The sequence below is a fragment of the Pristiophorus japonicus genome, chromosome 2, assembly GCF_044704955.1.
Source record: "Pristiophorus japonicus isolate sPriJap1 chromosome 2, sPriJap1.hap1, whole genome shotgun sequence".
In the NCBI taxonomy this organism is placed as follows: Eukaryota; Metazoa; Chordata; class Chondrichthyes; family Pristiophoridae; genus Pristiophorus; species Pristiophorus japonicus.
In genome coordinates this window covers 323,471,045-323,615,223 of record NC_091978.1, presented here as the reverse complement: position 1 = coordinate 323,615,223, position 144,179 = coordinate 323,471,045, and positions in this window count along the sequence as shown.

Sequence of the window (144,179 nt, the reverse complement as noted above, 5' to 3'; positions counted from 1 at the left end):
CTGTACTTGAGGCTGACCTCATACATTTCCCTCCCTTCACACACAGACCATGTGGGTGCCACTGTTGTGGGATCCCTCTGTGGGGTAGCTATTGCAGCAGTGGGTAGGGTGCATACTCTGTGATGTGGTTAGTTGTGTGGTGGTGGGCAGGGCCACAGGACTGTATGGTCTCCTTGTCCTCCAATTTGGATGAGAGTCTCGTCATCCCAGGGTTTGCCAGGAAAGCTGGAGGGTATTGGCCTCTCACTCCTGGTATTGGCCCTCATGGCCAGGGGGTGTATGGCTGGTCTGGTATAAGGTGGGTGTGTGGTCTCTATGAGGGGGTCAGGTTCCCTTCTGACCAACTTGAACGGTTTCAAATCACTCCCACTCCCTTAGGTTCTGTATTCTGTATTTATTTGGGGGGTGTGACAAAAGTGCAAAGGACACTGGTTTGATGCAAAAACTTTGTTTTTATTACAGTCAAGGTAATACAGGCTGATTACTCTAGTAAGAAAATACAAGGCCAAACTTACAATCACTCTAATAAAGAACAATACAAGGAAAGGTACAAGGTCAAAATTATCACTCTAATAAAGTACCATACACTACACATTCAAAGGGGGTTGCAGTAAAATTATACCTCCCACCTCCCAGTACCTAATTCTAGCTAGGTTAGACTCCAGGGCAGGAAGGGACTTATGCTTACCAATCCTTTTGATAGTTAATGTTAGATGGTGATGTTCTTCCTTCCTTCAGGGCTTCAAGACTTCGAGGCTGGAGAAGTTAGTTTACAACTGTCACATTGGTTTCTCTCCTTGTCTTGATGAGGTAGTAGCAACCACCTCTCTCCTCAACCTCTGTTGAAAACAGTGGCCAGTTACACGATTTCAATGTTCTAATCTTGCCGCCCAATCTGTTCACAATCCTTTGTATAATTTTGGCGGGCTTGGTTCTTCTTTGTAATATTTTGTCGGGCTCATTAAAGCTGATATGCCTTGGTAGGGTTGATCTTCGAAAACTGTTTCCTGATGGAAATATTAGTTTGGTAATTGCAATGTCCTTTTGTGCTTAGTCTTTCGCATACAGGCTGGATTGGGCCTTTTTGTGATGCATATGCTGAAATGGTTTGTCCAGACCCATATTGATGGGGAGCTATCTCTGGGTGATTTTGTGATGGTAATGTCTCTTGTGGAGAAGGATTTTCAAATACTCATTCTTCCAGACAGGTTAACTCAGTCATCACACCCAGACAGTTCCAATAATCAAGTGGGCTTCTTTTGTTCCCAAGGTCCGCCCACAGGCTTGAATTTGTCTTGTAAAAGTTCATAATTCTATTAAAGTTCGTAGTTTCTTCCATAAGCACTTTAGAGTTCCAAACATTTTGGTAGATAGTCCCAAATTAAATTTCCTTTTGAATGAGCCCAAACACAGGGGGGGTTTCTTGTGAATTTTGCATTCCTTCATTCCCCCCTGTTGACACTCCACACTCTTGAGTTTCAATCAAGGTAAGCAAAATTCCTGCTCCCAAGAGTCAACCTTCCCTGCATTTATACTAGCTAAACATTACCCTGCATTCCCCGTTGAAATGCAATGCAATATACAGGCGAATACAATCAGTACAATTCGGTTATAGCATAGAGGGGGTATGATGTCCCTCTTTTACTCGGTTTTCACAGTAAAATGACGGTATACATTCATACACAACTTTAAGTAAAGTAAAATAAAAACACATAGTAACACATTCGCATAAAAGGTCCAGAGTCAAACATTAAATTTAGTATCTCCAATTAAATGTAGTATCTCCAAATTTGCAGATGACACTAAGTTGGGTGGCAGTGTGAGCTGCGAGAAGGATGCTATGAGGCTGCAGAGCGACTTGGATAGGTTAGGTGAGTGGACTAATGCATGGCAGATGAAGTATAATGTGGATAAATGTGAGGTTATCCACTTTGGTGGTAAGAACAGAGAGACAGACTATTATCTGAATGGTGACAGATTAGGAAAAGGGGAGGTGCAACGAGACCTGGGTGTCATGGTACATCAGTCATTGAAGGTTGGCATGTAGGTACAGCAGGCGGTTAAGAAAGCAAATGGCATGTTGGCCTTCGTAGCGAAGGGATTTGAGTACAGGGGCAGGGAGGTGTTGCTACAGTTGTACAGGGCCTTGGTGAGGCCACACCTGGAGTACTGTGTACAGTTTTGGTCTCCTAACCTGAGGAAGGACATTCTTGCTATTGAGGGAGTGCAGCGAAGGTTCACCAGACTGATTCCCGGGATGGCGGGACTGACCTATCAAGAAAGACTGGATCAACTGAGCTTGTATTCACTGGAGTTCAGAAGAATGAGAGGGGACCTCATAGAAACATTTAAAATTCTGATGGGTTTAGACAGGTTAGATGCAGGAAGAATGTTCCCAATGTTGGGGAAGTCCAGAACCAGGGTCATGGTCTAAGGATAAGGGGTAAGCCGTTTAGGACCGAGATGAGGAGAAACTTCTTCACCCAGAGAGTGGTGAACCTGTGGAATTCTCTACCACAGAAAGTTGTTGAGGCCAATTCACTAAATATATTCAAAAAGGAGTTAGATGAAGTCCTTACTACTAGGGGGGATCAAGGGGTATGGCGAGAAAGCAGGAATGGGGTACTGAGGTTGCATGTTCAGCCATGAACTCATTGAATGGCGGTGCAGGCTAGAAGGGCCGAATGGCCTACTCCTGCACCTATTTTCTATGTTTCTATGTTTCTAAGTTCAGTAAAATAAAGGTACATAGTCAAAACATTTAAGTAACATCTTACAGCACTCGCGATGTTGCGGTTTACAGCAGGTAAAATCAAACACAAATTAAATGTGGTAGTATGGTGTCACCCCTCCCTGTGCGATTCCCAAGTTCGGCCAAGGAGCGTATAGCACCCTTTGGTGCCTGACCTGACGGCCTCTGCGTTTCACTTGGCAAGTGGGACACCATAAGTAAAGTATAATTGCGAGTTGACAAATAACTAAAGTGTGGGAAGCGATTCGGATCCAGACTGGGACCTCTATTTCTGAAAAGGTCCCACCAAGGCAGAATGATGATCTCAAGAATCCTTTTCCCTATCTCAATTGTTTTCTGTTCTAGAGTGTAGAAGTGTTTTTGTGAGATAATCACAGCTTTTAGCAGAGCGGTAAGATGTTCGGGTAGAGGGGGAATTGCATAGCCAAAATGTACAACATAATCCTGCAGGTTTGTAATGTTTTCCTTCATAGTAAGGTGGACAGTGGAGGGTTCAGGAATGGGGACAATCCGTTCCTGGGCCACTTGAACTGATGCCTCAGGTTTGAAGCAAAAACTGCTGTCACTTACCGGACACCAGAAGTGTCCATGCTGGTAGTGGGGTACACTGGTGGTGACACAATATGTCCCACCCCCTATGTATGTTACCTGTGGAGGGACATGGTCTTGTGTCATTACCTCCATGGTACAGTTAATAGGCTGTGTGCCAGCAGCTTTAAACCCACACTTTGACTTTGAATGGGCACTCAAGTACTGGGGACACAGTATTACGTGTGCACCCCGGCTCCAGGACCCGGAGAGGTCAGTACCCGTTACAGCGTGTTCCCACTTTATGACATAGGGTGGGACCGCTGCGAAACAAATGTGTGCACCTCCCTGAATAACTCCAATGTTCTCCACCCGGTATACCGGTGCGGGTCGGGTTGTCCCACCCATGACCGGTATCCTTAATACTATCCCCATTAGTGTGGTTAGATTTTCCACAGTCTACTGAGACAGGGTAGGCTTCAGAGGCTAGGCGGAGCTGGCACATGCTTAGTGAATTGCTGTACGGATGGAGGGCTGCGAGGTGTTTGTTCCTGATCCAAGAGGGGACTACTCCTTGTTTTAAATCCTCCAGGTTGTTGTGGCCCTCGCCCAACAACCATACCCCATACAATACACACACCTCGTTTTGTGCAGCCTGGTCAGAAGCGTTTCTATCCTCCCGTATGAGTGCATTCACTGTCTGTGCATGTTTTTCCAGCTCAGCCACTATTTCTTTTAAATGGACAATCATAGCCTGGTCCTCGTGTCGTTCTGATCCTACGACGGTATTCTCCTGTTCAGGATTTTTCTCAATCGATATGCCTGCGGGACAAATATTCTCTGATCCCCACATGCAAACATAAATTCCTTGGTCAGATTCCCACCATTTATCCCAACACACTTTTACTCCTCCCCGTGTCCCCGTGATGATGCGGTACATATCATTACCGAGTCTTTCCCAGTCCGATTCCTGGTCCCATGCGTCCTTGCTGAGTTTTCTGAGCCACCACCATCTTCCCAGGGGAATGTTCCCTTTGCAAGTTAAAAATAGAAGTTTTTCCTCTGTAACACTGACTCGGGCAGTGATGATCCGCATCCGGGGGCATGGAAGTGAGGCCTCCCTGTTGGTAAAACCTTCCTGGTTGGAGTGGCGGGTAGAATTAGATCCCAGCCACCCTGACCATCTTCTCTCGTGGGCGTAAATGGCAAATTCTCCCACGTCTCGGGGGCCACCCCTGGCGGTTACAATCAGTGCTCTTCCTCCTGAACACCTGTTGATGAGGGATGCTTCCACGTCTCCTCGGTCGCTGCTGCTCATCCCTATCAGGGTGAGCAGGAACAAGATCCTTCTCATGCTGCTCTCTTTCCTGTAGGGGCACATAAAACAGATTGTCTAGCCCTGAGAAAGTTCTCTGGCTTGACAAAGGTGACCAAGTTCCAAATTTGGGCTCATAGTCTTTAATTGACTGGCTGTCTTATTCAGTTCCTTGTGGACTGATTTCTGCTGCTTATTTATATCTCACAGCCATTTTGCTTGTTATCTTACCGGTGCTTCCTTAATAGCCATACCAGTAGATTCTTCTTACTCCAGGGCGATACCCGGCCTGTGCTTCTTTTAACAGCTGCACAGGTAGATTCTTTTCCTTACCCCAGTTAACTAATACATATATACTTATCATTACACAGATAAATCTTACACTATTCTAAACTTATTCACTAAACATGCTTAAATTCATATTGCTGAACATCCTTAAATTCACATCGCTATATATGTACATCTGCCACCCGTCTCCGGGTGGCCAGGTTAATTCCTGCCTTCTCTCTTTCTTCTTCTCCTGATGAGTGTCCAGCGAGGTAGGTGATAGGGTTAGGCGGTGCAGATCGACCTAAGTACCCTGACCAGATGTGGGTTTGAGTGCCACACCGTCGGGGGAACGTCCCCTCCGGTGCTGCAGCACACCGCTCCTTTGAAGGTGGCTGCCTGGTCCCTTTCTTCCCCTGGGGGTTCTGCCTGGTCGAGGGCTATGGGCTGGGGACTCTCACTTGGTAGCTGGTCCACCGCTATCTCTTCTGGGGGTCCCTTGTTGCCCGAAGCTACCGGCTAGATGTCCCTGCTCGCGGGCTGTTCTCTGATCTTGGGTGCCCTTTTGTGGCTGGTCCCTTGCCCGGGGCTGACCCATTTAAATTGGAGCGTTGGTGACCACGGTGTCTTTGGTCGTGGTGTGCGGGGAGTCCTTCTTAAGGCTCTGGCTTCTGGGGTGTGTGAGTCCCAAATGATTGGGGGCGGGGGTGCGGGGGGGCTCCTCCAGTAACACAGTCCACCGCTCCTCTAGGTGCAGTCTGTGGATCTACCACGTTCCCTGTGGGATTTCCACAGTCGGGGGCTGTTGGCTGGGGGTTTGCGGGGTTCTAGCAGCAGTCGGTTGCTCCGATGCTGTTTTCCCATGTTGTTAACAGCCTGCCAGTGAATCTGTTTAAGGTGTTCAAATAGATTCCTGACAAAGCTGTCCCAGTTCACTTCCCTAACTGACCTTCCGTGAGTACCGGGGCTAACACATGGGTGGGGGTTCGCATGGCTCTGCCGGTCATGAGCTCGTACGGGGAGTACCCCGTGCTCTTTGACTGGCTGGCTCAGATCCCCATGAGGACTAGTGGTAGGTCCTCTACCCACCCTTTGGGTGAGTCCCCTGTCTCTTTGTGCAGCCTTTCTTTGATGGTGCTGTTTAAATGCTCCATAGGCCCGGATAACTGCGGGTTGTGGGCGACATGTCATTTTCCTTTGATGCCGAGCACCTTAAGGGTCTCCTGCATCACCTGCCTGGTGAAGTGACTCCCTTGGTCAGACTCCACGTATTGTGGTCGTCCCCATTGGGAGAACACTTCCCAGACCAGGATCCTAGCTGTTCCCAGGGCAGTGGCTGTTCGACATGGGAAGGCTTCCACCCATTTAGTGAATACATCCACCAATACTAGGCAGTACTTGTAACCTCCCTGGGCAGTGGGTAGGGGCCCGATGTAATCGATCTGGATCGACTGCCAGGGTCCCTCTACCCACCTGATATGTCCCATAGACACCTTTCTTTTCTGAGGGTCGGGGTTGTTGGCAGCGCACATCAGGTAGCTAGTACAGAACTCGCGGACATCGTCCCTGAGTCCTGGCCACCACCCTGCCTGTTCCACTCATTGCCAAGTGATCTCAGGTACGGGGTGTCCTGCTCCTGCGCCCTCGTGGGCCAGCTGAAGGAATTCTCTCCGGGGTTGTTGCAGTACTACCCATTGCTCCTTCCTGAACAGCATGCCTTCTTTAATGGCAATTGCTGCGGTGCCGTACGGGCCGCCTATCCTTTTCCCTTTTGCTAGCGTGTTCAGGACAGTTTTGAGGACGAGGTCTTGGGTCTGGACCGTTTTTAGGTCGGGGGGCAAAGCTATCCCTGCCTTCCCTGCCATCCCCATCCTGTCCCTGACTGCTGCGATGGGTCCTGGGTTGTACGGATCCCAGAGCTTGCCCATGCGGGCACCTTGCTTGGCCAACATGTCAGCCTGCTGGTTTCCCTCGCTACGGGGTTCTGTGGTGGAATGTGCCTTCACCTCATGTATGTAGATATTTCCTTCCTCCCCTATGCTTTCCTGATCTTTTCCAGTAGGGGCTTAATTACCAGGGGTCTCCCGTCTGCGGAGGTGTATCCGCGGCGGGACAAGATAGCCAGGTACTCCGTACCCGAATTGCATGTGAACATACTGTCCGAGCAAATCGTGTATGGGGTAGGGAATTCTTCGGGGTGTGTGACTACTTACATCACCGCGGAGAGTTCAGTGTGCTGAGCGCTCATAGTACTGGGGAGTTTAATCGCCAGGGCAATGCCTGCCTCGGGGTCATAAACTTCGCAGACTGTGAGTCGTTCACTCGCCGATATCGTGCTTGAACCGTCCACATAGATCTCTCGGCCTGTGGGGTGTAACCCAGCCCGAAAGCTTATGTTAATTTTCCATACCTCTTCTATGGAACACCGGTGGGCTGTCCCTGGATAAATCATGTTGGCTGCAAATCTTGGCTCGCAGAGAGCCTTTACCCCTAGGTCCATTTGAGAGAGGAGCAGGGTCCAGCGAGCAATGCGGGCACTGCTCACTGTCCCGTCCTTGATTCTTCCGTCCAGGAGCATTTGGGTGGGCGTATGGTGGGTAAGGAGTGTGATAGGGGACCCCCCTGTGAAGATCAATGATCTTTTCACAGCCCTGTGCCGCTCACAGTTGGAGTATCCCTTCTCCACGTCCGTGAGTATCCTGAAGGAGTAGACCACTGGTCTCAGCCGGCCGTGCCGCTCTTGGAGCAGTACTGCGCTCAGGCTGTCCCCACTGGCTGCTACCTCCAGGATAAACTCTTTACCCCCATCTATGGCTCCGAGAGCTGGTGCTGTCTGCAGGTCTTTCTTGAGTTGGATAAATGTTGCCTCGCAACTTTTGTCCTATTCCCACTCCACTCCCTTTCGTAGGAGTAGGAGCAGAGGGGCTGCTGTGGCTGCATAATCCTCAATGAAGTCTCTGCAGTACCCAGTTAGCCCTAGAAAAGATCTTACTCCTGTCACTTTTATGGGGGCGGGTAACTTCTGCACTGCTTCCCTTCTAGCTTTGTCAATGGCTCTTTCCCCAGTGCGCACAGCCAGTCCCAGGAATTTTACTTCCTTCAGGCCGATCTGTGCCTTCTTGAGTTTTACTTTAAATCCCTCTTCTTTCAGTAGTTCCAGCAGGTCAGCCAGCAGTGGGACATGCTCCTCCCCCTCATCGGTGAACAGGAGCAGGTCATCTACATACTGTACTAATTGCTGGGGTCTGCTGAAACTCTTTAAACAGTTGGCCATACACTGATGGAAAATACTGGGGCTGTTGTGGAAGCCCTGAGGGATACAGTTCCAAGTATATTGCTGTCCTTTAAAGATAAAAGCAAACTTGTACTGATCTTCCCTTCTTAAAGGTATGGACCAGAACCCATTGGAAATATCCAGCACCGTGAATTGGTCGCAGAGGCTGGGATACTTCCAATGAGGTCGGCGACAGCAGCAACGATGGGTGCACAGGCGGGGATGTTACGGTTGAGTACTCAATAGTCCACGGTGGCTCTCCAGGAGTTGTCCGGTTTCTTAACTGGCCACAATGGAGAGTTCACATGGGTAGCTATTGGTCTCAATAGTCCCTGTTTAACCAGCGAACCCAAGGCTGTTTCCATGTCTGCCTCCGTCTCCCTGGGGAAGTTGTACTGTTTCTGTGGTCGGGTCATGGGGTCCCCATTTATGCTAACCTCGACCTCGTTTATTCTCCCACAGTCATGCTTGTGAGGGGCAAAAGCTGTAAGGTTTTTCCTCACATACTCTTGATATTCTATAGGGGTGTTACTGACCAGTGATTCAGGGTCGTAACCCTCCTTGGTTTCATGGTGCACACTGTCCCTTTTCCCTGTTTTCCCGGGATAACCATCACCTCACTCTCTTGTCCTGTACAGACTGACCCCTAGAGACAGTGGTTTCTTTAATCCACTAGGATCCCGTGGCCTAGGATGAAGTCAGCCCCCAGGATCCCTCTCCCTTCCTGCTCCCACTTCATCAGGACACAAGTCAACTTAGAGTGGAGTATACCTAAATGAATGGAGAGAGGAATGGAGAATGAGCCAGTCTGTTCAGTGCCTGTGAAACCCACCAAGCTGTAGGGAGCCCCGTTAGACAGAGGTGAGGTGGCAGGGTTAGCTGCATAGACAAGAGTGCTTGAGGCACCGGTGTCCAGCAGGTAAGTCCCTTTCACCTTTTCCATTACCATCTGGACGGTCGGTCTCCCCCACGCATCATACTCGGGGGAACACAGGTGGACAGGCGCCTGTCCTTGTCACAGTTTTGGTTGGGAGGGGGCAGATGGGATTTCGGTACCGGTGGCGGTGGCTACCTTCCCAGGGCCATCTAACATGGCTCGGAGTGCAGTTAAAAAGGTATCAAACAAGTGGGGAGGGACTGGCTTATCTGTCTCGGTCTTTTGGGCAGAGGCTGGAGAATTCTTTCCTGCGCTATTCTTCCAAGAATTTTTACAATCCCTTCGACAGTGCCCACTCTTTCCGCAGCCAAAGCAGGTTTGTTTTGTATTGGAGGAGTTGCCCCCCTTCGTGGCGCCATTCCCTCTTGTCTTGGTTAGGTCGGATTTCGTGAACCCTTCCCTTTTGTGGGTACTCTTCTGTCCCTCTGCCGTGTCTGTAAGCTAGGGTCAGCTGCCTAAGTACTCCCTGTTCTGTGGCTTGGGGATCTCTGGGGTCGAACCAGGCCTCAGCCTTGGTTCTTATTCTGGGTAAACTGTTAGCTACTAGGCTTCGGAGCCAGTGTGCTAATTCGTCCAGGTTTAAGTGATCTCTGTCTATGTCCCCACTACAGCCGCTTTTGTATACCGGCCACTGTCGGTCTATGAAAGCCTGTGGGGTTTCTCCTGTGAGCTGCACCGTTTTCTCTACTCTAGAGAAGGGACTCCAGTCATTGCAGCCCATAGCTTCTAAAATGTGTTTCTGGATGGCAGCAAGTGTTTTCTGTCCTCTTTTGCTCTCAGTAGAGAGGGACAGTTTGTTGTCTAGAGATAGGAGAAGCATCTTTGCCATTTCTGCATCATCACACCCATTAATATCCCCTGCCTGTTCCACTTCTGCGAAGTGAACCGAGGGATCTCCCTTTGGAGTTAGCTTTCCCAGGTGGCTTATCATAGCCCTAAGCTGGTGGGGAGTGTGGAGGACCACAAGCTGACTTTCCAGGGGCCCTGGACCCTGTTAAAGGTGGGCGGGCCAAACTTCTGTTGCGGAACCAGGCACATTGGCCCTGGTTCTGGCTCTCCCTGTTGTGGCTCGCCTCCCTCTCCTCCCTGCGGCCAAGCTGAGCTGAAACTCGGTGCTACAGGTGGTGGTAGTTCACTATCCCTGTCCGCCCTGCAACTGATTTGCCCCTCCTGCTGCTGAACTGGTGTAGTCACCGGTGCCACAGGTAGTGGTCAGGTCGTTTCTTCCTTCGCTTCCAGGTTTACCTGGGGCATACCCGGGCTTATTAGGCTTAACATACCTTTTGCCTTGGACAGAGCAAGGTTTAAACTTTTAATTTGTTGCTGGCAGGGACTGTGGTCTCCCGATTCAAACCCACTAGTGCTAGCTACTTTATACGCTGCTTGCGCATCTTTTAATCTTTCCTGGAGCTCTTTTACTTGTAGGGTGAGGTGAGTGCTTTCCTCCCTCAGTGACTTTTCATTACTTTTGGCCTCGGTAACCTGACATTGAAAATAGTCCTAACTGTTTTTAAATCTTTCCATTATTTGGGTCCTGTTTTAGCTTACGGAGTTCTCCTGATAATCTTTCTTCTGACGCAACCCTTTCCTGGGAGTTCTCTGCGCATTCCCATAACTCTGCCTGTAATGTTTCATTCATTCATGTCTAGGAGTTGGACCTGTCGCTGTAGACAGACCAAGCAAATTGCTTTCTCTACTGCTTCGTTGTGATCTTTGATTGCTGTCCACTGGGCTGCTGCGTCAGCCGGACGCTCAGTGCACAATAGACTAAGCACCCATTCTTTCGTTACATTCACTTTCTTATACACATAGGAAGAAATCCTCTCTTCCATTTTGGTTCTGTGCCCCAAACCAGCACGCTCCACATCACATCCCGGTCACCATTTTGTAATGGGGTGGTGGTCTCTATGAGAGGGTCAGGTTCCCTTCTGACCAACTTGAGCGGTTTCGAATCGCTCCCACTCCCTTGGGTTCTGTACTCTGGATTTATTTGGGAGATGTGACAAAAGTGCAAAGGACACTGGTTTGATGCAAATAACTTTGTTTTTATTACAGTCAAGGTAATACAGGCTTATTACTCCAGTAAGAAAATACAAGGCCAAACTTACAATCACTCTAATAAAGAACAATACAAGGAAAGGTACAAGGTCAAACTTATAATCACTCTAATAAAGTACCATACACTACACATTCAAAGGGGGTTGCTGTAAAATTATACCTCCCACCTCCCAATACCTAATTCTAGCTAGGTTAGACTCCAGGGCAGGAAGGGACTTATGCTTACCAATCCTTTTGATAGTTAATGGTACATGGTGATGTTCTTCCTTTCTTCAGAACTTCAAGACTTCGAGGCTGGAGAAGTTAGTTTACAACTGTCGCATTGGTTTCTCTCCTTGTCTTGATGAGGTAGTATCAACCACCTCTCTCCTCAACCTCTGTTGAAAACAGTGGCCAGTTATACGATTTCAGTGGTTCATATCTTGCCGCCCAATCTGTTCACAATCATAGAAACATAGAAACATAGAAAATAGGTGCAGGAGTAGGCCATTCGGCTCTTCGAGCCTGCACCGCCATTCAATAAGATCATGGCTGATCATTCCCTCAGTACCCATTTCCTGCTATCTCTCCATACTCCTTGATCCCCTTAGCCATAAGTGCCATATCTAACTCCCTCTTGAATATATCCAATGAACTGGCATCAATAACTCTCTGCGGCAGGGAATTCCACAGGTTAACAACTCTCTGAGTGAAGAAGTTTCTCCCCATCTCAGTCCTAAATGGCCTACCCCTTATCCTAAGACTATGTCCCTTGGTTCTGGACTTCCCCAACATCAGGAACATTCTTCCTGCATCTAACCTGTCCAGTCCCATCAGAATCTTATAAGTTTCTATGAGATCCCCTCTCATCAATCTAAACGCCAGTGAATAAAGGCTCAGTTGATCCAGTCTCTCCTCATATGACAGTCCAGCCATCCTTGGAATCAGTCTGGTAAACCTTTGCTGCACTCCCTCAATAGCAAGAACTTCCTTCCTCAGATTAGGAGATCAAAACTGTACACAATATTCCAGGTGAGGCCTCACTAAGGCCCTGTACAACTGCAGGAAGACCTTGCTGCTCCTATACTCAAATCCCCTAGCTATGAAGGCCAACATACCATTTGCCTTCTTCACAGCCTGCTGTACCTGCATGCCAACTTTCAATGACTGATGTACCATGACACCCAGGTCTCATTTCATCTCCCCTTTTACTAATCTGCCGCCATTCAGATAATATTCTGCCTTCGTGTTTTTGCCCCCAAACTGGATAACCTCACATTTATCCACATTATACTGCATCTGTCATGCAGTTGCCCACTCACCTAACCTGTCCACGTCACCCTGCAGCCTCTTAGCGTCCTCCTCACAGCTCACACCACCACCCAGTTTAGTATCATCCGCAAACTTGGAGATATCACACTCAATTCCTTCATCTAAATCGTTAAAGAGCTGTGGTCCCAGCACTGAGCCCTGCAGTACTCCACTAGTCACTGCCTGCCATTCTGAAAAGGACCCGTTTATCCTGACTCTCTGCTTCCTGTCTGCCAACCAGTTCTCTATCCACATCAGTATATTACCCCCCAAGACCATGCACTTTGATTTTGCACACCAATCTCTTGTGCGGGACCGTGTCAAAAGCCTTTTGAAAGTCCAAATACACCACATCCACTGGTTCTCCCTTGTCCACTCTGCCAGTTACATCCTCAAAAAATTCCAGAAGATTCGTCAAGCATGATTTCCCTTTCATAAATCCATGCTGACTTGGTCCGATCCTGTCACTGCTTTCCAAATGCGCTGCTATTTCATCCTTACTGATTGATTCCTACATTTTTCCCACTACTGATGTCAGGCTAACTGGTCTATAATTACCTGTTTTCTCTCTCCCTCATTTTTAAAAAATTGGTGTTACATTAGCTACCCTCCAGTCCATAGGAACTGATCCAGAATCGATAGACTGTTGAAAAGTGGTCACCAATGCATCCACTATTTCTCAGGCCACTTCCTTAAGTACTCTGGGATGCAGACTATCAGGCCCTGGGGATTTATCAGCCTTCAATCCCATCAATTTCCCTAACATAATTTCCTGCCTAATAAGGATATCCTTCAGTGCCTCCTTCTCACTAGACCTACTGTCCCCTAGTACAATCGGAAGGTTATTTGTGTCTTCCTTTGTGAAGACAGAACCAAAGTATTTGTTCAATTGGTCTGCCATTTCTTTATTCCCCATTATAAATTCACCTGAATCCGACTGCAAGGGACCTACGTTTGTCTTCACTAATCTTTTTCTCTTCACATATCTATAGAAGCTTTTTCAGTCAGTTTTTATGTTCCCGGCAAGCTTCCTCTCGTACTCTATTTTCCCCCTCTTAATTAAACCCTTAGTCTTCCTCTGTTGAATTCTAAATTTCTCCCAGTCCTCAGGTTTTTTGCTTTTTCTAGCCAATTATTTGCCTCTTCCTTGGCTTTAACACTATCCTTAATTTCCCTTGTTTGCCATGGTTGAGCCACCTTCCCCATTTTATTTTTACTCCAGACAGGGATGCACAATTGCTGAAGCTCATCCATGTGATCTTTAAATGTTTGCCATTGCTTATCCACCGTCAACCCTTTAAGTATCCTTTGCCAGTCTATTCTAGCCAATTCACTCCTCATACCGTCGAAGTTATCTTTCCTTAAGTTCAGGACCCTAGTTTCCAAATTAACTGTGTCACTCTCCATCTTAATAAAGAATTCTACCATATTATGGTCACTCTTCCCCAAGGGGCCTCGAACAACAAGATTGCAGGATGGCCAGCTCTCTCGTTGGTTCCTCGACACATTGGTCTAGAAAACCATCCCTAATGCACTCCAGGACATCCTCCTCCACTGCATTGCTACCAGTTTGGTTCGCCCAATCATTATGTAGATTATCCTTTGTATAATTTTGGCGGGCTTGGTTCTTCTTTGTAATATTTTGTCGGGCTCGTTAAAGTTGATATGTCTTGGGTGGGTTAACGTTCGGAAACTGTTTCCTGATGGAAATATTAGTTTGGTAATTGCAATGTCCTTTTGTGCTTAGTCTTTCGCATACAGGCTGGATTGGGCCTCTTTGTGATGTACATGCTGAAATGGTTTGTCCAGACCCAAGTTGATGGGCAGCTACCTCTGGGTGATTTTGTCATGGTAATGTCTCTGGTGGAGAAGGATTTTCAAATACTCATTCTTCCAGACAGGTTAACTCAGTCCTCATACCAAGACAGATCCAATAATCAAGTGGGCTTCTTTTGTTCCCAAGGTCTGCCCACAGGCTTGAATTTGTCTTGTAAAAGTTCATAATTCTATTAAAGTTCGTAGTTTCTTCCATAAGCACTTCTTGAGTTCCAAACTTTTCGGTAGATAGTCCCAAATTACATTTCCTTTCGAATGAGCCCAAAGACAGGGGGGGTTTCTTGTGTATTTTGCATTCCTTCATGGGGCAGCTTGTCAGTGGTGGTGGCTGTGCTGCCCATTGACCACTGTCCCTGTTGTGGGTCTGCTCCCACTGGGTGTGTGTGTCCTTCCTTGGACATCACACTAGTTCCAAAGGTCCAGGCTACATGGTCTGGTAGCAAGCTGGACCTGGGGGTTTCCTACGGGGGTTCTTCTAGCATTTGCATGGTAGCTGTAGAACCCAATGTCCTTTAACAGTGTTCTACCTGTATACATGCCACCATGGCTCTGGTCATACATAGTCGAGTCTACATTATTGACTGCCTTACTTTTTTGTATCATGGTCTCACCAGACATGGTCACATTAGACATTTCAAACTCGCTGTCATAATCATCACACATAACAAGCTTGTTCATAACCTTACTTACACAAGCATTCATTTCATTTTTCACGTTAGTTACACCAGCATCACAATTCATGGTTACATTATCATACTTATACCCTTTTACTTCATTTTTAGCTTTAAAGTCCCTGTCATCGATAAGTTGAAACTGTCCGTTTTTAAATTTTTTTGGTTACCAGTCTCCTTTATGGGATCCTTCCAATCCGATTGGCCAGTCAGTGTCACGTGTCGCTCCTCCAATGCTGCCACTCTTGGTCTGTTCGCGGCCATTTAGATTTTAGGTTTTTCTCCTCGTGGTGCAGCTGTCCTCTTCTGGCTCTCCTCCAGGTAGGCTGTGGTGGTCTTTTCTTCCTCAGGTTCGGCCATGGACGTCGGGAGTCCACCTTTCTCGATGACTTTCACCTCTTGGAGTTCTGCCCGGCCTGGAAGGAGAAGTTTGGGGTTTCGGTCCTGGAGATTTCGTCGTGGTGTGGTCCTGGATATTTTGCCGCGCAGTCGAGCTGGATGGTGAGATCCCGAGATACAGCGATGGATCCATGTTCGATGTCGATTGCTGGAGCCTGGAGGCCGTTGCCACTGTGACTGATTTGGACCGGGTTCATCCAATTCCTTCCCAGCAGCGTGGGACCATCGCTGGCAATGATCCACGGGGGAGTCTATTCAACAAGCCGCCCTTGGAGACTTGGACGCCCACGCTGCCAATGACCGGGATTTTATTTTTGGTGTAGGTGAGCAGCTTCGCTTGGACAGGAGACAGTTTTGGTCGAGGGCGGGATTCATCCAAATTTTTTCAAAGGTCGTTTGGCTCATCACAGACTGGCTCACCCTTGTGTTGATCTCCTTGGAAAGTGGGACCCTCTCGATGTCTATTTCCATCGTCCACAGAGAATGTTTGGTGGAGCAGGTATAAATTCCATACTCTTCTGCCAGGGGTTGAGCAGCTTCATCTTTATCTGTATTGGAGCCCAGGTGATCAGCCAACTCTTCAGTGACATGGTGAGTAAAGCTTTTTCTGCACGTTCTCTGGAGGCGCCCTTGTTCTTTACAGCCTTTGTATGCATAGTCTTTGTAGCGGCACTTGGTGGGCCCTGTGGTTTCCTCCACAGCGCCAGCACGGGGCCATCCGGTTTGCCCCATATGGCAGACTCAGGGTTGCGAAATTCGGGGTAGCATTTCTGCCTTTAGAAGTAGCCATGCAGTGCACTGCACTCAATTTTTAGAGTCCTGGGTCAGTATTTGCCTGGAGTCGCTGGCCGAAACCATGTAAGCCTGGCTCACTTGAATTGCTTTCTGCAGGGTGACTGTGATGTCTGCAGAGAGCAATTTGTGTAGGAGGCCCTCGTGGCCGATTCCGATGACAAATACATCCCTTAGTGCTTCATTAAGGTGGTCTCCAAAATCACATGGTGCAGTTAGTCTTCTTAAATGTGCAGCATACTTAGAAATTTCTTGGCCTTCGGGTCGCCGGTAAGTGTAGAATCGGTGCTTGGCTGTGAGGATGCTTTCTTTTGGTTTCAGTTGCTCCTGTATAATTGTTACAAGTTCCTCATAGCTCTTGGTGGTTGTCTTCTCCAGGGCTAGCAAGTCCCTGATGAGACAATGGATGGTGGACCTACAACTGCTAAGCAGGATGACCCTGCGCTTTTTCGGTCGTGTAGCCGGTGTGTCTCCATCCAGGTCGTTGGCTATGAAGAAATGTTCCAATCTTTCTACAAAGTGTCCCAATCTTCCCCATCGGTAAATTGCTGAAAGTTGCTGAGATTCGACATGGTGAGCGTGTAGTTCGTGACCTATTTGCCAGTTATTGAGTATGTAGGCACCTTTGGTAATGACTCCACGAGGCAGGTTATGGTACTTAAACTGTGTAGACTACAGTCCTTTATTTGCAGCTCCTCGAGTGAGGACACCAAGCTGTGAGCTCCCTTTTATATTGAGTTACCTGCAGCAGGTAACCCTTAGGACTCCAGCAGCAGCACCCTCTGGTGTACAGTAAGGTGTGTACAGTGTAAGGTACATTCAGTTTACAGACATCATCTAACAATACAAGCATGCATACACAACAAAGACCAAAGTAATCTGAGGTCAGCTAACTCTGCAAAGTCGTTATTGCTAACATCTAGTGACTGGTACATAGGAACAGAAGAATTAGGAGTAGGCCGTACAGCCACTCAAGCCTGCTCCTCCATTCAATAAGATCATGGCTAATCTTCAACCTCAACTCCACTTTCCCACCTGATCCCCATAGAGTCCAAAAATCTATCTGTCTCAGCCTTGAGTTTTCTCAATGACTCAGCAGCCACAGGCCATTGGGGTAGAGAATTCCAAAGGTTCACAACAGTCGCAAGGAAGAAATTCCTCCTCATCTCAGCCTTAAATGGCTGACCCCTTATCCTGAGATTGCAGCCAGAATTTTCTGCTAAAATAATGGGTGGGTTTAGGGCTTGTGGGTAGTTAAATTGTTAAAAATGGGATTCCCGACCTGATCCCGCCTCCAACCTGCTCACTTCTGGTTTTAACGGAGGCCAGATGGGAGGGCGGGTGATTTTTAAGCAAGCAAAGGGGCAGGGAAAGGGGGGAGGGGAGGAAAAAACAAAAAGGAAGGTCTGTGATAGGGTAGAAGGCAGAAGAGATTAAGGGCTAGACTTTCCCTAAAGCCCTTCACCGCCCAGAAACACTGCTGAGGTTCTGTAAATAACGCTAATGAAAATTTCCATAATAAAGGTAAGAAATACCGCCCGGTGAGAAAATGGATCTTGCACTAGGATTCTTGCCGGTTAAAGCTGAAACTAGGGAGAACGGGCACTTCTTACTGGAATGGACGGTAAGTATTTAAAATTTAGTCTGAGGCTGCGGTTGGGCCTAGGGAGGGGGAAAACTTTAAAAATATTTTTTCACTTAAAAAAAAAGTTATAAAACATTCTCAAGACAATTTTTAAAATAATGGCCATTTTAGAATTAAAAAAATAATAATAAAAAACCTCTAACTTACCTTTCTTTGCAGGGTACTCACCTACCGCCCTGTTTCAGGTAGCTTCTTGTGGGTGGTTTCCTCAGCGGTGTGTAAGGGCCCCCATTGAGGCCAAACTTAGATCTGGTGGTTTTCTCGGCGGTACACATGGGCGATTGCTCCCCGGTGGTCCTTTCGAAATGTGGGCGGAAATCTTTAAAAAAAAAGGGGGAAACTTTCGGCGGGCAGTTTCTCATCAAAAAACAGCTGTACTGCTGAGAAAAATGCTGAAAATGAAGGTGAAAGTCTGCCCCAATGAGACAAAAGGGGAGATGGTGCAAGGCAAAAGGAGATGGTAATGGGGCAAGTTAAGAAACAAAAGATGAGTCTAGATGAGGTATAAATGGAAATGGCAAAATCATCAAAAGATGCCATGGGAGGAAAAAAAATAGAGGCAGAGGTTATGGTCTAATTGTTCAACTTGATGTTGAGTCCAGAAGACTGTAAAGTGCCTAAATGAAAGATGAGGTGCTGTTCTACGAGCTAGTGTTGTGCTTCATTGGAACAGTGTAAAAGGCCGAGGATGGAGAGATCAGAGTAGAAATTGAAAGCAAAGTGAATGAAATTTTCTAGTTGAGGGCAAGCAGGAAATGGCAACGATACAGTCATCAATCTATCAGAAAAAGGAGATGAGGGAGGGGACCTAAGTAGGACTGGAACAAAGAATGTTCCACATGTCCCATGAAAAGGCAGGCATAGCTAGGACCCATGCTGGTTCCCATAGCAACACCTTTAATTTGGAGGAAGTAAGTGGAGTCAAAGAAAAAGTTGTTCAATGCGAGAACAATTTCAACAGGCAGAGGAGGGACTGATTGGGCCTCTGTTGAAGGAGGAAGCGGAGCACTCTCAGGCCATCCTGGTGGGGGATGGAGGTGTAGAGGGATTGGACGTCCAGTGAAAAGAAGACATTTGGGGCCAGGAAACTGGAAAGTAGTTGACGGCATTGGAAGTCACAGAGGTCAGTCATGGTCACAGAATTGTACCCATCAACCATAATGCCAGAGTCCTCCAACATTGTCCTTGGGTACCTCCTCTCCCATCAGCAGGATAGATGGGGGTTAGGTGGTATACAATCAATTGTGAGTGACCCTGGAAGACTTCAACATTGAATCTGGACCCAATCAAGTCTCATGGCTTTAGGTCAAAGAAGACCAAGGAAACTTCCTGTTGATCACTACGTATCACACTCCATAAACTGACAAATGATGTTGAACACCACTTGAAGAAATCACGGAGGAAGCAAGGACACAGAATATACTATGGGTTGGGGACTTCAATGTTCACCACCATGAGAGGGTTAGTGGTACCACCACTGACTTAGTTGATCTCTCACTTTCCCATCATAGGCGGTCCCTCGACTGAGGATGACTTGCCTCCATGAGTTCATAGGTGTTTCAATGAAGGACCCGATGTTCTAGTCCTGAACTCCAATTGAGGGGATGGAAGATGCCTGTGCATGAATTTTTTTAACATGTGGTGACCGTTGCACACCTGCCACCACACAGGCTTGGCAGAGCTAGGTCTTGGTTCAGTGGCAAGGATTAACCAAGACGACTGGAGACCTGCTCTGCTGCACGGACCTAGCGCGCGCACATATCGCAGTGTGGGCTGGCCCGTGCTGCCCTTGGGCCCTTGGCTCTTCTGGTCCCCATACCCCTATCTGTCGCACCTCCGCCATGATCTCTAGCTGCTCCTCCATCACAAACATTCACCGCATCTCGCCACAAGCACTCGTCACTCATCCGCCTCGACCTACTTAGTTGTAGCAGACATGGCTGCCCCAATACTATTTATAGGAGTAACCACTGCATAGGTCTTATGATGACAAATTGTCTCTGAAGTTTAGATACACTATCATGTAGTATGGCACTACCACAATGCTTATGGACCAAAGTTAAGAAAAGATCTAGTAGTCCAAAACTGGCATCCATGAGGCACTATGGGCTATCAGCAGCAGCAAAACTGTATACCACCATGATCTGTAACCACATGGCCCAGCACATCCCTCACCTCTCCATCAACACATCTCAGGAGATTTTGGTCAATGAGGTGTTTAGAAGCATATTTCAGGAGCAGGCAGTACTTGGAATGAGGAATCAACCTTGTGAAGCTCCAACACAAGGATGAGTGCATACGAAACACCAAAAGCAGTAGGTTATAGATAGAGCTAAGCAGTCAGACAATTAATGAATCAGAGCAAAGCTCCATTGCCCTATCACATTCAGTTGAGAAGGGTGATGGACAACAAATGGGAAAAGGATATTCCATAAGAATCCCCAACCTCAACCATGGTGGAGCCAACCACATGAGAGCAAGAGACAAAGCTAAAGTGTTTGCAAGCATTTTCAACCAAAAGTGCTGAGTGTGTGATGCTGCTTGGTTTTCTCCTGAGGTCCCCACCTTTTATAGATACCAGAAGGGACTCAATGTACTGGACACAGTGAAGGCTATGGACCCTGACAACATCTTGGCTGTAGAGCTGAAGACCTGTTCATTAAAACTAGGCATCCCATTCTCCCATCTAGTCAAATTATTTTAGTGCTGTTATGATGCTACCATCTATCCCACAGTGTAGAAAATTGCACAGATATGTCTTATCCAATAACAAACAAGATAAACTTAATTTAATTACTGCCCTATCAGCCACCTCCAAATCTTCAGCAAAGAGATGGAAGGAGTCAGCAATAATACCTACACACTAAAATCCTGATCACAAAGCTCAATTTAGGTTCCACCAGAACTACTCAACTTCAAAGTCATCACAGCCTCAATCCAAATATGGACAAGAACTGAATGCCAGAGCAGAGGTGGGCGTAATTGCTTTTAATACCAAGGCAGGATTTGACTTAGTCTGGTATCAAGGGGCCCTAGAAAAATGGAGGTTTAAGGGTCAAAGCAAATACCCTGCAGTAGTTAGAGGTGTACCTGACAAACATAAAGGTGGCTGTGGTTGTGGAAGGCCAAACTCCTTAGAGAATCAACCTTGGCCACCCACCTTCAACTGCTTCATCAATGAATTTCCTTCCATCGTAAGGTCAGATATGGGGCTGTTCCCTTAGGGTTTAACAATGTTCAACTCCATTCATAACTCCTCTAATAATGAAGCAGTCCATGCCGACCTGCAGCAGGATTTGGACAACATCCTGGCTTGGGCTGAAAAGTGGCAGATATAATTCGCGCCATACAAGTGTCAGGTAATGATTATCTCCAAAAAAAGATAGCCCAATCGCCTCTTCCTGAGCTTAAATGGAACCACTATTGCTGCATGCCCCAACATCAACATCTTGAGGGTAACTGTTGATGAATAGCTTAACTGAACTAGCTATATTATCACTGGGGCTACAAGAACAGGGCAGAGGTTAGGTACTTTCGGACACGGGTACAACTCTTGACCTCATTTAACATCTCCTGCATCTACAAAGATCAAGTCAGAAGCGTGATGGAATACTCACCACTTGTCTGAATGGGTGCCGCTGTAACAACACTCAAGGAGGGGTGCACTAACCAGCAGCGGCCAGCAGATTTAATGTGGAGTTAGGAGGAGCACTCCTCCCAGCTCAGCAATAAGGTAGGTAAAAAACTGGATGCTGCCCTTTCCGGTGGCAGCATCCAGTCCAGCGGTCATGTGCAATCGAATTTTGTAAAGTGGGGCCTCAACCAGTTGTTAGGCCCACTATTTGTATATACAAAAAGGCCGAATGCCTGCTTCAGGTGTCTATGACACACTTCAGGCGTGGAATGCGCGCCCATACACCACCCGCTATATTGAACTCATAGATGCCCATTTTACACTTTTAAAACTGGCACAGCATGATCCAATTTCTAGGCCTATGTTACAGAGGAGGTGAATGATTTAAAACGATACCAACTTCATGAAAAGGTGCTTGATAAACCATTGTTTCATCTGTTTACAAATACACAATGTAACCATGAAAAACATACTAAGAAATGCTTTGGCATAATTTGAAATTATTAATATGATGTATGAGCCTAGTAGTTTTTGTTCCTCCCCACAAAAAAGATTTCGCAGATATTTTTTCTTTTTAAAAAGTTAATGGGGCTGAAATTGATGGCCTTACCGCCGACATTCCTCTTCCGGTTCCGCCTGTTTTCATTTGGGCTGGAGCGGGTGGGAGAGGAGAGCCACCGGGAACTGGCAGCTAATGTCTGCGGATAGCTAAGTGGCGTAAGTGACCGCCCGCCTGCCGAGATGCCAGATTGGTGCGGGCGGGAGTCGGGACCAGAACGGGTAAGGACTGCTGTGTGGAGACTGGCCTATCCCCGACAGTAGGTATGAAGACCTGCAAAAAAAAGTTTAGTGAACATTGTAAAAAAAAAAAAATTCTTACAACGATTTACTTGCATGGGGTCCCCTGAAGGTGTTCCGGTTTATTTTGCATTGATTTTTCTTTTCAGCTCTTCGACCCTCAGTGGGCCTGATTTCATCCTCGGCAGCACTTAGGCGGCAAGAGCCTTTGCCACTGAGATTGGGAGCTCCCACCCGCTGCCACCCAGATTGATGGCGCAGGTCCCTCTTTTGCCTCCGGGCAGCCTTTCAAGGTCCTTTTTGCCGAAACTCCCACCCTAAGTATCGTCAGGTATCTCGGTGACTATCGACGGTCCTTTGGGTGCAACTTAGCCTTCACCAATTGTGGCCCCAATGTCCCTTTAAAGATGGACCTCAAGTCCTGACCCAAACCACTAAGGCAGTATAGCTGTGATCCTACACTATCAATTTTACAATTTATATTTTACATTTGTTTTATTTGCACCTCAACCCACTTCCAACAATCTCATCATGTCACATACTATCCACAGACCTCTACCATTGCTGCTCAGAAACCACTTAATTATAAGGTTTGAATAAACCCTGGCACAGTAAATAGTGTTGATTGGAGCAGAAAGTTGCAATGGGACATTGATAGTAAAAGTGGGCAAAACTGTGGCAAATGGAGTACAATTTGGGAAAGCGTGAGATCATCCACTTTGGAACCAGAAAGATAGATCAGAGTATTTTCTAAATGGTGAGAAGTGAGGAACTGTTGAGGAGCAGAGAGATGTCGGGGTCCAAGCACAGAAATCACTAAAAGCTAGTGACAGATACAAAAAAATAATTTAAAGGCGAATGGAATGTTGGTCTTTATCTCAAGAGGACTGGAATACAGGGTGGAAGTTATGCTTCAGCTGTACAGACATCTGGTTAGACTCCATCCGGAGCACTGCATTCAGTTCTGGGCACCACACCTCAAGAAGGATATATTGGCCTTGGAGGGGGTGCAGCGCAGCTTCATCACAATGATACCGGGGTTAAAAGAGTTCAATCATGAGTACAGGTTGCATAGCCAATACTTGTATTCCCTGTAATATACAAGATTAAGGGGTGTTTAGTTGAGGTGTTTAAGATGATCAAAGGAGTTGATAGGGTATGTCGAGAGAAATTATTTCCTCTGGTAGGCCTGTCCAGAATAAGGGGGCATATCCTTAAGATCAGTGCTCGGCTGTTCAGCGGTGATGTCACACAAAGGATAGTGTAAATCTGGAATTCTCTCCCCCAAAAAGCTGTTGAGGCTAGGTCAATTGAAAACTTATAAACTGAGATCAATAGATTTTTGTTAGGCAAGGGTATTAAGGGTTATGGAACCAAAGGAGGATGGGTAGAGTTAAGATACAGATCAGCCATGATCTAATTGAATGCCAGTATAGGCTTGAGGGGCTGAATGGAGTACTCCTGTTCCTATGTTCCCAAATTCTTCCTGTAATTACCGTATATACTCGCGTATCCTACGATCTCACGTATCATGCGACCCCTAAATTTTCGTCCCCAAAACATGATTTTATCATATATCTCATGTATCATGCGAGTCACTTTTTTGAGATACCAGATGCCACTAGGCTAGGCTTTCAAACAAGTTTAACAAGTACCCAACACGTAACAAGTACCCTAACACATAACAACGATCGAATACAGACCTTAACAACCGAATCATGAAACATCGAGTGGATTCTGTTGTGAAAGCTGTTCGCGAATCGAACACCGATATAGCAATCATTCCAGCTGGCTTGACTAGCGTCATTCAGCCACTTGACGTATCCATTAATAAGCCATTTAAAGACAATATAAGAAAGAAATGGAATGACTGGATGATGGAAGGAGAGAAATCATTTACGAAGGGAGGGAATATGAAGGCTCCGGATTTGCCTCTACTGTGTTTGCGGGTAAAAGAAGCATGGGCTGAGATAGATGGAGATTTGATTGTTAAAGCCTCTAATAATGCAACAAACTTCAGAGGGAGTTGTGGGTGGCGATCTCTAGACCACAGCAAAGATACAGTACAAGTGACAATAGAGGCTGCAATCCAGTCCAGGAGATACCTGCCGAGATTCAGCGTGGATACGGTCTGCTTAACAGCCTAACAGCCTAATCTTGGCCAGCACTTCACACCCGCAAATTTTGTATCTCGCGTATCATGCTACCCCCCAAATTTAGGTTACAATTTAGGTCTTCAAAAGTCGCATGATACGCGAGTATATACGGTAAGTGCTTGGCCTCCACTTAGTATCTTCTGCACTGTTAAATTCAGTAACTCAGCAAGTGACGCAGTGCACTGATGGCTCAATATTCAAGGCATTGCTCCACATTCATTATATATTTTTGAAATTGTAAATAAATTACAGATCAGGTGCACGGGTTTCAGAATATTCTTCACTGACATTTGCCACAAGTTTCTCCCCATATTTTGAAATTTCCAAAAGATGTCCGCCGAAGATCAACATTTGTTGTTTTAAGGCTTTGAAACCTGTAACATTTGCAGTTTTTAGATCCGAAGTCAAATTCTGATTCTAACATTTCCTACAATACAACAGTGACTACACTTCAAAAGTACTTCATTCATTGGCTGAAAAACGCTTTGGAATATCCCGAGGTCGTGAAAGGCACTACAAATATGCAAGTCTTTTCTAAGTGCCATAGGCCAGCAAGTGTGCCTTTAACAAGTGTCAAGTAATGAAAAGTCAATTTTCCTATAATAGCATCACAAGGCTGTCAAGCAATCAGATTCACACCTAAGACTACTGTTCAACCGCAGATCAGATGTATATGTCCTGCCAACAACAATTATTTTTAAAGGACTTTTCTAGTGCTAGTGCCTTTATTTATGAATATGTACATCTATCTGCTATGGCTGCTATTTTGAATGATATTGTGGATGCTGGTTTCTGACCACCTAAACACGGATTCGTTTTTCGAGATACTATACAGCACAGTGACAGACACAATAGCTTAACTGGTGAAACTGTCACTCCACTGACCCAGAGATAGAACAGAGAGAGGTACTACCAGCTGGATTAAGAAACTGAATCCCTAAAAATGAAAATATAAAATACATGCTTGAGGAAAATGTACATGTTCTCTTTGACATTTTTCTCTTTCACTTACAGGAAATGTGACTTTTTGTTTAGTTTCAAATAACAATGCACCAATAATTCTGAAAATGAAATGAGACATCTTTAAAAAAACATCATACAAATGTTTCAAATCAAAATTACCACTATTTTACCATTTACAATTCTTGCATTTGGAGCTGTCCATACAGAATGAAGAGATGTATCACATACAAAACTGAATTCAATGTAGTTTACACAAAGCCAACCGAGCTAAAATAGAAGTCAATTACTCTGCAACACTTCACATTATTAAACTTTCGTCATACAATCAGCCTTATGTGGCTGAATATAATTGGTTCTAAATTGGTGTGTTGAACAACTAAAATATAACATTAATAAATCCAATCTAACTGCTGTTCCTCAGCCAGGATTAAGAGTTCAAAAGGCTTAAAAGGCCAAAGACAAATACCTTAAATATGGCACACTCCAGTACACAGACACCTGGTCGTATGAAAAGCCATTATTGAAGTGGAAAATTCACCCATTAGGTAATGCTTTGAGTAGATGTACTTTTTAACATGGCCAAGGGATGCATAAAATCCCTTTTGTCAAAAATGGCAAACAAATTCCTTTCATTTTTTTTACCCTGAACATATTGCTAAACTGCAGAAAATGTGGCCCTTCGGTCAGCAATTTGTGATCCTCAGGGATTGACACTGCAGCGTTTGATATGCCCACAGTCCCATGATTCAGCACATTAATGCAAGGCTACAAACCCGACCGTGAAATGCTGGTTAGTTTGAGGGGTGGGGGTGTAGGGGGTGAGAAATTCCCAGCTTTACAACCTCAGTGCTCATTATCCAAAACTGGCTCAATGCAGCAATAGCTTGAGGCTAGTATAATTGTAACAAAGTAAAATTAATAAGATCCAGTTGTGTAATCCAGAGTAATGAGATTTCATATAAAACAAAATTCAGTTACAACATATATAATTACTTCTTTGATTCAGATTTTTGTCATACAGATTCTCAGCACTGTTGGAAATGTGTTACCATTTTCATTAAGATGTATTGTGATAACCACCGGACTGAAGCTCCTCTATTGCTTCCAGATAATTTATGTATGAGAGAACATAGAGACGAATAGGCCATTTAAATTAAACTTTAATTACAGAAACATTTTAGCATCCGTGCAGAACTCACCAGACGGTAGCAATTTTGTGTTTCTCTCCATCTCCAATTACAGTCTCATTCTGTGTGAAATATTGGAAGTGTTCTCCCATCTCTCTTAACCAGTAATGAGCTATTGATTTTTTTTTGTTCTCTTTTGATTATGAGTAAATTCTATTTCAGAGGTATAAGGTGATCAGCGCGCTTTCCAATGACATCTGGCTGTCAGATAGCAGCACAAATATCGACCCTTCAGATAATGAGGGGTGTTCTGAACTCAGTAACAGTTTCCCTTGTAGTCGCGTAAAATATATACAACCCGGGGTAGAAATGTTGTTTTTCTTTTCCATTGGTAGGCAAATTGGCTACCTAATTGGCAAAATGCAGCTAGCCAAGCTCCAAAGATTGTCCCCATCTTATTGCGCAGCCAACGTTACCTTTCTTAGGACATTATTCACATGGATGAGCTTTAACAATTGTACATCACTGTCTGGCGTAAAAATAAAACAGGGAAGGTGGCTCAACTGTGGCGTACAAGGGAAATTAGGGATAGTATTACATCCAAGGAAGAGGCATATAAATTAGCCAAAAAAAGCAGCAAACGTGAGGACTGGGAGAAATTTAGAATTCAGCAGAGGAGGACAAAGGGTTTAATTGGAGGGGGAAAATAGAGTTTGAGAGTAAGCTTGCAGGGAACATAAAAACTGACTGCAAAAGCTTCTACAGATATGTGAAGAGAAAAAGATTAGTGAAGACAAATGTAGGTGAATCAGGTGAATTTATAATGGGGAACAAAGAAATGGCAGAAAAATTGAACAAATACTTTGGTTCTGTCTTCACTAAGAAAGACACAAATAACCTTCCAGAAATACAAGGGGACCGAGGGTCTATTGAGAAGGAGGAACTAAAGGAAATCATTATTAGTCAGCAAATTGTGTTAGGAAAATTGATGGGAATGAAGGCCGATAAATCCGTGGGGCCTGATAGTCCGCATCCCAGAGCACTCAAGGAAGTGGCCTTATAAATAGTGGATGCATTGGTGGTAATTTTCCAACATTCCATAGACTCTGGATTAGTTCCTATGGACTGGAGGGTAGTTAATGTAATCGTACTTTTTAAAAAAGGAGGGAGAGAGAAAACAGGGAATTATAGACTGGTCAGCCTGACATCGGTGGTGGGGAAAATGTTGGAATCAATTATTAAAGATATAATAGCAGTGTATTTGGAAAGCAGTGACAGGATTGGTCCAAGTCAGCATAGATTTATGAAAGAGAAATCATGCTTGACAAATGTTCCAGAATTTTTTGAGGATGTAACTAGTAGAGTGGACAAGGGGGAGCCAGTGGATGTGATGTATTTAGACTTTCAAAAGACTTTTGACAAGGTCCCACACAAGAGATAAGTGTGCAAAATTAAAGCACATGGTATTGGGGGTAATGTACTGACATGGATAGAGAACTGGTTGGCAGACAGGAAGCAAAGAGTAGGAATAAACGGGTCCTTTTCAGAATGGCAGGCAGTGACTAGTGGGGTACCGCAAGGTTCAGTGCAGGGACCCCAGCTATTTACAATATACATGAACGATTTAGATGAAGGAATTGAATGTAATATCTCCACGTTTGCAGATGACACTAAGCTGGGTGGCATTGTGAGCTTTGAGGAGGATGGCAAGAGACTGCAGGGTGACTTGGACAGGTTAGGTGAGTGGGCAAATACATGGCAGATGCGGTATAATGTAGATAAATGTGAGGTTATCCACTTTGGTGCTAAAAACAGGAAGTTAGATTATTATCTGAATGGTGACCGATTAGGAAAAGGGAAGTGCAACGAGACCTGGGTGTCATGGTACATCAGTCATTGAAAGTTGGCATGCAGGTACAGCAGGCGGTGAAGAAGGCAAATAGCATGTTGGCCTTCATAGCGAGAGGATTTGAGTATAGGAGCAGGGAGGTCTTACTACAGTTGTAAATGGCCTTGGTGAGGCCACACCTTGAATATTGTGTACAGTTTTGGTCTCCAAATCTGAGGAAGGACATTCTTGCTATTGAGGGAGTGCAGCGAAGGTTCAACAGACTGATTCCTGGGATGACAGGACTGACATATGAAGAAAGACTGGATCGACTAGGCTTATATTCACTGGAATTTAGAAGAATGAGAGGGGATCTCATAGAAACATTTAAAATTCTGACGGGATTGGACAGGTTAGATGCAGGAAAAATGTTCCCGATGTTGGGGAAGTCCAGAACCAGGAGTCAGAGTCTAAGGATAAGGAGGTAAGCCATTTAGGACCGAGATGAGGAGAAACATCTTCACTCAAGAGAGTTGTTGAGGCCAGTTCGTTAGATATATTCAAAAGGTAGTTAGATGTGGTCCTTATGGCTCGAAGGGCCAAATAGAAACATAGAAAATAGGTGCAGGAGCAGGCCACTCAGCCCTTCGAGCCTGCATCACCATTCAATAAGATCATGGCTGATCATTCACCTGAGTACCCCTTTCTTGCTTTCTCTCCATACACCTTGATCCCTTTAGCCATAAGGGCCATATCTAACTCCCTCTTGAATATAGCCAATGAACTGGCATCAACAACTCTCTGCGGTAGGGAATTCCACAGGTCAACAATTCTGAGTGAAGAAGTTTCTCCTCATCTCAGTCCTAAATGGCTTACCCCTTATCCTTAGACTGTGTCCCCTGGTTCTGGACTTCCCCAACATCGGGAACATTCTTCCTGCATCTAACCTGTCCAGTCCCATCAGAATTTTATATGTTTCTATGAGATCCCTCTCATTCTTCTAAACTCCAGTGAATAATGGCCCAGTCGTTCCAGTCTCTCTTCAGATGTCAGTCCTGCCATCCCGGGAATCAATCTGGTGAACCTTCGCTGCACTCCCTCAATAGCAAGAATGTCCTTCCTCAGATTAGGAGACCAAAACTGAACACAATATTCCAGGTTAGGCCTCACCAAGGCCCTGTACAACTGCAGTAAGGCCTCCCTGCTCCTATACTCAAATCCTCTCGCTATGAAGGCCAACATACCATTTGCCTTCTTCACCACCTGCTGTACCTGCATGCCAATTTTCAATGACTGATGTACCATGACACCCAGGTCTCGTTGCACCTCCCCTTTTCCTAATCTGTTACCATTCAGATAATATTCTGCCTTTGTGTTTTTGCCCCCAAAGTGGATAACCTCACATTTATCCACATTATACTGCATCTGCCATGCATTTGCCCATTCACCTAACCTGTCCAAGTCACTCTGCAGCCTCTTAGCATCCTCCTCACAGCTCACACCGCCACCCAGTTTAGTGTCATCTGCAAACTTGGAGATATTACACTTAATTCCTTCATCCAAATCATTAATGTATATTGTAAATTGCTGGGGTCCCAGCACTGAGCTCTATGACACTCCACTAGTAACTGCCTGCCATTCGGAAAAGGACCCGTTTATCCCGACTCTCTGCTTCCTGTCTGCCAAACAGTTCTCTATCCACGTCAGTACATTATCCCCAATACCATGCGCTTTAATTTTGCACACCAATCTCTTGTGTGGGACCTTGTCAAAAGCCTTTTGAAAGTCCAAATACACCACATCCACTGGTTCTCCCTTGTCCACTCTACTAGTTACATCCTCAAAAAATTCCAGAAGATTTGTCAAGCATGATTTCCCTTTCATAAATCCATGCTGACTTGGACCGATCCTGTCACTGCTTTCCAAATGCGCTGTTATTTCACTTTAATAATTGATTCCAACATTTTCCCCACTACTGATGTCAGGCTAACCGGTCTATAATTACTCATTTTCTCTCTCTCTCCTTTCTTAAAAAGTGGTGTTACATTAGCTACCCTCCAGTCCATAGGAACTGATCCAGAGTCGATAGACTGTTGGAAAATGATCACCAATGCATCCACTATTTCTAGGGCCACTTCCTTAAGTACTCTGGGTTGCAGACGATCAGGCCCTGGGGATTTATTGGCCTTCAGTCCCATCAATTTCCCTAACACAATTTCCCACCTAATAAGGATATCCTTCAGTTCCTCCTTCCCACTAGACCCTCGGTCCCCTAGTACTTCCGGAAGGTTATTTGTGTCTTTTCTCGTGAAGACAAAACCAAAGTATTAGTTCAACTGGTCTGCCATTTTTTTGTTCCTATTATAAATTCACCTAAATATGACTGCAAGGGACCTACGTTTGTCTTCACTAATCTTTTTCTCTTCACATATCTATAGAAGCTTTTGCAGTCAGTTTTTATGTTCCCGGCAAGCTTTCTCTCATACTCTATTTTCCCCCTCCTCATTAAACCCTTTGTCCTCCTCTGCCGAATTCAAAATTTCTCCCAGTCCTCAGGTTTGCTGCTTTTTCTAGCCAATTTACATGCCTCTTCCTTTGATTTAACACTATCCTTAATTTCCTTTGTCAGCCATGATTGAGCCACTCCTGCACCTATTTTCTATGTTTCTATGTTTCTATTATTCTCTCTTTGGAGATCATGGCCTATGCTGACTATAGATGTACTCTATGTGTAGTCACTTTGTGGTTGCATAAGATGGAGACTTGCGCACCTATCAATAAGGTTCACACTGTGTACATACATGCTGGCACCACTAGAGGGTGTAACTTGCAATGACCAGGGTTTTCCTGTCCTGGTGGCAGGGCCCTGTATAAAAGGCTGCACACCATGCCTGCACAGCACGCTGGAGTTTGGAATAAAGGACCAAGGTCACTACAGTTTTAGTACAACACATTGCCTTGTGCAGTCATTCAGAAGTACACCATAGACATAACAACTGGTGACGAGAATAAGGACTTTCATGCGATCATGGCTACCTTTGGCACACAAAGACTTTGCAGAGGATGATGATTGGGATGCCTTCACAGAAAGGCTTGAGCAATATTTTGTGGCAAACGACCTGGCCGGGTAGACGGACACATTGTCGGAGAAGCACAAGGCTATACTGCTGACCAGTTGTGGGCCTGAGTTCTACTGCCTCGTCAGGGACTTTCTGGCACCCATGAAGCAAAGGATAAGACATACGATGAGCTGACTGAACTAATTTGCGACCAACGTAAACCAAAGGAGAGCATCCTCATGGCTAGGCACAGATTCTACACGCACCGCAGACCTGAGGGCCAGGAGGTTGCAAAATATGCTGCCGACCTCAGGAGACTTGCGGCACCATGTGAGTTTGTCCAGTGCTCAACAAAGCATTGCGAGACACCTTCATTATAAGAATTGGCCACGAGGGCCTCCTTCACAAGCTACTATCTGCCGACACCACAGCCAATCTGCAGAAAGCCATCGGCATCAGTCAGGCGTTCATGACCTCGACCTGCAGCACCAAGCAAATCATTCAGCCTGTGGACTTAAACCCGGCATGTACTGTACACAGAATGGTGCCTTTCACAGGCAAGACTGTAGAACGTGGCTCTGCTCAGGGCAGAGAGCACAGACCTCAAGGTTGCAGAACTCAGAGTCCGCCAAGGGGTGCTAATCGAGTAGCACCATGCTGGCGTTGCGGAGGAAACCATAGGGCTCACCAGTGTCAGTTTGCTGAGTACGTATGCAACACCTATAGCACGAAGGGCCACCTCCAGCATATGTGTAAAAGAAATACGACTCACGGTCTAGCAGAGGAGTCGGTAGATGACTTTGAATCCAGCGTGGAGTATGATGATTTGGCCAGAGAGGCAGCTCAGCCCCAAGAAGAAGTGTATGGAGTGTATACCTGCACCACCGATTGTCCTCCAGTGAAAATGGAATTTGAGATAAACGGCGTTCCAGTCTTCATGGAAGTGGACACAGGAGCGAGCCAGTCAGTGATGAGCCAGGATGCCTTCGAGAGGCTGTGGAACAAAAAATTACCCGAGCTGGTTCCAGTACAGGAAAAGTTGCGCATGTACACCAAGGAGCCGATCCCAGTCCTTGGTAGTGCGGATGTAAGTGTAATCCATAATGGCGTGGTGCACAAGTTACCTCTGTGGATTGTTGCAGATGATGGCCCAACGTTACTCGGAAGAAGGTGGATGGGGAAGATCCAGTGGAAATGGGAAGACCTCTTCACTCCAACAAACGATGTCCTCCCGTGCTCAGAGGCAGAGCAAAACCTCACCTTCACTTGGGCCAGGCACCAGAGAACAGACCAGTGCAGCACCTGAGGCACAGACCATCCAGCACGACTGCATTGCAATGATCCGACCGGAATGATCTAAAAATACCTTTCCCAGCTCCAGTGGCAGGACTCCTGGGAAGGAAGATCAAATTCACAGGTACCGTTCCAGCGTTTGTGACAGAATCGTGGGAGAGAAGGATCAAGGCAGTCGACCTCGAGGACAGAGGCAAGATGGCGTTCCTGCTGCAGCGAGGTGCAGCGTGGCTGAAAAAAAGATGGCCGTGGCAACATCACGAGGTGCAATGCTGAGGGACCAACATATAGGGTTCAACAAAGGATCTGATTGGGGTAAAGCCAGCAGCGTTCTCTTAAAGGAGACCTGCAACCAACTGAACTTAAAGAGACATTGTATGCATGGCAATCAGTGTAACGAACTGATTAAGATTGTGAACAGAATGTTGTCGCGAGATGTCAGTACCAGTCCTAATATAAAGAACCAAATATTGTTGCGCGATGTCAGGAATAGAATGTCCCCCAGAGCAGCAAACGAGCGAATTCGGGAGGATAAGGGCGCTGAGCCTGATATCCTGCCCCAGGTCTAACCCACCCGATGGCACTATTCGCCACGGACCTTGAAACCAATACGCACAGTCGACCACCGTTGCCCACCACCCGGGTGGAGACGGCACAACCCCAGACCCAGGCGCTACCTCGGCCATGTCCGGGAGCGAAAGGTCAGAACCAACGAGTTCCCCAAACGGGACCTGGAACAGCCAGGTTCCCAACACCATTAGAGAGCAGGCAGAAGAGTCTGCAGCCCTCAAAGGAGGACAGGGAGGCCACACACATCTGTGGCTCTGCCCACCACTAGGCAACAGCAAAGGCCCTGGGTCCTGGCTAGGTGAGAGAACCAAGCCCACCCTGCTAGCCGCCATCAGACAATTAGGACCCCGTCCGGTTGCTCTGGAACTAGCGGCCTCACATACCAATACTGCTACCTCAGTACTGATCATGACAAAACCATGAACGCAATCAACTAATCCTGGCGCACGACCGTAAAACTTAACAAATGTAAGTGACTGAACCAAGGTGCCATGATACAAACTGAAAAAAAAATGTTTTTTCTTCCTTTCTTTGTACTTGCACTGTGTCTGATTCTGTATGTTAATGTAACGGGCCAGCTGCATGATCTCGCTATGTGATGGGGGGGGTGGGGGCGGGGTGGGGGAAATGGATGTATGTAGCCATGGACACACACCATGGATCACACCCAGAACCCACTGGAACCTCCACAACATCATCGAACCATCCAATTTGATAACCACTACCCAACGTTATGGCTAATGGACTTGGGAGTTAACAGGGAGAGGGCCAAGCCAAAGCACAGCCAAGGTGCAAGGGCTATTGGCACGTAAGTCTGAGGAGAGCTAAGCCAGAGCACATAGTGCAAAGGTAATTGGCACAAAGGACTTGGGGGAGAGTGATGTTGTATATGCTGACTATGGATGTACTCTATGTGTAATCTCTGTGTGGTTGCATAAGATGGAGACTTGTTTACCTGATGTACTGTCAATAAGGTTCACACCGTGTACATACATGCTGGCACCACTAGAGGGTGCAACTGGTGGCGACCGGAGGTTTCCTGCCCTGGTGGCAGGGCCCTGTATAAAAGGCTGCACACCATGCTTGCACAGCATCTGGAGTTTGGAATAAAGGACCAAGGTCACGACAGTTCCAGTACAACACATTGCATTGTGGAGTCATTCAGAAGTACACCATAGACATGACAGTGTAGAAATGGCCCAGCAGATTGGAAAACTGCAAATGTAGCACCCCTATTTAAAAAAGGAGGCAGACAAAAAGCAGGGAACTATAGACCAGTTAGCCTAATATCTGTGGTTGGGAAAATGTTGGAGTCCATTATTAAAGAATAAGTAGCTGGACATTTGGAAAAGCAAAATTTGGTCAGGCAAAGTCAGCATGGATTTATGAAGAGGAAGTCATGTTTGACAAATTTGCTGGAATTCTTTGAGGATGTAACAAACAGGGTGGATAAAGGGGAACCAGTGGATGTGGTTTATTTGGACTTCCAGAAGGCATTTCACAAAGTGCCACATAAAAGGTTACTGCTCAAGATAAAAGTTCACGGGGTTGGGGCTAATATATTAGCATGGATAGAGGATTGGCTAAACAGAGAACAGAAAACAGAGAGTCGGGATAAATGATTCATTCTCTGCTTGGCAACTAGTAACTAGTGGGGCGCTGCAGGGATCAGTGCTGGGACCCCAACTATTTACAATCTATATTAACGACTTGGAAGAAGGGCCTGAGTATAACGTAGCCAAGTTTGCTGACAATACAAAGATGGGAGGAAAAGCAGTGTGTGAGGAGGACACAAAAAAATCTGCAAAAGGACATAGACAGGCTAAGTGAGTGGGCAAAAATTTGGCAGATGGAGTATAATGTTGGAAAGTGAGGTCATGCACTTTGTCAGAAAAAAAAATCAAAGAGCAAGCTATTATTTAAATGGAGAAAGATTGCAGAGTGCTGCAGTACATCAGGACCTGGGGGTACTTATGCATGACACACAAAAGGATAGTATGCAGGTACAGCAAGTGATCAGGAAGGCCAATGGAATCTTGGCCTTTATTGCAAAGGGTATAAAAGCAGGGAAGTCTTGCTACAGCTGTACAGGGTATTGGTGAGGCCACACCTGGAACACTGCGTGCAGTTTTGTTTTCCATATTTACGAAAGGAAATACTTGCTTTGGAGGCAGTTCAGAGAAGGTTCACTAGGTTGATTCCAGAGATGAGGGGATTAACTTGTGAGGAAAGGTTGAGTAGGTTGAGCCTCTACTCATTGAAATTCAGAAGAATGAGAGGTGATCTTTTCAAAATGTACAAGATTAAGAGGAGGCTTGACAATGTGGATGCAGAGAGGATGTTTCCACTGATGGGGGAGACTAGAACTAGAGGGCATGATCTTAGAATAAGGGCCTCCCATTTAAAACTGAGATGAGGAGAAATTTCTTCTCCGAGGGTTGTAAATCTGTGGAATTTGCTGCCTCAGAGAGCTGTGGAAGCTGGGACATTGAATAAATTTAAGACAGAAATAGACAGTTTCTTAAACAATACGGGCTAAGGGGTTATGGGAAGCGGGCAGGGAAGTGGAGCTGAGTCCATGATCAGATCAGCCGTGATCGTATTAAATGGCAGAGCAGGCGCGAGGGGCCGTATGGCCTACTCCTGTTCCTATTTCTTATGTCCTTTTGTTCTAAATTGGGCCACATAGCACATGTTTTTCAGATGCTACGTGGCCACCTAAATACCCAAAATGGTGGGATCAATGCACACACAAAATGATGTAGGAGGTAGCGCTCACACACCAGCAGGATTTAAGCAAAAAATTATGCAGAGGGTCTGCTGTTACATGCAGGACACACTTATTTTGGACCGTTCCAGCTAATTGCAAACTCTTGCCGACCTCGCTCAGCACAACGGCACGCTAACCGGAATGAAAGCCCCCTTGCCAGCAATATTTAAAGGGATCATGCAGCACTTGCAGGTTCACTACTTCTGGCTACTGTTTCACTTCTAAGCATTTTTTTTCTGTGTTCTACCACTCTTCAGAGTTCACTTTGTCTACATGGAGAGAGGTTTGGCTGCTTTTGCACTATTGTTGTTGCTTGCCTCACATAGTCAGCAGTATAACTACGGTCTGCTTTTGCTGAGCATTACATTATGCAGGTCTCATACCAGTATCTGTAGCATTACTGCAACCTAAGTGATCCATCAAAACAAAGAGAAAAACAATGTATGGCCCATGCCTGCACTAATTGAAAAGCAGAGTCAATTGATAGACAGGTCAAAGTCCCACTGAGATACAATGCAGAACTAACGAAATGAAGACAGACGTTATCAGCAAAGCTTTGCAATGAATTATAGTTTAGCACCAGGTGCCCCTATACAAGTAGCTACTTAAGGAAGGTGGACAGGTTTCATTGACGGAGAGCAAATGAAACAGAAAATTAAAATGATGAAATAAAGAATAAGAAAACCTACAGGGCTACGGACCAAGAGCTGGAACATGGGATTAGGCTGGATAGCTCTTTATTGGCTGGCACGGACACGATGGGCCAAAATGGCCTCCTTCTGTGCTGCAAATTTCTATCATTCTATGATTCTAAAAGGTCGTCATATAAAAAGAGAAAATTATAAATGAAGAGCAAAGAAAACAGAAAGGCATCAGGCATAAATGGGGAGAAAGCACTGAAAAATGGTGAAAAAATAACCTAAAGGGTGAAAACAATTTTTTTTACTTACCCAAGTGGCCTTGGCTTTAAATACTGCTCCCCAAGCAGCCGGCCTCCCTTACAACGCCTTCTGCAGTTGGGATCCAGGACGTTACCAGGGCGCTGCGCAGCCGGATGCCTTCATGATCTCCGGGACACAGGAGATCGTGGCGTTAGGGGTTATCCACGGAAAGTTCACGGGCATCGGTACTCCCCTGGTAGCAGAGCCGGTAGCGCCCCGTTATTGTTCCCGCAGACGCTAACGGAGGTGCAAAGGAAGCCAATTGCTAGGCCAAAGATAAATGGGTGAAAATCGAACCTCGTGAAACAGATGCAATAAGGGCCAATTTCAGGGGCTAACATCCTGCGCCTCAAGGATACCGAGCTCGATATTGGATCGAGCCATTTTTCAGGCATCAGACCCCTTCATATGCTGCTGCAGGCATAATACCATTTTTAGGGCACTCAGGGTAATTGGGCTGACTTGAGTAGTGCAGATGATGAGCCTGCTCTGCTTGGGTTTTCCAGCCACCAAATGGGTGAGATTTATTTTTAGGTTTGATAGGGAGCAAAGGGAACAGGTCTTCCTGGATCCATTGCATTCCCATGGGCCTCTGCTGGCATACAATCAGTCACCTCCCCTTCTCCGCACTCCACCCCTGCCCCACCAGGACACCTTCGGGGTGCTGTCAATGAGGCAAGTAGCCTGACATGAATCTGTTTTAAATGGCTGAGCTACCTGGAGGCTCAAGAGGTGCCAGCAGCTCACTCATAATGGCACTGAGACCCAAGGCCCAATTTCAGGCTGACTCTGGGCCTCCCAGTTGGAGTGTGCACTCCAGTCATTTCATTTGTGAAAACGGTCCTAAGTGTTATGTTTAGAATAACTCCACAAGACTATATGCTGTGAGCTCAAACTGTTGTGACCTTGGTTTCTTTAATGTAACTTCAGAGTGAGGAAGCAGCATGGTAGATTGCCTTTTATACCTGCTTGCCCGGGATGTGTAGGTGACCCTTTGGTCTCCCACGGGTGCGCCAGCTGGTGGCAAGTCTTACAAATTAGTAAAGTTTATATACATAACATCACTCCCCCCACTCCCAAATTCTTAGATACAAGTTATTTACAAGTTGAGGTGATCCGGGGCTCTACGTTCCTGTGTTGATCATCTGAGTTGAAGTCCTGGCATGGGTGAGTTGGTCGGAGCATTGCTGCACTGCAACGCGGCTGGTCTGATCGGACTGTCGGGCATGGGGTTCATCCTCATGGTTGACTGCGAGGTTGATTGCTGGATGGATGTGTGTTGGTAGGTCAATGATGGTAATGTCCTCTTCAAATTGTTCTTGGTTGTCAGTGAATCACAGTTTGGTCTGATCCAAATGCTTTCTGCACGTTTGTCCATTCAAAAGTTTGACAACAAACACTCTATTCCCCTCTTTGGCTAAAACAGTGCCAGCAACCCATTTGGGACCATGACCGTAATTAAGAACAAATACAGGGTCATTAACCTCAATGTCACGTGATACAGCCGCGCGATCGTGGTACACGTTATGCCCGTGACGCCAGGTTTCTACATGATCATTGAGATCCGGGTGGACTAAGGAGAGCCTGGTTTTGAGTGCTCTCTTCATTAGCAATTCTGCAGGGGAACACCAGTAAGCTAGTGGGGTCACGTTCGGTAGCTGAACAGAATCTGACATAACTGGGTCTGCAGGGAACCGTCCGTCACGCGTTTCAAGCTCTGCTTGATAGTTTGGACTGCCCGTTCTGCTTGACCATTGGATGCGCGCTTAAACGGGACAGATCTGACATGCTTGATGCCATAGCGGGTCATGAACTCGTTGAATTCCAAGCTGGTAAAAAATGATCCATTGTCACTAACAAGGACGTCGGGCAAACCATGAGTGGCGAACATGGCCCAGAGGCTTTCAATGGTGGCATTGGACTTACATGATGACATTATTATACATTCAATCCATTTAGAGTAAGCATCCACTGCTACGAAGAACATCTTTCCTAGAAAAGGGGCCAGCGAAATCTACATGGACCCTGGACCATGGTTTGGAGGGCCATGACCACAGACTCAGTGGGGCCTCCCTTGATGCATTGCTCAACTGTGAGCATGTGTTACATTGGTGTATGCATGACTCCAATTCCGAGTCAATGCCGGGCCACCAAACATGCGACCTGGCGATAGCCTTCATCATGACTATGCCTGGGTGGGTACTGTGTTGGTCGCGTATAAATGTTTCCCTGCCTTTTTTTTGGCAAAACTATGCGATTCCCCCATTGGAGACAATCCGAATGGATGAACATTTCATCCTTGCGTCGGTTAAACGGCTTAATTTCGGCTTGCATTTCCCTGGGAACTGCCGACTAGCTTCCATTAAGGATGTAGTTTTTTACTAGTGATAGCACAGGGTCTTGTCTAGTCCAGGTTCTGATCTGGCAAGCTGTGACGGGTGACCCCTCACTCTCAAAAGCATTTATTACAAGAAGCAAGTCTGTGGGTTGCGTCTTTTTCACCCCGGTGGTGGGCAATGGTAGCCGGCTGAGGGCATCAGCACAGTTCTCAGTGCCTGGTCTGTGGTGGATTACATAGTCATACACAGATAACGTTCGTGCCCATCTTTGGATGCGGGACGAAACATTGGTGTTAATACCTTTGCTTTCTGAGAACAGCAAAATTAACAGTTTGTGGTCGGTTTCGAGCTCGAACCGGAGTCCAAATAGGTATTGGTGCATTCTTTTAACCCCCTATATGCCTGCTAATGCTTCTTTCACAACCATACTGTCGGCTCTTTCAGCCATAGATAAACTTCTGGACCCCGTATGAATATGCATCACAAGCTAGTACCAAACATTTACATGGGTCATACAATACAATAACTTGTTAGAACATAACAGGTTTCTGGCCTTATTAATCTCTGTTGAAATTTTCCCCAAACCCAGTCGTCACCCTTGCGTAGCAATAAATGGAAGGGTTCCAGCAAAGTGCACAACCCCGGTAGAAAGTTACCAAAATAGTTGAGGAGTCCCAGGAACGAATGCAGCTCCATCACATTCTGTGGTCTGGGTGCATTCTTGATAGCCTCCGTCTTGGAGTCCGTGGGTCTGATGCTGTCCGCCGCAATTTTTCTCCCCAAAACTTCGACCAATGGCGCCAGGAAAAAATCACTTGGAGCTTTTCAGCCTGAGTCCCACTCTATCCAGTCGCTTTAGAACCTCTTCCAGATTGTGCAAGTGTTCGGTGGTGTTGCGACCAGTGATCAGGATGTCGTCTTGAAACATAGAAACATAGAAACATAGAAAATAGGTGCAGGAGTAGGCCATTCGGCCCTTCGAGCCTGCACCACCATTCAATAAGATCATGGCTGATCATTCACCTCAGTAACCCTTTCCTGCTTTCTCTCCATACCGCCTTGATTCCTTTAGCCGTAAGGGCCACATCTAACTCCCTCTTGAATATATCCAATGAACTGGCATCAACAACTCTCTGCGGTAGGGAATTCCACAGGTTAACAACTCAGAGTGATGAAGTTTCTCCTCATCAGTCCTAAATGGCTTACCCCTTATTCTTTGACTATGTCCCCTGGTTCTGGACTTCCCCAACATTGGGAACATTCTTCCTGCATCTAACCTGTCTAATCCCGTCTGAATGTTATACGTTTCTATGAGATCCCCTCTCATCCTTCTAAACTCCAGTGAATACAGGCTCAGTCGATCCAGTCTCTCCTCATATGTCAGTCCTGCCATCCCGGGAATTAGTCTGGTGAACCTTCGCTGACTCACTCAATAGCAACAACGTCCTTCCTCAGATTAGGAGACCAAAACTGAACACAATGTTCCAGGTGAGGCCTCACCAAGTCCCTGTACAACTGCAGCAAGATCTCCCTGCTCCTATACTCAAATCCCCTACCTATGAAGGCCAACATACTATTTGCCTTCTTCACAGCCTGCTGTACCTGTATGCCAACTTTCAATGACTGATGTACCATGACACCATGGTCTCGTTGCACCTCCCCGTTTCCTAATCTGCCACCATTCAGATAATATTCTGCCTTCATGTTTTTGCCACCAAAGTGGATAATCTCACGTTTATCCACATTATACTGCATCTGCCATGCGTTTACCCACTCACCTAACCTGTCCAAGTCACCCTTGCAGCCTCTTAGCATCCTCCTCACAGCTCACACCACCACTCAGTTTTGGGTCATCTGCAAACTTGGAGATATTACACTCAATTCCTTAATCTAAATCATTAATGTATATCGTAAATAGCTGGGGTCCCAGCACTGAGCCCTGCGGCATTCCACTAGTCACTGCCTGCCATTCTGAAAAGGACCCGTTTATCCCGACTCTCTGCTTCCTGTCTGCCAACCAGTTCTCTATCCATGTCAGTACATTACCTCCAATACTATGTGCTTTAATTTTGCACACCAATCTCTTGTGTGGGACCTTTTCAAAAGCCTTTTCAAATTCCAAATACACCACATCCACTGGTTCTCCCTTGTCCAATCTACTAGTTACATCCTCAAAAAATTCTAGAAGATTTGTCAAGCATGATTTCCCTTTCATAAATTCATGCTGACTTGGATCGATCCTGTCACTGCTTTCCAAATTCGCTGCTATTTCATCTTTAATAATTGATTCCAACATTTTCCCCACTACTGATGTCAGGCTAACCGGTCTATAATTACCCATTTTCTCTCTCCCTCCTTTCTTAAAAAGTGGTGTTACATTAGCTACCCCCCAGTCCATAGGAACTGATCCAGAGTCGATAGACTGTTTTCTCCCACCAGAGATGCCCTGTGAACAGTCCATTCTGAAGCCATCAAACAAATATTACAACTAGCAGTCCAAGGAAGTTATGGAAAATATAGGCAACTTGTGGCCAACATGAATGAAAAATCCAAGTGCTGTTGGAGGAACTGCACTTCAGGAGGATTGCATTATGTGAAGTGCTTTGAAAAGTTTCTGATAAGATGCTATATAAAAAGTTTTTAAAAATCTATGCAAATACAGCTGTTAAAAATAAATCACTCTCACTATGGTTTCCTATCCCTAGTTGCTTCTGTTGCTATGGTTGCAGCTTGGGGAGATTTTTCTGCCACTATCTCACATGTTCTCATGCATAATAGAACAACCTCAATTAATACAACTGTTAACAGTTCACATGTCACGAAGTGGCATATTCAAACCTTGTACTACTCACTTAATACACCACGGTGCGCAGAACTGATTTCAGTAGACTCTCCGTGTTCCTCTGGAAGATGGCCGCAGCCGAGCGAATCCCAAAAGGGCATCTGTGGTATATGAACAGTCCTTTGTGGGTGTTAATTCACATCAATTTTTTCGATGGTTCAGCCAGCTCCTGTGTCATGTAAGCAGAGGTTAGATCTAGCTTGGTGAATAACTTCTCTCCCTTGCTAGCGTTGCGAACAGGTCATCCGCTTTGGGTAGTGGGTACTGGTCCTGTAACCAGATTCGGTTGATCGTTACCTTGTAGTCCCCGCAGATTCTGACCGTCTCATTGCTTTTTAACACCGGAACAATTGGACTGGCCCACTCGTTGAACTCGACAGGCAATATGATCTTGTTGAAGTCTGCCCAGCTCAATCTCGACTTTCTCGCGCATCATATATGGAACCACTCGGGCCTTTGTGATGAACGGGTCGTGCATCAGGGACGAGATGGATCTGCACTTTGGCGCCCGTGAAGTTGCCGATACCTGGCTCAAATAATGACGGGAATTTGTTTAGCACTTGGGCACACGAGGCGTCATCCACCGGAGACAATGCTTTGATGTCATCCCAGTTCCATTGGATCTTTCCTAACCAGCTTCTGCCGAACAGCGTTGGGCCATAGCCTGGTACAATCCACAGTGATAAATCATGCACAGTTCCATCGTACGATATCTTCACTGCCGCACTGCCAATGAATGGTATGAGCTCTTTGGTGTAAGTGTGTAGCTTGGTGTGAATCAGGCTTAGTTTTGGCCTTTGTGCCTTGTTGCTCCAAAAGCCTTCTGGCTCATAATTGACTGACTCGCCCCCGTATCCAATTCCATGGAAACTGGAATGCATTTAATTTGACTTTCAACATTATCGGAGGGCCTTTCCTCTTCAGCCTCAGGTTGAGTTGCCTCTCTTACTCGTTCAGCGTGATCCGCGCCGGATCGGTCATCTTCTGCCGACTCTGCCACACAGTGAGTCGCAGCACATTTGCACATTCGCTGGAGGTGCCTCATTATTCCGCAGCTTTGCACACCTAGTGCTTCAATCGACATTGATGGGCCCGATGATTACCTCCACAGCGCCAACATGATGCTAATGGATTCGCATTCATGCCCCACAGCAGACTGAGTCATCCTAGGTCTGGCCTCTGCAGGCGTGTAGGCCCTGCCATGTACAGTTCTGCCTGCTGAAAGCGTTATTTTATGCACAGTACTTGCGGTGAGCTTCAATGCTGCAAAGATATCTGTTTGGTGTTAGCATTCGTGGACATGAAAGCCTGGGCTATCGTGATAGCCTTGCTCAGATCTAGGGATTCGGCAGACAGCAGTTTGCGAAGAATGACCTCGTGGCCAATTCCAAGCACGAAAAAGTCCCGCAACATTTCCCCCAAAAATCCAGCAAATACGCACGGTCCAGCAAGGTGTCTTAGGTCGGCGACATAGCTTGCCGTGTTCTGGCCCTTGGATCAATGGTGTGTGTAAAAGCGATACCTGGTCATTAAGATGCTCTCCTTCAGCTTGAGATGTTCCCGAACCAGCGTGCACAACTCTGCATATGTCTTCTCCATTGGTTTCAGCAGATTTTTGCTGAAGATTGGTGCTAGCAGATTTTTGATGAGGCCATATATCATGGACTCACAAACGGTGAGGAGAATCGCCTTGTTCTTGACCGCGGTTTCTTCCGTATCCAGCTCATTGGCCACGAAGTACTGGTCAAGACGCTCAACGAAGGCTTCCCAATCATCACCCTCAACGAATCTTTCAAGAATACCAACGACAGCCATAACCACATGAAAGTTCATGATCTGTTACTTGTCGCCAATTGTTATGTTCAAAATAACTCCACAAGACTGTATGCTGTGAGCTCAAACTGGTGTGACCTTGGTCTCTTTAATATAACTCCAGAGCGAGGAAGCAGCATGGTAGATGGCCTTTTATACCTGCTTGCCCAGGGTGTGCAAGTGACCCTTGGGTCTCCCACAGGTGCGCCCCCTGGTGGCAAGTCTTAGACACTGGTAAAGTTTATATACATAACACTAAGGGAATTCCCTCCTCACTTCCCCCCCACAAAACATATGAAGGTTTAGCATGATATGGATTATTTTACATGTAAGTAATCCTTGAAAACATTGGTGTGAATCTGGATTAGGTCTCTCATTATAATGTAAATGTACATGAGGATATCGGAGCGGAAGGGGATCAATGGAAATAGAAATCACTTCAACTGCTGGAGAATTAGTAGTTTCACTCTATTGTTGCAGCAAGATATATTGCTATATTTTTACAGCAGACAGCTAGTTTATTGATTCCTATAAGAGCACAATCTGGACTACAATATAGACCTCTATATTTTATGTCGATAGCAATAATCATTGAGAAGTTGGAAGCTGTGCCTCAGAGTCGAAACTCTTCTGACTGAAATGCTCTTGTATTGAAATATAAAGCCTGATTTTTGCCCGGCCGACCCAGCAGGAGGGGGTTGGGTAGGGTGTTAAAAAAGCATTCGGGCGCTACCCGATTTTGCCTGTCGCAATATTAGCTCCCCGCTTACTGGCAGTGCCGAGGCTCCAACCACAGGCAGGCAGGGGCTTCATTAGGTTTTTGAAGGTTTCTCATCGCCCCTGACCATGATTAGCTCAGGATCACACCAACACCCTTCACTTACCTTCTGCCGAGTAGCTCTCCCTCCTGTCTGCGGTAGTGGTCCGCTGCCATCAGAAATCCTGCTCTTATCTGCCAGCATCTTTATCATTCCTGCTGGATATGGGTGAGAGTCTGCCTTTGAACATTTAAATGAGGTCCAGATGTCATGGGCACTTGCCGCCTACCCTGGCCCAAGCCTGAAGTTAAAACCGGAGATATAGGGAGATATTTTAAACCCCAAGAAATGGTGGATTGGAAGCAGGTAGGGGATAAAACATTTTGGGGGAGAACTTGCCTCTTTTAGCGATGGCCGTTAGCACCTCTGGGAGGCACTAACAGGGGCGCAAAATGGTTTTCGCCCAGGCACGGCACAAAAATCGCTCCCTGTGGAATAGGCTGGGATTTTGCAGAGGCGCTAATGTAGCACCTCGCTCCTGCCGGGAGCACCCCACTCGGCTGCACGCAGCGATAATTACATCATCGGCATGTGCGTTGCCCCATTACCACCCCGGAAGTTAAGTTGCCCCGCTCAATCTCACTTACCACCTGGCAGTGACAACGACAGCTTCAGCTGTCGAGTTGCAGTCAGGAACCGGCTGAAGCAGTGCTATTTAAAGGCACCATCTTGAAAAAAACATCTCTCGGCCATAATGTTTTTCTGTTTTCAAACAGATAGGCAGCATGGCTAGTGGACCAATAGCAGTGATTTTTACTTCAACCCGTCTTCTGCCTCATAACTATTCCCCTGTATAACTCAGGGCATAGTTAAAGTTACAACATTTTTCTCGCTTCATGGAGGCTGTGCTGGCACTTGACCTCCTGCTCAGATGTCTGTTGTGTCCTTCGATGCTCTAACAATGACTCCACGAGGCGGTGTATTGTACTTGAACTGTAGTGACCTTAGTCCTTTATTAGTTAACTCCAGAGTGAGGATCACACCTGGTGGCCTGCATTTTATACGAGGCAGGAGGATAGGGAGAAGCACAGCAGAATGTGGCCAGAGGAAGAAGGTGCCACAGGGCTGGCAATAGGCGGCCTCACTCTCCCCGAGTATTCCGGCAGCAGTTCTCCTAAATCAATTTCACTGGGGAGCAGTGTGTGTGAAGGCTCCGCTTCAGCAAGGACGTGTTCACAGAGCTCTGCCATCTTCTGCAACCGGACCTCGAGTCTCATACCAGATTGAGATGGCTCTCTCAGTGCCAACCAAGGTCACTATCGCGCTTATTTTTGATGCCAATGAATCTTTCCAGGGAGCAACAGAAGACATCTCCAACATCTCCCAGTTTGCCATTCATTGCTCCATCCACGAGCTCACAGATGCTCTGTACAGAAAGAGGAGGGACTACATCTCCTTCCCCATGAGCAGAGAGAAACAGCACGAGCGTGCATGTGGCTTCGTCAGTATAGCGGGCTACCCCATGGTGCAAGGTGCCATTGACAGCACCCACGTTGCTTTGTGGGCATCGCATCACAATCCTGAGCTCTTTCGTAACTGCAAAGGCTACCACTCACTGAATGTCGAGTAGGTGTGTGGCCACACATGCTGAATCCTCACCATTAATGCCCGCTATCCTGACAGCAACCATGATGATTTCACCTTGCACCAGACCTGTGTCAGCCCCCAAATAATGCTCACGGCTGGCTGCTCCGAGACAAGGGCTATCCACTATCCACTATCCACCTGGCTCACGACTCCCCTCCGCAACCCCACCACTCCTGACCAGCACTCATACAATGAGAGCCATGCTGCCACCAGGAACATCATTGAGCAGACCAGCGGAGTGCTGAAGCAATGCTTCCACTGCCTTGACCGCTCGGGAGGAGTCCTCCAGTACTTGCCTGAGCACATGTCCCTTTCGTCGTCATCTGCTCCAAGCATGCTGCTCAACCTCACCATCAGGAGGGCACAGCCATTGACACCAGGCATAGCCATACCATCTGAGGAAGAGTAGGAGGAGGATGAGGTCGAGGAGAGGCAGGAGGAGAGGGAAGAGCAGCAGGAGCAGCAATCTGAGCAACGGAGGAGGCAGCGAGTGAATCTCATTTTTACAAGGGAAGTCCACGACCGTCTCATCATTCGGTTCCAGTAAATTCCATCTCACTTCTCGGTTTCTCTGGATGTCTCCATAACCACATCCATTTTTCATTCCATTACAAAGCTCCAAAACTGAAATGAGAGACAACAGCAATGATTAAACATCCCAATCAAAATTTATATCATAATAACAACAAAGGCTGACATAATGTATTAAGTAATCACTCTTGTGGATTTCCTTATATCCCCTCTTTGTTCTAACTAATCTAGTGCTCCTTCATAGTGTGTCCCCTGTGGCTGCAGCACGGCTGGTGGAAGGTTGCTGTGTGTCAGGCCAGAGACTACAGATGGCTTTGCAGGACACCGTCGACCAGCTCTGGGCTGTAGGCTGCACCACCTCAGGCTGGGTGGCGGCAATCTGAGTGACGGCCAGCGACAAGTGCAAAGGCGGAGTGGCAGTGGTGGGCTCAGGAATGCTGTCAGCGTGAGAGAGAACGGCAGGTTCTTGTGCCACTGACCTACTGCCATTCCCGAGGCAGCACCTCAGTATCCCCACCATTCTGCTGGAGCACAGTTTGGTGGGCTGTTGCGACACTGCAAGATCCGTGGTGAAATGTGATGGACCCAGGGACGATGGTAGCAGTCAGAGCATGTGTGGCATCCAGCTGAGACTGCATGAGAGCAGTCGGAGACTCAATGACTGCATGACAGCACCAACATACTGCGTGGCATCAAATTGAGACTGCATGAGAGCAGTCTGAGCTTCCATGCCACCAACCATTGTCTGCATTACAGCACTAAGACGTTGAGTTGCTTCCACCTGTGCTGCAATGGAAGCTGTCACATCGCCCATGACATGTGTCATGAGGTCTGGATCTGCACGGTCTCACTGGGAGTCCACCATCGTCTGCACACTGGCAATGATGGGCTCCATGGTGTGCACAGAACTCTCTGCAATGCTGGAGGTGAACTCTTCCACGCTCTGTACCACTGCTGAGAGTCTCTCGGGCACCCTTGCAATAGCACCTATGATGTCAGAGTGTAACGCCATCACCCGTTGTGTGAATGCCTCCCCATGGAGGTCCTCATCTGAGTCCTGTGGAGTAGTACTCGTGGCGAACTCACCATCCGGGGAGATGGCTCCCGAGGTTCCCTTTCCCCTTGGCCTAGCTGCAGCACACTAGGCCCTGGTGCATCACTCAGTGCAGGCCCCTCTACTAAGCTAATCTCTAAGGAATGCATAGTGGCAGTCTCTGAGCTGGTGCCTGTGGGTGAGAGATACAATAACGCAATGCTCGGTTCCTCCACCTCCTGCTCTTCCTCTCTGTAGCGAGTTTTGCTCTGCCCAATTATGGGGGTCTTTGGTGGCTATTGGTGTATTGGGCCTCTCTGTCCCTTCCAGGGGACGGTCCAGCAGCTTATGACTTGCTGACCACTAAACTGGCGGTTTTGAAGCGCCCTAGCACCCCTATCTGGTTCTAACATCAGAATTTTTGTGGATTATGAGCTTTCACAAGGGAAAATAAAACACTCAGAGACAAGTGGTACTTGGAACAAAAAAAACGGGTAAGTCCAATTTATTAACCAACAAGGTCAAACTTCATCAAAACACATATCAGACACACACTTATAAACTATGAAAATCTATGGGAAGAAACGGACACAACGAAAACCTTACACAATTTTATTTTTACAAGACCGTTCCAACACCACCCCCACCCCCCCTTTGTACCTGACTGACCTAGGCTGACAGTTGGGAAAAGAAAACCCCAGGATAATACTTATGATCCCTTTTGACAGTTATCCTTTTAGCCTTAGGATGGTTGGTTATCGGGGTAGCTGGAGTGGATGTTGCCTCTCCCAGTTACTTCGGTCTCCGGTTCTTCAGCTGGTTGGCCTCGGAGCGTTGTTCGGTGTGCGGCTCGGCTTCTTGAGACGATGTTGGGCCTTTCAGTAGTTGGGTTGTATATTCTGTACACAAGTCGAGTCTAGGGCCCGTACGATGGTATGTTGCTTCCTCTCTGTTGTTGTCTGTGGTTCTGTGGGTCCTGCTCCTCCAGCTGCTTTTTCTACTATATTCAAACTGGGCCGGGTAGTCCCCATTGGTTGAGGATCTCCCCGCTTCAGGCCCGACTCGACCCCTGATTGGCCTGCCAGAATGCACTTTTCCCTCATTGGCTAGTGCCTCTGTCTCACTTCTGTCTCACTTGTGAGCCAGACTCCACAATGTCTGTACCCGCCCACACGTTTCCCAGCCTGCCTGGTTTGAGGATTTGACTTGGCCAAAAATGTTCATTTAAACACTACTTGGCCAAAAATGTTCATTTAAAATGTCCAATAAAATGCGGCCGTGGATTTTCGAAATTTACACTCCCCCATCTTAACACACCCGGATATAGACGGAATGTGTCAAAAAGGTTTGCAAGAAAATTCTAGAGCTCCCCAAGGGTCAGCCATCCCCGTAATTACTCTAAATTATAGACCCGCATAAACCAATGTGCACAAACAATATTTCGATCCATGCTCCTTTACAGGTAAACTACAAACAAGGTAACATTTTTGCTTTTAGTTACATAGAGTTAAGTACATAATTATAGCACATCATGTCGCGTGTTCCTTACGTTCCTTGAAAGATTATTCCGCCATCACAGCATATCGAACAGATGTATTTACACTGTACAAATGTATATCTGTGATAAGTAAGTCCGTATTGTGTTCTGTCATGGATAGTTTTAACAGCTTACGTAGTTGACAGTGCCAGTCAGTTTCCAGGTACGAGTTTTCGTGGTGTTACGGTAAACCAGAATGTTCCCTTCTGTTTAAAACCACCTGGAAACAAAATGGCTTTCTTGTGTGTTAGACTGGGCTGTCTTTCTGTTGTTTCTGGAATATTTTAAGATAACCCCGTGCTATTCGGGCTCTTTTGGATCTGCAGGTGTTGATGATGAGATATAGGACAATGACAAGTTGTACAATCACCAGTGTGTAGGAGGCCATGCGAAAGCAAACCGGGATATCTACTCTCGTACCCCATTCCCACCACGCTGGTGACTGTATGTCTGCGATTTCAAGGGCTATGTCTTTGGTCTTTTGCTGTAGGGTGTAATAATGTTTTTGGCTTCGATCCACTGCTTTCAACAGGGCGGTGAGTTTCTCAGGTAGTAAGGGTATGGGGTACCCAAAATGGCAACATAGTTCTGCAGATCACTCGCGTTATACTGTACCGTGAGGTGGACCGTGGAGGGTTCTGGGATTGGGATGATGCTTTCCTGGGCCACTTGAACTTCTGCCCTAGGTTTAAAGCAAAAACTGCTGTCCGGAATATCACAGCACTTACTCGGGCCGTGTCTATACTGGTGGGCAGTCGTGGCGACATAATACGTCCCACCACCTACATATGCTGTCTGTGGAGGTACATGGCCAGGTGCCGTCACCCTCCATCGTGCGATTTATAGGTTCTGCCCCAGCAGTGCTAAACCCACACTGTGGCCTCCCGAAGGCGTTCAAGTGCTGGGGACACAGGATGACCTGTGCTCCCCGGCTACGGCAGCCAGATAGGTCTGTACCGCTCATTGCGGACTCCCACACAGTGACATAGGGTGGGACTATTGCGAAACGGACGTGTACCCCCCCCCCCCCGCGAATGACTCCAATGTTCTCCACACGGTACAGGGGTGCTGGCTTGGCGGATGGCCCCATCACTGGCATTCGCACAACTACACCCATAATAGTGTGGTTGGATTTCCCACAGTCAACAGGGACAGGATAGGCTTCCGATGCCATGCGGAGTTGGCAGGGACTGAGGGTGCTGCTGTATGGGTGTAGTGCCTCCAGGTGCTGGTTGCTGATCCAGGAGGGGACCCGACCTTGCCTAAGGTCCTCCAAATTGCTTGTCCCTCTCCCAGCAACCAGGCCCCATAGAGTACACACACCTTGTTCTGTGCAGCCTGATCCGAGGCCAGCCGGTCCTCCTTGATCAAGGTGTTTATTGTCCGGGCGTGAGCCTCTAGCTGGGCAATAATTTATTTCAGATGCACCGTCATAGCCACCCCCTCATGAAGCGTGGAACCCAACACATTATTCTCTTTCCCTAGGATGCTGCGCAGCTGTGACTTTAACCCATTGATCTGTAGGGCCAGCTGCACATCATCCAGGCTGTTCATGATGGATGCCCCAGTGTTAAATCCGGTGAAAACTTCATTCATGACCCCCCTGCGTCGGTTGTATATTTTTGTCTGTACAGGTCCGCCACATTGACGTCCCCAAAGTCCAGCTCGTAGAAGCTCCTGAACATTTCCTTCAGTAGAGCTTGGTACAACAACTCGGTTTCTCTGGGGCAGAAGGCGGGTAGGCAAACTTCTGTCAGGTTTAGAATTACTGAAGCAACAGCATAATGTATTCCCTGGTATATTAACTTATCTGTCGGTACTAACACTAACCCATTCCCAGGTCCCCTAGTGGTGGGCGGATATCCATAACTGTCAATGGGCTTGGGCGTGGGCAGGGGTTTCTTCACCTGAATCAGCAGCTCGGTGACGTTGACTGGTACCCGGAAGCGAGGGAGCACACAGTCTTCCCTGCTGCGATCCCATTCCATCCCCTTCCCCGAGTCCTTCCACCATCTGGCAAAGGCAATGGACAAACCCGCTGGGCACACCTGGGCCGACCCCCATAGGCATGTATAGATCCCCTGATCATAGGCCCACCATTTCTCCCAACACACAGTGACCCCACCCCGGTGACCCCGTGACCGTCCGGTCGGTGTCATTGCTCAGACGTTCCCAGTCTGAGCTGCTGTCCTCGACGTCCGCGCTCAGTTTCCTGAGCCGCCACCAGCGTCCCAAAGGTATGTCCCCAACACAAACACACTCTCCTTCCCTCTGTCACCCTAACCGGGGACGTGGCCATCTCGATTTCGGGGCAAGGGATGGAGGCCTCCCCATAGGTAAAACTCTCGTGGCTCGAATACCGGGTGGAATTCGAACCCAACCACCCAGGCCATCTCCCCTTGTGGAAGTAGGTGGCCTGGCCTTCTGCCTCCATGATCCCTTCCCCCATGGTCACCAATGGCACCCTGCCCCCAGAGCACCCGTATGTCAAAGACATCTTGATGTCGAGTTTCTGTCCGGTGCAGGTCCCCAGGTAGGTAAATAACATCGCGACGGTCCAGAGCATCTTCTGGAACACAAGATTGAACACAATCTTGCCTGAGACTTCTGCAGGCTCGACTGGAGTAACATCACAAAAATCTCACTTTAAAATCTCCCTAAACTATATACAGAACACCAGGCTATATACAATGCCACCCGTCTCCGGGTGGCCAGGTCAGTCTCTGATACTGACTTGGCTTTGTCGGCCATCTTACCGACCTTGCCCCAGGAGCCGGACTGCCCCCTTTTGTAGGGTTTGCAGGAGGACTTCTTTTAAATGTCCTGCTTCCATTTCTGTGAGCCCTTCGGTGTCTGGGATCTTTCCCGGGTCTTTCGGTGGTGTCCCTTTTACCACACAGAGTCTGCCACTCTTGTGCTTCTTTACTCGTTTGACTCTGGGATGGGCGGGAAGGTATACGGGGGACCAAGGCATCCTAGGCTGCCTCACTCTGGAACTACGCGTAACCAGGGGCACAGAGTCCTATGTTATGGGCTGCACCCTTTGGTCCTCCCACTGGTCTATCCCTTCCTCTACCTGCCCTGTCGTTATACTGCACAGGACTCCCTTCTCCTGTGCTAAGTCCCTTTCCTGCCTATCAGGCTGTGCCACTTCACTCTGCTGTGTGATGGTCCTACTGTGGCAGTGGACTATTCCGGGTTGTGGGGCTTCGGGGCTGGGGTTGACTTCTGTTACAACCTCCACATCCACCAGAATGTCCTCTGCCTCCCGTGGGGTTTCTTTACCTGTGGGAGCCTTCCTTTTCCCTGCCCTAGTAGGGTCGAACCGCTTGCATTGGTTTATGTAGTACCACTTTACCTGGCGGGGTAATTGGACCGCATAAACCATAGGGCTTGCCTTGTCCACTATACTGTAGGGCCCCATGTACAGTGGCTCGAACACCACCATCCTGGCAAGCTGTGTAACATGACCTGGTCGCCTATTTCCCAGTCGTGGTGGCTACGGGGTTCAGCAGCAGCTTGTTACTAAAGTGCTGTCTTCCCATGTTGGTGGCTGCCTGCCAGTGAATCTGCTGCAGCAGTTCCAGCAGATTCCCAGCAAAGCAGTCTCGGTTAACTTCCTGAAACTGTCCTTCGGTGAGACCCGGCACCAATGTGTGTACTGGGGTCCTCATGGGTCTCCCAGTCATCAGCTCGTGGGGTGAATACCATGTGCTTTTCGATTGACTGGCTCAGATCCCCATAAGGACCAGTGGCAACACCTCTACCCATCTGTTGGGTGAATTCCCTGTCTCCTTGTGGAGCCTTTCTTTGATGGTGTGGTTGAGGCGCTTTACAGGGCCTGAGGACTGGGGGTTATACGCCACATGCCACCGTGCTTTAATCCCCAGTACTTTTAAGGTGGCCTGCATCACCTGGCCGGTGAAATGGCTTCCCTGGTCGGACTCCACAAACTGCAGCAGACCCCACCTTGAGAACATTTCCCTGACCAGGAACTTGGCCGTCCCCAATGCAGTAGCTGTTCGGCAAAGGAAAGCTTCCACCCATTTGTAGAGTACATCCACCAGCACTAGACAGTACTTGTACCCCCCCCCCCCCCCGGGTGGTTGGTAGGAGCCCTATGTAGTCGATTTGGATCGACTGCCATGGCCCCTCTACCCACCTGATGTGTCCCATGGATGCCTTTCTTTTCTGGGGGTCTGGGTTGTTGGCTGCACACACCAGACAGGCTGCGCAGAAATCACGGACGTTGTTCCGGAGATCTGGCCACCATGCTGCCTGTTCCACCTTCTGCCAGGTGGACTCTGGCCTGGGGTGTCCCGCACCTGGACCCTCATGGGCCAGTTGTAGGAACTCCTGCTGGTGTTGTGCTGGAACCACCCACTTATCCCCTTTGAACAGCATCCCTTCCTTGACAGCTATATCTGCGGCACTGTATGGGCTCTCTGCCTTTCCTCCACTTAGGATGGTTTCTATGGCAGCTTTGAGGATGGGGTCCTGCGCCTGAACCGTTCTCCGGTCCGGGGCCACTGCTACCCCTGCACTCCCTTGTTCCCCTGGCTTGCCTCTAGCTGCTATCACCCTGTCTTTCTCATAGGGTCCCAGAAGCGACCTGTCTTGGCTCCTTCTCTGGCCAGGAGGTCTGCTCGTTGGTTACCCTCTGCCCTGGGCTCTGTCTTAGAATGTGCCTTAACCTTGTGGATGTAGACGTCCCTATTGTTCCCTAGGGCTGCCACTATCCTTACTAGCAGGGGTTTGGTTACCAGGTGCTTTCCATCTGCGGATGTGTACCCCCTGCGTTACCAAATAGCCAGATACTCTCTACATGAATTGCAAGTAAACATACTGTCCGAACAAATCGTGTACGGGGTGGGGAATTCCTCGGGGTGTGTCACCATATACATCACCGCTGACAGTTCAGCCTGCTGGGTGCTCAGGGTGCTGAGGAGTTTAAGCGCCAAGTCTATGCCTGCCTCGGGGTCCCAAACTCTGCAACCCGTGAGTCTTGTACCCACGGACACTGAACTGGAATCCATTGGCGTAGATCTCGCGGCCTGTGGGATGTATCTCTGCCCGAAATCCAAAGTCGGTGTCCCAAACCCCTTCTACTGAGCATCTGTGTGGCTCACCTGCATATATGAGATTAGCTGCGAGCCTGGGCTCGCAGAGGCCCCTGACCCTGATGGCCATTTGGGAGAGGAGGAGGGTCCAGCGAGTGATCCTGGCACTGCTGACTGTTCAATCCTTTATTCTCCCATCTAACAACATCTGGGTCGGGGTGTGATGGGTGAGGAGTGTGATAGGGGATACTCCTGTGAAAACCTGTGCTCTTTTCACAGCCCAGTGAGTGGCTAACAGATGCCTTTCACAGTTGGAGTACCCCTTCTCCACCTCTGCAAGGACTCTAGAGGAGTACACCACCGGTCTCAGCTGTCCGTGCCTTTCCTGTAAAAGCACTGCACTCAGACTGTCCCCGCTGGCTGCTACTTCTAAATAGAAATCCTTTCCCCCATCAATAGCCCCCAGTGCAGGTGTCTTCTGCAGGTTCTGTTTCAACTGAAGAAATGCAGCTTGGCAGCCTTGATCCCACTCCCACTCGACCCCTTTGTGTAGGAGCCTGAGGAGAGGGGCTGCGGTTGCTGCATCATTTTCTATGAAATCTCTGCAGTAGCCTGTGACCCCTAAAAAAGATCTGACTCCGGATACAGCGATCAGTACCGGGAGTTCCTGCACGGTTTGCCTTTGGGCCTCATCTATACCTTGTTCCCCTGCTCTGAGTGTTAGACCCAGGAATTTTACTTCCTTTAACCCTATCTGGGCCTTCTTGGGGTTGAACTTAAAAACCCCCTCCTTAAGCACAGCCAACAGTTCTGCCAGCAGGGGACCATGCTCTTTACTGTTGTCAGTGAAAAGGAGCAAGTCATCCACATACTGCACCAACTGTTGCGGCTGGCTGAAGCTCTTCAAATAGTTCGCCATGCACTGGTGGAAGATGCTGGGACTGTTGTGGAATCCCTGAGGGAGACAGCTCCAAGTATATTGCTGTTCCTTAAAGGTGAAAGCAAACTTGTACTGGTCCTCTCTCCTCACAGGGATAGACCAGAAACCATTTGAAATGTCTAGGACTTTGAAGGTGGTTGCAGACGCAGGGATTTCCCTGATCAGGTCTGCCACTGCTGCCACTGCAGGAGCACAAGCCGGGATGTTTCTGTTGAGCACCCAGTAGTCCATGGTGGCCCTCCACGAGTTGTCCGGTTTTCTGACTGGCCACAGGGGAGAGTTCACATGCGTGGCTATAGGTCTCAACACACCCTGCTCCACCAGTGAGCTCAGTGCCAGTTCCAAGTCGACTTCTGCCTCTCTCGGGAAATTATACTGCCTCTGAGGTCGGGACATGGGATCCCCATCTATCCTGACCTCTACTCCGGTGACTCTCCCACAGTCATGTTTGTGGGTGGCAAATGCTGCGAGACTGGCTTGCACATAGGCCCTTTACTCTGCCAGGGTGTTTCTGACCAGAAGCTCGAAGTCATAACCCCCTTTTGGCTTCACAGTACACAGAGCCCCTTTGTCTTGTATCCTTTCTATAAGCATGACTTCGTTGTTTGTACCTGGGTCCACTGTTCCCCATAAACAGTGATTTCGCAGATCCACCAGGATCTGGTGGGCTATAATGAAGTCTTCCCCCAATATACCTTTGTTAGCCTGCTCCCACCTTATCAGGACGCACTTCCATTTGGTGGTCAGTGCTCCCAACTTAAGGGTCAGTGAGATCAAAAAATACCCTGTTCTTTCGTTCCCCGTGAAGCTGACTAGCTCGTAGGGCACACCGCTGGACAGGGGCGAGGATGTCGGGTCCTCTGTATGGACAAGGGTGCTTGAAGACCCCGTGTTTCCACAAGTAAGTTCCCTGGTTCCCCTCCACCTCCATTTTTACCCACAGTCTTCCCCACGAATCATAGTCTAGCGGACACAGGTAGGCAGGCTTGGTGGGTGCTAGTCATAGTTCCTGCCGTATGGGAGCTGTGGGGATCTCTCTACCCACCGCTATATTGATACGGCCGGGACCTGTCAGCAGCTGCCTGAGGGTTTCTACAGCGGTTTCAAACAGTGTTGTGGCACCCGCTTTCTCATTACCCGGTTTCACCTCCGTGGGTGTTTTTACTTCTTTCACGAGGTAGGGGTTGGCCCTGCAGTTGCTGCGGTAGTGGCCAGGCTTACCGCACCCGTAACACACCCCCCTTCCAGCGGGAGGATGTCCACCCTCCTGATGCCACTCTCTCCTGGGGGTTTGGTTGGGTTGCATCGCATGCACCCGGCCTTTTACTGTTTTCTCTGGCTTCCCCTCTTCCTCCCATCCCGCCGCCGTGTGGCAGCCAGTCTGCCTATAATGATTGCTTCGGTGAGATTGGGGTCTCCCGGGATGAACCAGAGATGTGCCCTTTCCTTGACACTGGGCAGGCTGTTCGCAATTATGGTGTGAAACCATGCTTCCCTTTGTTCTGCTGTAAGGTTGTTTCTGACAAGCAGGCCCCCACTTGCTGTGCTGTAAACCAGCCATAACCTTTCTACATATATTTGTGGGGCCTCTCCTGCTAACTGGCATGTTTTTGCTATCCTTTCAAAGGGACTCCCTTCGTTTCACCCCATGGCCTCTTGGATAGCCCTTTGTAATGCTGTGAGGGTGCTTTGTCCCCCGCGACAATCTGGGGGAAGAGCCTGGTAGATCTTCCCATCAATGGAAAAAAGGAGCACTTTAACTGCTTCCGCGTTATCGCATGTGATCATGTCCACTGCCTGCGCTATCTCCAGGAAGTGAGCATACGGATCACCCAGTCTCGTGAGCTTTGGGATCTGTGACACCATGGCCTTTAATGCAGCAACTGAATGCGGAATGATAAACTTACTGTCCAGCGGTCCTTGGGGTTGTGCACCTTGTGGGGGATCGTACTTCCTCTGCACAGCCGGGCACATCGGTCCCGCGGCAGACACCACCACTGGCTCCCCCCTTTCCTCAGTCTCAACTGCCTCTGAATTTAAATCTGCAGACTTGACCCTTTCTGCGGGTGTCCCATACCCCTTTGGCTGGACCGGCTCTACCTGGCCGATTCCATGCCCTGTGGGTTTCTTGGGCTGCACCCTCTGATCCTCCGTAAGGCCTGCCGGACACACTACCGGCGCCTCAGGAGGCGGTCAAATGTCCTCTGCCGCCGGATCCCCTTCCACTCCCCAATACCCTGACTCGGTAGTTGCCTCCCTGGGCCCCAACAGACAGACTGCCCCCTTTACCTGGGACAGAGCCTGGACGAGGGATTGGATCCGCTTATGGCAAGGCGCATGATCTGCCTTCTCATGGCTTATTTCGGTGTTAAATTTATAGGTTGTGCGCAAATCCCTTAATTGAACCTGAAGCTCTTGGACCTGCTGGGCATAAGCTGTGCTCTGCTCCCTGTACTTCTGTTCTGTAGCCCGTGACACCGTAACCTGACTCTGCAGGTACTCCTGATGGTTGCGGAATGTTCCCTCTAACCGTGCCCTTCTATTCCTTTCCTCTATTAACTCTTCTGTGACCTTAGTACCCGCGGCCCCCTTGGTCGCTGAGGTTATAACGGCATACTTTAATTCCTCCTGTAATTTTCCTACCTGGAGGTCTAACTCTCGAACCTGCCTAGTTAAACATATCAGCCAAATTGCCTTTTCTACCTTTTTGTTATGTGTCGGCCCTTCTGTCCACTGGGCTGCCGGGTCCACTGGACGTGGTGCCCTGGTCATGTCCTGGACCCATGTTTTGGCAAAATTGACCTTGGAGAAAACATAGTTCGTGATTCTCTCCTCCATTTTAGATTTTCCCAGTACCACCTTCTCTGAAGTTGTAAGCTCATTCTTCCACTGAGTTCCTACCTGGCTCACCATGAGTGTAGGGGGTTTTGCTCTGCCCAATTACGGGGGTCTTTGGTGGCTGTTGGTGTATTGGGCCTCTCTGTCCCTTCCAGAGGATGGTCCAGCAGCTTATAGAAACATAGAAACATAGAAAATAGGTACAGGAGTAGGCCATTCGGCCCTTCAAGCCTGCACCGCCATTCAATGAGTTCATGGCTGAACATGCAATTTCAGTACCCCATTCCTGCTTTCTCGCCATACTCCTTGATCCCCCTAGTAGTAAGGACTACATCTAACTCCTTTTTGAATATATTTAGTGAATTGGCCTCAACAACTTTCTGCGGTAGAGAATTCCACAGGTTCACCACTCTCTGGGTGAAGAGGTTTCTCCTCATCTCGGTCCTAAATGGCTTACCCCTTATTCTTAGACTGTGACGCCTGGTTCTGGACTTCCCCAATATTGGGAACATTCTTCCTGCATCTAATCTGTCTAAACACGTCAGAATTTTAAACGTTTCTATGAGATCCCCTCTCATTCTTCTGAACTCCAGTGAATACAAGCCCAGTTGATCCAATCTTTCTTGATATGTCAGTCCCGCCATCCCGGGGATCAGTCTGGTGAACCTTCGCTGCACTCCCTCAATAGCAAGAATGTCCTTCCTCAAGTTAGGAGACCAAAACTGTGCACAATACTCCAGGTGTGGCCTCACCAAGGCCCTGTACAACTGTAGCAACACCTCCCTGCCCCGTACTTAAATCCCCTCGCTATGAAGACCAACATGCCATTTGCTTTCTTAACCGCCTGCTGTACCTGCATGCCAACCTTCAATGACTGATGTACCATGACACCCAGGTCTCGTTGCACCTCCTCTTTTCCTAATCTGGCACCATTCAGGTAATAGTCTGTCTCTGTTTTTACCACCAAAGTGGATAACCTCACATTTATCCACATTATACTTCATCTGCCATGCATTTGCCCACTCACCTAACCTATCCAAGTCACTCTGCAGCCTCATAGCATCCTCCTCGCAGCTCATACTGCCACCCAACTTAGTGTCATCCGCAAATTTGAAGATACCACATTTAATCCCTTCATCTAAATCATTAATGTACATTGTAAACAGCTGGGGCCCCAGCACAGAACCTTGCAGTACCCCACTAGTCACTGCCTGCCATTCTGAAAAGTACCCATTTACTCCTACTCTTTGCTTCCTGTCTTCCAACCAGTTCTCAATCCACATCAGCACACGACCCCCAATCCCATGTGCTTTAACTTTGCACATTAATCTCTTGTGTAGGACCTTGTCGAAAGCCTTCTGAAAGTCCAAATACATCACATTAACTGGTTCTCCCTTGTCCACTCTACTGGAAACATCCTCAAAAAATTCCAGAAGATTTGTCAAGCATGATTTCCCTTTCACAAATCCATGCTGACTTGGACCTATCATGTCATCCCTTTCCAAATGCACTGCTATGACATCCTTAATAATTGATTCCATCATTTTACCCACTACCGATGTCAGGCTGACCGGTCTATAATTCCCTGTTTTCCCTTTCCCTCCTTTTTTAAAAAAGTGGGGTTACATTGGCTACCCTCCACTCCATAGGAACTGATCCAAAGTCTATGGAATGTTGGAAAATGACTGTCAATGCATCCACTATTTCCAAGGCCACCTCCTTTTAAGTACTCTGGGATGCAGACCATCAGGCCCTGGGGATTTATCGGCCTTCAATCCCATCAATTTCCGCAACACAATTTCCCGACTAATAAGGATTTCCCTCAGGTCCTCCTTCTTACTCTGACCTCTTTTATATCCGGAAGGTTGTTTGTGTCCTCCTTAGTGAATACCGAACCAAAGTACTTGTTCAATTGGTCTGCCATTTCTTTGTTCCCCGTTATGACTTCCCCTGATTCTGACTACAGGGGACCTACATTTGTCTTTAATAACCTTTTTCTCTTTACATATCTATAGAAGTTTTTGCAGTCCATCTTAATGTTCCCTGCATGCTTCCTCTTGTATTCTATTTTACCTGCCCTAACCAAACCCTTTGTCCTCCTCTGCTGAGTTCTAAATTTCTGACCACTAAACTGGCGGTTGCAAAGTGCCCTAGCATCCCTATCTGGTTCTAAGCTCAGAGTTTTGGTGGATTACGAGCTTCCGCAAGGGAAAATAAAACAAGTGGTACTTGGAACAAAAAAAACGGGTAAGTCCAATTTATTAACCACAGTAAGTTTCCAACAAGGTCAAACTTCATCAAAACACATATCAGACACACACTTATAAACTATGAAAATCTATGGGAAGAAACGGACACAACAAAAACCTTCCACAATTTTATCTTTACAAGACAGTTCCAACACCACCCCCACCCCCCTTTGTACCTGACTGACCTAGGCTGACAGTTGGGAAAAGAAAACCCCAGGATAATACTTACGATCCCTTTTGACAGTTATCCTTTTAGCCTTAGGATGGTTGGTTTACGGGGTAGCTGGAGTGGATGTTGCCTCTCCCAGTTACTTCGGTCTCCGGTTCTTCAGCTGGTTGGCTTCGGAGCGTTGTTCGGTGTGCGGCTCGGCTTCTTGAGACGATGTTGGGCCTTTCAGTAGTTGGGTTGTATATTCTGCACATAAGTTGAGTCCAGGGCCCATACGATGGTATGTTGCTTCCTCTCTGTTGTTGTCTGTGGTTCTGTGGGTCCTGCTCCTCCAGCTGCTTTTTCTACTATATTCAAACTGGGCCGGGTAGTCCCCATTGGTTGAGGATTTCCCCGCTTCAGGCCTGACTCGACCCCTGATTGGCCTGCCAGAATGCACTTTTCCCGCATTGGCCAGTGCCTCTGTCTCGCTTTTGAGCCAGACTCCACAATGTAATCAGAAGATGTCACAAGTAGGTGTGAGGACAGGGTATTATTTCAGTGCACACTGGTGCCTCAACGTCTGCTGGTCCATTGTCTCAGTCCTGGGAGTCATTACTGCAGTGATCTCAGGGCTATTGTCCATTGTCCATATTAATTAGGTAGATAATAGTCCACATTCATAATTTGATTATGGGTGAGTCATATTTTCAAACTGGGCCGGGTAGTCCCCATTGGTTGAGGATTTCCCCGCTTCAGGCCCAACTCGACCCCTGATTGGCCTGCCAGAATGCACGTTTCCCCCATTGGCCAGTGCCTCTGTCTCACTTCTGTCTCACTTGTGAGCCAGACTCCACAATGTCTGTACCCGCCCACACGTTTCCCAGCCTGCCTGGTTTGAGGATTTGACTTGGCCAAAAATGTTCATTTAAACACTACTTGGCCAAAAATGTTCATTTAAAATGTCTAATAAAATGCGGCCGTGGATCTTCGAAGCTTCCATCTCCCTCCAGAATCTGTTGGAGGGCTCAGGTGCGGGTTGCACAGCTTCTGCCTTGTTATCTGAAAGCATAAATGGCACAAGACCCACAGTAAGGCGAGGGCAGTGGGGCAGGAATGGAGCAGGGAATGCAGCCAGTGTGAGGAGCTGGAAAGTGGTAATGTATTCTGGTGGGGAAGTGGTATGAGAGAAGGAGAGGGGAATGGAAAGTGATAAAACATTCTGGTGTGGGGGGGGATGTGTTATGAGAGAAGGAGCGGGGATAAAGATACTGTTGTTGCCCCCAACTCAGGCGACCGAAGGCACACTGAAAGCGGTGTTGGACGTCGCCATCGATGTCTGCCCTTGCTGACAGTAGGCTCCCGAGGTATGAAAAATGGTCCAGGTTGTCCAAGGCCTCACCGTAGATTTTGATAACCAGGGGACAGTGCTGTATTGCGGAGCCAGGTTGATGGAAGACCTTTGTCTTACAGATGTTTAGTGTAAGGTCTATGCTTTTGTACGCCTCGGTGAAGGTGTTGACGATGGCTTGGAGTTTGGCCTCCGAGTATGTGCAGACGCAAGTGTCGTCTGCTTACTGTAGTTCGATGACAGAGGATGGGACGACCTTGGATCTAGCCAGGAGGCGGCTGAGGTGGAACAGATTCCCATTTGTTACCGCTCAGAATGCTGAGCTGGGGCGATGTTTTCAGTCGAAGCCACTGGATTGAGATTTCAGTTTTCTCTCTGTGAATTTCGGGATCTCTATTTCTCTCTCTCCCTCTTGTTTTTTTCCCCCTTTTCTCTTTCTCCGAATCAAATGTTCTCATTCTGTTTCTCAATCCCTTTCCTCACTCCTCTCTCCTCTCTCTTTTGCTCACTTCCCACTCTTTCTATCATTCTCCCCCCCCCCTCACCCTCACTCTCTCCCTCCCTCTCACCCTCCAATTCTGTGCTGAACATCCTCAGGTTTGGACCTTCCTTCTTGTCTCTCTCCACTCCCATGGCTCCGAGATCTCTGCTGTTCTGCACTGGCCCTAAAAGCTGGTGGAGGCACCGTCATCTAAAGGGTCGGCTTTTTCACGCTGAGAATGGGTCCGGGGGCGGAGCGGCAGCGGTGTGCACTTTTAGCACGTCACGACTGCCGTAAGCCCCACACCGCTATGACAGTTGGCGGTGGCGCACACCGCTGCAAGACCTCCTGGGCCGAATCTATGGCGGGGCGGCCAGTTGAGCCCAAAGCGGCGGCCATTTGATTTTGACGGATGGCCGCCACAAACGGGCAGTAATGGTCCTTCCTGGGACCGTGAATTTCAGGGCTGTGGAAGCTTGTACTCACTTTGACCACCCGATATATGTTGTTGAATTTCTTGCAGCACTGGGTCGGGCTTCTCTGCACCTCAGTGCTTGCCGACGCCTCCTGGGCCACCTTTTGCCACATGGCATGGAAAACCTGCGGTGATGGCCTCCTTCCCGAGCCAGGCCCTCCTGCTCTAGAGTGCCCCCACCAATGCCTCCAAAGCCACATCACTAAATCTGGTGGCCCTCTCCCTGAAGAGGGATTTTCAGCAGCCATTTCATCTCCTTCCTGGACTCAACAGATCATTGAATGAGTTGAGCAATGCTGAAAACGAGCATCAGCAGACTCAAATGACCTCCTCTTTAAGAGCATGATGGAGTTGGAAGTTAAGGATTGAAGGCTGATTAATGAATGGAACTCAGCTGAAATAGGATAAGGATCTGTGAAACTCTTTTTGGAGTTTATCTGCAAAACAAAAAACATTAAACCATGCCATCTGCTCTGGATGACACAGCAGACATTTACAAGGCCCTTTTTTTTTCTTTTTTTTTTGTGGGTTTTTTTTTTGTGTTTTTCTTTTTTTTCTTTTTTTTTGGGCGCTAAAATCACATTTTTTCCAGTGCCCCCTACAAAAGGGGAGGGGGACACTAAAAGCACCGGCAATTAAGACAAATTAAACTTTAAAACGTAAAATCAAATTAAAATTTGGTTGCCGGACGTGATGATGCACTCCAGTCCCTCCGGTGCCCACCTCTTGCGGAAGGCCACGAGCGTACCGGTGGACACCGCGTGCTCCATCTCCAAGGACACCCTGGACCGGATGTAAGAGCGGAAGAGAGGCAGAGGATCTGTGAATAGCGCCCATGCAGCACCCAGCTGAGACCATTAGCGCCTCATTTACTGTCCCCCTTTCAATCCTCGGGCGAAAACGCTCAATTTGCCACAATTTGGCAACCCATCTCGATGGGCGTTAAATTTTCTCTGAGAAAAAATTACCGCCCCAAATGGGGCGCTGGCCAATTTCAAAGAGTGGGAGAGCAACCCGGTTCTAACTTTGGGTGTAACAGAAATGCATTTGGATGCCGGTGAGATACCTAGTTGCCAAAATTGAAATTTCTTAATTTGATGCGGGTGGGTAGTTATTTGTGCATTTAACGTCCTGAAGAGACATTAATGAGGTATTTAATATTTAATAACTTGGCTCTAAATTTTACTTCCAGGGGGTTGGGAAACTGACATGGGAAACGGTTTGAGCAGCAGTTCAGGTGATCATTGTCCCAACCGAATGAAAACTCACTAATTACAGATACTGTCTCAGTTACCTCTGGCAAATGTTTGGCAGAGTGCTTGTGTGAATATAGCTTTTTTCCACCTTTGAGGATTTCAGCCTGACAAGATGAGGATGGAAGGCACATTGTATGTGCACAACATATCAGAAGAAGAAGTGCATCATCATCCATGGCAGTGACGATGTGCTGTGGTGGCATCCATACATGTACAGGAGGGAGGTGCACAGGAGAGAAATGCACAAGAGGGAGGTACACGGGAGGGAGGGGCCCGGGAGGGAGGGGCACGGGAGGGAGTTGCACAGCAGAGAGATGCACAGGGGGGAGGGGCACGGGAGGGAGGTGCACAGGAGGGAGGGGCTCAGGAGGGAGGAGCACAGGAGGGAGGTGCACAGGAGGGAGGTGCGCAGGAGGGAGGTTCACATGAGAGAGGTGTACAGGAGGGAGATGCACAGGAGGGAAGCGTACAGGAGGGAAGGGCTCGGGAGGGAGGTGTACAGGAGGGAGGTGCACAGCAGTGGGGGTTGAGGTTGTAGGAGGCACTGCCCACATCACAGGGTTTACAGACAAAGCTTCAGCTACTTTGACCTCTTGGAAGAGCACTGCTTCTGTAGGCTGAGGTTGTCATATCAGATGGCAGCAGACATCTGCAGCCTCCTAGAAGCAGACCTGTTCTCTACTGGACCTGGTGGCCACATATTACCAGTGGATGTGAAAGTAATCACCTCCCTCAATCTTTTAATCTCCAGATCCTTCCAGGGCACTACGAGAGACATTTATAGTATCTCCCATTCGATGCACACAAATGAATAAGGCAGGTCACTGATGGATTGTTTGTCAGTACTGACAATTATATAAATGTCCCCTGTGATGACAATAGCCAGAATGGGCACTTGGATTTGCCTCTCTGGTTGGATTCCAACAGGTAGAAGGTACCTGTCCACTGCACACACGTGGCAATCTGAGTACCACCACAGTAACCAGGAGTTTATAAACCGCAAGGGATATTCGGCCATCATTGCGAGGTTCATGCAGATCTGCACCAGATTTCCTGGGAGCTGGCATGATGCATTTATACTGAGGCAGTCCAACATCCCAGAGCTTTTCGTCCCAGGAAGCAGACTTAAGGGCTGGCTCATAGGAGACAAGGGATACAAACTTCAAACTTGGCTCATGACACCTGTGAGGAATGCGACCAACAAGGTAAAGGACTGCTACAATGAGAGCCACATAACCACCAGGGGTTGTCATCGACCAAGTCTTAGGGATGTTGATGATGTGCTTCAGATACTTAGATAGATCTGGAGGCGCCCTTCGGCACTCTCCAGTGAGCGTGTCCAGGGTAATACAGATGTGCTGCACTCTGCACAACATTGCCCAGCACAGAAGATTGCAGGTGGAGGAGGATGAAGGAACTCAACACACATCTTCGGAGGAGGGGAACATATAGGATGCGGAGGAGGAGTAGGTGGAGGAGGATGAACATGGGGCACCTATCGTCAGACCAGCCGCTTACATTGCTGCCCGGGATTACGTAATATCACAAAAGTTCACCTAGTTTAAAACAAAGAAAATGAAAACACACCCACCACCAGGGACACCCTACTCCTCCCTTTGCATTAAACAGTCCTTTAACCACTGATCCACCCATTGCCCAGCCACTTAATGGGTCTCATCATGTGTCATGTATTGACATTCATCAGGAAACAAGTGAGTTGGCATTCGGGGCACAATAGTGGGCAAGATATGGAAATGGTGCTAAATTTTATGTGGCATTATAAAAGAAGGAAAGTTAACAACATAACATTTTGTCAAACACCCATATGCATACCCTTGGTGAAATACAATTGCTGATGCACCTCTAGCATTCTCCTGCTCATGATAACCCCCAGGGTTCAGCATCTGTATCCAGCGAAGCAGAGCTTGGAGAGGATTGCGCCCCTCATCACGGACTCTCCACAGCTGTCCCTGCCACCAGTGTCTGCTTGTGCTCACTTGTGAGGTGTGAATCACCAGGTGGAAACCCAACTAGCTCTTTAAATGGACCCACCGAAGTGCGAGTATCTCCGCTGGTGCACGGCCTTCAGAAAGAATGAGGAATCGTTCTCATGGATGTCCTGCGACACTGGCTATATACGCGAGGGCCCAGGAAGACAACAGAAAGGGATATGATTTAGTCGTGGCAAAGTCTTGACAATCACCATACTCAGTCTTCGCATAGTTCATTCATTGAGGAAATAAAGTCTGCATATTTGTGTCAGATATTTGTAATTCTGTCACCAGCTATTTGCGACTTCCCTGCCTCTCCATCTTCGACTGAGAGGGACCTGGATGTGGCACTTGTCTCTAAGGCATCCTTCTCTGCATCAGTTAGCTGGACTATTTGTGGCGGCCCAACTCCAGTCCTCTCCCTTTCCCTTTGTGCGCTCTTCTCCTACAAGGGGCGAATAAACAGATCTGTGAGTGAGTGAAGGTCACATACACTGCAGGCAGTGCATTCGGTGAGAGTGACTATGAGAAATATCCATTACATTGCATGAGAATTGGGATAAGTGTCAAAATTGTATTGATAAATAGAGAGATGATGAAGTGCACAGAAAGTGAAGGCTGAGTGCTGCTGAAAGTTGAGTGGGTGTGTTGAGTGATGTGATAAAATATACGGTTAGCAACACAGATTGAAGTGGGGCAGGAGCTTAAAGCCCAGGATGTCGTTGAATCCCCAAAATGTACTCACTTTTTTGGACCTGGTTAGGTCATTAAACCACTTTCTACATTGCATCTGTAAAGTCCTGTCCCCTCAGTGCAGATTCATACGAGGCATGTAGTGAAGTCAAGGTCACTCTGGACCTGCACCTTTATTTCACAGCTCTGGAATGCTGCTCTTGCCTGAGACCTGTCCTTATATACCTGTCTCTTGCAAGTGCACCCCTGGTGGTAAGGTATGCTGGTGGTTACAGGTCATATCTTATTACAGTCATGTATAGCATGTTGGGATACAGTTATATATAATAATGTAAGATACATGACATCACCCTCCCCCAAGGTCTTATTGTCTTTATAGGTTCAGTCTCTCAGGTGGTCTACGCTCTCGCGTGGAGCGTCTGAGTTGTGGTTCAGTTGTTTGCCTTGGTGTCTGTTTTTCTTTGGGAGTGGTTGCTGGTATCTCGCCTGGGCTGTCTGTTTCGATTGGTGTGATTGTTGTTGACTCGCCTGAGCTGTCTGTTGGGATTGCCCTTTCCTCAGGTTGTTCCCTCTATCTGTCCACCAGGTGTGGTGCGAGTTCCACATTGTAGTCTGCCTCTGGTTCCGCAGTAGGCTGTTGGTAAATCTGCTTTTGACTTGGTCCACATGCCTCCGGCAGGTTTTGCCATTGTCCATTTGTACTACCAGTAGCCTGTTTCCTTCCTTGCCCGTTACTGTCCCTGCAAGCCATTTGGGACCCCTGCCATAGTTTAGTACAAACACTTTGTCCCTTATCTCATTCCATCTCCCCCTCGAATTTCTGTCATGGTACTCAGTCAGCTTATGGCGCTTTGCCTCAACCATTTCATGCATGTCTGGGAGGATTAATGAGAGCCTTGTCTTTAAAGTCCTTTTCATCAACATTGCGCGGGGGGGATCCCAATCAATGAGTGCGGACGAGATCCGAATGCCAGTAGCAGTTGCGACAGGCGGCCCTGCAGCGTGGGACCTTGGATTTTAAGCATGCCTTGTTTAATGATTTGCACTGCTCTCTGCACCTGGCCGTTGGAGGCTGGCTTGAACGGTGCCGTCTTGACATGATTTATGCCGTGGTCAATTATAAAATCTTGGAATTCTGCGCTGGTGAAACATGGACCATTGTCACTGACTAATATGTCAGGGATTCCGTGCGTTGCAAACATGGTTGCGAGGCTCTCCACAGTGGTGGAGTTTGTGCTCGAGTTTAAAATGGTGCATTCGATCCACTTTGAAAATGCATCTACAACTACGAGGAACATTTTGCCCATGAATGGGCCCGCATAGTCTACGTGCACCCGTGACCAAGGTTTGGTAGGCCAGGGCCAGGGGCTCAGAGGAGCCTCCCTGGGGGCATTGCTGAGTTGGTCACAAATGGTGCACCTTCGGATGCAGAGCTCCAAGTCCGCGTCAATACCAGGCCACCAGACGTGGGATCTGGCTATGGCCTTCATGAGAACGATCCCCGGGTGCTCGCAGTGGAGCTCCCAGACAAATGCCTTTCTGCCTCGCAGAGGCATGACTACTCAGCAGCCCCACATCAGGCAGTCTGCTTGTAGTGATAGCTCATGTATGCGCCTGTGAAAGAGTTTTAATTCCTCGGGGCAGGCACCGCAAGTCTCTGCCCAGTCACCAGTTAGGACACATCTTTTTACTAAGGATAACGTGGGGTCGCTGGCCATCCAGCTCTGATTTGGCGAGCCTTCATGGGCGAACCTGTGGACTCAAAGGCATTGATTGCCATGACTATCTCACAGTCCTGTTCGTCAGACCCTTCCGTGGTCGCCAGGGGTAGCCTGCTGAGCGCGTCGGCACAGTTGTCTGTGCCTGGTCTGTGCCTTATGGTGTAGTCGTAGGATGCCAGCATGAGTGCCCACCTTTGAATTCGTGCCAAGGCGTTGGCGTTTATTGCCTTGCTCTCGGATAGGAGGGACGTGAGGGGCTTGTGGTCGGTTTCTAACGCGAACTTGGCCCCGAAAAGGAATTGGTGCATCTTTTTGACACCGTACACGCATGCGAGTGCCTCCTTCTCTACCATTCCGTACCCGCGCTCCGCCCGCGAAAGTGACCTGGAGGCATAAGCTATGGGTTGTAATTTGCCCACACTATTGACATGTTGCAAAATGCACCCGACCCCATACGCTGACGCATCGAATGTGAGAACTAGCTTTTTACCTGAATCAAAGAAAGTCAAAACACTGTTGGAACACAGAAGGTTGCGTGTCTTATTGAAGGCGCGTTCCTGGGCGACCCCCAAAACCAATTGCACCCCTTCCTGAGTAGCACATGGAGAGGCTCCAGCAGCGTACTTAAGTTCTGCATAAAGTTCCCAAAGTATTTGAGTAGCCTGAGAAAGGCGTGCAGTTCTGAGACATTCCGGGGCCTGGGTGCCAGGCGAATTGCTTCTGTTTTGGACTCTGTTGGGCGGATTCCATCAGCGGCAATCCTTCTGCCCAAAAATTCAACCTCGGGTGCGAGAAACAGGCACTTGGATTTCTTGACTCGTAGGCCTACCCGATCCAACCGCTTTAGTACTTCCTCCAAATTACGGAGATGGGAGTCGGTGTCCCTGCCCATGATAAGTATGTCGTCTTGAAATACAACCGTCCCCGGGATGAACTTGAGCAGACTCTCCATGTTGGAATATGGCAGCTGCCGACCTGATGCCGAATGGGCATCGATTGTACATGAAAAGGCCTCGATGTATGTTGATGGTGGTGAGTAGCTTGGATTCCTCGGTCAATTTTTGCGTCATATACGCAGATGTGAGGTCTAATTTTGAGAAAAGTTTACCTCCAGCCAATGTGGCATATAAGTCTTCCGCTCTGGGCAACAGGTACTGGTCCTGTAGGGAGACTCTGTTTATGGTAGATTTGTAGTCCCCACAGATTCGTACGGATCCATCAGGCTTCATGACTGGGACGATGGGACTTGCCCAGTCGCTAAATTCCACAGGTGGTATAATGCCTTCCCGCAGAAGCCTGCCTAGTTCGTGTTCAATCTTTTCCCTCATCACATAGGGTACAGCTCTGGCCTTGTGATGGACCGGTCTAGCATCCTGTGTGATGTAGATTTTGACTTTGGCCCCTTTGAAAGTGCCCACACCTGGCTGAAAGAGATGTTCAAATCACTTTATAACTGTTGAGCAGGAGGTCCGTTCCTCTAATGGCATGGCATGGACATCATCCCATTTCCAGTTTAGTTTTGCCAGCCAACCTCTCCCCATCAGTGCTGGGGGGTTTCCGGGGACAATCCACAGGGGAAGTTGGTTCACTGTCCCTTTGTGTGTGACAGAGAGCATGGTGCTGCCGAGGACTGGTACGATTTCTTTGGTATCGGTCCTTAGTTTGGTGTCAACCCTTGTAAGTATTGGTCTGTCTCTTTTATGCAGCCACAGTTGTTCAAATTGTTGAGTGCCCATGAGAGATTGACTCGCTCCTGTATCCAGCTCCATGTTGACAGGTATTCCGTTGAGTAGGACCCTCATCATTACAGGAGGCGTCCTGTTGTAGGAGCAGCGGCCATTGATCGTGTTGACCCGCTGTACATCGGTGTCCTGGGTACTGTCCCCGCCGTCTTCTGGTCCGCTTTCCGACCCATCCGATTCGTATACCAGCTGAGCTGCCGTATTTTTGCACATGCAGGCCAAATGCCCTGTATATTCACAGTTCCTGCAAACAGCCTGCTGAAATCGACATCCCCTTGACGAGTGCCCACCCCCCACACCTCCAGCACAGACTACTTGCAAAGAATGAGCTGCGTCTGGCTAATCTCTCTTGAGCTTCTCTCAGTTTGTAGTTGATTGCTCGCATTGTGGGTTGATGAGGTGTGAACGGCCGTTCCTGTGGCCCTTGATGGCTTCTGGCGCCACTGCCTGCTGTCGAGAGCCTGTTCTCCCAGTTTTGTCTGTGTGTGGGGGTAGCAGCTTGTTTAATGCTGTGAACTTCTTGTTCTGATATTTCGTTAGTTGTCGTAACTGCATTGTAAATCAACCTCGTTCCTTCTTCCCCTACCAAGAATGTCTGTGCAACCAGTGCTGCTGCCTCTAAGGTCAGGTTCTTGGTCTCTATGAGCTTTCGGAATATGCCTGCGTGGCCTATTTCTTCAATGAAAAAGTCTCTCAGCATTTCTCTCCTCAGTTCATCGGAGAACTCACATAAACTAGCCAACCTCCGAAGTTCCGCCACGAAGTCGGGTATGCTCTGGCCCACACAGCGTCTGTAGTTGTAGAACCTGTGTCTGGCCATGTGTAGGCTGCTCGCTGGCTTCAGGTGGTTTCTTACCAGTGTGCTCAATTCTTCAAACGACTTGCTTGCTGGTTTCTCGGGTGCCAGCAGATCCTTCATTAAAGCGTATGTTTTCGAGCCACAGCTGGTCAAGAGATGGGCTCTTCTCTTGTCTGCTTTGTTGCCTCCTAACCAGTCTTTGGTTACAAAGCTTTGCTGGAGCCTTTCTATAAAGCCCTCCCAATTGTCTCCAGCATTGTATTTTTCATCTGATCCGTTGTTCGCCATTCTGTGGATTCTGTAATCCCGTAACTCGTCGCCACTGTAAAGTCCTGTCCCCTCAGTACAGATTCACACGAGGCATGTAGTGAAGTCAAGGTCACTCTGGACCTGCACCTTTATTTCACAGCTTTGGAATGCCGCACTTGCCTGAGACCTGTCCTTATATACCTGTCTCTTGCAAGTGCACCCCCGGTGGTAAGGTATGCTGGTGGTTACAGGTCATATCTTATTACAGTCATGTATAGCATGTTAGGATACAGTTATATATAATAATGTAAGATACATGACAGCATCCATGACCTGGACAAAACACTCGTGTACGTAAATAAACAGACTAACTGAAACAGGAGTCGTGTAACTTACTGTGTCCTTTATTGCAACTCTCAAAATGGTATCCCAAACCAGCATGAACCATCAAGTTTACAGCAATGTGTGAATAGCTCCCACAGGGTCCTAATGCGTGTCTAGTGAGGGTTCGTGTAACAAATAAACAAAGTATGACCACAACATATTTCCCCCCCCCCCCCCCCCCCACTCTGAAAACACAGTCTATGAACAGTCAAAGTCCTTGAGATAGCCAGGCCGTGTTCTGATACGCTGAGACTGGCATGGAGCTTGCGGTGTTTGATCGAGGTTTTCAGTTTGGAGACAGTACGGTGCCTCTATTCCATCCTACTGGTTTGTTGGCCTGTGAGTTGGGATCAGTCTATGAGCGTTCTATTGAGTTCCATCATTGAGCTCCTAGGTGTGAGGGCTGAAATTTTGCCCAATCTGTTTTGGAGGCGAAAGTGAAGATGCGAGCTTTATATCTACGGTTTAGATGCTCATCTCTGACTCAATCTCCATTCTTCAGTTGGAGCTTTTGAGCGTGTCATTTTGTGTCAGTGTACGATTTCGCTTTTCATTGGCATTCCTAAATTTGGGAGTGTGGTTATCATCGCGCTAGGTTTGGCTGGGAGTTTGAGAACGTCCAGTAGCCAGCGAAGATTTTGCCAATCATGAGCTCAGCAGGTATCTTCCCCGTTAACGAGTGCTTTGTCGAACGGTGTGTGCGGAGAATGGTTTTAACTGCTTCATCGAATGTTTGGCCTGCTGCGAGATTGGCTTTCAAACCCTCTTTGATGACGCGGTTAAATCGCTCAACACCTCCATTACTTTGATGATTGTCCCAAGCAGTAAGGCGATGCTCGATAGCATGACGAGTGAGGAAATCCGCAAACTGGTCAGACACAAACCGTGTTCCATTGTCAATGATTATGACCTCTGGGAGGTCCCACTTCGTGAACATACGTTGCAGAATAGTGACGATTGTTGATGAGGTCACTGAACTTCTTGCAGCGATTTTTGGCCATTTGGAATGCAGATCATGTACTACAACAAGCTGGTGCTGTGGAGCTGCTTCAACTGGACCGAAGATATCCAACTGAAGTTGTTGCCATGGTCTTTGTGGCCATGGAATGGACTTCATTGGTGCTGGCCGAATGTTTGTGGCCTTTTCGCTCAGACTGCATGCTTCGCAGTGTGAGACAAACTCCTCAATATGAGTGTCAATCCCAGGCTGCCATACTGAATCGCAACATCTCTGTTTCATGCGGACAATGCCAGGGTGTCCATCATGTGCCAATGAGAGAACGCGCTGTTGAAGTTGACTTGGGAATTACTGCTCCATCACCACAAGCTCGGCAGCCATCGTTCCAAATGGAAAATTCATCGCAAAGTCTGTAGAAGGTTTTCAGCACTTCCAGAATTTGCTTAGGCCACTCAGTCTGGAGGAAGTGGTACACGTGCTGGAGTGTAGCATCACTCTGTGATTCAGTTTTGAGTTCATCGCAGGAGACAAGGTTTCTGATGGATTGCGTGATGATCGACGTGACATATGTGTCATTATCTGTGAACAAGACAGCACCAGAGTTCGAAGCAGGTGTCGAGCGGCTGAGCATGTCAGTTACGTGGTTACGATTGGCAGCGATGTACTGTACATCAAAGTTATACTGATGAAGGTGATCTGACCATCGGCTGATTCGTAGTGGTCTGTGCCCAGATCCAGTTGTAGCGAGTAGTGTAGTTAGCGCTTGGTGATCCTACGGAGGGTAAATTTCCTGCCATAGAGGTAGATGTGCCAGCATTCACATGCGTAGTTGCAAGCGAGTGCTTCGTGTTCCTGTAGAGCACTAACATTCTGCAGACGAGAGCATGCGAGAGGCGAAGGCTACTGGACGTTCCAGGCCGTCAATCCATTGCGAGAGCACAGCATCCATGGCGGTGCCTGATGCATCTGTGGTGACGTACGTAGTGGCATTCGAATCAAAGTGCGCGAGGATAGGAGGAGATGTGATTTTCTCCTTAAGCGTAGTGAATGCCTGAGCCTGGGAATATGTCCATTCCCAAAGGACGTCTTTGAGCAGCAACTTGCGAAGTGGTTCGGCAATGTGCACATAGTGTGGGACGAACTTCAGATAGCAGTTGCAAGTGCCGGGGAATGATGAAAGTTCTTTGACGCCGGTAGCTTCCTGCATTCGCTGGATCGCGTCAGTGGTGTCAGACACCTTGTGCTGTGACTCTGTAGTCCAGAATGTCTCTTTCACCAGCAGTGGAGGTACATTTATGGACAGTAAGTGTAATGTTATGTGTTGCAAGTCTAGCCATAACTGCGTGAAGTCGCTGATTATGTTCTTCCATTGTCCATCCATGGAGGACGATATCGTCAAGCAGGTTGAGGGCTCTCTCTATGCCTGCTAGCATAGTAGTGACAATCTTCTGAAATGTATTTGGTGCAGAAGATAGTCCGTAGGGCATGTGCCGATACTGATACAGACCATCATGCATCGTGAATGCCGTGAGCGGTTTGCTGTCCTCCGCTAGGAGTATTTGCAGGTAACTGCGGCGCATGTCGAGTTTCATAAAAACTATTGAGCCATGGAATTCTGAAGACAGTTCGTCAATGGTAGGAAGAGGGTACTTGTCGGGGATGATGGCCTTGTTGACTTTTTCAGGTTGATGCATAGACGGATCTCCCATTTTTACAGCAAGCAATGACTAAGTTCGAGATCCAGGGTGAGGAGTCAATGCGCTCAATGATCCCATGAGATTCAAGTCACGTTAATTCTGTGGATACTTGGTCGCGAACCGCGAATGGGAGACGGCGAAGTCTCTGTGTAACTGGTTTGATGGAAGGGTCAAAGTGGAGACGATGGCAAAATGTTGTTGTCATTCCAAACCCTGTGAAGATTGAGGGATATTGCTTGTCAAAATCCACCGTGTACACAGGTGTGCCAGTTGGGTCATTAACATTGAAGCCAAGCTTGTCAAAAAGGTCAACATTCATCTGGCTTCGTCCCTTCACAACATGAAAGGAAAAGTTTTCCAATGCTATGTCCTTGTAGTATATCGGGACAGATATGACCCCAAGTACCTCAATTTTGGAGTCAGAATACACATATAGAGTGGAAGTTGTGGGCTGCAGTTGACAGTGCGTGAAGTGCGTTTTGTACACTGCCTCACTAAATATGGAGACTTTGGCTCTAAGTTCAATAAGGAGGCAGATGGGCGTGCCGTCAATGTTTACATCACAGCCCTTGAATTTGCCAAACTGATGAGCGAAATGTCACTAACGGTGTAAACCACACTGGGTTCACCACTATCGGGGTTGTCCACATGTCAAATATGCTGCGATGAGCGACAGACACGAGCAAAATGCTTCATTTTACCACATGCAGAGCATTTCTTCCCACATGCAGGGCAGTTAGGACTCTTTGCTGAGTGTGATTTGTCCCCACAGTTAAAGCAGTGGAAGTTAGGTCTGCGATCCGTTGTGGGTGGCTTATTATTAGCCCTGGGTCTCTGCTATGATTTCCACTTTGGATGAACGCCTTGCACATGGGCTGTAGCTGAAGTCTGCTGCACAGGGGAAGCAGGGGATCTGATCGCTTTTGAATTGGAAAGCGCAAATTCGATTTGGATGGCCAAATTAGTTGCTTTATCTAATATCATTTGTCATCCACTATTAGCAAGCCTTCCCGAATGCGGGGGTCATTGTTTTCTCAATAATTTGATCCCTGATCATTTCCTCTGTGAGTGTTCCAAAGTTACACATAGCGGCCAGTTCAGTTAATTGAATGATATACTGTTTGATTGGTTCACCGTTCCCTTGCCCCTTTTGACGAAATCTTTATCTCTCCATCACGATACTTTTCTTTGGCTTAAAATAGTTCTCTCGGGTGCTTACTGCTTTGTCGTAGGACTCCGTGTCTTTCATTTGGCCAAAGATGCGTTGGCTTTCGGTGCCGAGGCAGTGGATAAGTATTGCACAGCGGCGAGCTGGTGTTACATTGTCGCAGTCTAACCCACTCGCTGAGATGTACATAGAAAAACTTTTTATCCATCTCGGCCACGGAATTGGAGAGACCCCAGATGTAGAGAGGAAAGGCGGTGGGGGGGTGGTGGGAAGTTAATTTGATTCATCCTCGTTGCCAAATTATGTTGTGTATGTAAATAAATACACGAAGCAAAACAGGAGTAGTGTAACTTACTGTGTCCTTTATAGCCTCTCTCAAAATGGTGTCGGAAACCAGCATGAATCAACATGTTTACAACAGTGTGTGAGTAGCTCCCGCAGGGTCCTAATGCCTTCTAGAGAGGGTTCGTGGAGCAAACAAATAGAGTATGAACACAACACTCCTATTGCTCACCTTCACAGCTACCTCCAACCACACCTTCTTGCTGAAAGCAGCAGGTTTCTTCCTCCCATTGCTAGGGAAAAGTATGTCCCTCCTTCTCCCATCTGCACCCAGCAGTAATTCCAGCGCGGCGCATTTAACCTGGGTGCTGCCCTTGCTCTATGTCCACCATCCATCCTGAATAACTCCAATTTCCATTTGTGCACTGTCCCTTTAAATACAGCTGAGATTGTGTCATGCGGGTGCACATCACGCCGCTGCGCAGCTTGGAGACGCGAAACCCGGAAGTCAAATTAATTGTTTCAATTGCATTGAGATTGCAGATTCCAACCCGCTTAGTTGGCTTCCGGAATACTCCTACACTATTCAACTCTGCACCCCACCACCCTGCTCCCACCCTATCACCCCCACTCCTCCCCTCACCCTATCACTCCCCCCGCCCCGCCAACCCCAGCTCGGAAGCTGCCTTCATATTAATATCAGGGACATAGTCTCTGACTTCTCCTTTATCAGATATAACAACGAGAGATAAAGCAATGTACAGTCCAAGAGCAGTTTAATAACATTGATTCTGGCTGAGTGAGTCACCATCAAACCAGTGATGTTTCACTCTCACCTCGCATGTTACATTTAACTCAGTTTGACTTCCATCCAAAATTTCGAGCTTCATTGTGCATGCTGATCCTGAGCATGGCAATGAGGTAATGAGTTTGAGACTCATTGTGCAATTCACTTTCCCCGGCTGCACACATGTAATCTCAGTGCTGGCACCAGTCCACTGGACACACTGGTAATATTGTTCACCAGACCCCATTTGCATTGTGTTGACTCCAGCTAAGGTATTGGAAAGGGCACAATGTGAAAGTGTACTCTGTCTTTCCTTTTTCAAAGGTACAACAAGAGGAATTATAACTGGGGTATAAATTCTAGAGCAACTTGCACGTTCTGCTGTTATATATAGCAACTTGGTGCTAAAGTATTGAAACAGCTGGGATGTATTCAATAACAAGTTGCTGGTGTAACAGTAGCACTCGGTACATATTCACTCTGCCAGATCACTAAGGAAATTGGTGTATTTTTGTTTAAACATTGCGCACTAATAACATCAATGGAGGAAAACAGCAGGTGTGTCAGTACCTCAAAGGAAAAGAAAGACAGGCTAAAAGTTTGGCTGGGGCCAGAGCTGGGTTTTGGCTGCTTCACCGGTAGTTTTCTAAATGTAGGAAAGGAACATTTCGATCTAACCTTGATCCACATTTCTACACAAACTTAAAATCTCTGTTGGAAAGGCTGTAAGCTTTTGTGACAAGTAACCTGTTGTATGTGCATGTTGCCAGATATTATTTCACTAACAGGAGTACCCATTGTTAAGAAAAATGTCTCCTACATTTTCAGGCCACAGCAGCTCTTTGATATTATTGGTACCATTTTACTCAAGTTGAGTACTTTAAATATTAGAACAGTATTTCATTTCAGAAATTGGCATCAGTTCCATTAACCTCAAGCAATTTTAGCTGGTGATATGTAATTCTTTTCTTCCCTCCATTCATGAAGATGCTGGTTAATGCTATTGGACCATGGAAGGAGTCACAACAAAGCTTGGTTCTTTATTACCCAACACCCACACATGGAAGGGCTATAGTGATAGGAGATTCAATAGTTAGGGGAGCAGATAGGCGCTTCTGCGGCAGCAAAAGTGACATCAGGATGGTGTGATGCCTCCCTGGTGCAAGGGTCAATGATGTCACTGAGCGACTGCAGGGAATTCTGAGGGGGGAAGGGGAACAGCCAGTGGTTGTGGTCCACATTGGTACCAACGACATAGGTAGAAAGAGGGGTGAGGTCCTGAAAGCTGAGTTTAGGGAGCTAGGAGTAAGATTGAAAGCCAGGACCTCAAAGGTGGTAATCTCGGGATTACTGCCAGTGCCACGTACTAGTGAGGGTAGAAATAGGAAGGCTAGTCAGATAAATACGTGGCTGGGGCATTGGTGTAGGAGGGAGGGTTTTAGTTTCCTGAACAATTAGGACCGCTTCTGGGGTAGGTGGGACCTGTACAAGTCGGACAGGTTACACCTCAACAGAGACGGGACCAATGTTCTCGCGGGTAGTTTTGATAGTGCGGTTGGGAGGGCTTTAAACTAGCTTGGCAGGGGGATGAGAACCCAGGAGAGGGCTCTGAGCTAGTTAGAGTGAGTGAGAGCTCAGATGAACAGAACCCCAAGAAAGGATGCAAAAGGCAGGAGGCAACAGAGCAGAGTAGCACTGGGGTAAGTGTAAACCACAAGGTGATAGGAAGGGACAATATGTATGAATATAAAGGGGCGGCAGGAGGGGTCAAAACTAAAAATCATGGTTTAAAAACTATTATTAAAACACTTTACCTAAACGCACGCAGCATTCGAAACAAAGTAAATGAGTTGACGGCACAAATCATGATAAATGGGTATGATTTGGTGGCCATTACTGAAACATGGTTGCAGGGTGGCCAAGACTGGGAATTAAACATACAGGGGTATCTGACAATTTGGAAAGATAGACAAGAAGAGAAAGGAGGTGGGTTAGCTCTGTTAATAAAGAATGATATCAGGACAGTTGTGGGAGACGATATTGGCTCTCATGAACAAAATGTTGAATCATTGTGGATGGAGATTGGAGATAGTAAGGGGGAAAAGTCGCTGGTGGGCGTAGTTTATAGGCCCCCAAATAATAACTTCACGGTGGGGCGGACAATAATCAAGGGAATAATGGAGGCATGTGAAAAACGAATGGCAGTAATCATGGGGGATTTTAACCGACATATTGTTGGTCAAATCAAATCGCACGGGGTAGCCTTGAGGAGGAATTCATAGAATGCATACGGGATTATTTCTTAGAACAGTATGTTACAGAACCTACAAGGGAGCAAGCTATCTTAGATCTGGTCCTGTGTAATGAGACAGGAATAGTAAACGATCTCCTAATAAAAGATCCTCTCGGAATGAGTGATCACAGTATGGTTGAATTTGTAATACAGATTGTGGGTGAGGAAGTAGTGTCTCAAACGAGCGTACTATGCTTAAACAAAGGGGACTACAGTGGGATGAGGGCAGAGTTGGCTAAAGTAGACTGGGAACACAGACTAAACGGTGGCACAATTGAGGAACAGTGGAGGACTTTTAAGGAGCTCTTTCATAGTGCTCAACAAAAATATATTCCAGTGAAAAAGAAGGGCGACAAGAGAAGGGATAACCAGCCGTGGATAACCAAGGAAATAAAGGAGAGTATCAAATTAAAAACCAATGCGTATAAGGTGGCCAAGGTTAGTGGAAAATTAGAAGATTGGGAAAATTTTAAACAACAGCAAAGAATGACTAAGAAAGCAATAAAGAAAGGAAAGATAGATTACGAAAGGAAACTTGCGCAAAACATAAAAACAGATAGTAAAAGCTTTTACCGATATATAAAATGGAAAAGAGTGACTAAAGTAAATGTTGGTCCCTTAGAAGATGAGAAGGGGAATTTAATAATGGGAAATGTGGAAATGACTGAGACCTTAAACGATTATTTTGCTTTGGTCTTCACAATGGAAGACACAAAAACCATGCCAAAAATTGCTGGTCACAGGAATGTGGGAAGGGAGGACCTTGAGACAATCACTATCACTAGGGGGGTAGTGCTGGACAGGTTAATGGATCTCAAGGTCGACAAGTCCCCTGGTCCTGATGAAATGCATCCCAGGGTATTAAAAGAGATGGCGGAAGTTATAGCAGATGCATTCGTTATAATCTACCAAAATTCTCTGGACTCTGGGGAGGTACCAGCGTATTGGAAAGCAGCTAATGTAACGCCTTTGTTTAAAAAAGGGGGCAGACAAAAGGCAGGTAACTATAGGCCGGTTAGTTTAACATCTGTAGTGGGGAAAATGCTTGAAGCTATCATTAAGGAAGAAGTAGCGGGACATCTAGATAGGAATAGTACAATCAAGCAGACGCAACATGGATTCATGAAGGGGAAATCATGTTTAACTAATTTACTGGAATTCTTTGAGGATATAATGAGCATGGTGGATAGAGGTGTACCGATGGATGTGGTGTATTTAGATTTCCAAAAGGCAGTCGATAAGGTGCCACACAAAAGGTTACTGCAGAAGATAAAGGTACGCGGAGTCAGAGGAAATGTATTAGCATCGATCAAGAATTGGCTGGCGAACAGAAAGCAGAGAGTCGGGATAAATGGATCCTTTTCGGGTTGGAAATCGTTGGTTAGTGGTGTGCCACAGGGATCGGTGCTGGGACCACAACTGTTTACAATATACATTGATGACCTGGAAGAGGGGACAGAGTGCAGTGTAACAAAATTTGCAGATGACACAAAGATTAGTGGGAAAGCGGGTTGTGTAGAGGACACAGAGAGGCTGCAAAGAGATTTAGATAGGTTAAGCGAATGGGCAAAGGTTTGGCAGATGGAATACAATGTCGGAAAATGTGAGGTCATCCACCTTGGGAAAAAAAACAGTAAAAGGGAATATTATTTGAATGGGGAGAAATTACAACATGCTGCGGTACAGAGGGACCTGGGGGTTCTTGTGCATGAATCCCAAAAAGTTAGTTTGCAGGTGCAGCAGGTAATCAGGAAGGCGAATGGAATGTTGGCCTTCATTGCAAGAGGGATGGAGTACAAAAGCAGAGAGGTCCTGCTGCAACTGTACAGGGTATTGGTGAGGCCGCACCTGGAGTACTGCATGCAGTTTTGGTCACCTTACTTAAGGAAGGATATACTAGCTTTGGAAGGGGTACAGAGACAATTCACTCGGCTGATTCCGGAGATGAGGGGTTTACCTTATGATGATCGATTGAGTAGACTGAGTCTTTACTCATTAGAGTTCAGAAGGATGAGGGGTGATCTTATAGAAACATTTAAAATAATGAAAGGGATAGACAAGATAGAGGCAGAGAGGTTGTTTCCACTGGTCATGGAGACTAGAACTAGGGGGCACAGCCTCAAAATACGGGGGAGCCAATTTAAAACCGAGGTGAGAAGGAATTTCTTCTCCCAGAGGGTTGTGAATCTATGGAATTCTCTGCCCAAGGAAGCAGTTGAGGCTAGCTCATTGAATGTATTCAAATCACAGATAGATAGATTTTTAACCAATAAGGGAATTAAGGTTTATGGGGAGAGGGCGGGTAAGTGGAGCTGAGTCCACGGCCAGATCAGCCATGATCTTGTTGAGTGGCGGAGCAGGCTCGAGGGGCTATATGGCCTACTCCTGTTCCTAATTCTTATGTTCTTATGTTCTTATGTTCACTTTCCAATCGGGCTCCCAATGTATTAGAGTTAGTAACACGGAGTAAATTTATTGTTAAGGACGTAGTTACAGGGCACTTAGAAAATAATAAAAGGATTGGGCAGAGTCAACACAGATTTATGAAAGGGAAATGATGTTTGATAAATCTGTTAGAGTTTTTTGAGGTTGTAGCTAATAGAATAGATAAGGGGGAACCAGTGGATGTGGTTTATTTGGATTTTCAGAAGGCATTTGATAAGGTGCCATACAAGAGGTTATTAAATAAAATTAGGGCTCATGGGATTGGGGGTAATACACTAGCATGAATTGAGGATTGGTAAACGGACAGAAATCAGAGAGTAGGAATAAATGGGTCATTTTTGTGTTAGCAGACTGTAACTAGTGGGGTACCACAAGGATCAGTGGTCTTCAGCTATTTACAATCTATATCAATGATTTGGCTGAGGGGGTCCAAATGTAATATATCCAAGTTTGCAGATGATACAAATCTAGGTGGGAATGTAAGTTGTGAGGATGCAAAGAGGCATCAAGGGGATATAGACAGGGTAAGTGAGTGGGCAAGAACATGGCAAATGGGATATAATGTGGAGAAATGTGAAGTTATCTATTTTGATAGGAAAACTAGAGAAGCAGAGTATTTTTTAAATGGTGAGAGTTTGGGAAATGTTGGTGTTCAGAGGAACTTGGGTGTCCTTGTACACAAATCACTGAACATTAACATGGAAGTACAGCAAGCAATTAAGAAAGCAAATGGGATGCCAACTTTTATTACAAGAGGATTTGAGTATAAGAGTAATGGTGGCCGAAATTGTCCCCCTCCTGAAGTTCCATTACCATCTGTAAGAGCCAGTAATGGAGCAGATAAGCCTTACCGACTGGAGGCAGATGGATGGACTGACCCTTCCTATATTGCCCATAGGCTGGGAGCAGCGGGAACGGGTTTCCACGCCGCCTGTGCTGTCACCCGTCGGGCACGTGCCGACCCCCTTCCAACCGGCAGTGGCGACTCCCTTTCCGACACCACAGGAAATTGTCCCACGGGTGCAGAGCGGCTGTCAGTCGATGCCACTGACAGGTTTCCCCTGCGGGAAGCTGTGTGTGCCTGGGTGGCGCGTGTGCTCTTAAAAAGGAGGGCACACTACCGGTGCCTCCATTTTATTTTAATTGTCGGGCCGACTCCGAGATCGGCCCGACAATGTCGACCTCTTGGGTACCGGGCCGTTGGCCCAGCCGAAACCCTCCCTGGTGACCCAGTGGGCCTGACTAAAGTATTTGCAAAGCTTGCAGCGGCCCTCTCCTTTAACTGAAGGGGAGGGATGTTGTGATGTGGCAGAGTGGCACCGATGACTCGTTGGGGCGATGGACCCGATCCAAGTGAACTTCTGCCCCTCAACACCACCCCGACCAGAAATACAAAACAAAGAGGTGAATATCGGTGCAAGATCCACCCCATGGATTGGGCGGAGAAAAATCTTCAAGATCAGTAAGTGCGCCTACTCTTAGTCGGGGGGCAATTTCAGCCCCGTGATGTCTTACTGTAATCATGTAGAGCCATGGTGAGACCACACCTGGAGCATTGTGTACAGTTTTGTTCTCCTTACCGAAGGAAGGATATACTTGCCATAAAGGGAGTGCAATGGAGGTTCACCAGATTTGATTCCTGGGATGGAGGGAATTGTCCTATGAGAAGAGATTGAGACTAGGCCTACATTCTCTCGAGTTTAGAAGAATGACAGCATTGAAACATACAAAATTCTTACAGGGTTTGACATGGTAAATGCAGAGAGGATGTTTCCCCTGGTTGGGGAGTCTAGAACCAGGGGTCACAGTGTCAGAATATGGGGTCAGCCATTTAGGACTGAGATGTGGAGAAATTTTATGGTGGTGAATCTTTGGAATTATCTATCCCAGAGGGCTGTGGAGGCTGTCATTAAGTATATTAAGACAGAGATTGATAGATTTGGGGCTATTAAGGGAATCAAGGAATATGGAGATAGTGCAGAAAAGTGGAGTTGAGGTAGAAGAGTAGTCATGATCTTATTGAATGCCGGTGCAGGCTCAAGGGGCCGAATGGCCTACTCCAGCTCCTATTCCTTATGTTCTTATGTATTTTTCCCTCTCTAAACCAAGGAGGCCCAACTGTTGTCCCAAATGACCCAGTACAGAAATCAAATTGATGACTTTCTTGTTTGTATGACCTCACCCCTCCCTATCTGCGTAACCTCCTCCAGCTCTGCAACCCTCTGAGATTGTTATGTATTCAACTATCATTGTAACCCATGTATAAGCTGACCTAAGTTGTACACCTGGAGAACATTGACCACAAGGGGGTGAACTTGTGGGAGACACTCCTAACCTGGACTTTTAGGTATAAAAGGGGATGCTCCAACTACCTTCATCACGTGAGGTCTTGGTAATAAAGGTAACTGATCACAGAGTGACCTTCTCTCAAGTATGGGCCTTGTGTGCATTTATACTGTATAATAAGGACATATCATTGGCGACAAGAAACTGGGATTTAAACTACGCGAACATGGCCACTAACAGCACAGAAGAGAGGTACTGTGTTGGTGATGATTGGGACGACTTTATTGAGAGATTACAGCAAAGTTTTGTCACTAAGGAATGGTTGGGACAGGATTCGGCCGACAAACGCAGGGCTCATCTCCTGATGGTATGTGGATCCAGAACGTACTCCCTGATGAAGGACCTTCTAGCGCCAGAGAAGCCGGCGGACAAGACGTTCGAAGAGCTCAGTAAGTTGATCGGGGAACACCTGAAACCGGCGAGCAGCATGCACATGGCGAGACACCGGTTTTACACGCACTGGCGGCGAGAAGGGCAAAGCGTTCCTGACTTCGTGGCAGATCTCAGGTGACTGGCGAGCCGATGTAAGTTCACAGATGCATGCAGAGCGGAGATGCTGCGAGAATTTTTTATTGAGGGCATCGGGCACGTTGGGGTTTTCAGGAAACTGATTGAGACCAAAGATTTGACCTTGGAAGCAGCGGCTCTGATAGCCCAGACATTTATCTCGGGAGGAAGAGACCAGAATGAAGTCTGACAAAAATCTTGGCTCAAATGCGGCAAACGACCAGGGAGTCAACATTGTTAACCGGACACACAGTTCTCTCGGCAGACAAGGGCAATCAGACATGCCCCAACATGTAGTCGATCCCAAGGGGAAATTCAACAGAGACAATGGCTAGCTGAACGGCGATTCATGACATCGCAATGGACAATGCGGCCAATAATGGGGCCATCAACACCTGTTAATGGTGCGCTTAAGAACAGTTACAGAGACAGTCAGAGACGATCGACTGGTAATGGACCTTTTGTTTCCAACAACGGGGCCTCCAGCTCATGCTGGAGGTGTGGAGGCAAACACCCAGCCAGAGCTTGCAGGTATCAGCAATATAACTGCAGAAACTGCAACATCAGCGGTCACTTGGTGCGTATGTGCAGGAAGCCTGCAGCCAGGTTGATGTACGAGGAGGACAGGCCCAATGTAAGCCCTACGAGGCCAAATGAATCCTGGGGGAAATCGCTGGAAGCTGAAGTTCAGCAAGTTCATGTGGAGCACATATACAGTTCATATACCAGGATACCACCGATAATGATGAAATTGCTCCTCAAAGGCATTATTAATGGAGCTAGACACGGGGGCCAGCCAGTCCCTGATGAGTATCAAACAGTTCGAAAGGTTGTGCGTGTCCAAGGCCAGGAGGTCAAAATTATTGCCGATTGACGCACAGCTACAGACATATACAAAGGAGATCATTCCAGTGCTAGGCAGCGCCATGGTAGTCGTGGCCCACAAAGATTCGGAGAACAGGTTGCCACTCTGAATTGTCCTAGGGGACAGTCCTGCACTACTGGGGAGGAGTTGGCTTGCTGTCATGAACTGGAAATGGGGCGATGTCAATGCAATTTCTTCTGTGGAGCGAGTATCATGCTCACAGGTCCTGGACAAATTTGACTCATTATTTCAACCCGGCATCGGCACTTTCATGGGGACCAAGATAGTGATTCACATAAACCCGGACGCCAGGCCAGTACACCACAAGGCCAGAGCGGTGCCATACGTGATGCGGGAAAACATAGAATGCGAATTGGACCGCCTGCTGAGGGAAGGCATCATCTCGCCAGTCAAATTCAGTGACTGAGCAAGCCCGATCGTGCCGGTGCTCAAGGTGGATGGGTCGGTCAGGATATGTGGCAATTACAAGGCCACCATCAATCGGGTGTCACTCCAAGACCAGTACCCGCCATCAAGAGCGGAGGACCTCTTTGCGACGCTATCCGGTGGCAAACTTTTTTCAAAATTGGACCTGACCTCAGCTTACATGACCCAGGAGCTGGCGAGTGAGTCGAAGAAGCTGACCACCATCACGACACACAAGGGGTTGTTTGAGTATAACAGATGTCTGTTCGGGATTCGCTCGGCCACCGTGATCTTTCAGCGAAATATGGAAAGCCTCCTCAAGTCAATTCCAAGGACGGTGGTTTTTCAAGACGACATCCTTATCACGGGTCACGATACTGAAGAACACCTCCACAACCTGGAGGAGGTGCTGCACAGACTGGTCCGGGTAGGGCGGTGACTGAAAAAGGCGAAGTGCGTCTTCTTAGCTCCAGAGGTAGAATTCTTGGGGAGGAGAGTAGCAGCAGACTGGATCAGACCCACTGCGTCCAAAACGGAAGTGATCCAGAGAGCACACAGACCCCGTAACACGATGGAGCTGCGTTCGTTCCTGGGGCTCCTGAACTATTTTGGTAACTTTCTTCCCAAATTGAGCATGCTGTTAGAGCCGCTACACGTGCTCCTACACAAAGGTCGCAATTGGGTCTGGGGAGGAAAGCCAGGAAAGGGCTTTTGATAGAACACACAACTTGTTATGCTCCAACAAACTGTTAACGTTATATGACCCGTGTAAGAAACTTGTTCTAATGTGCGATGCGTCGTCCTATGGGGTCAGGTGTGTGTTGCAGCATGTGAATGTCAATGGTTAGTTACAGCCGGTAGCTTATGCCTCCAGAAGTCTGTCCCAGGCAGTAAGGGGCTGCGGGATGGTAGAAAAGGAAGCGCTAGCATGTGTATATGCAGTAAAAAAAATGCACCAGTATCTGTTTGGCAGGAAATTTGAGCTGGAGACAGATCACAAACCCCTAACGTCCCTTTTGGCTGACAACAAGGCTATAAATGCGAATGCATCGCCCCGCATACAGAGGTGGGCACTTATGTTAGCTGCCTATGACTACACAATTCGGCACAGACCGGGTACTGAAAACTGCGTCGATGCACTCAGCAGGCTCCCACTAGCCACCACTGAAGGGGCAACTGAGCATGATGCTGAGATGGTCATGGATGTTGAAGCTTTCAAAATGAAAGCTCACCTGTGACAGCCCATCAGATTAAAGTCTGGACAAATAAAGACCCGCTACTATCTTTAGTTAAGAAATGTGTCCTGAATGGGGACTGGGCAGCCAGGTACGGGGCATGCCCTGAGGAGTTTAAACCGTTTCATAGGGGCAAGGATGAACTCTTGATTCAGGCCGATTGCCTACTGTGGGAAAACTGAGTAGTCATGCCCCAGATGGAGAGAGAGGTGTTTATCAGAGAACTTCACAATGAGCACCTGGGCATTGTCACGAGGAAGGCAATTGCCAGGTCACATGTTTGGTGGACAGGGATAGATGCAGACCTGGAACTTTGTGTTCGCAGGTGCAACACATGTGCTCAGCTGGGCAACGCACCCAGGGAAGCCCCCCCTTAGCCCCTGGTCCTGGCCCGCCAAACCATGGTCACGCATCCATGTGGACTACACAGGTCCTTTCATGGGAAAAATGCTTTTGGTTGTAGTAGACGCCTACTCCAAATGGATTGAGTGTGCCATTTTAAATTCAAGCACATCCTCTGCCACGGTAGAAAGTCTATGGGCAATGTTCGTCGCCCATGGTCTACCAGATGTCTTGGTCAGCGACAATGGCCCGTGCTTCACAAGCACTGAATTCCAGGATTTCATGGCAGGCAATGGAATCAACCATGTCAGAACGGTCAGGCGGAACGAGCAGTGCAGATAATCAAACTGGGGATGCTCAGAATCTAAGGGGGTTCCCTACAAAGCCGCTTATCACGCCTCCTGTTGGCCAATAGATCCCGACCACACTCGCTCACAGAGGTTCCACCCGCAGAGCTGCTAATGAAAAGGATGCTCAAAACCAGGTTAACCCTTATACACCCTACTATGAAAAAATTGTTGAGAGCTGGCGCCAGTCACAATGTGACTACCATGACAGGAATGCGAGGGCGCGATGTATTGATGTCAATGACCCTGTTTTTGTCCTTAATTACGCTGCAGGGCCCAAATGGCTTGCAGGCACTATGATTGCCAAAGAGGGGAATGGGGTTTTGGTAGTTAAACTTACCAATGGACAAATCTGACACAAACACGTGGATCAAACTAAAAGGAGGTTTAGCAACCCCATAGAAGAAGCCGAGGTAGTGTTTACTCCACCACAGGTGACCGAACACCGGAACCAAGTGGAGGAGAGCCCAGTCACTGTGGGCAGTCCGGACAGGCCTGAGGCGCCGCAAACAGCAGACACTCAGGCCAGCGCCCAACAACTGGAGCCCCAACTCAGGCGCTCTACAAGGGAGTGTAAACCACCAGAGAGACTTAACCTTTGATCCCAATAAGACTTTGGGGGGAGGTGATATCATGTATTCAACTGTCCTAAGCTGTCCTAAGCTCATGTATAAGCTGTCCTAAGTTGTATACCTTGAGAACATTGACCACAAGGGGGTGAACTTGTGGGAGACACTCCTAACCTGGACTTTCAGGTATAAAAGAGGAAGCTCCACCCACCTTCATCATTTGAGGTCTTGGTAACAAAGGTAACTGGTCACAGAGTGACCTTCTCTCAAGTATGGGCCTTGTGTGCATTTATACTGTATAGTAAGGACATATCAGAGATAGAATCATAGAATCATAGAAATTTGCAGCACAGAAGGAGGCCATTTGGGTAATCGTGTCCATGCTGGTTGACAAAGAGCTATCCAGCCTAATCCCACTGCTAAGGGAAATAGAACCTTCCTGTCCACTCTATCTAAGCCCCTCATAATTTTATACATCTCAATTAAGTCTCCCCTCAACCTCCTATGTTCCAAAGAAAACAACCCCAGCCTATCCAATCTTTCCTCATAGCTAAAATTCTCCAGTCCAGGCAACATCCTCGTAAATCTCATTTGTACCCTCTCTAGTGAAATCGCATCTTTCCTATAATGTGGTGACCAGAACTGCACGCAGCACTCTAGCTGTGGCCTAACTAGTGTTTTATACAGTTCAAGCATAACTTCCAGCTCTTACATTAGCCGCAGCTAATGAAGGCAAGTATCCTGTATTACGTTATTACGTTTTAACCTTATCTACCTGTCCTGCTACCTTCAGGGATCTGTGGACATGCACTCCAAGGTCCCACTGTTCCTTTACACTTCTCAGTGTCCTACCATTTATTGTGTATTCTCTTGCCTTTTAGCCCTCCCCATTTGCACTGTTCTGTCCACCTGACCAGTCCACCTGAAAGCTTTCTTCTTCATTATCATCACATGGCCAATTTCTGAATCAGCTACAAATTTCATACCCCCACCATTCACATACAAAATCATTGATATATACCACAAAAAGCAAGGGATCTAGTTCTGAGCCCTATGGAACCCCACTGGAAACAGCCTTCCAGTCACAAAAACACCCATAGATCACTTGCCACTCAGATCACTGAGCTCCTCCAATTCTGGCCTCTTGTGCACCCCGATTTTCATCGTTCTACCATTGTTGGCCATGCTTTCAGCTACCTAGACCCTAAGCTCTAGAATTCTCTTCCTAAACCTCCACCTCTCTACCTTTCTCTCCTCCTTTAAGATGCTTCTTAAAACCTACCTCTTTAAGCTTTTGGTCATATGTCCTAATATCTCCTTATGTGGCTCAGTGTCAAATTTTGTTTGATAATGCTCATATGAATCACCTTGGGATGCTTTGCTATAAATGCAAGTTATTGTTGTTGTTGCTATGTTACTTAAGGTGATGTCTTTATCCACAAAACTCCATGCGGAGCTGATCTTAAATGCTTTTGCTTTCACAAATACTTTGACCCATTTTGCTTATTCCTGCTTGGTATTAATAGTGTATCTGTGCATCTGAGTTGGAGCTAATTGGACTTCACCTTCTTTAACTACTGTTAATTCTGTTCTGTACATTGCTGTCTAGCTGAGATAATTACTATTGATTCTGAAAAAAATTGATTTAAATCGAACAATCTCTACAAAGATCAAAGAGTCAATTTTACTGCGCCTGGAAGGAACAGCGCAGGAGAGAGGGGTAAGATGACTAGGGATTCGGGTGTGAATTCCCGAAGAGATCCCACCACCCATAGCCACTCCCCACTATTTTTGATTGCCTGATTTCAGGCATGGGAAGGCCTGTAGCAGTGGCTAATTTAAGTGACAGTGTGGCTTTCTGATGATGTCATCGGGGCACGCACGTAATTTTAACCACAGGCCCGATTCTGGATCTGTGCCCCCAGATAATTGATTTTTAAAAGTTCCTTGTGGGCTTCGAGGAGCAGAAGTACTTCTCCTGACATCATAAGGATACCTTGGGCCTCCCCTCCCCCAACTGGGGACTTGCCAACATCCTTCCAATCTGCACTTACCTTGTCAAGGCCCCGGCGACAGACTGACCCCGCATCAATTTTAATTCCCGCTCGCCAGTGCTGATATTGTTCCAACCAATTTAGAGCAGGTCAGAGTTGGGGCATGCAAATGAGGCCAGGCAGTTAAATTCTTCCAGACCTGACTCTCTGGAGGAGGCCGGATGGTTTTCGACCCAAGTTAAAATGAGCCCTTAAAAGCTATCTGGAGCTTTGGGGGAAATGTGCAATTGTTGATTTTGTTCCGGGTGAAAATTTCCAGAAATGTATCTGCTTCACCTGACAAGTGGTATGTTGAATCATAACAAAGTACAACCAAATCTCAGGAATCAAAGTCTGAAGCAGAAACAACAGGCCCTCATACCATAGATGGGATTTGTCTCAATGAATCACTATGAAGGCAGAATGCAACTATAACCGTCACTTGAGCCCTTGCCAAAAACTTTTCAAAACAAAGTAAACTTTTATCAACCACATGAACCACTTTTGGCTAGGCTTGATGTTCCCTTCTGAGAGAGTTTACATCTGGAATTTTTAATCGTTGTTTCAAGGCTGGTGAAATAATGAAGTAAAACAGACCTTGTGGTTTCTAAGTCCATCTCTGATCACCAATGGTTTTAAACTGAACTGACTGATATTTTGTGCATCAGTCCCAAGGAAACAATGGTGATTAGCCAGTATATCATAGAAACATAGAAACATAGAAAATAGGTGCAGGAGCAGGCCATTCAGCCCTTCTAGCCTGCACCGCCATTCAATGAGTTCATGGCTGAACATGCAACTTCAGTACCCCATTCCTGCTTTCACGCCATACCCCTTGATCCCCCGAGTAGTAAGGACTTCATCTAACTCCCTTTTGAATATATTTAGTGAATTGGCCTCAACTACTTTCTGTGGTAGAGAATTCCACAGGTTCACCACTCTCTGGGTGAAGAAGTTTCTCCTTATCTCGGTCCTAAATGGCTTACCCCTTATCCTTAGACTGTGACCTCTGGTTCTGGACTTCCCCAACATTGGAAACATTCTTCCTGCATCCAACCTGTCCAAACCTGTCAGAATTTTAAACGTTTCTATGAGGTCCCCTCTCACTCTTCTGAACTCCAGTGAATACAAGCCCAGTTGATCCAGTCTTTCTTGATAGGTCAGTCCCACCATCCCGGGAATCAGTCTGGTGAACCTTCGCTGCACTCCCTCAATAGCAAGAATGTCCTTCCTCAAGTTAGGAGACCAAAACTGTACACAATACTCCAGGTGTGGCCTCACCAAGGCCCTGTACAACTGTAGCAACACCTCCCTGCCCCTGTACTCAAATCCCCTCGCTATGAAGGCCAACATGCCATTTGCTTACTTAACCACCTGCTGTACCTGCATGCCAACCTTCAATGACTGATGTACCATGACACCCAGGTCTCGTTGCACCTTCCTTTTTCCTAATCTGTCACCATTCAGATAATAGTCTGTCTCTCTGTTTTTACCACCAAAGTGGATAACCTCACATTTATCCACATTATACTTCATCTGCCACGCATTTGCCCACTCACCTAACCTATCCAAGTCACTCTGCAGCCTCATAGCATTCTCCTCGCAGCTCACACTGCCACCCAACTTGGTGTCATCCGCAAATTTGGAGATACTACATTTAATCCCCTCGTCTAAATCATTAATGTACAATGTAAACAGCTGGGGCCCCAGCACAGAACCCTGCGGTACCCCACTAGTCACTGCCTGCCATTCCGAAAAGTACCCATTTACTCCTACTCTTTGCTTCCTGTCTGACAACCAGTTCTCAATCCACGTCAGCACACTACCCCCAATCCCATGTGCTTTAACTTTGCACATTAATCTCCTGTATGGGACCTTGTCGAAAGCCTTCTGAAAGTCCAAATATACCACATCAACTGGTACTCCTTTGTCCACTTTATTGGAAACATCCTCAAAAAATTCCAGAAGATTTGTCAAGCATGATCTCCCTTTCACAAATCCATGCTGACTTGGACCTATCATGTCACCATTTTCCAAATGCGCTGCTATGACATCCTTAATAATTGATTCCATCATTTTACCCACTACTGAGGTCAGGCTGACCGGTCTATAATTCCCTGCTTTCTCTCCCTCCTTTTTTAAAAAGTGGGGTTACATTGGCTACCCTCCACTCGATAGGAACTGATCCAGAGTCAATGGAATGTTGGAAAATGACTGTCAATGCATCCGCTATTTCCAAGGCCACCTCCTTAAGTACTCTGGGATGCAGTCCATCAGGCCCTGGGGATTTACCGGCCTTCAATCCCATCAATTTCCCCAACACAATTTCCCGACTAATAAAGATTTGCCTCAGTTCCTCCTCCTTACTAGACCCTCTGACCCCTTTTATATCCGGAAGGTTGTTTGTGTCCTCCTTAGTGAATACTGAACCAAAGTACTTGTTCAATTGGTCTGCCATTTCTTTGTTCCCCGTTATGACTTCCCCTGATTCTGACTGCAGGGGACCTACGTTTGTCTTTACTAACCTTTTTCTCTTTACATACCTATAGAAACTTTTGCAATCCGCCTTAATGTTCCCTGCAAGCTTCTTCTCGTACTCCATTTTCCCTGCCCTAATCAAACCCTTTGTCCTCCTCTGCTGAGTTCTAAATTTCTCCCAGTCCCCAGGTTCGCCCCTATTTCTGGCCAATTTGTATGCCATTTCCTTGGCTTTAATACTATCCCTGATTTCCCTAGATAGCACGGTTGAGCCACCTTCCCTTTTTTATTTTTACGCCAGACAGGAATGTACAATTGTTGTAATTCATCCATGCGGTCTCTAAATGTCTGCCATTGCCCATCCACAGTCAGCCCCTTAAGTATCATTAGCCAATCTATCTTAGCCAATTCATGCCTCATACCTTCAAAGTTACCCTTCTTTAAGTTCTGGACCATGGTCTCTGAATTAACTGTTTCATTCTCCATCCTAATGCAGAATATTATGGTCACTCTTCCCCAAGGGGCCTCGCACAATGAGATTGCTAATTAATCCTCTCTCATTACACAACACCAAGTCTAAGATGGCCTCCCCCCTAGTTGGTTCCTCGACATATTGGTCTAGAAAACCATCCCTTATGCACTCCATGAAATCCTCCTCCATCGTATTGCTTCCAGTTTGGCTGGCCCAATCTATGTGCATATTAAAGTCACCCATTATAACTGCTGCACCTTTATTGCATGCACTCCTCATTTCCTGTTTGATGCCCTCCCCAACATCACTACTACTGTTTGGAGGTCTGTACACAACTCCCACTAACGATTTTTGCCCTTTATTGTTCTGCAGCTCTACCCATATAGATTCCACATCATCCAAGCTAATGTCTTTCCTAACTATTGCATTAATCTCCTCTTTAACCAGCAATGCTACCCCACCTCCTTTTCCTTTTATTCTATCCTTCCTGAATGTTGAATGCCCCTGGATGTTGAGTTCCCAGCCCTGATCATCCTGGAGCCATGTCTCCGTAATCCCAATCACATCATATTTGTTAACATCTATTTGCACAGTTAATTCATCCACCTTATTGCGGATACTCCTTGCATTAAGACACAAAGCCTTCAGGCTTGCTTTTTTAACACCCTTTGTCCTTTTAGAATTTTGCTGTACAGTGGCCCTTTTTGTTCTTTGCCTTGGGTTTCTCTGCCCTCCACTTTTCCTCATCTCCTTTCTGTCTTTTGCTTTTGCCTCATTTTTGTCTCCCTCTGTCTCCCTGCATAGGTTCCCATCCCCCTGCAATATTAGTTTAACTCCTCCCCAACAGCACTAGCAAACACTCCCCCTAGGACATTGGTTCCGGTCCTGCCCAGGTGCAGACCGTCCGGTTTGTACTGGTCCCACCTCCCCCAGAACCGGTTCCAATGCCCCAAGAATTTGAATCCCTCCCTGCTGCACCACTGCTCAAGCCATGTATTCATCTGCGCTATCCTGCGATTCCTACTCTGACTAGCATGTGGCACTGGTAGCAATCCCGAGATTACTACTTTTGAGGTCCTACTTTTTAATATCAATAACATTCTGTGTCCTTGCATCTATGTGAATAGAATAGTTAGTAGCAGTCTAATGTGACAGAAATAGTAACCAAATGGAGAGGAAAAGGCAAACTAGAGCCAAACCAGGTGCCAAAGGTACACATTCCAGGGCTGCTTAACAGCCCATTCTGGGAGCCTCCATTTGGATTAACTTCAATTGTTTTTAGGTAGGTTGCTTGGCAGAATACTTCACAATAGCAGATTGCTCTAGTTTAGAGGAAGCCAACACCCAATGCCAATTCTGTCTACTTGTGAGTATTGGCCAGTCATCGTATACTATTGGTGGATATTGTCAGCTTGACTCAGCGCTAGCAATTTTACCCCGAGTCAAAAGGTCATGGGTTCACATAATCTTGGCTAACACTTCGGTACAGTACTGAGACCTCCATGAACCTGTTCAGGTAGATGTCAAAGAGCAAAAATTACCAGAAGACTTGTTTAGGGGTTATAACTGGCAGGGAAAAATGACATATCAGCAGTATATGTATTTTAGAAGACAAAAATAACATCAGGATTTAGATGTAAACAGGTCTTATTGTTGGATACCAGTAATGTTTTTCTGTTTAAACACCTGCCAAGTTACAAGGCACTAGGTTCTGCTAAAGCTTTCATATCTCCATTTAGCAACATCTTAGAATTCCTTAAAATGCTAGTCCATGTACAGCTCCTTTTATACTGGCACTCATTAAGTTGGGATTTCAAGAAATCGCTACAAATGAGCCAGCTGCCTTACGTCTACACCACTAAATCTGTCTCCCTTTTTTGCTGGTAGAACTGAATGTCTACACAAAACTGCGTCCATGACAGCAGGATAAGAGAATCAGATTTAGTAGTGTAAATGCTCAGAGCCTCTTTCAGAAATGATCCATGTATTAAAGCATTGTCTTCTCACCTCGAGGGGTAGAAATTGCCCTCCACCGGAAATGGGGCACACCGACCGCTTTTGAAATGTTCTGTCCGCCACAATGGATGCGGCGGCCTATCCGGCAAAATTCAGCTCCTCTGGGGGTTTTTTTTCCAGCAGGGCGGAAATAAATTAATCATCATGGAGGCGGGAGTAGGAATGGAGCACAGTGGCCGTCGCAAATGGGACGGAAGTGGGGATGGGATGGAGTATTCGCAGCTGTCAGTCATCAACGCCGCGCTGATGATGTCATCGTGTTAACGCGTCACAATGTCTCTCCCCTTCAGTTAAAGGGGAGAGCCGCTGCGAACTCTGCATTCATTTTAATTAGATCCACTGGGCCACCAGGGAGGGTTTCGACTGGGCCAGCGGCCTGGCACCCAAAAGAGGGTGACTGGCTGCCTGTTAGCGGCCCAGCCGAATCCGGAGACATTATTGTCGGGCCGACCTGGCAGTTGGCTGACAAAAAAAATAACATGGTGGCCACCGTCGTGTGCCCTCCCCTTTAAGGGTGGCCATACTGCAATTTCACAGAGAGTGCACCGACAGCAAAAGCTGATGGTGGCACTAGCTGGTGGCGGGGCCGCTCCCGCATGGCAATTTCGGGTAAAGGGCAATTTTGCAAGGGCAATTTTGTGAGGGGCTTCCTGCCAGATGGTAAGGGGTCGGCGCAAGCAGGCCACGGATGGAAAACGTGCAGAACGGTCCGGACACCGCTCCACTCCTGAGGAAGTGCAATTTTTAAAATGGCGGCCCCTCCACGAAGAGTCGGCAGCCATTCCGAGCCGCCCCATGGCCGCCACTTTCCGGCGTCAGAGGCCTTATCGAAAGGGGCAATTTTGGCCCCCTAGAATCGAGGCTTGGATCCAGCCGAGACAAATAGAATAAAAGTCAAGTCTCAGACAGTTGATACAAGGCCATCTTAAAATGGGTTCGGGCAGTCATTACAATAGTTCACAAAACAAGATTGTCCTGAGTATATTAATGTATGCAAACATAATTATAAGTATAAATCAACCAAAGAGAACATTCTAAACTGGAGATAACAAGATGTATGTACCTTATAGAATTGGATCAGACACAGTATGCATCATTTTAATGTCTGTGTTCTTGATGGCTCAATAAATTGTCCTTTTTCATTCTAGGAAATGATTCTTCGGCTCACAATAGGGGACAGCACAACATTTCTCAGCAATGACATCCTTCATCCTGATAAGGACATGAGAAATGTACAATTTATATCTTGCACAATGCATTTCAAGTCACACAATTAGATTATGTTTGTGCTTAATGTTTCCTTACATTATTATTACAGTCCTATCTATTAAAATCTGATTCCTGTATTAATGATGCCAAAATACTATTCCAAATAGGCATAACAATAATATACTTTTTTGTTGTGATTCCACTGCAATCTTAAAAGGTCTCAGCAAAATAAATGTTAGCATTTTGAGTACTAGAAGACCTGGGTGCATGGTGGGATGCATGCATTTCTTTTAGGTCATCTTTTAAGTACTTTTACATAAGAACATAAGAAATAGGAGCAAGAGTAGGCCATTTGGCCCCTTGAGCCATTCAATAAGATCATGGCTGATCTGATCAAGGACTCAGCTCCACTCCCTGCCTGCTCCCCATAACCCTTTACTCCCTTATCGTTCAAAAATCTGTCTATCTCAGTCTTAAACATACCCAGCTTCCATGGCTCTCTGGGGCAGAGAATTCTGGCAGCCTGGCATCTGGGTAGCCCTGGATGCTATTTCTCAGAATACAACTTAAAAGAGAGCAGTCTTAAGGTTAGTTTAGCTGGTGTTCCATTCATCAGTGCTTCATAAACAATTCAGTCAGATTAAATCTCTATTACAAAAAAAACATTTGCTGTCACCGATGGCTCAGTGGGTAAATGCATCACATAGTGCTGGATTGACCATACAGATGAGGAAGGTTTACTTTTGATCTCTCATGGAGATTGCAGCAGTGAGGATGCTACTCTGGTTTCAATGTTCCTCCTCACTCCCAGTCTGACCTTTCTGTCCTTGGCCTCCTACACTGTTCCAATAAAGCTCAACGGAAGCTCGAGGAACATCGCCTTATCTTTCGCTGAAGCACTGTACAGCCTTTTGAACTGAGTTCAACAATTTCAGATTGGAACCACTGCCCCCATTTTTTTCCGACCGCAGCTGTTGGTAATGATTCTGCTGTTCCAATCTTTTGTTTCTTAACTTGTCCCATTACCACCCCCTTTGCCTTCCACTCTATCACAGACCTTCCATTTTGTTCTTTCCTCCCCTCCCCCTTTTCCTACCTTTGTACTTGCTTAAAACCTGTTACATATCTAACTTTTTCCAGCTCTGATGAAAGGTCATCAACCTGAAACATTAACTTTGTATCTCTCCCTAGAGATGCAGTCTGACCCGCTGAGGTTGCCAGCAATTTCTGTTTTTATTTCAGAATTCCAGCACCCACGGTATTTTGCTTTTGTATCAATGATTCAGCGGTCATCATCATCATCATCATAGACGGTCCCTCGAACGAGGATGACTTGCTTCCACAAGACTTCACAAATGTTTCAATGAAGGATCCGATGTTCCAGTCCTGAATTCCAATTGAGGGGTTGGAAGATGTCTGTGCATGGATTTTTTTAACGTGCGGTGACTGTTGCACATCAGCCACCACACGGGCTCGACAGAGCCAGGCCTTTATCCAGTGGCAAGGGTTTAACCAGGGTGACTGGAGACCTGCTCTGCTGCACGGACCTAGTGCGCTGGCCCGTGCTGCTCCTGGGCCCTCGGCTCTTCTGGACCCCGTATCTTCATTCGTGACACCTTCGCCCACGATGTTCCAGGCCCGGCGCTCCAGCTCTATCTATAGCCCTGACCTGCGGCTGTGTTCTCACACAGGTCGGGGTGGCTTGTAGTCTGGATAGTGGGTTGATACCAACGGTAGGGAGGGGGCAAATAGGCCGAGGTTCCAGTCCATGATTGCTATCCAAAGTGCTGTGCTGGAAAGCACACATATGTGGAGCTGATCAGACTTGGCTGTGGTGCTGCCAGAATTTAGTAGCCTACCAACACTCATTGGTGAACTCACAATAAGAATGGCCATTTCGATGGCTTCGAGTCCAGAGGGCTACTGGACCCAGCATGAGTTAAAACCTTCAAGAGAGGAATGTAGGAATGTATAGCACCAGGATAAACAAGTATAATTGATCATTCCGATCCTAAAGTTCAGAAAATATCGCAACTTATTTCTCTCTCTCATACTTCTCGTGAATGCCTCTCTTGATTCTTGTCAACCAAAGCTAGATACTGTGCCCAAGCACTGACCAGAGCACTATACATTTCGAGCATGACTTCTTTTGACTTATATTCAACTATTTTGGCATTGTTGTTCATTATTCTAGTGGCTTTGTTGACTGCTGCATTGCATTGGTTCATCATGTTGAGCATCAATACTACTAAGGTTCCTCGGTCAACTTCATTGGTAGCTATATTCAAAAAGGAGTTAGATGAGGTCCTTACTGCTAGGGGGATCAAGGGGTATGGCGAGAAAGCAGGAATGGGGTACTGAAGTTGAATGTTCAGCCATGAACTCATTGAATGGCGGTGCAGGCTAGAAGGGCCGAATGGCCTACTCCTGCACCTATTTTCTATGTTTCTATGTTTCTATGTTTCTATGTTTCTATGTTTCAATGCCATTCATGGAGTACTTGGGCTGCCCATGTTTCTGACCTGCAGTATTTTACACTTGTCTTCATTATGTTCATCTGCCATTGCTCTGCCTACCTACATATTTATCCAACTCATTCTGTAATTTCTAATATACCTCCTCTGATTTCTAGTTTGACATCATCTGTAAATTTGATCACATTGCATTGCATATCTGAGTCCAGGTCATTGATGTAAATCAGAAACAGTAGTGGTCTCAACACTGAGCCCTGGAGCATCTCACTCAGTATTTCCTCCCACCTGATGCAACTGCTCCACAACCTTTCTGTGCACTCCCACTGTATGTCCATCAGGAATGCAATGGAACGGCCAGGAATTAAGCTGGGTCCTGGATTTGCATGTTCGCGCATGTCTCTATATTCATCCCGGTGAATCCTGTCCCCCAATATAATATGTGGAAATCATTCTCCTCTTTATTTCATAGAAAACATAGAAAATAGGTGCAGGAGTAGGCCATTCGGACGCTTCGAGCCTGCACCACATTTATTTTGTTTGTTAATCCATTATCTATCACCATCTTGCAAAGTAATTAGGGGAAATTTCATTGATCTCCCCCCTGTATCCAATGATATAATTTGTGCTTCTGTCAAGCACAACTCCAACTCGGGAATGGAATCTCCAAAAACTGAAGCCCTTCAGTCTAAAATATCACCTTTCCTTTTCTAGGCTTGTATTTGTGCCATCTTGTAGAATTTGTGAGCAGAAGGGAGAAAATTAAGGGAGGAAAAAGTAGCAGTCATTTTGTTAAGGAATAAGTTGTCCTCGTCAGTGATTGAAACCTTTGAAATACTGAGACCTTGCCACAGAAGTGGGTAGAGGAGCATAGTGCAGAGTGGTTGAATGCCATGGAAAGAAGTTGAAAAAGGAGATGGAAAACAGAAGGAAGGCTCGAAGGAGGCTGCAGTCAAACTTTCAAACAAACTGAATCAGAAGTTCTACAGGAAATGAAGATTAAGGGGTTGCTGCTCTGGGAGAAACAGTGGCAGCTGCTGCTGCAATGAAGCAGAGGGAAACAGTCAGCAGGGCCAGGATGGGGATTCAAGTCTAGAACAGTATCAGGAGAGGAGGTTGTCAGAGGAGTGGTGTTGAATTGGGTAGGAAACTGAGAGGGGCAAGCTTTAGTAGAAATTATGGATGACAGAGGCTGGGAAAAACAGGAAATGAAAGGACAATATAGTTAACTAGGAGATGGCAGGCAAAAGGATTGAGGAGCTTGGGTCTGGACGGCAACCAATATGCACACATGGAGGCACATAGTGATAGAACCTTGGATATATAAAACAAACTTATCAAAGGAGTCGTTAAATAGAGGCTTGGGGAAGTGGCTGGGAATTTGGGCAGATGAAGTGCATAGGTGTGTTATGAGGGCAGAGTTTAAGCTCAATGTGGTATTGAGTGCCAAGGCTCCAATTTCTGGTCAGAAAGGGAGAATGGAGAATAGTGGGAGATCCAAAGCTGCTCAATAGTTCTTATCATGAGAAAAGCTTTAAATGGTGAGAACTTGACACAAATATTTTCAGCTGTTACCATGGGGCCTGGTCCTGGAGCTGGTCAGCTGTCTGGGAATTGCCTGCCGATTATTGCTCTGTGATCGAGCTTACCTGAATCAGGAGCACTTGGCCATTGGCAATCTTGGCTTGCCTGGCCTTTGGTGGTCTATTGTCCAAAACTTCAAAAGTGTAATATAGAGCTACTCCCTAGAGGACTACTGTAGTAATGCAACTACTGATGTATAATAATAAAAGGGTCATGTGACAAGGTCACACGATGACAATTTCCAGTAAGAGCCATCTTGTGTAATGTGTGTGTTAGTGATGTCTTAAAGAATAGATGACATTTGGCGATCGAGGATAGGATAATTGGATTCCATAGCTGAAATTTTTGTTGGTGGATGTTCCTGCCAAACAACAGAGAGACTTTGATAGGTTCTTTGGGCCCGAGTTTGGTGAAACCTATGTTCCGCCCAAGTACCGTCGAAAGGATCGCTAAAATCCTGATGGTATTTTGCGCGGAAGTTTCATGAAAAAATGTGGGAAAAATCACCTGGTGCAAAAAGTGGGTCTTGCACGCTGATTCTGGGTGACCCAATAGGTCCCATTCTGGGCAGCAAATGCAATTGTCGGCAAAGTATCACTGAGGATAGAGTTGAACCCAGGGAGGGGGGAACGGCAAAAACAAATTTCAAAACAATAAAAAAAAACTACCAGAAATCCTTCAGAGGACCCCATTGTCCAAAATCCCTGCAAAAGAAATAAAGAAAATAAGTGCGCCAACCTTTTTTTGCAGGTTTTCATACTTAGTGTTTAGGTAAGACCTGCCTTCATGCGGCGGTCTCTTCTGCTGCAGGAGCGGAGGACCGCCCGGATGAATCTGGGGTCTCAGCGGGCGGGAGGACTCTCCCCAGTGGTCTTCTCTCCCCGTCGGCGTGAGAACCTGACAAACTCATTCGGCGGGGAGAGTACCCAGAAAACATTGAGACCGCCGAGCTGTCAGTAAGTCAACCAAACCCCCGGGGCCCATGGTTTTGCAGAACAGTACAAGGTAAATTTCAAGCACACTTGGCTGAACTGAAGAGTCCAGGTGGCCATGCCTATGGGAATAATAGGGTATTTGGGTGAGTTCCATCATAACCGAGAAACTTTCGGAGAGTTTATGGAGCAGTTATAAATGTTTTTCACCCCGAGTAGTATTGTCAAAGTCCCCGATGATGAAAACTGTAACCGGATGGTTTTAGAAAGAAAACAGACTATTTTCTTGACTGAAGCAGGCCCCGAGGTGTATGAAACCCTGAAAAATGTACTTGCTCCTGTCAAGCCAAAGGTCGTGCCACTAACAGAGGTTCTAAACAAGTTAGAACAGCATTACATTCCTGAGCCCCTGGAAATTGCTGAAAGTTATTGGTTTGGAATACAAGATCAGTTAACTGACAAGGGTATCAGTGAGTACATTGTTGCTTTCAAAAAGCTATCCATTCACTATCTTTTCAGAAATTTTCAGGATCGAGCATTGCGTGATTGTGGGATTTGTTTGTGGGATGAAAAACAAAGCAATCAGAAGGAAGTTGTTGACAACCCCTAACTTGACCTTTGATTTAGCTTGTCAGACAGCAATGTCGATGGATATGGCTGACCAATACTGCTGAAAATGTTGCGCCATTTCCAGTCATTGGACAACCAAGGTGAATCGCCTGCAGGTTAAAAGTAAAAGGCAGTTGGGTCCCGAGGCCTCAGCAACTGGCCAAGGTAATAATATACTGAAGTCATGCTATCGGTGTCTGGGACAACACATTGCTCAAAGCTGCCCAAATATGAAGGCAGACTGTTTCTACTGCAAGAAAACTGCATCTCGCGAAGACCGATGAAGAGTAAACCAATGTTCAATGCTAGAAGTATAAATTGCCAGACACTACATAGCATTGAAGAGAAGCAACAGGATGAAGAGGTTCTGGAGATACACGTCATCGGGAGCACAAGGGTGCCTAACAACGATTTGCAATATATCCAAGATGTTGCAGGAACCAGAATATGAATGGAAATCAACACTGGTGCATCTGTGAGCATAGTTCTGGAATTGCTATATCTCGGCAAGTTGAGTGATTTGCCACTGGAGAAATTGAAGATAGAGCTGCGAGGCTACTCATTAGAGCAAATCCCTGTTGTAGGATGTATCATCATACCGATGATCTGATGAAGGGTCTTTGGCCTGAAACATTAACTCTGTTTCTTTCTCCACAGATGCTACCTGACCCATTGAGACTTCCAGCATTTTCTGTTTTTATTTCAGATTCCGCATCTGCAGTATTTTGCTTTTGTATTAGTAGACAATTTGCGAAGATTGTTTTCTTCATTTGGCCTCCCAGAAGAAATTGTGTCTGATAATGGGATGCAATTTTGTTCAGAAGAATTTGAACAGTTCACGAGTAGAAATAGTGTGAAACATACTAAAGTTCCAACATAACACCCTGCTTCAAATGGTACAGCAGAATGTGCCCTCATCAAGCAAATGTTGGAACCAAATCCAAAGAAACAGCAGTTGTCATTGGACCACAAACAAGCACATTTTCTACTTACTGTAACACTCCTCATACAGCTACTGGTAGAACACCAGCAGAGTTGTTTCTCAAACAACAGCCGAGAAGCAGATTCTCGTTGTTAAAATCAAACTTAGTACAGTCAATAGAAGAGAAAGAAATAAGACTGAAAGAGAATCATGATCGAGGTAGAGTAAGAGAGAGAAGTGTGAAATTGAATCAGAAGGTGGGAGTGAGGAACCATCGCCATAAATGGTTAAAGTGCTTACAAGGAAGAGTAGTGAAGATATGTGGCCCTCGCACATATTTGGTCAAGATGTTTGATCATGGAAAGGTTAGGTTTATTCAAATTGATCATATTTTATCAAAGATATGGAAGGAGTTGAAAGTTGGAATGATTCTATTATTTCTGATGAGGCAGATAGTCTTGTTACAAGCAGAGTACCTGTAGCAAATTCTACAATAAATGTTCTGGAAGCAAGTCCAAGAGAAAGTCCAAATTTAAGTCTGAGTCTGAGTCAGGCAGACAAATAGTCTGAAGTGGTAGAGAGTCCAAATGTAGATCAAGGGTTGCCCTTAGAGAAAAACTCTCCTCAGGCCCAGCCTAGAATGAGTCTAAGTTTTACACCATGTTTGGGAAGTTCTGTTCGAGAGCGAAGGTATCCTCTTTGAAACAGAAAACCAGTGGTTAAGTATGATTTGTAAATATGGAAAAAAATGTCATAGGTCTGAAATTGGTCGATGCATAAGGACCGCCCATTTCTCGGCGTTATGCCGGCGGTGCATCACTTCAAACCGCCGGCATACCGCCGAGACCAAAAAGGACAAAATTGATCAACTATTTCAGCAGGCGGTATGTAACCTAGTAGTCGATCCAGATCGACTTTCTCTTCAATGGATGGTGCGGCATTCAACTGCTGATGCGTGTTTTTTTTCCCCCCATTTTTTTTACAGAAGCGGTTTACCCGCGATTTCGGGGGTCAGGGGTCACCCGTGCATGCGCAGTGACTTGAAGAGGAGGGAGATAGAGTGAGAAGGAGCAGCAAGCTAGTTGACTGGCAGTTACTTTCAAAACACATTGCAGACTTAACAAAGCATATTTTACAAAGCAAAAATCATAACAGCAGAAATATTGTGGAAATGTTTAAAAAAAAATCAAAGTGCAGGAACATCAAAAAGGATAGGAGGTTGCCTTCGACGAGACATAGTTACCTGCTCTTCTCGAGCTTATAACAGAGAGGTACTCCAAGCTTACGAAAGGTGGTTATAGAAAGCCCCCCCCAAAGCAGTACAAAAGGATATGAGACAAGATTGGGGAGGCTGTGTCCTCCAAAAGTACCATGGTATGCACCGGGAAAGGTGCCGTAAGAGGTGGTATGTCAATGATGAATATTCCACTGAGCGGTATGTCAGAGGTATGTAGGTGTTTTTTGACTAAAATCGCATTTTTGGGCAGTACGCAGGGCGGTATGTCGACCAATTTCGGGCCCCATATCTTTTGTTGTGTAAAACCATGCAAGTTATGTATGATGGTTATTTTGTTATGGTTATTTCTTCATTAAGGAGGAAGAAGTATAATAAAGAGCTTCTCCCTAGTGGACTATTGTGGTAATATAACTTCTGATGTATAATTATAAAATTGTCATGGGAGGTCACATGATGACAGTTTCCAGTAAGAACCATTTTGTGTAATGTGTGTGTTAGTGATATCAGCTCATATTGCCTGGAGTAAGATTCCAGCGCCTGCTTCTTTGTGAGGATAGCAGCTGAAGAAACTCAAGTACCTTTTAAGCGGTGCAGAATTCAGCAGTAGGTGATGCTGTACACACGGAACCAGTTAGCTGCCTTGGGGTGTCAGGTCAGTCATGTTCAAAATAGATTTCCCACAATATTTAGCCATTAAGTCCTGCCCGATGTCCTTTTGGCTACAGTTATTTAATTATTTAAGGGGCCACAGAACTTTGCACTTTGCGCTGAACCTAGAGCACTTGACTGAGTTAATGTAGGAGAGGTGTGAGCGGAGTTACCTCTGCTTCATTCATCATGCAATAGCAGGATGAGAATTTGCATGCAGAAATCCCCATGTACCAAGTTGTCAATTGTAGCTATTTTGATAGAGGAGGCAATGGCCAGAGGTTTAGCAAGGCTGAGATCAGGCACTTACTCAGTATGGGAACTAACTTAATACGAAAAAAATGGTTGAATGTTTTTAATGGTTTTGTGATATACTTATTCTGATAATACTGATAATAATATTATGTAATTGTTAAAAAGGAAATATTTCATTTGGAATAGTTAAAAAAATGTAGTTGATCTTCATGTACAGTTCTTGAAATTAATAGAATTAATAATACATAAAAAAATATATTATATTAATTTCTTGCTAACCAATGTCATCTGTTTGACCCCACTAATTGCAGATAAATATTCTATTCCCAAATAGAGCAGGAGATAAAAGCGCAATAACATCTTAATATAATATGCAGTGAGCATTTTATGAAAGGTCACTTGTGCGCACTTGTCCCTGCTTGTGATGAGGGAGAGACCCAGTAAACAAGTAATGATTCTTTCTGAGGACATTCCAGCAGAAGTTGAAGAATGTCTGACAGAATGTTATGCAAATACCACCATATTTGTGTCTCTTAGCTGATGACAAATTGATAAATGTTTTTCCTTAGAAAATGAATGAGTCACAGAGACTGGTTTGCGTTAACATAAGAGAGGTCATTTTCCAACCCTGTGCTCCCAGTGGGAAACATTGCCCACTGTGGGAGAGTATACTTGTCACAGAAGTAGATGTAGACAATCTGATTGATGGATACAATGTGGGATTTGAAGCTCAGCTCAGGAAAGGGGTTGTGAACTGTCTGGTTCAGCTTGAACATGCAGCTAGGGACGGGAATAGAGATGTGGGGCAAGGGTATGCACTTTTGGCAGGAGCCAATCCAAGTAGGATGGCTTCAGTCCCAGCACCCCCTGTTCAATTCGAGGTTCCCTCTTGGGTATGCAGAGTCCTGAAATTACTCCCTAAGAACTTTTAGGTACAGGAAAGAAAACATGGCTTCAACAAGCCCATTCCTTTTTCATAAATCTCAACCCACTGTTATGTCCATAAATGTTTTCGTCCCACAAAGAAGACAGCTGTGTGGTAGCTGTGTACTGAGAATTTGACTGTGGCCATATCATGATCAGAATTTTGTTTGTCCAATTTTCTCACAAGAATAAAAATATTTAAAGAAAAATAGAAACACAGTGGAGGACTTAGCTTTTAGTATAATATAGAATATATATTTAGTAAAATATAATATATAATATAATATTATAGTCTCTGCTTGAGACAGACATATCTAATTCACCCATGTACCACTTGTGCAGTATCTATGCACTGAATATCAGTGTTTTGGTTCAGATATGATTATATTCCCTTGGAGCAGGCATACAACTTGCATGTTACTCGACGATCTTTACGTGAAGGTGTAATATTTTGCAAAACATCATTTTATTTTTTCTCAGGACAGTAATATAATTGGCATAACAGAGAAAATAGTACATTATCTGAAATTAAAACAAAAATTGCTGGAAATATTCAGCATGTCAGGCAGCATCTGTGAAGAGAGTAACAGAGTTCGCGTCTCAGGTCAACAATCTTTCATCAGAACTGGAAACAGTTAGAGATGCAACAGGTCTTAAGCAATTTTGGAGGTAGGGAAAGAGGGGAGTGGAGGAAAGAACAAAAGGGAAAGTCTGTGATAGGGTGGGAGGCAGGAGAGATTAAATGACAAAAGGGATGATGGTGCAAGGCAAAATGGGATGGTAATGGGACAAATAAAGAAACAAAAGATGGGTCTAGAAAAGGCATAAATGGGAATAGCAGATTCATTACCAACAGCTAATAACGAATAAATGGGGGCAGTAATTTGAAATTGTTGAACTCCATAAGGCTGTAAAATGCCTAATCGAAAGATGAGTTGCCGAACCTCTGGCTTCCAGTGAGCTTCATTGGCACAGTGTAGGAGGTCGCGGACAGAGAGGTCAGAGTGTGAGTGGGGCGGAAAATTAAACTTACAGGCGACCACAAGCTCGGGATCACACTATCTGTGCTTGATGGTTCAAATGGTCAATTTTATTCTATGCTTTATAAATGCATTTATGTTCTCTGTACTTTCTAATGTATCAATTTTTAAATTATAACCTGTTAATGGGTTATTAATGAGCCAGCAGCACTCACTCATAAATAATCTGCTTTACTTGTGTTCCTAATGCATCTGTACATAGGTAATTTATCCTGTAAAAGATAAATATTCTTATATGTATGAGAATGCTTCATATATTATTTTCCAAATAGTAACATAGGATTGACCACTCGCTCAAATAAATAATATTTCTGCAGAGTAGTTTTGAATTTATCTACCTTTCAAGTGCAGGCCCTGCTCCTGGTTTTACTGTTCTGGTGAATAGCTTGTCATCATCTACATTATCTAGTCCCTTTAGAATGCTAAAAACGTCAAGCATATCACTTCTCAATGTTCTCTTTTACAATGAGAACATGCCCAATTTACACATTCACTCGCCAAATCCAATCACTGCATCCCCTCAATCATGTTGGTTGTTCCCTTGTGTATCATTTTAAAAGCTGCAATATCCTTTTTGTACTATGTTGGCCAGAACTGTACACAGTTATTTAAGGCATTTATATTTATGTCATTTACAAGTTACTCCCAACCAGAAAGGGTTATGAGGCTGAATCCGTGAAGATTTGAATAAAAACGAAGAGATTGAAGAAGAAAATTGAAAATTGTATTCTGAATGCAGTGACTTTTAGCACTTGGAGCAATTCTTGGGTGTGTTACCAATATGCTCGCTATGCGTTACATTCAAAATACATTACAGCCCTTTGTGATGCATGCAAATGCAGCATAGCATCACTGATTTACTGGCAGATAGTTTTACAAGATTCTTTCAAAGCCTTGAGTGGTATATTACTGGGTCATCGCATAACCAGTATTTAATTATTGAATCCCAGGTTGTTCAATATTGTTGGAAAGGCCCGCTTTAGGAATCTGGTAAACTATTACCGATACAAGGATCTCGTTTTAGGAGACAGTTTTATTTTTGACTATTGCTGTATAATTCTCTCAAACTCAAATGATACTATTTCCACTTCAGCAAATGTCATCCATGTAAATGAGATACTACAGTTACTGATTCTTGACAGGAGCATTTAAACTGGAACACGCAGTCCAAGAACATTGCTGCAGAGTGCAATGTATGACTGAAATGTGCATCAGGCTCGTGTGGTTTCCTGGTGTCTGCACTGTAGAAGTGCTCGATAATGAAACTCGGTGCTTAAAGAGGAAAACATATTCTATTCCCCAGCTTAGCAAGCATAAAAAAGTCACAATTTTTAAATTTAAAGGGCAGTTTTTTAGGTCGTATGTTGATGGAACAGCCTGAAACAACTGTTATCAGAACTGCACTGTGTTGGTTACTGGGGAAGGGCCTCAGCACTGCAGGCAAAAGAAAGGAAGAAAATGCATGCATCTATAGAGCATCTTTCAGGTACTCAGGATGTCCCAATGCACTTCACAGCCAAGGAAGCATTTTTGAAGAGTAGTCACCGTAGTAATATAGCAAATGTGGTCGTCAATTTGCATACAACACGATCTCACAAACAGCAATAAGATATGTGACCAGATAATCTGGTTTTGGTTATATTGGCTGAGTGATAAATGTTAACAAGGATACCATAAGAACGCCCCAGCTCTTTTACATCTGCCTGAGAGGGCAGGCAGGGTCTCAGTTTAACGTCTCATCCGGGAGATAACACCTCTGACAGTGTAGCACTCCCTCAGTACTACACGGAAATGTCAGTTTAGATTATGTGCTCAAGTCTCTGTAGCGGGGTTTGGCTCAGTGGCTAGAGAGCTACCACCGAGAAAGGCAGCAAAAAGCTTTTACAAAACATTTTTGATCAAATGCAATTCATTTCGAGGCTGGTTTTAACATTTTACCTCAACACATGCAAGTAATGATATGTTGGCATCACTGCATCATCAGTGCATATTTGATGCATCAAGTTGTCTTACAAGACAATTGAAGGGCAATAATTCCCTTTAAAAGCCTAAAATATCTATGGACCCCACTATTTCCTATTAACCACTGTTGGCCATTACTCAAAAAAATGTCATAATCAACAATCCTTTAAGCCCTGAAATTGCACAGCTTCACTCCCTACCCTGAGTATCATTTGATGGAATGCAGAACAGATAATCAAGTGAGGAGATCGTTAATTTTAATGCCCAGAAAATTGGAAGAGTCACGAGTCGAGCATGCTGACCTCTGCACCCGATACTCTGATCTACACTCCTGTGAAACAAGGCACTGCATCAGTAGCAGACTGTTGTAACTTCAGGGCTTTGTATTAACTTCATCAAGAATCAATACAGACTGTACCATGGAAACCAGATTGGGGGAGGGGGAAAAGGAAAAGGTGAAAACATTCATAAAGGACTGACTAAGCCCTCCAGTGTATCTGTATATTATATAAAAATATACTGATGTGATTCAAAGTTGTAATCTCAAGTCAAGAGTTCAAATATTGGCCATAAACGATTAAAGTTTCAGTTTTTTGTTTGTTCATGATCGCTTTTAAATCCTCATGGTGAGATTATGGTTTACAATTACTCCCAGGTAACCATTATTCTTGGTTTAATGATACAGAGACAATTTTGGCATGGATTTCAGAATCTTTTTGTTCAATCTCTTTCTTAGAGCACTCACTCGCTATATAATGAAACCCCCTTGGCACCTCACCACACATTTCTGGCTCTGACTTTGCCTCCAGATTATTACTATACCATTATATATATATAAATTTTAAAAAGTAGCCCATATAAATGACGCATTTCTTACGATTTAAAACCTAAGGGACATTCCGATGATCTGAACGCAGTATGAGGAATTGGTTCATAACCACCCTGACGCGACTGACCTCTACTTACAAACCAGCCTTCAGCACCTGCCAGCAAATCACATAAAGCATTTCTCATTAAATGCTCTTCTCTCATGAACACGCCAGGTTTCCATTCCAACATGCCTGTGTGGCTGTTGCTGTTAATAACCTGTGAACTGACCTATTGCAATGAGTAGTTGCAGGATATTCCTGAAGTATGCTTATGTGTCCTTGTATTTTATGATGCTGTATCCAGGAAAGATAAAGTTGTTGTGTGCAAGCTGTGCCTAAACTGCCTGCCATGATAACAAATGAAAATTAAAAAATAATCATGGCATGCCATCAACACAGTAGTTAACGAATCACTGCAATAGCTTGTAATCATTTGTCAAAGTCCAGGTGTCCCCGATAACTTTCAATATATTTTGCATTTGTAATTATCTTCTGATAAAACTTTTTTACATTGTCTTCAATATTAAAATGAATTTTTGAACATGTACATAAGCGGGTTAGTAGCTGAAATTTGTTTTATGATACATTTATATCACAGTGCAGCCAAGGCCTTTATCAGTAAGTAACCTTTAGCATTATTGTTGCCAAATTAAGTTAATCTAGGGGTTAAGTAATGGCAGGAGAGCTCGGACACATGTTATGCTCCTCCTGTACTATGTGGGAAGTCATGGAAGCTTTCAGTGTCCCTGACGACCACATATGCGGGAAGTGTATCCGGCTGCAGTTCCTGGCGGACCGCATTGCGGCACTGGAGCTGCGGGTGGATTCACTTTGGAGCATGCACGATGCTGAGAATGACGTGAATAGCATGTTTAGTGAGTTGGTCACACCGCAGGTAAAGGGTACACAGCCAGATATGGGATGAGCAGTGGAAGGAAGGTAGTGCAGGGGTACCCTGCGGTCATCCCCCTGCAAAACAGATACACCGCTTTGGGTACTGTTGAGGGGGATGACTCATCAGGGGAGGGCAGCAGCAGCCAAGTCCATGGCACCGTGGGTGGCTCTGCTGCACAGGAGGGCAGGACAAAGAGTGGGAGAACTATAGTGATAGGGGATTCTATTGTAAGGGGAATAGATAGATGTTTCTGCGGCCACAACCGAGACTCCAGGTGTCTCCCTGGTGCAAGGGTCAAGGATGTCTCGGAGCGGGTGCAGGACATTTTGTAGGGGGAGGGTAAACAGCCAGTTGTTGTGATGCATACAGGTAACAACGATATAGGTAAAAAACAGGATGAGGTCCTACAAGATGAATTTAGGGAGCTAGGAGGACCTCATAAGTAGTAATCTCAGGACTGCCAGCAGTGCCATGTGCTAGTCAGAGTAGGAATTGCAGGATAGCTCAGATGAACACGTGGCTTGAGGAGTGATGCAGAATGGAGGGATTCAAATTCCTGGGACATTGGAACTGGTTCTGAGGGAGGTGGGACCAGTACAAATCAGATGGTCTGCACCTGGGCAGGACTGGAACCAATGTCCTAGGGGGAGTGTTTGCTAGTGCTGTTGGGGAGGGGTTAAACTAATATGGCAGGGGGATGGGAACCTATGCAGGGAGACAGAGGGAAGTAGAATGGGGGCAGAAGCAAAAGATAGAAAGAAGAAAAGTAAAAGTGGAGGGCAGAGAAACCCAAGGCAAAAAGCAAAAAGGGCCACATTACAGCAAAATCCTAAAGGGGTAAAGGGTGTTAAAAAGACAAGCCTGAAGGCTCTGTGCCTCAATGCGAGGAGTATTCGGATTGAGGTGGACGAATTAACTGCGCAGATAGCAGTTAATGGATATAATGTAATAGACATTACGGAGACATGGCTCCAGGGTGACCAAGGCTGGGAACTCAACATCCAGGGGTATTCAACATTTAGGAAGGATAGACAGAAAGGAAAAGGCGGTGGGGTGGTTAAAGAGGAAATTAATGCAATAGTAAGGAAGGACATTAGCTTGGATGATGTGAAATCTGTATGGGTGGAGCTATGTAATACCAAAGAGCAGAAAATGCTAGTGGGAGTTGTGTACAGACCACCAAACAGTAGTAGTGAGGATGGGGACAGCATCAAACAAGAAATTAGGGACGCGTGCAATAAAGGTACAGCAGTTATCATGGGCGACTTTAATCTACATATTGATTGGGCTAACCAAACTGGTAGCAATGCGGTGGAGGAGGATTTCCTGGAGTGTATTAGGGATGGTTTACGAGACCAATATGTCGAGGAACCAAATAGAGAGCTGGCCATGGGTGATGTGTAATGAGAAAGGACTAATTAACAATCTTTTGTGCGAGGCTCCTTGGGGAAGAGTGGCCATAATATGGTAGAATTCTTTATCAAGATGGAGAGTGACACAGTTAATTCAGAGACTAGGCTCCTGAACTTGGGGAAAGGTAACTTCGATGGTATGAGACGTGAATTGCTAGAATAGACCGGCGAGTGATACTTAAAGGGTTGATGATGGGTAGGCAATGGCAAACATTTAAAGATCACATGGATGAACTTCAACAATTGTACATCCCTGTCTGGAGTAAAAATAAAACGGGGAAGGTGGCTCAACCGTGGCTAACAAGGGAAATTAAGGCTAGTGTTAAATCCAAGGAAGAGGCATATAAATTGACCAGAAAAAGCAGCCAACCTGTGGAATGTGAGAATTTTGTAATATAGCAGAGGAGGACAAAGAGTTTAATTAGGAGGGGGAAAATAGTGTACGAGAGGAAGCTTGCTGGGAACATAAAATCTGACTGCAAAAGCTTCTATAGAAATGTGAAGAGAAAAAGATTAGTGAAAACAAACTTAGGTCTCTTGCAGTCAGATTCAGGTGAATTTATAATGGGGAACAAAGAAATGGCTTTGGTTCTGTTTTCATGAAGGAAGACACAAATAACTTTCCGGAAATAATACTAGGGTCTAGTGAGAAGGAGGAACTGAAGGATATCCTTATAAAGCGGGAAATTGTGTTCGGGAAATTGATGGGATTGAAGACCGATAAATCCCCGTGGCCTGATAGTCTGCATCTTAAGCAAGTGGCCATAGAAATAGTGGATGCATTGGTGATCATTTTCCAACAGTCTATCGACTCTGGATCAGTTCCTATGGACTGGAGGGTAGCTAATGTAACACCACTGATAAAAAAAGGAGGGAGAGAGAAAATGGGTAATTATAGACCAGTTAGCCTGACATCAGTAGTGGAGAAAATGTTGGAATCAATTATTAAAGATGAAATAGCAGTGCATTTGGAAAGCATGGATTTATGAAAGGGAAATCATGCTTGACAAATCTTCTGGAGTTTTTTGAGGATGTAACTAGCAGAGTGGACAAGAGAGAACCAGTGGATGTGGTGTATTTGGACTTTCAAAAGGCTTTTACAAGGTCCCACACAAGAGATTGGTGTGCAAAATCAAAGCACATGGTATTGGGGGTAATGTACTGACGTGGATAGGGAACTGGTTGGCAACCAGAAAGCAGAGAGTTGGGATAAACGGGTCCTTTTCAGAATGGCAGGCAATGACTGGTGGAGTACCACAGGGCTCAGTGCTGGGACCCCAGCTCTTTACAATATACATGAATAATTTAGATGAAGGAATTGAGTGTAATATCTCCAAGTTTGCAAATGACACTAAACTGGGTGGCGGTGTGAGCTGTGAGGAGCACGCTAAGATGCTCCAGGGTGACTTGGACAGGTTAGGTGAGTGGACAAATGCATGGCAGATGCAGGATAATGTGGATAAATGTGAGGTTATCCACTTTGGGGGCAAAAACACGAAGGCAGAATATTATCTGAATGGCTGCAGATTAGGAAATGGGGAGGTGCAACGAGACCTGGGTGTCATGGTTCATCAGTCATTGAAAGTTGGCATGCAGGTATAGCAGGCGGTGAAGAAGGCAAATGGTATGTTGGTCTTCATAGCTAGGGGATTTGGGTATAGGAGCATGGAGACCTTACTGCAGTTGTACAGGGCCTTGGTGAGGCCTCACCTGGAATATTGTGTTCAGTTTTGGCTCCTAATCTGAGGAAGGACGTTCTTGCTATTGAGGGAGTGCAGCGAAGGTTCACCAGACTGATTCCCGGGATGGCGGGACTGACATATGAGGAGAGACTGGATCAACTGGGCCTTTAGACACTGGAGTTTAGAAGGATGAGAGGGGATCTCATCGAAACTTACAAGATTCTGACGGGACTGGTTAGATGCAGGAAGAATGTTCCCGATGATGGGGATGTCCTGAACCAGGGGACACAGTCTTAGGATAAGGGGTAGGCCATTTTTGACTGAGATGAGGAGAAACTTCTTCACTCACAGAGTTGTTAACCTGTGGAATTCCCTATCCCAGAGAGTTGTTGATGCCAGTTCATTGGATGTATTTAAGAGGGAGTTAGATATGGCCCTTACGGCTAAAGGGATCAAGGGGTATGGAGAGAAAGCAGGAAAGGGGTACTGAGGGAATGATCAGCCATGATCTTATTGAATGGTGGTGCAGGCTCGAAGGGCCGAATGGCCTACTCCTGCACCTATTTTCTATGTTTCTATGCTTCTAAGGTAAACGTGGCCAGAAGTAAAAAAATTGCAGACGCTGGCAATTTGAAACAAAAACAGACAATGCTCAGTAGCTCAAGCAGCAACTGAAGGGAGAAAAGAAAGGTTAATGTTTTAGGTGTGGACCTTTTGTCAGAATGAAAATGAAGCAGCAGTGCTGCCAGCTACAGTACTGAATGCCAGCTTCAAGGGGTAGTTTAACTGTGATTGTAATAGCAACAGTGCTGGAATGAGCATTGTGCCTGTCATCAGCATCAGCATTGTTTCCAGAACAGAGAGGGAAAAAAGTCTCAACATTAGTTCTGGTTTGTGTTGGAGAGGCCAAGAGGAAAATAACTTCCCATCTGAAAAACAGACAGACATCAGAGAGCGGCTTGCACAGAAAGAAGAACGAAGCACTGTGGTAAAAGTGTGCAGCTGCTCGAATAGATGCTGCCATTTGTTCTTGACATGGAGTTTGAAATCTAAAAATGATCATTTTTTGCAATTCTTGTGATTAAAAATATATTTTTCCTCATTCCAATTCTGCCAAAGCAACTGTTTTAATGCAGAGAAAGGAATTGTGGGCAGATACCTCTTTTCATACTTTCCTCTGACTGTTCTTTTGATCAGAAAAGCAGACATGAGTCTGAAGTGAGGGAGAGCAGTAAAACTCTCCAGTAAAATTAGCAATAACAACTATTAGCAGTAACAGTAAAATTAGCAGTAAAAGCCATTTCACCCATTATTACTTCTACTCTGAGTTTTCCTTCTATGAGTGTAAGGAAATGAGAAAAAAAATCTGCTGGTTAAAGGATTTTCCTGAGAAAATTGCATATTTTGCACATTAAAGCTAAGCAAAAGGTATGTGTTGAGCTCAGATCCATAACTGTTTTATGAAGGAAATGGCATGTGAATGTTTCTTTTATGTTGCAAAGAAATGTAGCAAGCTCAGATTGACAGTGCTTCAACAGAATAATACTAAAGAGAAATCAAAACTTGCAGAAACTATAGACTGCTAACATACATGTTAAAGCTTACCTCTTCTAACAAATGTTTAATCACCCATCTTAATATTACCTTCTTTGGCTTTCTATATTAAAAGCACATAGAGCTAGATTTGACACTTTTGTGCAGATCGCCCAAAAATGAGCGGTATTTCCGGCGTGGGCGGTAAAAATGGGTTTTCAGATCGCCGGCTTCTCGCCCATTCTCAAAGCCCTGAGTCTCCATTTTTGAAATTGGGCATTACCGCGAGCGAAATGAAATGGTCAGTAGCGTTAAATCTCTCTGACCTTCTGCCGTAAAGTGTCGCCATCCTTAACAACGGCATGGCAACTCCCAATTCCCGCGATTCAGGAGGTCAAGGGTCATCATGACATGCGCAGAAGAAGAGATAGAGAGAGAGGAAGCTCAGAGGGACTGAAGGCGTGTGTGGGTGTGGTGTGGCTGCTTTGGGAGGAGGAAGGGAGAGTTTAGAGATTTAGAGCTAATAGGGAAACAAAAATTAGCTGTTACCAGCCACATATTTGCCCGAATTTGGCCTATAATGGAGAGAGAGGAGGAGGTGTTACAGCATGCTGTGGAGACTGATGCTGGCAAGAGCAGTGAGGTGGGAGAGGAGCACATTGGAGGGAATAAAAGAGCGAGGAGGTTATTGGACGAGACAAATGCCTCCCTCCTGCAGGAGGGCGTTACGCCAGGGTGATTTGACGCAGGGAGGGTGTGGGAGGCCCACCCCAATGGTCCACCAGAAGATATGGGCCGAGATAGCAGAGGTGGTCTCGTCAGCGACCAACGAGGTGAATGAGGGCTACCAATGCCGCAAAGGATGGAATGACCTTGTGGGATCCGCAAGAGTAAGTATTACATTTATTTACATGTAGTTATATATTTGTATAATTTGATTTGTAACAGTCATGAGTGACTATCAGCAGATGTGAGGTCTTTCACTTTTACCAGGAATGTTGTCGTCAAAGTCTCCGGTCACGGTGCATGTCTTTAGGTAAAGAATGATAATTATCATAATAATCATGTTTACTTCTGTCAGTTATGTGTTGTATCAGTGTCTGTGACAATACCTAGCAGTGATATCACGCAATGATCTCATGCCATTTCGTGCTGTCACCTTTTACAGAAGAAGCTATCGACGATGAGGTCTGTGCAGAGGCGAACGTGTGGGGGGCCACCAGTTGCCAGCGACATCACTGAGATGGAGGAGCGGGTGCTCACACTCATGGGGAAGCACCCTCGGACAGCCACGCAAGCATCTGCAGACCCTGAAGTGAAACGACGTGAGTAAAGTTTACAACATTGAGTGATGTAAATCAATAGATGCCACACCCACTTATATCCGAACAGTCATATATGATAGATGATTTCTAAAATTGCCATAGAAATAATGCAGGCCTAATGAAAATCATTGCAATGCACCATGTGTTGGTGGTCATGAAATGTGATGTCTGTGATGATCTTGATAGCGGTGGTGCTTTTGTCGTGCATATGCTGTGTGTAGCGCTGGAATCACCTTGTGACCCTAGCACCACCTTCTCCACTAATAACCCCATTTGTATTTTGCAGCTCAGCCAGCAGCGCGGCCCCAGGCAAGACCACAGAGGCCAGAAGGTGGGGGCACGGGACCTGACTCGCCGGACAATCCTACATCTGCTGAGGAGCTCCGATTCTCGCCCGTCAATCCGTTGGGTCTGTTCTCCACGGATGAGAGCGTGACTTCGAGGAAACTGCATCGCCACGCTCCAGAAGCCATTCCACCCCAAGGCCATCTAGTGGTCCTCCGGTCATTCCCGCCTCCACTCTGGAGGTACCGGCCTCAAGCACCCCACCACAGGGCACACAATTGGTCCCCAGGGGGGCGCCGACCCCGCGGTGGTTTCGTGGACGTGGCAGGTCTGTTCCACGAGCGCGACATAAGAGCGGAGAGATGGTACAGTTGTCCAGGAGGACTGTAGACATTGGTGACCAGCTCCTCGAAACATTGGGGGGCATATCCCGACAGCTGGCCACCATGACTGAGTACGTTCCACGGATGGCGGATGCCCTGGAGGCGATAGCCAGGAACACTGCTGGCACAGGCCTCCCAGCGGTCCCAAAGCACGGCACTCACCCTAGGTTCTGCACCACCACTGCGAACGACAGATGAGAGGTAGGACCAAGATCCTGCTTCTGCATCAGAGAATGTTCCCCCCTCGGCAGCCGCCCTCCTCCCGTACCCGTGCAACGACTGCATCTGCCTTCATCCCCGCCAATGAGGCACCGCCTGAGGAGCTCTTCGGCCAGGCGGCATGGAGCGAGGAGGGGAGAAGAAGTGGAGGGGGAGAAGGAAAGTGAGGTGCATGTCCGCAGGTGATGGCTGTGTTATATCTCCATCTGGGTGCATGCAATTTGTTGTAATGTATGGGGGGAGGGGACCACCCACCTGCTTTGCATTTGTATTCTGTGTTGCTGGACATGTTGACCATTTAATTGATGTCAATGGTGGAAAAAGTGGGATGTGGGCGGGGATGGGGTGTTTTTGCTTGTGATACTTATGATTTCAGACCAATGGTCGTATAAAATGTTTTTTTATTCAACATAACCTTGTTACGCATTGTCTCAGATAGTTGGACCATTACACACTGGTGATTCTTTAACATGAAAGAGTTAAATAAAACTTAACTTCAATCAATGTAAACTTTAACTGGCACCAAGGTGATTGGCACCGTTGATGTCTGAGCTTCACACACACAGCAGTGTGTCAGCGTTATCACTCACAGCAACGTTCTTTCAGGCAAATCATTCAGATATCAGCTCCTCACGTAAGTCTTGCAGCTATGTAGCCACCACGGGCCCTTTCCTGCGGTCTGGAGTGGGGCATGGGCATGGTTGCATAGTCAGCCTGATTGTCTGGCCCTAGGTCAGCGTCCAGCCCCTTGTCGTCTTCTTACTCTCTCTCCTGAGGTGGAACATCAGTCCTTTCTGGAAATTTTTGGCCCCTCCTGATAGCCAGGTTGTGCAGCATGGAGCACACGACCACGAATTTAGCTACTTGCTCAGGGTTGTATTGTAGCTTCCCTCCTAAGTGGTCCAGGTATCTGAAGCGCTGCTTAGCACAGTTATTGTTTTCTGAACCACATTGCATGTGTCTCTGTGGCTCTGATTGTATTGCTTCTTGGCCTCGGTGTGGGTGTCATGCAGCGGGGTCATCAGCCAGGTGGCTAGGCCATATCAATTATCACCAAGCATCCGGTATTGTCCTTGTGGCTGACTCTTAAACATGTCAGAGGCAACACTCTCATGCAGGATGTGAGCCTCATCGAAGCTGTCCGGACATTTGGCATTCACTGCCATTATGATCTGGTTGTGGTCAACAACTGGTTGGACCTTCAGGGAGTGAAATCCTTTTCTGTTACGAAAAATGTTCTGGGCACTGAGAAGGTGCTCGCATGGCAATGTGAGTGCACTGTATTGCTCCCTGGACTCTGGGGAACTTAGCAATGCGGTAGAATGCTCCAGCCCTGTCAGTCTGAGTCTCTGTGGTCATGGGTGTCATGTATGTACTTTTGGGATCACTAGCCACGAGATGGCGTCACTGTTTTATGCCATTGGGCTGCACGCACTGGTGTGCAGCCCAAGTATAAAAGGCCAGCCATTTTGTATATTAGTCACTTTGGGCCTTAATAAAGCAGAGCCAAGGTCATACCTCTTGGAGTTAGACAGTACTCAGTCTAACAGTTATTACACACACAACATTTGGCGACGAGGCAATAAGAACCTTTGCATGCAAAAATGAGCACAATTGGATTGTTGGAGCGATTTGTGGAAGGAGAAGTTTAGGCAGACGTTGTGAGCCGTTTGAGCCAGTTCTTCGTGGCCAACAAAATGGAGGAGGTCGGCGACACAGATCGGCGCTGGGCGGTGTTCCTCACGGTTTGCGGTCCAAAAATTTATGGCCTGATAAAGAATCTACTCCTGCCTGTGAGTCCAACAGAGAAGATGTATGAAGAATTGTGTGCACTGGTATAGGACCACCTTAAGCCAGACGAAGGCATCATCATCTTGAGATATAGATTTTATACGCACGTTCGTTCAGAATGCTGCCGAATTTGTTGCCGACCTGTGACATCTCGCTGGACCGTGTAAGTTCGGGGCTGTGTTGGCAGACATGCTGCGGGACTTCTTTGTAATCTGCATCAACCACAAGGTGATCCTGCGCAAACTACTGGCGGTGGAAATGTTGGACTTGAACAGGGCCATCACGATCGCTCAGTCATGCATGACGACGGATACAAGTATAAAGCACATATCAGTGAAAAATCAAAACTCTGCAAGTACTGTAAATGTGATCGATTTGGCGTTCGGCAGAGCGGCACATGGCAGGGCCTACCTGACTGCATACGCGAAACCTGTGGCTGCCCAAAGTCCGCCAGCGGGAATGCATCCAATTTCTCCGTGTTGGCTTTGTGGGGGAAATCACCGGCACCAGCAGTGCCGATTTAAGCAATATAGTTGCAAAGGCTGTCTGAGAGTGGGGCATCTCCAGCGCAAGTGTCCGCAGATGAGCAAGCGTGCTGCGACACACCACGTGGAGGATGATGGTCAGACTAGCGCGGATCCAAATACGCAATCCGAGATACCAGAGGAGGAAGTGTATGGACTGTACTCGTTCCTAACTAAGAGCAAACTGATAATGATCAACATGAAATTTAATGGGGTGCCGGTATCGATGGAACTGGACACGGGGGCGAGTCAATCGATAATGAGCCTGAGGGCATTCGATAAGCTGTGGGATACTAAGGTTGTGAGGTCCAGGATGAGTCCAGTCAATGCCTAGTTGCACATGTACACCAAAGAACTCATAACGGTGATTGGCAGTGCCACAATTAAAGTATCGTATGATGGTGCAATTCACGAGTTATCACTATGGAGTGTCCCAGGCAATGGCCCAACGCTGTTCGGCAAGAACTGTCTTGAAAAAATCAGATGCGACTGGAACGACATCAAGGCGTTGTTGGAGGAGGAAGATACATGTGCCCAAGTACTGAGCAACTTCCCCTCGCTGTTCAAACCAGGCATCGGCAACCTCACGGGAGCCAAGGTGCAGATCCATGTGGACTCGGATTCAAGACCCTCCATCATAAAGCTTGGGCAGTTCCGTATATGATGAGGGAGAATGTCAAAATCTAACTGGACAGTCTCCAGCGTGAAGGGATCATATCACCGGTTGAATTTAGTGAATGGGCCAGCCCCATTTTTCATGTGCTGATAAGTGATGGCACAGACAGAATCTGTGGAGACTACAAGGCTATGATCAACAGGGTTTCGAAACAGGATCAGTACCCATTACCGAAGGCTGATGACTTGTTTGCAACAGTAGCCGGGTGGAAGTCGTTAACCAAACTGGACTTGATGTTGGCCTACATGATACAGGAGCTGGTCGAGATGTTGAAGAGACTTACGTGCATTAACACACATAAAGGCCTGTTTATTTATCACAGGTGCCCTTTTGGAATTCGCTCGGCTGCAGCATTATTTAGATAGAGATTCTCATGGGAGAGCACTAGCAAAAATAACCTTCACAAATGAAAAGGAATGAATGGAGGTGGCACCTGAGGAACAGCAAGCTGTAGTCCATGGACACAACCCTGTTACATGGCAAGAGATTGGAACCTTATTGGGTCTGTCTTTCGAAGGGAAATGGTCAATAAGCACAAGGGCTTCATTACATCTTTTGAGACTGAGCTGAACACCCTATTAATGTAGTTAGATGATGCAAAGCAGTGCACCTCCGACTGCTCTGTTATAATGCATGAATGATTTTCACAATTACAGAGTAGCAAAAAGCACAAGGCACACCATCACTTGAACTAATCCTCTGAAATCATCATTAAAATGATCAAACTATTAAGACTTGTTTGTAGTAAATTTGTCACTAATCAGTGACATAGGGCTAGAACCTCCACATTTTTTGCCTGCTTAACGCCCACTTAACGGCCATTTTACCGCTGAAATAACGTATAACGCCCAGATATCGCCCATTTTAGCACAAAATGGAAACTGACGGGCTTTTTTAGGAGACTTATCACTGAGCGTTATTTTCCCAATGGGCTTAACGCCGAGGAAAAATATTATCGCCCGTCCACTTTTTTGGGGCGGAATCAGCAGGATGGGCGAATTCAACGCCCATAATATCGCCCAGCGTTACTTTCTGCATGGAAATAACGCCGAGATTCAATATTAGCGCCCAGCGACTGTTTTTTGTCATAAAGAGCATTTTTACCCAAACTAGCGGCCATGCAGATCGTCCATCGTCAATTTCACCACCTTGCACACATATCGCCCACAATAACGCTCGCTCAAAAAAACGCCTACAGAAAGTGGAACTAACCGGGACGAATTACAGCATTATGGACACCATGTTGTAGATCACATGTCGCCTCCTTTAAAAGGCTGCTGTGCTTCAACCTCGGCGGAGTTCGACGTACTCTGCAGGTCGTTGGAGTTGATGTGAACATCTCTAAAAACATCTTGACCACACTATGACCGATTGGAATTGAAGAGGTGTGCTCGTTGGGACATTCCTTGTTTGTGTGCAATCGGTGGCAAACAGAGAGCTGCTGCAATGGGGCCTGTCCTTTCTCACCCTCTCTTGGTGAACAAATACATGCAGCAGAGTCGACATTGCTGAAGGAACGCTGCATTGCATTAAGTGTCCAGTGTACGACGTGACAGACAGATGAGGAGGACCAGACAATACACCCCCCGCAAGTACAAGGAGAAGCATTCTTACCTCGACTTGCCTGACACCACCTGCCTTCAGAGACTGGGCTTCCACAAGAGATTATCACTGAGGTATGCCAACTGATAAGAGCAGATCTGCCAGCACCATCAGAACTGCACTGTCTGTTGAGGTCAAAGTTACTGAGGCACTGTCGTTCTACGCCTCTGGTTCTTTTCAGGCCACAGATGGCGATATTTGCGGAATTTCTCAGCATGCCACACATCGCTGCATTAGACAGGTCACTGAAGCCCTGTACGAATGCAGGAGGGACTTGATCAGCTTCCCTATGACGAGGGAGGCACAGGGTGAGAGGGCTCTAGGTTTCTCGAGAATTGCAAACTTCCCCAAGGTGCAGGGAGCAATAGACTGTACTTACATCACGATGCGGGCACCTTTTCAGGATGCTGAAGTTTTCAGGAACCGCAAGGGATTCCATTTCCTGAATGTCCAGCTGGTTGTTGACCACCAGCAAATTATACGAGCAGTGAATGCTCAATTTTCAGGCAGCATTCATGATGCGCACATCCGGCATGAGAGCACTGTATCTGACTTGTTTAACAATGAGCCATAAGGTCAATGCTGGATGCTTGGGGACAAAGGATATGGCCTAACCACCTGGCTGATGACACCCCTGTGTGACTCCCACATCGAGGGCGAGAGACGATACAACGAGAGCCATAGAGCAACTCACAATATCATGGAGAAAACCATTGGAGTGGTGAAGCAGCGCTTCAGATGCTTGGACCACTCAGGAGGCGAGCTCCAATACGACCCTAAACAGGTAGCTCAATTGATGGTGGTCTGCTCCATGCTACACAACTTGGCTATCAGGAGGGGACAAGAATTGCCTGAGGAGTTTGAGCGTCCACCCCACCAGAGCGAGGAAGAGGAGGATGAGGAGGCGGACACTGACATCAGCCCAGATAGTCAGGCTGAAGCTGAAGCCATGCCCCCGCCCTTCTATAGACCGCATGAAAGGGCCCTGGTGGCATGATAGCTGCAAAAGCCTTATGTCAGGAGCTCATCAATGATCGCTTTGCCTGAAAGAACATTGGTGTTATTTCCAAGGCTGAAATACTGCTGGGTGTGCAGGTCATACATCAATGGTGCGCATCACCTTGGTGACAGTTAAAGTTTACGTTGATTGAAGTTAAGTGTGATTATACCCTTTGATGTTAAGGAAGCACCAGCGCGTAATGGTGCAGCTATCTGAGCCAATGTGCTGCAAGGTATTGTTAAATAAAAAACATTTAAACCGAACATTAGTCTGAAATCATCAGTATTTCTGTACAAACCAACGCTTCCCCCCACCCCCTCCCGCCCCTTCTCCTCCCCACCTCCATTCCTTCCCCTTCCCCTCCTGACTCCAAGCCGCCTGGCCGAGGAGCTCCTCAGGCGATGCTTCATTGCGGGGGGTGGGGGTTGATGGCCGAAGCGCTGCTTGGACGGATACCGGAGAGGACAGTCCTGAGGTGGGAGTGTGCTCCAAGCCATAAGCAAGATGTTGCTGCTGGCTCTCATATTTGGTTGGCAATGGGGGTGCGGCACCTTGGGGTGCAGTGCGACGATCCGGGACCACTGGGAGCCCTCTGCCACCAGTGTTCCTGGTTACCAGCTCCAGGGTCGCCTCCATCCCTTCCATTTTATTTGTTGGACCATACCTCGATGCCAACTATGCTCTTGATGCTTAGTGGGCTTTTTGCTGCTGGTGAATCTCTGTCACGCCTCCCACAACAGCCAAACAAGAACACACTACAGCCACACGCGCTTTCAGTGCCTCTGAGCTCCTTCTCTCTCTGTCTCCTCTTCTGCGGATGTCAGATGACCCTTGACCTCCAGAATCGCAGGAATCGAGCGTTGCCATGTCGTTGCTAAGGACGGCCACACTTTACGGCAAAAGGTCAGAACAATTTAACGCTACCGCCCATTTGATATCACTCGCGGTAGCGCCCATTTTCAAAAATGTAAACTATGTGTTTTGAGCATAGGCGAGAAGCCGGCGATCTGAAAACCCTGTTTTACCGTCCACGCCAGAAATAACGCCCATTTTTGGGAGATAAACACAAAAATGGGGGTTCTTCCCCTTTATGTAGATCGGGCCATGGTGAACTAAATCTAGTCATTTGATTTATGCAGTTGTATATATAACTAAATGTGCCAGGTTTTATTGTTCATGCCCTGAAGAGGGCTGAGCCCCAGGCTTACTGTTCTTTGTTGTACCTGTCAGACCTCTTTACTGACCTTTGCATTCCGTATTGCTTCATTTTACTGACCACTGCAATCTTATTGATAGCATGTTTGGACACTGCTGAAAAGCTTGTTTATAACCACTTCAACTCACAAAAACATGTAACATCAGCCTCTATCGCAGGTACAGTAACTCAGAGAGAAATCACAAATCTGGTTCATTTTGGTATTTTCAAAGAATGTTTTCAGCTATTGAATAGAAAAATGTTTTAACATGCAAGGTTGAATTTTATTATTTCCTTGTACAATGATGGCGATTGATGTGGTAGATATGGCAGTGCAGATCACCGGGCTGTGTGCGACCAAACTCCAAATACTCACAAGTTCTCAGCAGCTCAAACTATGTGAGAATATCTGACGTGTAAGTTATTTTCCAAAATGCATCACTTTTAGGTAGTGTTTCGCCATTTTACTGGAGAGAGAATAGTTACTAAAACATAGGAAGACAGGAACAGGAGTCGGCCATTCAGCCCCTTGGGCCGCAGGGTAAGATAGTTCATAAAAACATAAGAAATAGGAGCAGGAGTAGGCCATTTGGCCCCTCGAGCAATAAGATCGTGGCTGATCTGATCTTGGCCTCAACTCCACTTCCCTACCGGCTCCCCATAACCCTTGACTCCCTTATCTTTCAAAAATCTGTCTATCTCCACCTTAAATATGTTCAATGACCCAGCCTCCACAGCTCTCTGGGAAAGAGAATTCCAAAGATTCATGACCCTCTGAAAGTAGAAATTCCTCCTCATTTCCGTTTTAAATGGGCGACCCCTTATTCTGAAATTATGCCCCCTAGTTCTAGATTCCCCCATGAGGAGAATCATCTTCTCTGCATCTACCCTGTCAAGCCCTTTCAGAATCTTATATGTTTCAATAAGATCCCCTCTCATTCTTCTAAACTCCAATAAGTATAGGCCCATCCTACTCAACCTTTCTTCATAAGACAACCCCTTCATCTCAGGAATCAACCTCATGAACCTTCTCTGAACTGCCTCCAATGCAAGTATATCCTTCCTTAAATAAGGAAACCAAAACAGTACGCAGTACTTCAGGTGTGGTCTCACCAACGCCCTGTACAGTTGTAGCAAGACTTCCCTACTTTTATACTCCATCCCCCTTGCAATAAAGGCCAACATTCAATTTGCCTTCCTTATTACTTGCTGTACCTGCATACTAACATTTTGTGTTTCATGTATGAACCATCCCCCACCCCCCCAAGATCACGCTGTACCTCAGCATTTTGTAATCTCTCCCATTTACATAATCATTTGCTTTTTTATTTTTCCTACCAAAGTGGATAACCTCATATTTTCCCACATTATACTCCATCTGCCAGATTTTTGCCCACTCACTTAGCCTATCTATATCCCTTTGCACATTCTTTGCATCCTCCACACAATTTGCATTTCCACCTATCTTTGTATCATCAGCAAATTTGGCTACATTACACTTGGTCCTTTCATCCAAGTCATTAAAATAGATTGTAAATATTTGAGGCCCCAGCACTGATCCCTGTGGCACCCCACTAGTGACAATTTGCCAACCCGAAAATGACCTATTTATCCCGACTCTCTAGCCAATCCTCTATCCATGCTGATATATTACCCCCAACCCCATGAGCTCTTATCTTGTGCAGTAACCTTTTATGTGGCACCTTATCGAATGCCATCTGGAAATCCAAATATACCACATCTACTGGTTCCCCTTTATCCACCATGCTCTTTACATCCTCAAAGAACTCCAGCAAATTTGTCAAACATGATTTCCCTTTCATAAAACCATGCTGACTCTGCTTGACTGTATTATGCTTTTCCAAATGTCCTGCTACCACTTCCTTAATAATGGACTCCAACGTTTTCCCAATGACAGATGTTAGGCTAACTGTCTATAGTTGCCTGCTTTCTTTCTCTCTCCTTTCTTTAATAGGGGCATTACATTTTCAGTTTTCTAGTCTGCTGGAATCTCTCCAGAATCCAGGGAATTTTGGTAGATTACAACCAACCTATCTCTACAGCCACTTCTTTTAATACGCGAGGATGCAGGCCTTCAGGTCCAGGGGACTTGTCCACCTTTAGATCCATTAGTTTACCTAGTATTTTATCTCTAGTGATAATGATTGTTTTAAGCTCCCCCCTCCCAATAGCCCCTTAATTATCAATTATTGGGATGCTTTTAGTGTCTTCTACCGTGAAGACAATATAAAATATTTGTTTGAAGTCTCTGGGCTAGAACCTCCACTTTTGAGCTTAGTGCCCAAAAATGGGCGTTATCTAGGGCGTGGGCATTAAAAAAAGGTTTTCAGACCTCCGGCTTCTCACCCATTCTCAAAACACATAGTTTACATTTTTGAAAATGGGCATTACCGCGAGCTATATCAAATGGATGGTAGCGTTAAATTTTTCTGACCTTCTGCCGTAAAGTGTGGCCGTCCTTAGCAACGGCATGGCAACGCTCCATTCCCGCGATTCTGGAGGTCAAGGGTCACCATGACATGCGCAGAAGAGGAGACAGAGAGAGAGGAATCTCAGAGAGACTGAAAGCTTGTGTGGCTGTGATGTGTACTTGTCTGGCTGTTGTGGGAGGAACGATGGAGATTCGCCAGCAGCAAAAAGCCCACTAAACACCAAGAACATAGTTGGCACCGAGTTTTTGTCCAACAAATAACATCTAAAAAGAAAGGGGTGGAGGCGGCCCTGGAGCTGGTGGCCAGGAACACTGGTGGCAGAGGGCTCCCAGTGGTCCTGGAGCACTGCATTGCACCCCAAGGTGATGCACCCCCATTGCCAACCACACATGAGAGCCAGCAGCAACATCTTGCTTATGGCTCAGAGCATGCTCCCACCTTGGGATCGTCCTCTCCCATATCCATCCAAGCAGCGCTTTGGCCGTCACCGCCCCCCCCTCCCTACAATGAAGCATCGCCTGAGGACCTCCTCGGCCAGGTGGCTTGGAGTCAAGAGGGAAAGGGGTAGAGGTGGGGAGGAGAAGCGGGGGGAGTGAGGGAGGAGGGTTGGTTTGTACAGAAATACTGATGATTTCAGCCTAATGTTTGGTTTAAATGTTTTTTAATTAACAAAACCTTGCAGCACATTGGCTCAGATAGCTGCACCATTCACGCTGGTGATTTCTTAACATCAAAGGGTATAATCACACTTAACTTCAATCAACTTAATTTTTAACTGTCACCAAGGTGATGCCAACCATTGATGTATGACCTGCACACCCAGTAGTGTGTCAGCCTTGTAAATAACACCAATGTTCTTTCAGGCAAAGAGATCATTGATGAGCTCCTGACATAAGGCTCTTGCAGCTATCATGCCACCAGGGCCCTTTCATGCGGTCTACAGCGGGGCGGGGGCATGGCTTCAGCATCAGCCTGATTGCCTGGGCCGATGTGAGTGTCCGCCTCCTTGTCCTCCTCTTCCTCTCTCTGGTGACGTGGACTGTCAGGTTCATCAGACAATTCTTGTCCACTCCTGAGAGTCAAGTTGTGTAGCATGGAGCACACCACCACAAATTGAGCTACTTACTCAGGGTGGTATTTGGAGCTCGCCTCCTGAGCGGTCCAAGCATCTGAAACGCTGCTTCAGCACTCCAATGGTTTTCTCAACGATATTGTGAGTTGCTCTGTGGCTCTCATTGTATCGTCTCTCGGCCTCGGTGTGGGAGTCACGCAGGGGGGTCATCAGCCTTTGTCCCCAAGCATCCAGCATTGACCTTGTGGCTCATTGTTAAACACGTCAGATACAGTGCTCTCACGCAGGATGTGCACATCGTGGATGCTGCCCGGAAATTGAGCATTCACAGCCAGTATAATTTGCTGCTGGTCAACAACCAGCTGGACATTCAGGGAGTGGAATCCCTTGCGGTTCCTGAAAACCTCAGCATCCCGAAAAGATGCTCGCATCGCGATGTGCGTATAGTCTATTGCTCCCTGCACCTTGGGGAAGTTTGCAACTCTGGAGAAACCTAGAGCCCCCTCATTCTGTGCCTCCCTGGTCATAGGGAAGCTGATCAAGTCCCTCCTGTGTGCATACAGGGCTTCAGTGACCTGTCTAATGCAGCGATGTGTGGCATGCTGAGAAATTCCGCAAATGTTACCAGCTGTGGCCTGAAAAGAACCCGAGGCATAGAATGACAGTGCTGCGGTGACTTTGACCTCGACGGACAGTGCAGTTCTGATGGTGCTGGCAGGATGCAGGTCTGCCCTTATCAGCTGGCATACCTCAGTGATAACCTCTTTGTGGAAGCGCAGTCTCTGAAGGCAGGTCGAGGCAAGTCGAGGTAAGAATGCTTCTCCTTGTACTTGCGGGGGGAGTAACGTCTGGTCCTCCTCATCTGTCTGTCACTTCGTACATTGGGCACATAATGCTGTGCAGTGTTCCTTCGGCGATGTCAAGTCTGCTGCATGTATTTGTTCCCCAAGAGAGGGTGAGAAAGGACAGGCCCCATTACAGTAGTTCTCTGTTTTCCACCGATTGCACACAAACAAGGAATGTCCCAACGAGCACATCTCTTCAATTACAATCGATCACAGTATGGTCAAGATGTTTTTAGAGATGTTCACATCAACTCCAATGACCTGCAGAATACATCCAAACTCCGCTGAGGTTGAAGCACAGCAGACTTTTAAAGGACGCGACAAGTGGTGTACAACATGGCGTCCATAACGCTGTGATTCATCCCGGCTAGTTTCACTTTTTGTGGCCTTTTTTTTGAGTGAGCGATATTGTGGGGGAAATGTGTGTGAGGTGGTGAAATTGACGATGGCCAATCTTTATGGCTGCTAGTTTGGGTAAATATGCTCTTTACGAAAAAAACAGTCGCTGGGCATTAATATTGAATCTCGGCATTAATTCTGTGCGGAAAGTAACGCTGGGCGGCATTATGGGCGTTGAAGTCGCCCACCTGCTGATTCTGCCCAAAAAAAGTGGGCGGGCACTAATATTTTTTTTCGGCATTAAGCACATGGGGAAAGTAACGCTTGCCGATAAGTTTCCGAAAAATGCTCGCCAGTTTGCATTTTGTGCCAAAATGGTAATATATAGGCGTTAGATGTCATTTCAGCGGTAAAATGGGCATTAAGTGGGCGTTAAGCAGGCAAAAAATGTGGTGGTTCTAGCCCATAGCCATTTTTTTGTTTCCCATTATTAATTTTATGATAATGCCCCCTTGTGCTGGATTCCCCTACCGACAAAATAGTTTATCTGTATGTGTTTCTCTGTACATGTACCTCTGTTTTCTCAAAGATGAATTATTGCCTCATTAAGGAATTTTGAACTGATATTGTTCATACAACAGACAACTCTAAAAACTGTCTGGAACCTTCCCATTGTAGGTTCTGGCAGGTTTGTGCTGTGTGGATGCTGCATCTATACATACTTTATTAGGTGGTATTGTTTTAACCCTAGTTTTATTTAAACGTAGGACTGGATTTTGCTGGCGTTCAGCGGGCGTGATCGGTGATGTGTTGAGTGTTTTGTGGACCCCGCTGTGAACACGCCGCCACACATTTTTACCAAATGTTGGGTCTGTCAGCGCTGAGCAGACCTCATATGCAGCGGCGGGGGAGGCAATTAAAATCATTCGCAGCTTGTTTACAGCCACTTATCAATGTTTTTTCCCCCAGAATTTTGGATTTGACAGGTTGCCCACTGGTTTCCCGTTGTGCCTCGACCTCGTCTGCGAAGCTGAGGCGGGAAGGCCGTGGACATTGAATCAGTTGAGTTGATAGCTTCAAATGTCAATTCAGAGCTCTCAACTGATTGAGACATATTCCCTTAACCATTAGCTTCTCTAAGCTGCATTTCCACTACAGATTCAGGATGTTGCAAGTCTCCATCCAGTCTGACCACATTACCTCTCCTACCATTGACAGATTGCTTCTGTCATCTCTACTTCACCTGCCATCTAGTCCATCAGCATGGGTGCCCTCGAAATTCTCTCACCTTGCTCCTTAGATCAGCCCCAACACCAGCAGCACCAGGCACACAAGCAGAACTAACAACGATACCAACCTTCTCCGCAATCAACTATTGCTGCACAGGACACAGGGCATCAGCACCCGACAACATTGCTGCCCGGGAAGCATGGGATGGCCTCACCATGGCCCAATTTACTTTCTTGACACTGTACACCTTGGCTGCCACATAATGCATCAGGTTGGTACTACTCCAAACCAACACCATAAAGCACCCCTACAATGCCTAAGTCATTCCTTTCACACTCATCATCATCACGGCGGGTGCCGTTATGTTTCACCATCCACTGCAACTCACTAAGCCACTTCCAAAGGTGCACACATAATGTGTTGAAAATAAAGGTTTGACATCACATTAACAGAAACTTTATATGAACATTGCATAAAACACCCAAGTGCCTACCATTGTGTGTTGTTATTTGATTGCACTAGGATGAGGGTGAGTATGAGAGGTGGCTAGTGAGATGGGGATGTGATAATGTAGATAGAGAAGGACGGGTGGAGGTGCAAGGTAAGTTGGTGTGAGTAAGGATGTGCAGGGGTAGGGTAGGGAAGGCAGATTGATGGGGATGTGAAGGAAGGCACAGCAGGATGAAGCTGAGTGTGGCCTTGTATTAATGTTTCGTGATCTACTGAGATCACCAGACCCACTTCCTCTAATTGCCCGGGAAATATGCTGGGCGGGCTAAACAAGACCAATCTAAGGAAATTCATTTCAGAGGCAGGGATGGAGACAGCCGCAGGGTCGGGACCCGCCACCAACGTCACCTGCCACGGTACAGCCGAGTTTTGTAAAATCGCAACCATAGTTGGGGAGATAGAATCAGTAAAGCAATTATGTTATCATTTCAAACCTGTCTCTGCACCCCTTCCCAATAATGAAATGCTACTTTCAAGACCAATCGTTTAAAGTCTTTTATGATCTTCTTACACCAATAATTATATCGTTTCTAAGGATGTACCTTTCCACAATTCCTCACATCCAAAATGACAGAAAACCAATTATGTCGACCCTCACAAGTCTTATGAATAGATATCTTTGTTCTTTATGTCAACCATGAATTAAACATCTTCCTAGAAAAATAAAAAACTATAGATTTTTGTTGTTATCGTGGTGTACCAGATGCCATATCAACGGGATACAGTCAAAACAACTGCAATAATGGTGAATGTCTCATTTAACTGACTCTGGTAATTTTGAGAAGATAGACAGACTCGGTGAAATTCTACAAAAGTGGCAATGGGAAAGCCAAAGATGCTGTGTGTTCTAGTACATGCACCATTAACCCTGTTCAGTAGGTAATGTTTAATTCTGCATTTGGACCTCTGCACACACAGGGCAGTGGTCTGGAAGTGAGTTCACAGGCAGGAGAAGCAATCTGTGAAGCTCTCTTAATGGTATGTGGACTTTGTGGATTGATAAAGGAAATGGAGATGCAGCAACACCTCTTTTGTTCTGGGGGTATAAACATGTGTAATTCTTGTGGTACTGCTCCAATCATTATCTTGAAGCACAGCAATTGTCCTGCCATATCGATTCTATTTTGGAAAACATTTAAGAACTTCCCCATTTCTTAAACATGCAATCCATATCTGGCGCGGGCATGATGGGTCAAATGGTCTCCTTCTGTACTGTAAATTTCTATATTCTAATTTTCTAAATCTGCATATTTGTCTTCCTAAAATTGCCTGTGCCCATACTTTCCTACCCAATTCCTCAAATAGCATCCATTATCATGGTTTTCTTTGTTCCTCTTTACTCTAACAAATGACACATAAATACTCAACATATATTCAAATCAAATGCAGTGCAATATTCAATTCTGGCGTGGAGTAGGCCATTCTTTTCACACCCATTGGGTTTCATAGCTTTGGACTGTACTGAGTAAGGAAGCAAGGAATAGCTTTTCTCTAGAAGATGTGGCTCTGAACCTCAAGGGTGTCTCAGAAATGTGAGATGTATGTTCTGGGCTGGAGTGTCTAGAACTAGGGGACACAGTCTCACGATAAGGGGTAGGCCATTTAAGACAGAGAGGAGGAGGAATTTCTTCACTCTGAGGGTTGTGAATCTTTGGAATTGTCTGCCCCAGAGGGCTGTGAATGCTGAGTCTCTGAGTATATTCAAGGCTGAGATAGATAGAGTTTGGGAGTCTAAGGGAATCAAGGGATATGGAGATCAGGCAGGAAAGTGGAGTTGAAGTCGATGATCAGCCATGATCTCATTGAATGGGCGAAGCAGGTTTGAGGTGCCTAATGGCCTACTCCTGCTCCTATTTCTTATGATTTTATGTTCTTATGAATTGGGAATGGCAAAATGGAAATTGACATCCAGCATGTTATGAGTGCTTGTGCATTATACAGTTTTAAGGGGGTCATGCTATCTTTTAGTCAGCTTGTGCCATTTAGGTCTTCAGATTTTGCTGAATTTAAAACAAGAAAAGTGAACAACCAGTTACTTACATACTGCAAAGAATGCTATATGAACTGGATTTCTCTTGGGATCAATGATCCCTAAACATTAACAAGTGGAATTTTGTCAAAATTTTTTACCTTTCATCCCACACGTATCAAAATGAAGCAATAAGTTGAGGTAATATAATGCTGGTTGGATGAATAGAAACCAACAAGCTAGTTGACTTTAGTAAAACGGAATGTTAATATTTTTATTTTTCTCAATTCTTTCATTAGGTCTCCTACCCCACTGCAAACTTCATCTCTCAGTGGGAGGGTTGATCACGTGCAACACCATATCTTGCTGTACAATTTTTCCTCTAGTGTTGCTGCTGCTAATGGTTATCTAGTATAGGCCATCAGATGAATCAAACCACATCATCTAATTGCACCTCCCAGCAATTGGAAATTACAGCACTGGGTGACTGGAAGCACCAGAGAAAAGAAAAATTGTCCCCCCACTTCTCTGCCAAACATTCTGACTAATGGTGGGTTATGGTTCCAATGGTGCTGGCCGCCCTCTAGTACCTCACCCAAATAACCAGTCTTCATGTGTGTGCCAAGACATTGAGAATTGGAAGGATACTTAACCATATTAAGTATCATAGCTGAGCCTAAACCTGCCCTCATTCAATGTCCACACAAGCACATTTACTCTCAGGAGTCATTGCACCGCAACAGGAAATGGCAATACTGGTTGATATCTTTCTACCCTAGGGGCATTGTAGCCATTGTAGATCCCTAACTGCAGTCCCTGCTGTGATCAGCTAACTCTACCCAGAATGGAACTGGAACCTAAAACCTTCTGCTTTATAAATCTTAGTTGGCATCTTAATGCACTCGTCACCCTTTGTCTTGTATTTATTTTTCCTTTTTGTTCCAGAAGTACAGCAGCACACACTTCAGGTTTCTGACTTGTGTTAGATGGGCAAGCAAGTTAATAATTTTCCATTTGCAAAACATGGATATAAAATACTGCACGGATTTACAGAAAATCTGATGGATGCTGCATCGTCACTGCTCGCCTGTCATCTTGTTAGGAATGATCATTTAAGACCAGATATTTCACTACTTTGATTAAATGGTAGCATTTTCGAATTACTGCAGAGTGTCTGCTTGAGCAAGATATATCGGCATTGCCAGAATAGTTTTCCAATTCCAAAAACTGTCACTGATCTTAAGAATTACTTAGGCTCCCCTCCTCAATATTTTCAGGCGATGCTAGTTTAAAAAATGCTCACATTTTTTGGCTGTAAAATACTAATGACTGACTATGTTACAAAATATCTCGCCCGATGGATCTGCACTTACTAATATGGCTAATATTATTATATATAGATGGCATTTAGATGCATTTTTGATAAAGCAACAGACATCTGTGTGGAGTATGTGAGATAATTAGATCCTGTATAGCTGATAACACTGCACATTCTCCACATGAGGAAATGGTATGGACAGGTTCAGAATCTGTGCACACCTATCCTGCCTTTTATTTCAATTTGCAATGTTTATTTAGGGAATGTACACACTATAGAAGGTCAAGTGTAAAACAAACAGTTTTAGTATGCTTTTGTTGTGATTTACCTTTAACATGCCAGTTTATTGTATGTATTGTTGTAATAAACCTTGACCCAGTAAAGCATTTTATTCACAAATTTGGATTTTAATATTTAAAATAAGAATTTAGTAATTACATAAAGAATGCATATATGGGATGTTTAGATATAACTTTGTTATAATTTATCTGTTACATCTGTGGCTTAGATTCTTTAATCATTCTCATTTGCTTATTAATGACTATTTTAATTATGTGTTTATTAAATCCTGACTTTTTGGGGGGATATGGTTGAATCTACTCATTCCAGGCATCTTAACTGACAAATACTAATAATGGCTCTGGTTATGACATCTGGACAGTTGCAGAAAGTATACAAAATATATTCATATAATAGAGAGAGGAACATAGAGATAAATATTAAAAGAGAGAAAGAAACCAAGAGACAGAAAGATTAAAGACACTTAAATATAGAGGCAGAGATAGGCAAAGAGATGATGTGTGTGTATATATCATTTCTCTTTATACATTTAGTCTGATGTGACAATTATTAAATCCCTGTTTTAAATCCTAAAGGTATTCCATATGTATAAATAAATAACATACCGGTTTAGCATACTAAAGTGCATTATTATGGTGCATATAAACAAACATATTAAAAATGGTTAAATAGCACAAGTTAGCATTGAATCACTTTTTAATAATTGGATCCCTGCTGTCCATAAAAATAATAGGATCATGATCTTGATAAATCAAAACCTATGAGTAATGTGTGCATTCTAATTTCCACCTGTTGATTTTGTATTCAATTCAAACCCCTTGTTTTTTTCTTTATGACACAAATGTAAATATAGATCTGTTTCTGTGACCTCAAATTACCTCAGGTCACCAGTGCCATTCTGAGTATCAGAATACCTGCAGCATTGAGCATAATGTACATAGGCAGTGAGTTCAGCTAAATGATGACAGCAAATCAAGACACCTTGAGGTACATGGAGGTTGGTACTGACAACTTACAATTTATCACTGTGAGGAACAATCAGCAGATGCCATTGTTGATACTGTAAATGGTCATTTCACAGGTAAGAACAAGAGAAAACCATCATATCCTTAACTACTGCATTTTGCATCCTTCATTGGCATGGCTGGTCAAAAATAAACAAAATCATTTAATGAAAGGACTCCTATCTATGAAAGAGAACAAATGCCAAGAACAGATTTGAAAGTCAATACACATTTATAGAGGAAAAATGGAGAATTCCCTTTAAAGCTGTTGAAAATATAATGCTCATATCAGATTTTAAGAGGGTTAGATTTGCAAAGCTAGCAAATGACTTGAATCTGATTGATTGGACAGCCCGACCAGGCAGGAACATTGCCAACACAGAAGAAAAAAGGAAAGCTTTCACAATTATCCTCATGCAAAAGGATGCATGTAAGTCCCTCATGCACATGATAAAATAAAGAAAAAATTGGTCAAAGGGTCATGTTCATAGACAAATCAGACTAAAGCAGAAGTATTTTTACAGGCTACAGGAGAACAGAGGTGTATAGGTATTGATCTCAGCTAAAGGCAACCAAATCTGCTATCAGAGCAGTCAAAGGGACACTGGAGAAAAAGATAGTGGATAACTGTGGTAGGCATAGCAAGGACATTTTCAGCTATGTTAGGAATTACAGGACCATTAAGGACTGTATTGGGCCATTGAAAGATTCCACAGGGTAGATTCAGATGGACACCCAGGAAATAGCAGAGTTTTAAATAGCTACTTTGCATCAGTCGTCACTCCAATAAACAGTGCTCGGTTATCAATAACACGATGTACACTTGACTCTAAAATTGTAAGTGTTGAAGTGGATGAAAATTGGGTAAGGTAGCACAGTGGTTATGTTACTGGACTAGATCCGGAGACGTGAGTTCAAATCCCAACACAGCAGCTGGGGAATTTAAATTCTATTAATTAAATAAACCTGGAATAAAATGTGAGTATATGAAAAGCAATAATAAGAATAAAACTGAATGTACCACCCAGCATCACCTAGGCACCGGCTTCGAACATGAAAACGGCACATCTATCCCAGTTGACCCTGCAAAGTCCTCCTCACTAACATCTGAGGTCAAGTGGCAACATTGGGAGAACTGTCCCACCATCTAGGCAAGCAATTGCCTGACATATCATACTCACTGAATCATACCCTTCAGCCAATGTCTCAGACTCCTCCATCACCATCCCTGGGGGTATGTCCTGTCCCACCGGCAGAACAAACCCACCAGAGTTGGTCGCACAGCAGTATACAGTTGGGATGGTGTAGCACTGGGAGCACTCTACATTGATTCCGGATTCCATGAAGTCTCATGGTATCAGGTCAAAGATGGGCAAGGAAACCTCCTGTTGATTACCACCTACTGCTCTGTTTCAGCTGATGAATCGTTTCGCCTTCATGTTGAACAGTACTTGGGAGAAGCACAGAGGGTAGCAAGGGCACAGAATATACTCTGGGTGGGGGACTTCAATGTCCATCACCAAGAGTGGCTCAATAGCACCACTGCTGATTGAGTCCTGAAGGACATAGCTGCCAGACTGGGCCTGCTGTGGAAGAACCAAAACGAGGGAAAAATCTACTTGAACTCGTCATCACCAATCTACCTGTCGCAGGTGCATCTGTCATTGACAATATTGGTAGCAGTGACCACCGCAAAGTCCTTGTGGAGACAACGTAACAACTTCAAACTGGGGACATCTTCCATCGTGTTGTGTGGCACTACCATCGTGCTAAATGGGACAGATTCAGAACAGATCTAGCAGCTCAAGATTGGGCATCCATGAGGTGCTGTGGGCGATCAGCAGCAGTAGAATTGTATTCCCTCATTATCTGTAACTTCATGGCCTGAAATACCCCTCACTCTATCATTACCATCAAGCCAGGGATCAACCGTGGTTCAATAAGGAGAGTAGAAAAGCATGCCAGGAGCAGCACCAGACGTATCTAAACATGAGGTGCCAACCTGGGGAAGCTGCAAACAGGACTACATGTATGCTAAACAGAGGAAGCAACATACTACAGACAGAGCTAAGGGATCCCACAACAAACGGATCAGATCAAAGCTCTGCAGTCCTGTCACATTCAGTCGTGAATGGTGATGGACAATGAAACAACTAATAGGAGGAGGAGGCTCCATCAACATTCCCAACCTGATTAATGGCAGAGCTGAGAACGCGAGTGCAAAAGACAAGGCTGAAGCGTTTGCAACCATCTTGAGCCAGAAGTGCTGAGTGGATGATCCAACTTGCCTCCTCCTGAGGTTCCCACCATCACAGAAGCCAGTCTTCAGCCAATTCTATTCACATCGCGTGATATCAAGAAATGGCTGAGAACACTGGATACAGCACTGGGTCCCGACAACATCCTGGCTATTGTGCTGAAGACCTGTGCTCCAGAATTAGCTGCACTGCAAGCCAAGCTGTTCCATTACAGCTACAAAACTGGCATTTTCCATCAATGTGGAAAACTGCCCAGGTATGTGTAAGGTTCTTCAAAACTAACCACGGAGACATGTGGCAGGCAGAATGGGAAGATGCCATGTTTAAAATGACCAACTGCAGCCAACAGCCTGTAAACCACAGAGGATGATGGGACTCTGGCCACCGTGTACAGTAACAGACAGTGTGGTAGGGGTACGGAACCGGACGGGGGATGAGCCAGCTACCATAAGGGGGAAGAGTGTACATTGGGTTCTTCCAGGAAAATGGATACAAGGCAACTTTGTATTTTAAAAGGACATTTCTCCAGCTTTTCGTGGAAAACCCTCACAGAAGAGGCAACATGTCCAGGCAAAATCTCCCCAGTAATACACAAGGCAACACAAAGGTTATCAGTTTGAATAATTAAACAAAGGCCCACAGGTCTGATGCAATCATTTTGGCCAGTCCAGACAGAGTGGCACCTCCGTCGAGATAGTGAACAATCATCTTCATTCACCCCATCAGCAAGCGACAGGATACAGGAGGTGTGGCTAATCTCCCATTCCAGACAGATCGATACACATCGAACTGCCATTCACACCCTTTTTTATTCAAGGAAGACCCAAGACAATGGCATGCAGTTTTGGCGCGAAGATAAACGGACTATAAGAAAAAGAAAACACATGAGGAGGTTTTGAGGTTGGAGGGTTGGAGGTTGGAAGTTGGAGGTTGGAGGTTGGAGTCAGCTTTTGCATTGAGTTGTAGAGTTGAGTTAAGAAGGCGGAAGTCAGTTTTCATTGTGGTTGAGTTGAGTTAAAGGGGAGTTGAGTCAGCTCGTCACAGGGCCCTTGCTCTGGGGAAGGTGTGCTTAACTCCAGCAGCTTTTTGCTTAGGAGCCAACCGAGAGGCAAATAGAAGAAACCGACGCAACATCGAGGAGGAAAACCCAACCAACCAACAACGTAAAACCTACCCCAGAGGGACCCCGAGCTGAAATAAGTGCCCCCAGAACCCTGGAGTTGATAGGATTGTGAGTAAAGCCCAAACCCCCTCACAGACTCAATTTAGGATAGGAAGTAGTAAGAAGGGTGGAAGTGGGAGGTGGGGTTGTTTGTGGGTGGAATGTTATCTTCCCCTTCTCTGTTGCGAGAATTTTTCATGTTGTTGAATGAGATTGTGCCATTACTGCTATTTACGACCTCTTCCTATGCCCCCTATCTTTGTGTTTACTATTCTAAATAAACAACATTATCCATTTTGCACTCTTACCCACTGTATCTGGTGCCTCGTTACTCACCCATCCTCATAAATTGCACGTACAGAACCTCAGAGGATAGTGGATTCGAACCCACACCCCAAGCTCCCCTTTACAATGGCGACCGCGGCAGGACGTGCGTTGAGTGAGGGTGAAGAGACAGTCAGTCTTGGTGGAGTGGAGTATAAAATGGAGGGTAGGATTGCTAGGTATGTAACAGCAAGGATAGAAACATAGAAAATAGGTGCAGGAGCAGGCCATTCAGCCCTTCTAGCCTGCACCGCCATTCAATGAGTTCATGGCTGAACATGCAACTTCAGTACCCCCTTCCTGCTTTCACGCCATACCCCTTGATCCCCCGAGTAGTAAGGACTTCATCGAACTCCCTTTTGAATATATTTAGTGAATTAGCCTCAACTACTTTCTGTGGTAGAGAATTCCACAGGTTCACCACTCTCTGGGTGAAGAAGTTTCTCCTTATCTCGGTCCTAAATGGCTTACCCCTTATCCTTAGACTGTGACCCCTGGTTCTGGACTTCCCCAACATTGGGAACATTCTTCCTGCATCCAACCTGTCCAAACCCGTCAGAATTTTAAAGTTTCTATGAGGTTCCCTCTCACTCTTCTGAACTCCAGTGAATACAAGCCCAGTTGATCCAGTCTTTCTTGATAGGTCAGTCCCACCATCCCGGGAATCAGTCTGGTGAATCTTCGCTGCACTCCCTCAATAGCAAGAATGTCCTTCCTCAAGTTAGGAGACCAAAACTGTACACAATACTCCAGGTGTGGCCTCACCAAGGCCCTGTACAACTGTAGCAACACCTCCCTGCCCCTGTACTCAAATCCCCTCGCTATGAAGGCCAACATGCCATTTGCTTTCTTAACCGCCTGCTGTACCTGCATGCCAACCTTCAATGACTGATGTACCATGACACCCAGGTCTCGTTGCATCTTCCCTTTTCCTAATCTGTCACCATTCAGATAATAGTCTGTCTCTCTGTTTTTACCACAAAAGTGGATAACCTCACATTTATCCACATTATACTTCATCTGCCACGCATTTGCCCACTCACCTAACCTATCCAAGTCACTCTGCAGCCTCATAGCATCCTCCTCGCAGCTCACACTGCCACCCAACTTAGTGTCATCCGCAAATTTGGAGATACTACATTTAATCCCCTCGTCTAAATCATTAATGTACAATGTAAACAACTGGGGCCCCAGCACAGAACCCTGCGGTACCCCACTAGTCACTGCCTGCCATTCCGAAAAGTACCCATTTACTCCTACTCTTTGCTTCCTGTCTGCCAACCAGTTCTCAATCCACGTCAGCACACTACCCCCAATCCCATGTGCTTTAACTTTGCACATTAATCTCCTGTGTGTGACCTTGTCGAAAGCCTTCTGAAAGTCCAATTATACCACATCAACTGGTACTCCTTTGTCCACTTTATTGGAAACATCCTCAAAAAATTCCAGAAGATTTGTCAAGCATGATCTCCCTTTCACAAATCCATGCTGACTTGGACCTATCATGTCACCATTTTCCAAATGCGCTGCTATGACATCCTTAATAATTGATTCCATCATTTTACCCACTACTGAGGTCAGGCTGACCGGTCTATAATTCCCTGCTTTCTCTCTCCCTCCTTTTTTAAAAAGTGGGGTTACATTGGCTACCCTCCACTCGATAGGAACTGATCCAGAGTCAATGGAATGTTGGAAAATGACTGTCAATGCATCCGCTATTTCCAAGGCCACCTCCTTAAGTACTCTGGGATGCAGTCCATCAGGCCCTGGGGATTTATCGGCCTTCAATCCCATCAATTTCCCCAACACAATTTCCCGACTAATAAAGATTTCCCTCAGTTCCTCCTCCTTACTAGACCCTCTGACCACTTTTATATCCGGAAGGTTGTTTGTGTCCTCCTTAGTGAATACTGAACCAAAGTACTTGTTCAATTGGTCTGCCATTTCTTTGTTCCCCGTTATGACTTCCCCTGATTCTGACTGCAGGGGACCTACGTTTGTCTTTACTAACCTTTTTCTCTTTACATACCTATAGAAACTTTTGCAATCCGCCTTAATGTTCCCTGCAAGCTTCTTCTCGTACTCCATTTTCCCTGCCCTAATCAAACCCTTTGTCCTCCTCTGCTGAGTTCTAAATTTCTCCCAGTCCCCAGGTTCGCTGCTATTTCTGGCTAATTTGTATGCCATTTCCTTGGCTTTAATACTATCCCTGATTTCCCTAGATAGCCACGGTTGAGCCACCTTCCCTTTTTTATTTTTACGCCAGACAGGAATGTACAATTGTTGTAATTCATCCATGCGGTCTCTAAATGTCTGCCATTGCCCATCCACAGTCAACCCCTTAAGTATCATTCGCCAATCTATCTTAGCCAATTCATGCCTCATACCTTCAAAGTTACCCTTCTTTAAGTTCTGGACCATGGTCTCTGAATTAACTGTTTCATTCTCCATCCTAATGCAGAATTCCACCATATTATGGTCACTCTTCCCCAAGGGGCCTCGCACAATGAGATTGCTAATTAATCCTCTCTCATTACACAACACCCAGTCTAAGATGGCCTCCCCCCTAGTTGGTTCCTCGACATATTGGTCTCGAAAACCATCCCTTATGCACTCCAGGAAATCCTCCTCCATCGTATTGCTTCCAGTTTGGCTGGCCCAATCTATGTGCATATTAAAGTCACCCATTATAACTGCTGCACCTTTATTGCATGCACTCCTAATTTCCTGTTTGATGCCCTCCCCAACATCACTACTACTGTTTGGAGGTCTGTACACAACTCCCACGAACGATTTTTGCCCTTTAGTGTTCTACAGCTCTACCCATATAGATTCCACATCATCCAAGCTAATGTCTTTCCTAACTATTGCATTAATCTCCTCTTTAACCTGCAATGCTACCCCACCTCCTTTTCCTTTTATTCTATCCTTCCTGAATGTTGAATACCCCTGGATGTTGAGTTCCCAGCCCTGATCATCCTGGAGCCACGTCTCCGTAATCCCAATCACATCATATTTGTTAACATCTATTTGCACAGTTAATTCATCCACCTTATTGCGGATACTCCTTGCATTAAGACACAAAGCCTTCAGGCTTGTTTTTTTAACACCCTTTGTCCTTTTAGAATTTTGCTGTACAGTGGCCCTTTTTGTTCTTTGCCTTGTGTTTCTCTGCCCTCCACTTTTCCTCATCTCCTTTCTGTCTTTTGCTTTTGCCTCCTTTTTGTTTCCCTCTGTCTCCCTGCATTGGTTCCCATCCCCCTGCAATATTAGTTTAACTCCTCCCCAACAGCACTAGCAAACACTCCCCCTAGGACATTGGTTCCGGTCCTGCCCAGGTGCAGACCGTCCGGTTTGTACTGGTCCCACCTCCCCCAGAACCGGTTCCAATTTCCCAAGAATTTGAATCCCTCCCTGCTGCACCACTGCTCAAGCCACGTATTCATCTGCGCTATCCTGCGATTCCTACTCTGACTAGCACGTGGCACTGGTAGCAATCCCGAGATTACTACTTTTGAGGTCCTACTTTTTAATTTAGCTCCTAGCTCCTTAAATTCTTTTCGTAGGACCTCATCCCTTTTTTTACCTATGTCGTTGGTACCAATGTGCACCACGACAACTGGCTGTTCTCCCTCCCATTTCAGAATGTCCTGCACCCGCTCCGAGACATCCTTGACCCTTGCACCAGGGAGGCAACATACCATCCTGGAGTCTCGGTTGCGTCCGCAGAAACGCCTATCTATTCCCCTCACCATCGAATCCCCTATCACTATCGCGCTCCCAATCTTTTTCCTGCCCTCCTTTGCAGCAGAGCCACCTACGGTGCCATGAACTTGGCTGCTGCTGCCCTCCCCTGATGAGTCATCCTCCCCAACAGTACTCAAAGCAGTGTATCTGTTTTGCAGGGGGATGACCACAGGGAACCCCTGCACTACCTTCCTTGCACTGCTCTTCCTGCTGGTCTTCCATTCCCTATCTGGCTGTGGACCCTTCTCCTGCGGTAAGACCAACTCACTACACGTGATACTCCAGAGTGAATCCACCCTCAGCTCCAATTCCGCAACGCGGACCGTCAAGAGCTCGAGGCGGATACACTTCCCACACACGTAGCGCCCAGGGACACCGGAAGTGTCCCCGAGTTCCCACATGGTACAGGAGGAGCATATCACATGGCCGAGCTCTCCTGCCATGTCTTAACCTTAGATACCCTTAAATTGGTAATAACAATGTTACAGGATAAACTGCTCAAGGAAGTGGGTGCAGGCGCTGCTGAGGGCTGAACGGCCTGAGGACGCAGCAGCGAGGTGGACCCAGAGTAAAGATCATAAAAGATCAGTGGAAAAGGCAGTGTGGCTGATTTGCTTTCGGAAGCAAATACAGGTCTTGGCCAGGCAGGTGGACATCCTGCAGACAGAGTTAGCTGAGCAGAGAGAGGAGCCAGTAAAGACCAGCAAAGAAAGGGAAAAGCTGGATCAGGATTTAAAGTGGGAGAGGAAGGAACGAGAGAGGGATGGAGAAAGTTATCGCAACCACGGGGAGTACCTTCAGTCCCAGGTAACTGAGGGAAAAGGTTACTTCAGGGGACTGCAGGAGGAACTTGCCCAGGCTCAGAACCAGGGAAGGTTGGGAGAGGGTGAGAGTCTCCAGCTACAGGCTGCGCTTCAGGCGTGCCACAGCAGGGCAGAGGCGGATCATCGTTCCTTTCAGGAACAAATTGATCGGCTCACCCTGGCTCTGGCTGAAGCCAAAGCAGCCCTTGTTCTATCCGGAGCAAAAGCTCTGGAAGTGCCCGAGACTCGAATCCCCACCCGGCCTGACACCAAAGCTCTGGCCATAGCTGAGGCAAAAGCCCTTGGCTGGGCTGAAAGCAAGGCACCCAGTAAAGGAGTGGTGAGCCTTATCAGCCCAGCCGAGGTGCGGAGGGAGGGAGCATAGTGAAACAGGCTGTGGGGAGGAGGATAGGGAGGAAGAATCCTACAGGCCCTCTCCCACAGCACCATTGGGGATCCCGGAGGAGAGGCAGGGTGAAATGCTGGAATCTAAACCTCCGGGACCAGCCCCAATGTGCCCCATCAGGCAGAGTAGATTCGGACCACCCGCAGTGGGTCAGACTGAGGGTCCCCTACAGAAGCAATACGTGCTTCCCCACGTGCAACCCAGCTGCGG